A 144,179-nucleotide genomic window follows, 5' to 3' on the forward strand; every position below is an offset into this window, starting at 1 on the left:
GTGTGAACATTTGGAAGTGGCTTAGTCAGTTGCAGTGAATGGTGAGACATAACGGTACCCCCAGCAATAGTTAGGAGTGTGAAAGGGATGGCTTGGGCATTGTAGGGATGCTTTATGGTGTTGGTGTGGGGTGGTGCCAACCTGGCGCATCATATGGCAGCCAGGGAGTACAGCGTCAAGTGAAGTAAAAAGTGAGGCCATCCCTTGCGTCCTGGGCAGCATTGTGGTTGGGTGCTGATGCCCTGTGTCCTGTGCAGCATCAGTTGATTGTGCAGAAGGTTGGTGTTGTTGTTGGTGCTGCTGGTGTGCCTGGTGCTGCTGGTGTTGGGGCTGATCGTGGTGGGATTCTGAGGAACAAGGTGAGATAGTTTCAAGGGCCACCAATGCTGATGTAAAAGATGGCAGGTTAGCTTGAGATGACAGAAGCGATCTGTCAATGGTGAGAGAGGTTGATCCAATGAGTTGATACTGGATAGAGAGTTTCCTCCAAAACTTGCAACCTGCATAAAGCTTAATCTATCTTCCAAATGCAGTAAGCAACAGCTTCTGAGCTTGCAAAGTGAACAGATGTGAGATGGGAGCTTTTATAACACATCTGCAGCTGTCAAGTAATGAGATGATTCCATGGTCATACAATTCCCATCCTGCGTACCTGACTTGATCCCCAAGCAGCGTGGATCATAGAAACATAGAACATAGAAGATAGGAGCAGGAGTAGGCCATTCGGCCTTTCGAGCCTGCTCCGCCATTCAATGCGATCATGGCTGATCAACCAAGTTCAGTACCCGGTCCCTGCTTTCTCCCCATGCCCCTTGATCCCTTTAGCCTTAAGAAATATATCCAACTCCTTCTTGAATATATTTAATGAATTGGCCTCTACTGCCTTCTGTGGTAGAGAATTCCACAGGTTCACCACTCTCTGGGTGAAGAAATTCCTCCTTATTTCTGTCCTAAATGGCCTACCCCTTATCCTTAGACTGTGACCCCTGGTTCTGGACTCCCCGACCACCGGGAACATCCTTCCTGCATCTAGTCTGTCCAGTCATGTCAGAACTTTATAAGTTTCAATGAGATCCCCTCTCATTCTTCTAAACTCCAGTGAGTACAAGCCCAATCGACCCAATCTCTCCTCATACGTCTTTCCTGCCATCCCAGGTATCAGCCTGGTGAACCTTCGCTGAACTCCCTCCATGGCAAGAACATCCTTCCTCAGGTAAGGCGACCAAAACTGCACACAATACTCAAGATGTGGTCTCACCAAGGCCCTGTACAACTGCAGCAAGACATCCTTGTTCCTGTACTCAAACCCTCTCGCTATGAAGGCCAACATACCATTTGCCTTCTTGACCACCTGCTGCACCTGCATGCTTACCTTCAGTGACTGGTGCACAAGGACACCCAGGTCTCGTTGCACTTCCCCTTCTCCAAATCTATTGCCATTCAGATAATAATCTGCCTTCCTGTTTTTGCCAACAAAGTCGATAACCTCACATTTATCCACGTTATATTGCATCTGCCATGCTTTTGCCCAATCACCCAACCTGTCCAAATCATACTGGAGTTTCTCGGCATCCTCCTCACAGCACATACGCCCACCCAGCTTTGTGTCGTCTGCAAATTTGGAGATATTACATCTAGTTCCCTTGTCTAGATCATTAATATATTGTGAATAGCTAGGATCCAAGGACCGATCCCTGCAGTACCCCACTAGTCACTGCCTGCCACTCGGAAAAAGACCCGTTTATTCCAACTCTTTGCTTTCTGTCTGCCAACCAGTTCTCTATCCAAGTCAATACCTTACCCCCAATTCCATGTGCCTTAAATTTACACGCTAATCTCTTATGCGGGATCTTATCGAAAGCCTTCTGAAAGTCCAAATACACCACATCCACTGGTTCTCCCTTATCTATTTTACCAGTTACATCCTCAAAAAATTCCAGTAGATTAGTCAAGCACGATTTACCTTTTGTAAATCCATGTTGACTTTGTCCGATCCTGTCACTGTTTACCAAGTGCTCTGCTATTACATCTTTTATAATGGACTCTAGCATTTTCCCCATTACCGATGTCAGGCTTACCAGTCTGTAATTCCCCGTTTTCTCTCTACCACCTTTTTTGAATAGTGAGGTAACATTAGCTACCCTCCAATCCATGGGTACTGTTCCAGATTCCATCGAATGTTGGAAGATGATCAGCAATGCATCCACTATTTCTAGGGCCACTTCCTTAAGTACCCTAGGATGTAGATTATCAGGCCCTGGGGATTTATCGGCTTTCAATCCCATCAATTTCCCTAACACCATTTCCCTACAAATACTGATTTCTTTCAGTTCCTCCCTTTCATCAGACCCTATGTTCCCCGACATCTCTGGGAGGTTATTTGTGTCCTCCTCTGTGAAGACCGAACCAAAATATGTATTTAATTGGCCTGCCATTTCTTTGTTCCCCATTATAAATTCCCCTGATTCTGACTGCAAGGGACCTACGCTTGACTTCACCGATCTTTTTCTCTTCACATATCTATAAATGCTTTTACAGTCAGTTTTTATGTTCCCTGCAAGCTTACTCTCATATTCTATTTTCCCTTTATTAATTAATCCCTTTGTCCTCCTTTGTTGAATCCTAAACTGCTCCCAATCCTCAGGTTTACTGCTTTTTCTGGCCAATTTATATGTCCTCTCCTTGGATCTTATGCTATCCCTAATTTCCCTTGTTAGCCACGGTTGAGTCACCTTTTTTGTTTTATTTTTATGCCAAACTCGGATGAACAAATTCTGTAATTCATCCATGTGGTCTTTGAATGTTTGCCATTGCCTATCCACCGTCAACCCTTTGAGTGACATTCCCCAATCAATCCTACTCAACTCACACCTCAGGCCATCGTAGTTTCCTTTATTTAAATTTAGGACCCTAGTCTCTGAGTCAACTACTTCATTCTCCATCTTAATGAAGAATTTGATCATATTATGATCGTTCCGACCCAAGGGGCCTCGTACAACAAGATTGCTAATTAATCCTTTCTCGTTACATAATACCCAGTCTAAGATGGCCTGATCTCTGGTTGGTTCCTTGACATATTGGTCCAGGAAACCATCCCGTAAGCACTCCAAGAATTCCTCCTCCACAGTATTGTTACTAATTTGGTTAGCCCAATCTATATGTAGATTAAAGTCACCCATGATGACTGCTGTGCCCTTATTGCACGCTTCTCTAATTTCCCTTTTAATGCCATCCCCAAGCTCCGCATTACTCTTTGGAGGTCTATATACCACTCCCACTAATGTTTTCTGCCCCTTGGTATTTCTCAGTTCTACCCATACAGATTCTACATCATCAGAGCTAATATCATTCCTTACAATTGTGTTAATCCCTTCTTTAACCAGCAATGCTACCCCACCTCCCTTTCCTTTTTGCCTATCTTTCCTGAATATTGAATACCCCTGGATGTTGAGTTCCCAGCCTTGGCCACCCTGGAGCCATGTTTCCGTAATCCCAATCAAATCATATTCGTTTACCTCTATTTGTGCAGCTAATTCATCCACCTTATTACGAATGCTCCTCGCATTAAGACACAAAGCCTTCAGGCTTGTTTTTTTAATGCTCTTAGACCCATTAGAATTATTATTTACTGTGGCCATGTTTGATTTAAACCGCTGATTTCTCTGACTGCCACTTTTGTTTTTCTCCTTCTTATCTTTTGCTTTTATCCTTGTTTCCCTTTCCTCTGTCCCCCTACTCAGGTTCCCAACCCCCTGCCATTTTAGTTTAGTGTGCATGACTTTGTAAAATGTAAAGGTGAGCTCAAAATACTTCTTAATGGGCTGTTAACAAGGTCATAATGACCTGACTTGCCTCCCCCGCCGCTGCATGTCGGGTCTGTTCAGCACTGACAGACCCAACATCTGGGAAAGGTGTGTGGTGGCGAGTTGACAGTGGGGTCCCAACCCGCTGTCAAAATTTTTTTTTCCCACCTGACCCACCACCGAACGTGCCCGCTGGCCCCCGAAAAATTCCCCCCCTGAAGACAGCTTGTGAAGCACATGAAAATGTGGGTCTCCAATGCTGTTTATTGTCTGGAGGTAAGATGCTTTCCTTTACAGAGTTCTATTGATGGTGGGAATACTGGTCATCTCAACAATGCACTTTCAATGGTAGAGTGCTTTTAGAGCACTTTCAGCAATTACACATGTTTTCGGTGGCTATTATTTAAACTAATTATGTGCCAGATTTAACTTTTACAAGATGTTCAAGTATAATAATTTGCTAGTTTTTCCAGCTAACAGATTGAGTTAGTTATGTTTTACTTGACATTGATGTGATGAGGAACTGCACTACACAAGTTATAATTTGGTGCGCAATTTCATCTAGGAACCATTGAAAGTCGCTTTGATGAGGGGATAATATTAATATTAATATACAGATTGGCAGCTCATTCAACCTTTAACCACTGAAAATGTATGATTAGAGATTGTTAACAGGGAGAAAGAAATGAATCTAAATTGTGACAAAAGATGAAGGAAGTTGGGGTTGTTTTTGCTGGAAAAGATGAGACTTTGAGGTAACATAATAGAAGCTTTAACGATTGTTAAGGGGATTAACGAAGGCAAATTTTTCACTGTGACAAAGGATTGATATATAAAAAGAAATATGGTTAAAAATTAGTAACATTGCCACCCAATCAGTAAAGTGTACCATGTTAGCCATGAAGCAGGCAGTAGAAATTCATTCAAGAGGCAATTAGATGCATTTCTGGTGGAAGAAGCGGGTAATGAATTTATGGCGAGAAGGTGCAAAGATAGGGTTGAGATCTATCAATAAAGAATTAATTTGTTGGGCCTATTGAGTAGATTGGGCCTATACTCCCTGGAGTTTAGAAGAATGAGAGGTGATCTCATTGAAACATATAAGATTCTGAGTGAGATTGACAGGGTAGCTGCTGAGAGGTTGTTTTCCCTGGCTGGAGAGTCTAGAACTAGGGGCATAGTCCCAGTGCTGGTTGCGTTCTTTGTGGGTGGCCGTTAATTTCGGCCCGCAGTGGCACCGCCCGTTTCCTGGCCTAATCGAATTTCTAGGCCATAAGATTCTGCGACGGCTTGACAGGGTAGATGCTGAGAGGCTGTTTCCCTGGCTGGAGAGTCTAGAACTAGTGGTCACAGTCTCGGGATAAGGGGTCGGGCATTTAAGAATGTGATGAGGAGGAAGTTCTTCACTCAGAAGGTTGTGAATCTTTGGAATTCTCTACCCCAAAGTGCTGTGGATGCTCAGTCGTTGAGTATATTCAAGGCTGAGAGAGATAGATTTTTGGACTCCAGAGGAATCCAGGGATATGGGGATCAGGCGGGAAACTGGAGTTGAAGTCGAAGATCAGCCATGATCTTATTGAATGGTGGAGCAGGCTCGAAGGGCCGTATGGCCTACTCCTGCTCTGCCAAGGCTTCTTCGGCAGCACCTCCCAAACCCGCAACCTCTACCACCTAGAAGGACAAGGGCAGCAGATGCATGGGAACACCACCACCTCCAAGTTCCCCTCCAAGTCACACACCATCCTGACTTGGAAGTATATCGCCGTTCCTTCATCATCGCTGGGTCAAAATCCTGGAACTCCCTACCTAACAGCACTGTGGGAGTACCTTCACCACATGGACTGCAGCGGTTCAAGAAGGTGGCTCACCACCACCTTCTCAAGGGCAACTAGGGATGGACAGTAAATACTGACCTGGCCAGCAACGCCCACATCCCATGAATGAATAAAAAAAAATTCTTATGTCCTTACGTTCTAACGGTCTTTTTCTGTTCCTCTAAATTCTTATGTTCGACCCCAGCATTATATACAAGACTTCAGTAATGATGTCATATATCCCCAGTGCTGGTGACCAGCATGTTGTACAGTAAGACCATGAGAATTTCCAAATGTTTAGTGACAGCCGATTGCAGGACAAGCCTAGATGTTTTGCCTAATATTGCTGCCTTGCATATATATCATCAAACAAGCACATCTGCTGTAATACAGGGATAATCTGATCCCACATTTGTTGTGGGGTTCTAATAGATTTTTAAGACGGAGAACATATTTTCACCTAAATTAATGTTAGAAAGCTAATAAATGAAATGCTGTAACATTGCGAGCTGTGATCTTACTCCTTTCCCCTCATCAATTTGAATCATTAGTTTTGGCAAGTCTTCAATTGGTGTGCAGAGGTGGCCATTCCTTGGTTAGACAGGGAAGTGGTACAACAGTGCAGCCTTTAGTGGAAGGACCTGACAGCCCAGCTCTCTGGATTTGAAGAGGTACAACTCAACTCATCAAACAGCAAAAACTCACCTTTGAAAAGCAACTTAGCATCTAATAATTAAAAGACAGTAAAGGTATGGTGGGGAAGTCCCCCGTGCCGCATTCCCTTCAAGCCAATTACGATGTCTATAATTCTTGGAGGTACTTGAAAGTCCTCCTAGCTGAGCTGAATCAAGTTTAAGCTTGCAGTGATCCTATTGATGTAAAGGCACTAAGAGTGACTAATCTAACTAAGGATCAGTTTGTCACTCATTTTCTTGGGTTAGCATTGAAATGATGAAGTTTTGCAATATTGCAGTATGGGCAGAATTTTTTTTACTAGGCTGTAGCTTCAGAAACTTGATAGTAACATATTTCACAAAGTTGAAGTCACCAAATGGCATTTGCAAACTTAAAGCCAGATATAGTATCAATGAAGTTAACACCACACAGTGAAGGTTGTCTTAATTATGTATCTTATTCCTATGAAAATTTCCCAAGAGTAACTGGTCCATGCTTTGTGGATTTTACAGAATTCCCTAAACCACATTAAAGATCTCTAATGGAGAGATATATAAAGCTCAGATTTATATAATATTGTCTGGTAATAGCATTTGTCATTATAAGAGTCAATTACATAATTTGTGGTTTGTGCCTCAGCGGTCGTCACATTATTCTGGAATTAGGCACCATTCTAAGGTTAGCCATTATATTGCAACAGAAAAATTGACAGGTAAGATGGTTTGATGAACTAAGTGACACGTGTAAACAGGTTTGTTTGATGAGCAACTCACATTGTTTCATTTGATCCATTTTGTGCATTTTGGTTGCTTTTTCCTGAGTTCATCTGGTTAAGAACCTACAATATAGACTATTGCCACTTGAGGTCACTGTAGGCATCTTGGAATCTAGCAGAATTAAAATGCAGTAATTTGGATCTGGTTGTCAACGTTTACATATCCAGAGATTACACGTGTACAACATTTTAATATGAAGAGAATCAAATTCTACTAAGTAATTGTTAGCAATAATCTTGGTTTTGTACTACATATATTAGTCAATTTAGCATATATTTGAAAACCTTATAGAAGTATGCTCCTTGCTGATTCTTGATGGAAGATTTTTTACTAGCTCCTAAATTTTATACTCTCTCAACTTTAGGAAGATTTCCCACCAAAATGACAGTGAGTTAAAGGCTGTAACTTTATCTTGGAATTCAGACTGAACCATTCAAGATTTGTTTCAGTTTATGATGTCACCTGAACTTTATAATTAAGTTGTGCTATTGCACCTCAAACTAATGTTGCCAAGGGCCTATATTTTGGAGTCACTCACTCGCTTTGTAATTCAATCCCAGGTGGCTATTATTCTTCCATTAGTGATTTGAGGATACTTCAATATTAAATGTTTTGCCATAAACTTCCCTGAGGGACTGCATTTTCTTTCAATTATTTGCCAAACGTTCTTTAGGCTAATGGGTTTGTCTACAATGTGGCAAATCTTTTCTGTGACAATGTTTAAAAATATTTAATTTGAATAAAGAAAGCAAAAGTTATTTACAAAACTCTCAATAATAGAAGTGTCAGCTCAGTTCAGTGATAGTACTCTTGTAAGAACCAGAGGGGAGATGAGGAGCAATTATTTTATGATCTGGAATGCACTGTTTGAAAGGGTTGTGGAAGCAGATTCAATAGTAACTTTCAAGTGGGAACTGGATATGTGCTCGAAAAGGAAAACTTTTGCAGGGCCATGGGGAAAGAGCAGGGGAGTGGGACTAATTGGATAGGTCTTTCAAAGGGCCGAATGGGCTCCTTCTGTGCTGTATTATTCTATGTGAGTCAGAAAGTTGTGGGTTGAGCCCCACTTTAGGACTTGAGTACATATTCGAAGTTAACACTTCAGTGCAGTATTGAGGGAGTGCTGCATTGTCGGAGGTGCCACCATTTGGATGAGATGTTAAACGAAGCCACAGCTGCTTTGAAACAGAAAATGCTGTAAACACTCAGCAACTGAGGCGGCATCTGTGGAGAGAGAAACAGAGTTACCGCATCAGGTTCACGATCTTTCATCAGAACTGGAAGAAGTTATAGATTTAATGGCCCGGAAATTCGGGTCGGCAGTTGAGCTCTGGGTTCCCGTGGAAGATTGACAGGAACACCTGTCTAAACTTATGAATACTCCGGCCCCAAAATAGTAGTAAACCTTCAAATAAAATTTAAAAAATCATCACACTTTTTAAATAAACTATAAATTACATTAAATAACTATTTTAAACAGTAATTAACATTTTTGAAAAAAATAATTTTATAAAAAAACGGGGCTAAAAATAAACTTACCTTGCTTTAAAGTATTTAAAAATAATAAACCTGTGGAAAAAATGTTTTAATTTTAATTAATTGACGACTTACCTTTTAAAATGCAGGCCTTACGTCTGGTTTTTACATTTCTAAACTCTAAAGACTTACCCTCACGGAAAAACCTGTAAAAAAACGTAAGTTCAAAGCGCACGTGCAGACTCCCGCGCGCACGCGTTCGACCTCTGAACCCCTTTGTTCAGAGGAACGGAAGTGCCGGTTTCCTGCGCATGCGCAGTGCATGCAAGAAACCGGCACTTCCATCGGGTCCATGCGTGAGTACCCCGTGCGTACTCACGCGTTGGGACCCGAATTTCTGGGCCAATAGATTATAAGCAAGTACAGAGCCGGGGAAAGGGGGGCGGTCTCAAAGAACAAAAGGGAAGGTCTGCAGGAGTGATTAAATGACAAAAGGGATCATGGTGAAAAGCAAAAGCGGGGTGGTAATGGGACAATAAAGAAACAAAGATGGATACAGAGGAGATGTAAATGATTACAGCAGACCCATTACCAGCGCCTATTGTCTGAGAAAATGAGAGCAGTGGTTATGATCTGAAGTTGTTGAACTCAATTTTCAGGTCGGAAAGTTGTAAAGTGCCTCATCGAAATATGAGGTGCTGTTCCTCGAGCTTCCGGTGAGCTTCATTGAAACAGTGTAGGAGGCCGAGGGCAGAGAGGTAAAAGTGGGATTCGGATGGAGAATTAAAGTGGCAAGCGACTGGAAGCTTACGGTCATGCTTGTGGACTGAATGGAAGTGTTCAGCAAAGCGATCTCCAGATCTATGTTTTGTCTCCCCAGTGTAGAGGAGGCCACATTGTGGGCAGCGAATACAGTAAGTTTGGAAGAAGTAGAAGTAAATCGCTATTTCACCCAGAAGGAGTATTTGGGGTCCTGAACGATAGGAAAGGAGGAGGGGAAAGGAGGAGGTGAAAGGGCAGGTGTTGCGTCACCTACGCTTACATAGGAAGGTGCCAGAGGAAAGGGAGTGGGTGTTGGGTAGATGGAAGAGTGGACTAGGGTGTGGGGAGGAAACGATCCCCTCAGAATGTTGAAAGGGGAGGGGAAGATGTGTTTGGTGGTGGTATCGTGCTGAAGTTGACAAAAATGGTGGCGATTGACCTGTTAAATGTGAAGGCTGGTGGGGTGGAATATGAAGACAAGGGAGACCCTATCGTGCTTCTAGGAAGGAGGGGAAGGCATGAGGGCAGAAGTATGGGAAATTGGACAGACTTGTTCAGATTGACAAAAAATCCCATGGCGCATTTTGAAGACGAGCATGGGCGATGTCTTGGCCAACATTCCTCCCTTAAGTTGCACCACCAAAAATAGCTTAACTGGTCATTTATTTCATTGCTGTTTGCAAATTGTCTACATAACAACAGTGACTACACTTCAAAATTAATTCATTGGCTATAAAATGCTTTGGGAGGTCCTGAAGTTACGTATAGCACTATATAAATGCAAGATTATGGAAGAACAGGTAGTGATTTAGTGAATTTAAGAACTTATAGGAGACTTCATTACATTGTCCAAATATATCCTGCTTAATGGGACTATGTCCTCATGGAAAATGTGTCTGGAGATCCTTTTTGCAATTTTTTATAGAAACACGTGAAATTCTGCGCAGAGTGAATTATGCTGAAACATAATATTGGCCCAGAAATTCGGGTCGGGGGCTTCCCGCGGGTGTAAGCCCCCGACCTGCACTTACCTAGCGCGCCGGCCGTTGTGCTGTGGGCCCGCGTGGGATTCTGATCCTGGGCCTGCTCCAACTGCCGGCGCGCAGTGCTTGCGTATCCCAGGGGCGCAGTTAGTTCGATGCATCACCTGGGATCACGTGGGCCACGGGGAGCCAATCGAAGCAGGGAATGCTCCATTCATAAGTCTGACAGGAAGTGCTGTCAAACTTAGAAATACTACGGCCCCAAAACATCACTAAATCTTCAAATAAATTTTTAAAAAACCATTACATTTTTTAAATAAACTATAAATTACATGAAATAACTATTTTAAACAATAATTTAAATTTTTGAAAAAATAATTTTATTTTCTAACGGGGCTAAAAATAAACTTACCTTTCTTTAAAGTATTTAAAAATAATAAACCTGTGGAAAAAAGTTTTAATTTTAATTAATTCACCACTTACCTTGTAAAAAGCAGGCCTTACGCCTGCTTTTTACATGTCTAACTTCTGGAGACTTACCCTCCTGAGAAAACCTGTAAAAAGAAATCCAAAGTTCGATGCGCACGCGCAGCTTCTCCCGCGCACGCGTTCGACCTCTGAACCCCTGCTTTCAGGGGAACGGAAGTGCCGGTTTCCCACGCATGCGCAGTGCATGCAGGAAACCGGCACTTCCATTGGGCTTACAGGTGAGTACCCTGTGCGTACTCACCCGTGGAGACCCGAAGTTCTGGGCCAATACAACATCACTTGTCCATGACAAAAATAAAGCATTGTTCTTAATCCTTCCCAAATATCTAAAATATTTACCATGCAGTTATCCGTGAAAACACAGCCCCTTTCTTCTTTACCTAGCCGTCATAAAAATATAATACATTAAAGGAGCAATTGATTCATTAAATAATAATTATTTTTTTTGTTATTTGATGCCTAGACCCTGCCCGAGTATAATAATCTCTTTTTAAAATGCTGTTTTACTTTCTACAGTGCTCTTTAAAAAAAATCCATCTAATTGACCTGGTCACGTATTAAAATTACACCTAGCTAACTAACCAACTAACTTTTTGTGGTCAGGACAGAACAAATTACACTAGTCTTTTATTATCCTCCAGCACTGAAAAATGTAAATGAATAATAATGGCCCGGATGTTGCAGTCAGCGATGAACAATTGGCACTGGCCATTCGTTGCACTTGCCCACAGACTTTCTGCCGGCTTTTGCACTGCAACTTGCAGTAATTAGAGAGTCGAAACAGCGCGGCCCCCTCTACAGGTGATCTGGGACCTGTGTGAAGAGGGCAAGAAACGGTAATAACAACAGAAAATGCTGGAAATACTCAGCAGGCCAGGCAGCATTCATGGAGAGAGAAACAGAGTTAACGTTTCAGGTCTGGGACCCTTCATCAGAACTGGAAAAAGCTGGAGATGTAACAGATATTAAGCAGGTGCAGAGACAGGGGGGGTGGGGAGTTAGGAGGGGAGGAAGGAATAGAAAGAGCACCCTGTGCTTTTGTAAGAGGCAGGAAAGATAAAATGTTGCAAATGGGAATGGCAAAAATCATACTGCATGAAAAATGGGGGCAGGGATAATTATCTGAAATTGTTAAACTCAATGTTGAGTCCGGCAGGCTGCAAAGTGCCCAATCGAAAGATGAGGTGCTGTTCCTCGAGCTTACGTTGAGCTTCATTGCAGCAATGCAATAGCCCGAGGACAGAGAGATCAGAGTGGGAGTGAAGCGGTGAATTAAAGTGACAGGCGACCGGAAGCTCGGGGTCACCCTTACGGACTGAACAGAGGTGTTCCGCAAAGCGGTCACCCAATCTGCGTTTGGTCTCCCCAATGTAGAGGAGACCACATTGTGAGCAGCGAATACAGTATATTAAATTGCAAGAAGTACACGTAAATCACTGTTTCACCTGGAAGGAGTGTTTGGGGCCCTGGACAGTGGGAAGGGAGGAGGTAAAACGGCATGTGTTGCATCTCCTGCGCTTGCACGGGAAGGTGCCAGGTGAAGGAGAAGGGCTGTTGGGGGTGATTGAGGAGTGGACCAGGGTGTCGTGGAGGGAGCGGTCCCTTCGGAATGCTGAAAGGGGAGGTGAGGGGAAGATGTGTTTGGTGGTGGGATCACGTTGGAGGTGGTGGAAATGGCGGAGGATGATCCGTTGAATGTGGAGGCTGGTGGGGTGAAAGGTGAGGACAAGGGGAACTCTATCATGGTTCCGGGAGGGAGGGGCAGGGGTGAGGGCAGAAGTGCGGGAAATAGAACGGACATGGTCAAGGGCCGTGTCAACCATGGTAGAGGGGAATCCTCGGTTGAGGAAAAAGGAAGACATGTCGGAAGCACTAGTATGGAAGGTGGCGTCGTCAGAACAGACGCGGCGGAGACGGAGAAACTGGGAGAATGGAATAGAGTCCTTACAGGAAGCGGGGTGGGAGGAAGTGTAGTCCAGGTAGCTGTGGGAGTCGGTGGGCTTGTAGTGGATGTTTGTTGAAAGCCGATCGCCAGAAATGGAGACGGAGAAGTCAAGGAAGGGAAGGGAATAGTCGGAGATGGACCATGTAAAGGTGAGGGAAGGGTGGAAATTGGAAGTAAAGTGAATGAACTTATCTAGTTCAGGGCGAGAGCAGGAAACGGCACCAATACAGTCATCGATGTACCGGAAAAAGAGGTGAGGGAGGGGACCTGAGTAGGACTGGAACAAAGAATGTTCCACATAGCCCATGAACAGGCAGGCATAGCTAGGGCCCATGCGGGTTCCCATAGCAACACCTTTAATTTGGAGGAAGTGAGTGGAGTCAAAGGAGAAGTTGTTCAATGTGAGAACAAGTTCAGCCAGGCGGAGAAGGGTGGTGGTGGATGGGGACTGGTTGGGCCTCTGTTCAAGGAAGAAACGGAGCGCCCGAAGGCCGTCCTGGTGGGGGAATGGAGGTGTAGAGGGATTGGACGTCCATGGTGAAAAGGAGACGGTTGGGGCCAGGAAACTGTTAAAGTGACGGAGGGCGTCAGAAGAGTCGCGAATGTAGGTGGGAAGAGACTGGACAAGGGAAGAAAAAATAGAGTCGAGATAGGAAGAGATAAGTTCCGTGGGGCAAGAACAGGCTGAAACGATGGGTCTACCAGGGCAGTCCTGTTTGTGGATCTTGGGAAGGAGGTAGAAGCGGGCTGTGCGGGGTTGGGGTACTATGAGTTTGGCGGCCATGGAGGGAAGATCTCCAGAGGAGATGAGGTCAGTGACACACTTGGAAACAATGGCTTGATGTTTGCTAGTGGGGTCATGGTCCAGGCGGAGGTAGGAGGAGGTGTTGGAGCGTTGGCGTTCAGCTTCCGCATGGTAGAGGTCGTTTCGCCAAACAACAACAGCACCACCCTTATCAGCAGGTTTAATGATAATGTTAGGGTTGGATCGGAGAGAACGGAGTGCTTCAAGTTCAGAGGGAGGTAGGTTGGAGTGAGTGAGGGGAGCAGAGAAATTTGGAGACGACCGATGTCACGTCGGCAGTTGGCACAAGAAACGGTATGTCTCCTTAACCAATTGGATTGAAGAATCCTTACTGAGCCACGCAGTCTAAACTAGGAAGTGTAAGTTAGAATATTTAATTCAATGCCAAATCATGTACAGAAAGTGAAATAAAGGGAGCTGAAGAAAGATAGGATTAAGAGAGAGAAATAAGAGAGGGAAAGAAAAAGTAAAAAAACAATTATTTAAATCTCCAACAATAATTAAAATCTGAAGGAATGAGACTCCACACTTTTAGAAGTTAATTTTCAGTGCCAGAGAGGTTGTTTGGCAGTAATCACGCCGTTAGAAATTCACTTACATTTGAATGGATATGCTCTAACTTTTTCTGGCCTGTTTAGTGGGTAAGTACCGCAACTTCATTCCCTACAACTGTTTGAATGCTGAGTCTTTCAGTGAGATGCTGTTATAACAAAGCTTCTGGAGGAGTAGGGCAACTCGGGCAGCAACTTCCTGATTTCCACGTTTAATAACGTATGTGCAGACGCCGGAAGTTGCTGTCTGATTTACTCCTTAATAACGGTGAGCACTGATAGCTACACCATTATTCTTACTACAAAATCTAGGCCAATATTTCACAGATTTAACAATATTCCCAGTGATAGAATGCCCATCTATCTGTACTGACAATCACCTTCATGATGTTATTGCGATAACATATAATTCATGCTTATTTGGAGAGACTCTGGAGATTCACCCACTGTCTCGGAGTACTGCCTGGGGTTGATATTTACCAGCAATGACTTCTGTAGTCTGCAGTGTTAAAATTCCTGCTCTGCTTATACTCCTTATCGCTTGGAGAAACACATAAAAATACTGTATAAGATTACAGCTCACAAAAATGTTGGCTGCTCAAGGGATTTCTTTTCCCTGTGCGTGTGTGTAACTCCAAAGCCACATAGCTTGAAATCGACAAAGACAATCACCCTACAGCACTGTGAGGATTATTGGAGCTTTTTTTTCATTACACATATTGTTATTATTGCCTTGTGGTGGTTATGCTAGTTTATGCCCAATTACCCAATTGTTCTGCTCATTTGTGCTCATACACTAATTCACAATGTTATTTTTGTGAGGTTACTTTGCATTTTTCTTTCCATCCTCCAGGGACATGTTTGCACCTAATTTACACTGACACTTGTGACTGTTTTTGGGACAGGAGGATTTATGTAATTAACAAGCATCTGCTTTGTTTCTTGGTGTGATTTTTCTGCATGGTTAATGTATTTTGTAAATCCTACCCATGTCGTTTGAAAATTAAAGCAATAAGAGCCAGGTTCATGTCTGACGTTGCAAATATTTCGGCATTGTCACTGTGACTGGATGCAGCCTTGCATATGACATCAGACGGTGTAAATGAGACGGTGCTCGTGCATTCAGTGGCATAGAAAGCCACCTCTGGAGTTGATCTTATGCTATGTGGCCAGAGACACATTGCAATAAGCAGGGCGCATAAACAATTGCTCCCACACTTTTTGGCAGAGAGCAGGCTGCACTCTCATCCCATCTGTACAGCCCATCTTGGAAGGGCCATTGCCAGAAAATTAAAATTGTAAATGCTGTTAATTATAATCATATACATGTGCCAACTGGTCATGTTTTATGTAGATGGTTAGAATTTGGGACCCCTATCTGTTTGTCTACATTTGACATTGAAGATCAGTGTGCAGCTGAAATATTGACAACTCCGTTTAACACACACACTGCTGCCCCCTGTGGTTCCCACACATGGCGGGACAAGATTGGAGTGGTGGACAAGGAGAAGTATTGGTGACTTTTCTCTGTGGTATAAGCTTTCCAGCTGATGAGCTTCCATTTAGTGGCAAGCTCTCCTTCCTAATTCTACTTTTATCTTTTGTGAGGCCAGGGCTGGTTTTGCCATCTGTCTTTTTGAGGTGGTTCTCTTTATCACAGAAATCACAGAAACCCCACAGTGCAGATAGAGGCCATTTCGGCCCATCGAGCCTGCACCGACACATATCCCACCCGATCCCCGTAACCCCTACACCAACACATATCCCACCCTATCCCCGTAACCCCACGTATTTAATCCCCCTAACACTAAGGGTCAATTTATCATAGCCAATCAACCTAACCCGCACATCTTTGGACTGTGGGAGGAAACCGGAGCACCCGGAGGAAACCCACGCAAACACGGGGAGAATGTGCAAACTCCACACAGACAGTTACCCGAGGCCGGATTCGAACCCGGGTCCCTGGCGCTGTGAGGCAACAGTGCTAACCACTATGCCACCGTGCTGCCCAACGTTTTCAAGCAAGTGGCCGAAGTCTGAGACTGAGTGGTATGGCTGCAGCTTGAGGGGTCTGTTGAAAAAGTAAAACTGCAATGAATAAAATGTGCAAAGAATGTCCATGAGCCAGCTGCAAGATGCATTTAGAGGAGTCCTTTGATCTGATGTTTAGTGGGCAGAGCAACCTTTTTAAAATACTCAGACAACTCTTGGAGTATTTAAAACACAAATAGTAAGACAATACTGTAAACACTAAACACAAATTCAGAGTTCCAGACGTAGATTTATAGAAAACAAAAACTGTGCAAATTACAAATTCAATTGTTAAACCGAAACATTTTATAAGAGGGCATATTCATTTTGATTTCACAATCTCGAGTCAAGTAAAATAAGCTATATTATGCGACAATTCGTGAAGTTGCAAATATTTTATTTTTATCCTAAGTTAAAATGAATATTTCTGAGGTTTGTCTGCTCTGATTTTGGATTTCGGAGCAGCACTCCGCCTCAAATCTGTCCCATAAAAGAGTGGAACTTGTAGGCCGCGTTCTTTACAAGGTTTGGGATAAGTGATTTGTCAAACCTTGAGCACAGCGTGGAGACAGAGCTGGGTGAACGTAATCAGAGTGGATTGCAAGCAGAGTGGAAGAATTTGGTGATAGTAGGAATCGATGGAGAGGAGGTAGGTGGTTTCTCACGTCCAACTCAAAAGGAGGAGTGAAGTCACAGAATCTGAGGACTCTAAATTAAGTATCTAGATATCTAATATATAGTTTCTTTGAGTTCAGTATCTCTGTTAAACTTGAGTAAATTTTTGTTTGTTTTCTCTCTAAGTTAGGTAAATCAGTGTCAGAGCAGTGGGAGGCATTCAAGGAGGAGATAGTGAGGGTTCAGAGCAAATATGTTCCCACAAAGAAAAGGGTGGGACTCCCAAATCTAGAGCCCCCTGAATGTCAAGGGACATACAGGGTAGGATAAGGCAGAAAAGGGAAGCTTATGTCAGATACCGAGAGCTAAATACTGTTGAAAGCCTAGAGGAGTATAGAAAGTGCAGGGGTGAAATTAAAAATGAAATTAGGAAAGCAAAAAGAGAGTGTGAAAAAACATTTGGCAAGGCAAACCTAAAGATGTTTTATAAATACATAAAGAGCAAGAGGATAACTAAAGAAAGAGTAGGGCCTACTAGAGACCAAAAAGGAAGTTTGTGTGTGGAGGTGGCAGACATGGGTATGATTCTTAATGAATACTTTGGGGTCAATTTTAACTCGGGTGTGGGGAGTTGTCGAGTTCCCCGTATTTAGTGTTTCCCACACAAATCTAAATGGGTCTGTGAGATTGATGCAATTTTAACTCAATTGGCCAATTAATTTCCAACGTGTGGGAACCCTCGGCAACTGAGTATTTCCAGTCAGAAAGTCGCAGAATATGACGTCATTATTGCTGCTGCTTTTAAGGTCCACAGCAAGCCTTGCATCTTCTGCAGGCTTCCAAACTTTACCATTAAGATGACATGGGAGCCTGCAGGGGCAATGGCCAGCGGGAGGGCAAGAGCTGCCCCAAAATTTGATGAGGCTTCACTCCAGGCATTGCTGGATGGTGCTAGGGCCCACAGGGAGGTCATGTTCCCTTCTTCAGGGAGGAAGAAGCCTTCCAGTCAGACCAAGGCTGTGTGGCTACAGGTGGCTGGGGAAGTCAACTCATTGGGGCTCACTCGGCGTATCTGGATGCAGTGCAGGAAAGGATTCCATGACCTTCCTTGCACTGGAAAAGTAAGTATGAAGTTTCCATCACCCTCAATCTGACCCCCATTGCCTTTCCTCATCAGCACTCAGCTTTAGCAATCTCTTCCTCCACATCCCACTTGACACTCACATCCATGCACCCTTAGCCATTCCCTCTCTCTATGCTCACATTCACCTAACTATTCGACCATGCAGCCCTCACACTCCCTCTCACTCTGATGCTTTGAACACAACTGATAACACACAGGGAGGGCCCTTGGTCTTGCAACCTCACTCCATCTTTGTCTCCTTTCTAAGTATCTATGCTATGCAATCTCTGCACTCACTCCTTCATTCTCACTCAACCACCACTTGTCTCCCTCATTGCAGGAAAAGAGAGCTCACAACAGGAGAGCGCGAGCCAGGACAGGAGGAGGGCCACCCTCATTAGCCCAGCTCACCCCCTGGGAGGAAGCCATCCTGGAGATTGTCGGGGCTGACAGAGATGCGGAAGTTGGGGAAGGACAGATAGGTGCATCCGCGCAAGCTTGTGACAGAATAGTTTTCCCTCTCTCTCATTGGCATTGCATGAGTCGCTGATAATGATTCTGAAGCTATATCATATGGACTTATGATCATCTGCAAAATGCAATGTGCATGTAACCAATGTGCATGCCCCGACATCTCTAACTTTTTCCTTGACTCCCCCACAGGACCATCGAGAGCCCCTGTCCCCACTGTGCAGGAGGAAGAGCCTGAGATGCCAGACTCCTCAGAGGAATCTGCAACCTCTGAGGGCGTAGCGTCAGCAGAAATAAGCGCACCCAGCACCAGCGCAGACACTCACACCTCGGTGGGACCTTCGGGACATAGGGTAGAGTTGTCACCTGGTGTATCACAGCTCACAAGTGAGCATCAGCAGATTGTGGAGACAGGGACAGCAGTGGAGCGTCCTCGTCGGAGGGCGCAGGACTCTGCCAGCTCGGCTCAGCTGCACGTCGACCCTCTGCCTCTGGGTCATAAGAACATAAGAACATAAGAAATAGGAGCAGGAGTAGGCCAATCGGCCCCTCGAGCCTGCTCCGCCATTCAATAAGATCATGGCTGATCTGATCCTAACCGCCAATCCACTATCACAGAACCATCTCCTGAATCTAACAGAATTAGACACATGAAATAGGAGCAGGATCAGGCTACACGGCCCCTGGGCCTGCTCCGCTACCCACAGGGCCATGACCGATCCGAACCTAGACTCATGTCCAAATTCCTGCCCGCTCCCCGTAACCCTTAATTCCCTTTACTTCTAGGAAACTGTCTATTTCTGTTTTAAATTTATGTAATGATGTAGATTCTACAGCTTTTTGGGGCAGCATATTCCATGGACCTACCACCCTCTGAGTGAAGTAGTTCCTCCTCATCTCAGTTTTGAAAGAGCAGCCCCTTATTCTAAGACTATGCCCCCTAGTTCTAGTTTCACCCATCATCGGGAACATCCTCCCCGCATCCACCCGATCCAACCCCTTCACAATCTTATATGTTTCAATAAAATCGCCTCTCATTCTTCTGACCTCCAATGAGTAGAGTCCCAATCTACTCAACCTCTCCTCATATGTCCATCCCCTCATCCCCGGGATTAACCGAGTGAACCTTCTTTGTACTGACTCGAGAGCAAGTATGTCCTTTCTTAAGTATGGACACCAAAACTGTATGCAGTATTCCAGGTGCGGTCTCACCAATACCTTGTACAACTGAAGCAATACCTCCCTATTTTTATATTCTATCCCCCTAACAATGAAAGCCAACATTCCATTGGCCTTCTTAATCACTTGCTGCACCTGCAAACTAATCTTTTGAGTTTCGTGCACCAGGACCCCCAGATCCCTTTGCACTTCAGTACTTTCCAGTTTCTTGCCATTAAGATAATAACTTGCTCTACGATTTTTCCTGCCAAAGTGCATAACCTCACACTTTCCAGTATTGTATTCCATCTGCCAAATCTCTGCCCACTTACTTAGCCTGTCGATGTCCCCTTGCAGGTTTTTTATGTCCTCCTCACTCACTACTTTCCCTCCCATCTTAGTATCATCTGCAAACTTTGATATGTTACACTCGGTCCCCTCCTCCAAATCATTAATATAGATTGTAAAGAGTTGGGGACCCAGCACTGACCCCTGCGGAACACCACTAGTTACTGATTGCCAGTCTGAGAATGAACCATTTATCCCAACTCTCTGCCTTCTGTTAGATAGCCAATCCTCTATCCATGCCAGAATATTTCCCCCAATCCCGCGATTTTTTATCTTAAGCAATAATCTTTTGTGTGGCACCTTGTCAAATGCCTTTTGGAAGTCTAAATACACTACGTCCACTGGTTCCCCTTTATCCACCCTACATGTTACTTCCTCAAAGAACTCCAGCAAATTTGTCAAACATGACTTCCCCTTCATAAAACCATGCTGACTTTGTCCTATTAAATTATGATTATCCAAATGTCCTGTTACTGTCTCCTTAATAATGGACTCCAAAATTTTACCTACCACAGATGTTAGGCTAACCAGTCTATAGTTTCCAGCCTTCTGTCTACTGCCCTTTTTAAATAAGGGTGTTACATTAGCAGTTTTCCAGTCTGCCGGGACCTTTGCCGAGTCCAGGGAGTTTTGGAAAATTATTACCAATGCATCCACAATCCCTACCGCCACTTCCCTCAAGACCCTAGGATGTAAGCCATCAGGTCCAGGTGATTTATTCGCCTTGAGTCCCATTAATTTACCGAGTACCACTTCCTTAGTGATTTTGATCGTGTTTAGCTCCTCCCCCCCTTTAGCCCCCTGTTTGTCCAGTGTTGGGATATTCTTGGTGTCTTCTACTGTAAAGACTGATGTAAAATATTCATTCAGTGTTTTTGCCATCTCCATATTTCCCACCATTAATTTCCCGGTCTCATCCTCTAAGGGACCAACATTTACTTTAGCCACCCTTTTTCTTTTTATATAACTATAAAAACTCTTACTATCTGTTTTTATATTTTTTGCTAATTTACTTTCATAATCTATCTTCCCTTTCTTAATCAATCTTTTTGTTATTTTTTGCTGTCTTTTAAAGTTTTCCCAATCCTCTATCCTCCCACTAGATTTGGCTACCTTATATGCCCTTGTTTTTAGTCGAATTCTATCCTTAATTTCTTTACTTAGCCACGGATGGCTGTCTTTTCTTTTACACCCTTTTCTTCTCAGTGGAATATATATTTTTTGGAAGTTGTAAAATAACTCCTTAAATGTACACGACTGATCATGTATCATCGTACCCTTTAATCTATTTTCCCAATCCACTCTACTCAATTCTGCTCTCATACCTTCATAGTCTCCTTTATTCAAGCTTAGCACGCTTGTTTGAGATCCAACCTTCTCACCCTCTAATTGAATATGGAATTCAACCATGTTATGGTCACTCATTCGAAGGGGATCCTTTACTGGGACATTTTTAATTAATCCTGTCTCGTTACACAGGACCAGATCTAAGGTTGCTTGCCCCCTGGTCGGTTCGGTTACATACTGCTCAAGAAACCCATCCCTAATACACTCAATGAACTCATCCTCAAGGCAGCCCTGCCCAATTTGATTTGTCCAATTAATATGATAGTTAAAATCCCCCATAATTATAGATGTTCCCTTATTACAAGCCTCAACTATTTCCTGATTGATACTCCGTCCAACAGAGTTGCCACTGTTCGGAGGCCTATACACTACGCCCACTAGTTTTTTTTCCCCTTATTATTCCTTACCTCCACCCAAACTGTTTCATTATCCTGATCTTTTGACCCAATATCATTTCTCTGTATTACAGTGATTCCTTCCTTTATTAACATAGCCACCCCACCTCCCCTTCCTTCCTGCCTGTCCTTCCTGATCGTTAAATAACCTGGTATGTTTAATTCCCAGGCATTGTCACCCTGCAGCCATGTTTCTGTAATGGCCACAAGATCATACCCATATGTAGTTATTTGTGCCATTAACTCGTCTATTTTGTTACGAATGCTACGTGCATTCAGATAGAGAACTTTCAAATATGTTTTGTGACACTTAGTTCCTGCTTTTGTCCTTTTTATTACTTGACCTTTTACTCCATACCTTCTGCCCCTTCCTGACACGCTCTGGTTTTTAATTTCCCCACTGCTACCTAAGTCTATGACCTTCTCTGTTGTAATTTTTATTATTTGCTCTCTAGGAACCTCCCCCCCAGTAGTTAGTTTAAAGCCCTCTCTATAGCCCTAGTTATATGATCCGCCAGGACTCTAGTCCCAGCACTGGCCAAGTGAAGCCCGTCCCAATGGAACAGCTCCCTCCTGCCCCAGTACTGGTGCCAGTGTCCCAGGAAGCAAAACCCATTTCTCCCACACCAGTCTTTGAGCCACGCATTTAACTCTCTAATTTTATTTGTCCTAGCCAAATTCGCTCGTGGCTCAGGTAATAATCCAGAGATTATTACCCTTGTGGTTCTGCTTTTTAATTTGGCCCCTAGCTGCTCAAACTCCCTCAGCAGAACCTCCTTCCTTGTCCTATCTATGTCGTTGGTACCAACATGGACCACGACAACTGGATCCTCCCCCTCCCACTCCAAGTTTCTCTCCAGTCCAGAGGAGATGTCCTTAACCCTGGCACCGGGCAGGCAACACAGCCTTCGGGACTCTCGCTCTCAGCTGCAAAGAACTCTATCTATCCCCCTAACGATACTATCCCCTACCACTACAACATTTCTTTTAACTCCCCCCACTTGAATGGCCCCCTGCTCCACAGTGCTGTGGTCAGGTTGCTCATCCTCCCCGCAGTCCCTGTTCCCATCCTCACAGGGAGTAAGAGCCTCGAACCTGTTGGACAAGTGCAAGGGCTGCGGCTCCTCCAACACTACCTCCTGGATCCCCGTACCTGCCTCACTTCTAGTCACACCATCCTGACCCTGGCCACGGACTACATCTGAATTAATTAATCTAATTGGTGTGACTACCTCCTGATACACAGAGTCCAGGTACTTCTCCCCCTCCCTGATGTGTCTCAGTGTTTGAAGCTCGGACTCCAGCTCTTCAACACGGAGCCGGAGTTCCTCGAGCCGCCAACACTTACTGCAAATGTGATCACTGTGAGCATCAATGGTGTTCACCAGCTCCCACATATTGCAGCAGCAACACATCACCTGATCTCCCATTCTATGTAATTAATTAAATTTATTAATATTATTCTTAAATACCCTCTGCCCCGATTCTAGATGGTGAATATCACACCTTAGAAACTATAAACCAAAGAGATTTAAGCTTAAAAAGGGAGAAATACTTACCAACCAATCACTTACCCGCTTTCTGGTGACGTCACACTTGGATTACTTTTTACCTCTCTCCTTCCCTCCGAGTTCCCAGCCTGGTACGCCTTACCTGGTCTCTGGGGCTTTTATAGCCCTGCTCCGCTGCTCGAGATTCCCGCCGACGCTGTGAGGCCTTACCTGGTCTCTGGGACTTTTATAGCCCCGCTGCTGCCGCTCGAGATTCCCGCCGATGCTGTGAGGCCTTACCTGGTCTCTGGGACTTTTATAGCCCCGCTCTGCCGCTCGAGTTTCCCGCCGACGCACTGAGGCCTTACCTGGTCTCTGGGACTTTTATAGCCCCGCTCTGCCGCTCGAGTTTCCCACCGACGCACTGAGGCCTTACCTGGTCTCTGGGGCCTTTTATAGCCCCGCTCTGCCGCTCGAGTTTCCCGCCGACGCACTGAAGCCTTACCTGGTCTCTGGGACTTTTATAGCCCCGCTGCTGCCGCTGAAACACCCGCCGACGCACTGAGGCCTTACCTGGTCTCTGGGACTTTTATAGCCCCGCTGCTGCCGCTGAAACACCCGCCGACGCACTGAGGCCTTACCTGGTCTCTGGGACTTTTATAGCCCGGCTGCTGCCGCTGAGTTCCCGCCGACGCACTGAGGCCTTACCTGGGTCTCTGGGACTTTTATAGCCCTGCTGCTGCCGCTGAAATTCCCGCCGACGCAATCCGTAAGATCAGAGGTGATGGAACTCCATGCACAGATGCAGGAGTCTCTGGCAGGTTTTGTCTCCAGTGTCGCTGCGAGTGTGGAGCGAATGGAGGAGTCCATAGCGAACATGTCCCAGATCTGGGATACCACCTGGGAGATGTTCCACATGCTAGCCTTCACCTAATGCACTTAATCTTGTTCCAATGGATACTGGCTCATGAAAGGCAGTGAATGGAGAAGACATTCCAGACATCAAAAATCTAACCCCTACAAGGTGCAGGCCATGGAGCACTTGGAGGGAATACCCACTCTGCCTTTGGGAGGTGGCATGATTGGTGGGACTATGCAGGATGCAGGTCAATGTTTGCAAACCTATACATTCAACAAAGCATCAAGCCAGCAAAAAAATCCTCACCTTTCGCTACCTCCTCAATCTCTAGGGGTTCTGCTCCCCATTCTTAGCTCATACCCTCTTTTCCTGCCACAGCAAATGGGGGCAGTGGAAGCTGATGATGAGGTGGAGGAAGAGGGAAGAAATTTCTTTCTCTTAAATTACGGGGATGAGGATAAGAAGGACCAGGCCACCCATGAGTTCCTGGATTAAGATACTGTTCCATGTTTTTACATAGAATATACAGCACAGAAACAGGCCATTCAGCCCAACCAGTCCATGCCAGCGTTTATGCTCCACTCGAGCCTCTTCCCGTCTTTCCTCATCTAGCTCTATCAGCATAACCCTCTATTCCCTTCTCCTTCATATGCTTATCTAACCGCCCCTTAAATGCATCTATACTATTTGCTTCAACCACTCCCTGTGGTAGCGAGTTCCACATTCTCACCACTCTCTGGGTAAAGAGGTTTCTTCTGAATTTCCTATTTGATTTCTTGGTGACTAGCTAATATTGAAGGCCTCTAGTTTTGCTCTTCCCACAAGTGGAAACACTCTCTCTGTATCTACTCTATCAAAACCTTTCATCATTTTAAAGATCTCCATTAGGTCACCCCTCAGCCTTTTCTTTTCAAGAGCCTGTTCATCCTTTCCTGATAGGTATACCCTCGCATTTCTGGTATCATCCTTGTAAATCTTTTTTGCACCTTCTCCAGTGCCTCTCTATCCTTTATATAATATGGCGACCAGGATTGTACGCAGTATTCCAAGTGTGATCTAATCAATGTTCGATACAATTTTAGCATAATTTCACTACTTTTCAATTCTATCCCTACCTTAGGTGAAACCCTAATGCTTGGTTTGCTTTTTTATGGCCTTGTTAACCTGTGTCGCTACTTTTAGTGATTTGCGTATTTGTACTCTGAGATCCCTTTGCTCTTCTACCCCATTTAGATTCGTATTTTCCAAGTAATATGTGACCTCCCTATTTTTCGTACCAAAATGTAATACGCCGCATCTGCTCTGATGATGCCACCTTCCATACCAGTGCTTCTGACATGTCTTCCTTTTTCCTCAACCGAGGATTCCCCTATACTGTGGTTGACATGGCCCTTGACCGTGTCCGTTCTATCTCCCACACTTCTGCCCTCACCCCTACCCCTCCCTCCCGGAACCACGATAGAGTTCCCCTTGTCCTCACCTTTCACCCCACCAGCCTCCAGATTTAATGGATCATCCTCCGCCATTTCCGCCACCTCCAGCGTGACCCCACCACAAAACACATCTTCCCCTCACCTCCGCTTTCAGTATTCTGAAGGGACCGCTCCCTCCGCGACACCCTGGTCCACTCATCTATCACCCCCAACACCCCTTCCCCTTCGCCCGGCACTTTCCCGTGCAAGCGCAGGCGATGCAACACATGCCCTTATACCTCCCCCCCCTTCCCACTGTCCAGGTCCCCAAACACCCCTTCCAGGTGAAACAGCGATTTACTTGTACTTCTTGCAATTTAATATACTGTATTTGCTGCTCACGATGCGGTCTCCTCTACATTGGGGAGACCAAATGCAGATTGGGTGACCACTTTGCAGAACACCTCCGTTCAGTCCATAAGGGGAACCCCGAGCTTCTGGTCGCCTGTCATTTTAATTCTCCGCTCCACTCCCACTCAGACCTCACCGTCCTCGACCTCTTGCTTCCACTGAAGCTCAGTGTAAGCTCGAGGAACAGCACCTCATCTTTCGATTAGGCACTTTACAGCCTTCTGGACTCAACATAGAGTTCAACAATTTCAGATCATAACCTCGGCCCCTATCATATATACATTTTTCATCCACACCTTTTGTTTGTGTCTTCTTTTCTTCTCTCCCACATGGCAGCTGTCTTTCATTCTGCCTGCGCAATTTACACTTCATCTAGAGCCATCCTTTGTTTCTTAACCTGTCCCATTACCACCTCCTTTTACCTTGAATATCTCTAATGTCTCTTAATCTCTCCTGCCTTCTATCCTATCACAGACCTTCCCTTTTGTTCTTTCATCCCCTCCCCCCTTTCCCAGCTCCTACACTTGCTTAAAAATCTGTTCCATTTCCTGCTTTTTTCTAGTTCAGATGAAAGGTCATTGACCTGAACCGTTAACTCTGTTTCTCTCTTCACAGATGCTGCCTGACCTGCTGAGTTTCTCCAGCATTTTCTGTTTTTATTTCAGATTTCCAGCATCTGCAGTATTTTCTTTTTGTACCTCACATGTTTCTGTGTTGAAATTTATATGCCCATTCTGCAAATTTATTAATGTCTTCCTGTAATTTGTTGCAGTCCTCCTCAGTATTGACTATCCACCCCCCCAATTTGGTGTCATCTGCAAATTTAGAAATTATGTTTTTGATTCCAAAGTCTAAATTGTTAATATAAATTGTGAACAACAGTGGTCCCAGCACTGATCCTTGTGCATCACCACTTCCCACCTGCTGCCACTCTGAATAGCTACCCTTTACCTCTACTCTCTGCTTTCTGTCTTGATGCCAGCTAGCTATCCATTCTGCTACTTGTCCCGACTCTGCATTCTCTGACTTTATTCATTTGTCTATTATGTGGTACCTTATTGAAGGCCTTTTGAAAATCTAGATAAATTACATCTACTACATTACCCTCGTCTACTCTCTGTTACCTCTTCAAAAAATTCAATGAGGATGGTGTTCCTTTGTTCTAACCTCCTCGATATCACCCCCTACATCATTTGATTTCTCACTTATACACAAAAGTTCAGATACTTTCATCCAAGGGGATGTATATTGGGGGTGATTTTATCAATGGGGATGTGATGGAGGCGGGAAAGCTGCTTGTCGGGTTTTAGTCCCGCCTCCATCAATGTCTGGCTAACCCACGCTATTTTCCCTCGATTGGCCTTGTTAAGCCCGCCTAGCGGGCTTAGCTGGCCAATTAAGGGTAAGCTGGTGACAGAGAACGTCAGCGTATGACATTTCATCTGTCAAAAATTTTTGACAGATGATTTATCATCGTTTGACAGCTTTGAGAAGCTGTCAAACACTGACAATCTCTGTTCTTTGGTCCTTTACTCAAGACTCACTTAGAATGCTTTCCTGAGCAGAAAGCAGAAGGATGCTGCATTTAAGAATGCAGCGGCCATTCTGCTTTCTCTGCCGGTGAGATGAGGCAGCTCCGCAGCCTAAAGGGATGAAGCCTGGAGGAAGAAGAAAAGGGAAGTAATCTTATTAAAACATTTAGACTCACCTCACACATTTACCTTTCCACACTTGCACTCATCACTCACCTGCACACCGGACATTTCATCCTCTCCGACCTCTGCAGACCCACGGCTCACCTCGCTGACCCTGGCGAGGTTCAGAGCTGTCGGGAAGCCCACACTTTAGGGCTCAAAAGAGGGATTAGCCAAAAAACTGCCTGTTAACTACCTGTTAACAGGCAGTTAATTGGCACTAATCCCCTTCCCGCCTCGAGAAGACAGAACCCGGTGCGGGTCAGGTACCCGCCTCCTGGGAAGATGGCACGGAGGTGGGTTGGGGGCAGGATGGGTACCCGTGCCCAAATTCTGCCATTTTCCCGGCAGTCCCACCTTCATACCCGCCTCCCCAGGGCTGGGAAAATCGCCCCCATAGTGTTAGTGTGGTAGTACCATTGGGTGATTCACAGAGCATGAGGTGGCTGAAGGAATGGGTGAGGATGTTCCAGCCCCCCAGGAGGCTGAAGAGACAGCTGCATTTGATTACAGAGTCATGGAACTCAATTCTCATGAGTCTTTGCCCGAAAAGAAGCATGTTCAAGAAACATTATACCTACGCGCAGGCTTTGAGGTCAGTCTCCTAAGAAATACGGCAGCTGACAGGTGCGATTTTGGAGCTCTCATTTGTAATAAAATTAGGGAAGCACTTTCTTCATTGCAGGCATCAATAAAACATGTGGGGGGCAAAATTGGGTCGCGCCCCGCATCCGAAATTCACTGGTAGTGCCCCAAGAAGGAGGCAAGGCACTACTGGAAGCGCCCCGCCTCCCTCTTGGGGCACTGCGAGTGAATATCGCGGCGCTACACGCAGCAGCGCCACACTCTGCGGCACGTCGCGCCACGGTACTGCAGGCCTTCCTCTCCTAATTAAAGGGGAGGGGCCTAGCGCAGTGCAACCCGGGGCCCAGCTGAGCCACCAGGGATCGGAGTGCCGGCAAAAGAGCCTGGCACTCAAGAGAAGTGCCGGGCTCACGAAGCGCAGCCGGCACCCCGCGGGGAGGCTTCACAGGAGGCCGAGGACGGCAATGGGGGAAGGTGCTGGCAGGCGGTTAGCAACAAAAATGGCCGCCCAGCACCTCCCCTTTAATTTGCGCCACCCCAGCCGCAGGTAGGCCCCCTTGACCCTATCGGACATAGCGTCCGGCGGTAAGCCGGGGGCGCTCCCGAGGATCGCAGCCGGGTTGCCCTCTTATTCCATGGGCTTCAACTTTGCTGGCAAGCCTATTATGTGGCACTTTATCAAATGCCTTTTGGAAGCCCATGTACACCACATCAACTGCATTGCCCTCATCAAAAAACCCAATCAAGTTAGTGAAACATGATTTGCCTTTAACAAATCTGTGTTGGCTTTCCTCAATTAATCCACACTTGCCCAAGTGACTGTTAACTTTGTCCTGAATTATCATTTCTAAAAGCTTCCCCACTACCGAGGTTAAACTGACTGGCCTATAGTTGCTGGATTTATCCTTATACCCTTTTTTGAACAAGTGTGTAACATTTGCAATTCTCCAGTCCTCTGGCACCAGCCCCGTATCTAAGGAGGATTGGAAGATTATGGCTTGTACCTCGGCAATTTACACCTTTACTTCCCTCAGCATCCTAGGATGCATCCCATCTGGTCCTGGTGACTTATCTATTTTAAGTACAGCCAGCCTTTCTAGTACTTCTTCATTATCAATTTTTATCCCATCCAGCATCTCAGCTACTTTCTCTTTCACTATGACTTTGCATCTGGCTTCACCAAGGAAGAAGATGCTGCCAAAGTATTCATTTAGTTCCTCAGCCAAGCCCTCTGCTTCCATGCGTAGGTCTCCATTTTTGGTCCCTAATCAGCCCCAACCTTGATTCCAATTTACCTGGGGCCAGATCCATTCTCAACCCAGTGAAATTGGCCTTCCTTCAATTAAGTATTTTTACTCTAGATTGCTCCTTGTCCTTTTCCATTGCTAATCTAAACCTTATGATAGTATGATCACTGTTCCCTAAATGTTCCCCTACTGATACTTGCTCCAGTTGACCCACCTCATTCCCCAGAACCAGATCCAGCAATGCCACCTTCCTCATTGGGCTGGAAACTTACTGATCAAGAAAGTTCTGCTGAACACACTTCAGAAATTCTCTCCTCTCTCTGCCCTTTACACTATTACTCTCCCAGTCTATGTTAGGACTTGGTAAGATCTATGTGGCTTGTAGATTCTTTGGCGGGGGGGGGGGAGGTGTTGTGTGTGTACCTTTAAGGGAATAACTGGTCTTAGACTGCAGTACCGGCAGTGACCACCCCTGTATAAAAGGCCCTAGCAGGCTTCTGTATTTTCAGTCTGACGCTGCCTCCTGTTCAGTAAAGTACCTGTTAACTGTTCTCCCGAAGTCCGTGTATTATTGAGGCGCGGACTTTACAGTGGCAACGAGTAAGTTCGAACTCACCTGCAGTGTGGCATCATCTCATGGGGATCTCGCCTGAGAGGAGGGTCCTGGAAGGTCATAGTCTGAGCAACGGGCGTCGACCGAGGGCAACCGCCCAAAGAATTCATCGGTGTTCGGAGAATTGCGGGAGAGACTGTGGTTCCAGCAAATCGTGCTGGTAGCAGGTAGTGCGCTGACCCTTCCGGACTGTGGCGGGCTCAAGCTCGATCGAGCGGCTCTACAAAACGGGCCGCGCAGCGTCACTGGGAAAAGAAAACAAGAGAAAGAGGGTGGAGCGCACAGGGCATGGTCGGTGCTCAAGAACATGACAGCGGAGAGAAACTAAATGGGGGGAAGGAAAGTGAGACGCGCCGAAGCTGCGGGTCGCCGCCATTACCCCGTAGAACGCTAGGAGCAGTGTGGCAGTAAGGGGAAGAAGCAAAAGCGCGGGAGGCGCCATTTTATCCCGTTGGGGAAGAAGCAAGAGCGCGGGAGGCGCCATTTTATTCCATTGGGGAAGAAGCAAAAGTGCGGGAGGTGCCATTTTAAGTCGCCCAAGATGCCAAAAAGTGGCAGTATCACTGCTTTCGACAACGAGGTAGAAGACTGGACCACGTATGTGGAAAGAATTGAAGTATACTGCAAGGCAAATGAGGTGGCCGATGGAAAGAGGGGGTCGGTATTATTAAATCTGATGGGTGCGAGTACGTACGGCCTATTGCGGAATTTAATTACCCCAGCTAAACCAATGGAGAAAAGTTTTGAGGAGATTGTTCATATCTTACAGGAACACCTAAGCCCTACACCACTGCTGATAGCAGAAAGATTCAAGTTCCATAAAAGAAACCAGCACAAAGATGAGAGCAATGCTGACTATCTTACGGAACTAGGCAAGTTATCGAAGCACTGCCAGTTCGGAGCAGGACTGGCAGACACCTTACGGGATAAGTTTGTCTGCGGGCTCCAGAGTGAAGGAACCCAGAAATGACTACTTTCAAAAAAGGACCTGACGCTAGAACAGGCTTTCAGCGTGGCAGTATCCTACGAAGCAGCAGCATGGGGAGCTGCGGAAATACAACAGAAACCACAAGAATACAGCACTAATGAAATGGCGTATGGAGCCGAAAAGTGCTATCGCTGCGGCAGAACAACCCATGAGCAGAAGGACTGCTGGTTTAAAGACAAAATATGCAGGCAATGCGGAAAAATGGGACATATAGCAAGAGTCTGCAGGTCGGGAAAGAAGACCAACATGACAAGAACTACTAAGGAACAGTACAGGAAAGTAAAGAAACTGACATACAGTAGTTCAGAAGATCAGGAGAGTGATAAGGACTCCGGGAGCAGGAGACTAAGTTGTTTAAAGTTACACAACGTGATCGCAAAGGAAGATCACCGAACCATTTGGGTCACCCTCATGATAGCAGGGTCCCCAGTAAAGATGGAATTGGACACAGGATCAGCCCTAACTGTCATGAATCGACGAGACTCTGAGCGGCTATTCTCACACATACCCTTAAAGGACACGTCCATTGTATTGAAGACATACACGGGGCAAAAGGTCTACCCCAGAGGGAAAATAAGGGTGCCAGTTGAATATAACGGAAAGGAAACACAGAAACTATACATGTATATACGACAAGATGGAGGACCACCATTATTGGGACGTGAATGGATCCGAAAACTACAATTGGATTGGCATTCCATTCTGGCACTAACTGTGACTGACAAAAAAGATGATGACGTCGCACCTGGACGTCTGTCACAAATTCTATCTGACGCGGAAGAGGTGTTCCAACAAGGACTTGGGACTCTAAAAGGAGTAAAGGCAACCATAAAGATTGAGGATAACGCAACCCCAAAATTTTTCAAGGCCAGACCGGTGCCATACGCGATCCGCCCAGCCGTGGAAGCTGAACTGGAGAGTCTGGAGCGTTCGGGGGTGCTGTCTAAGGTGGACTGGAGCGAGTGGGCCACATCCATCGTTCCTGTAATGAAGAAAGCATTGAGCAGCACGCCTGGGGAGCCAAGGAAGGTTCGCATCTGTGGGGACTTCAAGTTGACTGTGAACCCAGTCCTGCCCACAGTACAGCATCCACTTCCGCGGATAGAAGATATTTTCATCTCACTATCTGGAGGGAAACGTTTTACAATGATTGACCTGGCTCAAGCGTATCTACAAATGGAGGTGGAAGAAGCATCTAGGAAATACCTCACGATAAACACTCTCAAAGGCCTTTACCAGTACAATCGACTGGGATTCGGGGTAGCATCGGCCCCGGCTATGTGGCAGAGGGAAATGGAACAAGTCCTGCAAGGGATCCCGGGGACCCAGTGTTATTTGGACGACATCCTGGTTACGGGCGAAAATGACAATGAACACCTTGCCAATCTGGAACAGGTGCTCACGAGATTGCAGGAATATGGGCTACAAGCCAACCGTCCCAAATGCGAGTTCTTCAGGAGACAAATCTCGTATTGTGGCCACATGATTGATGAGGAAGGGTTGCATAAGTCGCCGGACAAGATTGAGGCTGTAGTCAAGGCTCCAGCACCGGAAAATGTGTTGCAACTGAGGTCGTTCCTTGGGTTGGTGAACTACTACCATAAGTTCTTGCCGAATTTATCTACAATTCTGCACACACTGAACGCCCTGCTTCAAACTGGTGTAACATGGAAATGGAGTGATGAGTGTAAGCGTGCCTTTCAGGAATGTAAATGCCTAATCACTTCAAAAGAAGTATTGGCCCACTACAACCCAACACTACCGATTCGGTTGGCATGTGATGCGTCACCTTACGGCATTGGAGTGGTGCTGTCACACAAATTCCGTGACGGTTCAGAGAGGCCAATAGCCTTTGCATAGCGCTCGCTAACCTCAGCCGAGCGTAACTACGCCCAGATTGACAGGGAGGCCCTCAGCCTGGTGTGGGGGGTGAAGAAGTTCAATCACTATCTGCACGGGCAGAAATTCACCCTACTGACTGATCATCAACTCCTGGTCTCAATTTTTAACCCAAAGATGGGCGTTCCGGTGATGGCGGCACAACGGCTGCAAAGATGGTCACTTTTTCTAGGGGCACATCAGTATGACATAGAGTACAAAGGTACGAAACAACATGGAAACGCTGATGGGCTGTCGCACCTACCGTTACCTACGGCAGAAGAAGCACCTGCAGTGGACCCTGTGGAGATATTCCATGCAACCATAGTCGAATGTTTGCCTGTTACAAATGCAAGTATTGAGAAGGAAACCTGAAATGACCCGACACTCTCTCGGGTCTATGATTTGATGGTGAAGGGATGGCCAGCATATGGCGACTCACTGTTGCCAGCATTCTCACCAAGGAGAGAACAGCTTTCAATGTGCTGGGGAACCTTGATATGTGGATCCCGAGTGGTAATTCCACCCAAGTTGAGAGATAGAGTGCTCGATGAGCTTCACGAGGGTCATCTGGGAGGGGTAAAAATGAAGAGCCTAGCCAGGGCGTTTGTGTGGTGGCCGGGAATCGATAAAGAAATTGAGGATATGACCAAGAGATGCACAGGAGGCCAGAAGGTCCAAAACGCTCCACCACAGGCCCCGCTATATCCATGGGAGTGGCCCTCATCTCCATGGCAACGGGTACACATTGATTTCGCTGGTCCATTTATGGACTCACTGTTTCTAATCGCTGTGGACGCCCATTCGAAATGGCCAGAGGTCATTAAAATGTCCTCCACCACCACGGAGAAAACTATTGCAGTCCTAAGGACCATCTTCGCCAGAAATGGGTTGCCAGAACAGATTTGTTCCGACAGTGGCCCACAGTTTGTGTCTGAGGATTTCCGGAGGTTCCTGAAGAATAATGGGGTGAAACATTACACATCTGCCCCATATCATCCAGCCACAAATGGATTGGCTGAGAGGTTTGTTCAGACGTTTAAAAAGGCCATAAAGGCAATGTATAATGACGACCTACCACTGCAACACAAGGTGGATAACTTCTTGTTTGCTTACCAGAATGCGACACATGCAGTAACCAACCAAACTCCAGCCATACTGTTTTTCAACCGGAGACTAAGATGTTGCTTGGATTTGCTCAAACCAAACATAAGACGAGATGTTGAGGATAAGCAGTTCCAGCACATAAATGAGAAGCCAACCAGGAGCTTCAAGATAGGGCAACCAGTCTTGGCCCGCGACTACCAAACAGAAAAATGGCAGCCAGGAACGATATGCACACAGCAGGGACCACTAATGTACACAGTGGACGTTGGAGAGAGCATCGTGAGATGCCATGCTGACCAGATTCTAGAGTCACAGGAACAAGCCAAACCGATACCACAAGCATGTACACCTGGTAATGAGCCCGAAGTACAGATTGCTTCCACCTCAGAAGCAGGGGTATTGGAAGCTGACGAACCAACCAATGACAATGAGCAAGAATTGACTCCACCGCCAGAACAGGATACTCGAGAAAGGCGCTATCCAGTCAGGATCAGGAAACCTCCTCAAAGACTGAACTTATAAATGACTATTTCAGTTGATGTATATAGTACCGAGAAAATTGTAATTGTAATTAGTTATTGTTTCGTTGTTAAATGAATGTTATGTACTGTTTATCTAAAAGGGGAGGAATTGTTGTGTATGTACCTTTAAGGGAATAACTGGTCTTAGACTGCAGTACCGGCAGTGACCGCCCCTGTATAAAAGGCCCTAGCAGGCTTCTGTATTTTCAGTCTGATGCTGCCTCCTGTTCAGTAAAGTACCTGTTAACTGTTCTCCCGAAGTCCGTGTATTATTGAGGCGCGGACTTTACAGGGGGGGCAGGGAAGTGTTAATATCTGGTGGAGCATATCCTCCTCAGAAACTGCCTCACTCTCCCTCCATCCATTTTGATTTCCTCCTCCTCCTCCTCCTCCTCCATTAAAATGCTGAACATAGGAATTCAATTCCCAGTGGGAATCCCACGTAGTTGAATTAGAACCTCTTCGTTTGGATGAAAGCTTCCTGGTAGTTGGACAGGCCCCCAATCTGTCAGATGCAAATGTACCTCTGTTATATCAGCACTGTGTGAGAAGCACCACTACTGAAAACCGAGGGTAAAATTCAACTTTGGCTGGGTCTCAAAACAGGTGGTATTGGATCGGCTACGGTTATACACCCTGCCTGATTTTCTTTCCACTAGTGTCTGTTTTGCGCCCCCACCAAAGTTGAAGTTTTCCCTCCAAGTCCACATGAAGAGGAAGCTGTGCAGAGAATAGGAAGACAGGACAAGCTGTGGGAGCCAGAGAGGAGGTTGGTAAAGCCAGAGTAAGGCTTATCATAGATAGTGTCAGCTTCACATGCTTTTTCAAAGTATTGCAGTGCCCTTACACTCACTGTACAAGATGCACTGGACACAGGGTGGTGAAAGTGCAAAGAACTTTGGAGCAAGGACTGGTAATGCCACTTAAAGCACTTCTCTTAGACGATTGTACAATAAAGCAGCAGGCACCGAGACCTTTGAACATACTTACTCATTGAAGTGGATGTTCGGCGACTGATTACAAGAACTGAGCAGAGATTTAATGATTAATTGCTGAGGCATGGTTTCTAGGACAAGCATTAATTAAGCTATGAGAAATCTGTGACTCTCCAGCACAACAGGTACGAGTCCTCCCAACAACCACCAGGATCACATTTGAGAGTTATTTCTCCTGGTTACAGTTGCTCTTGGTGCATTATTTAACCTATAAAGTACAAAAACTAAAGGAAAAATTAATCCTGTGATCAATTGAAACACAAAAATGTCATCCGATGATACAACATAAGTAATTGGTGAATTATTGTTCCTTTTTTTGTGGCGCAGACTCCTATTTTGCAGGTGGTTAGGTTGTGGCAGTGGCTAATTTGATGCTTTCTTCTCCCACTAAAAGCAATAAACATACAAGGCCATCTGCGAATGTCACCCCACCCAGGGACAAATCCTTTTTCCTTCTTATGTTCCTATTTGCATACTGGAAGGAGTACTAAAATGAAATCAAGTTGGAGCTTTTTAGAAAGAGCTGCCAGGGTGTTTAACTTTCCGATGGTAATGCAGGAATATGTATGCACCTCCTTGGGAAAATGTGATTACTTATAACGGACATCACGAAAGGACTCTGTTGAAAACAGTTAATGATTGATTGCTTTCTTACACATTATGAGGTGCCGTGTAACACTTAATATTTAGAGAAATATATCATGTCTGATTACTCTCCAAATAATCAAACATTTACAAATGTTAACATATACTTATAGACATCCATGTTATGTTAGAGGAACATCCTCAGCAGAATTTTCCTCTTACTTGGTAAGTCAGATTAAGACATAAATAAGATGGAACTTAACTAACTTGGTCTAATTCTGGCTGCCGCAAGGGCCCTTGAGAACTTTGGCAGCTTTTGTAGCTCTGCGTGACACTCTGAGTGGAAGGCTGTAATTAAAGCCCTATAATCAACTGCTTCCACACTGGCACATTGTCTGCCATAAATCTGCCTGCCTCAATAATTCATTCAGTACCTCAGGGAAATATAGAGCCGCAGACTACCAACCTGTCAGCTACAGTACAGCAGTTACTTACAGCATTAGGACAGCTTATTAAAGGTACCATGTCAGAACATAAGTAGGGTGAGGCCTGGGGCTTGTAAAATGTAGTTACACAATGCTGTAGCTCATTGTTACTCAGAGTGGTTTTACTATTGACTGGTAATGCATGATTTCTAAATACAAACTTAAAGTGATAATATCTGACAACTCACGCTGTGTTAACCTAAAGTTGCATGCAATTTTGGACTGGACAGTCTGGTTTTACAGTGGGCTGTCCATAAACTTTAACAATGCAAAATGTATTTTTATTCTAAATAGTAGGTTTTATCTTCTCTTCTGTGTCTTGACATTTCAGTTTGATTTTGGTTGTGGCAAAAAGTGGAACTCCAGTTATACCCTTATTTCGGAATTAATTGTGGTAGAACAGAGCCCTGTAAAGTTTATCATAGAATCATAATACTTTATGGCACAAAAGGAGGCCATTCAACCCATCGTGTCTGTGCCAGCCAAAAAAGAGCAATCCAGTCTAATCCCACTTTCCAGCTCTTGGTCCGTAGCCCTGTAGGTTACGGCACTTCATGTGCATATCTAAGTACTTTTTAAATGCGGTGAGAGTTTCTACCTCTACCACTCTTTCAGGCAGTGAGTTCCAGACCCCCACCACCCTCTGGGTGAAAAAAGTTCTCCCCAACTCCCCTCTAATCCTTCTACCAATTATTTTAAATCTATGCCCCCTGGTTATTGACCTCTCTGCTGTGGGAAATAGGTCCTTCCTATCCACTCTACCTAGGCCCCTCATAATTTTATACACCTCAATTAAATCTCCCCTCAGCCTCCTCTGTTCCAAAGAAAACAGCCCCAGCCTATCGAATCTTTCTTCATAGCTAAAATTCTCCAGTCTTAGCAACATCCTCGTAAATCTCCTCTATACCCTCTCCAGTGCAATCACATCTTTCCTATAAAGTGTTGGGGGATCGATTGAAATCGAGGCTGTGAGAAGGGCAGGATTGACAGATGGGGAAACTCAAACCAAACTTCACATCAAGATCTCAGAGAGTCACTCCATTCATCAGGACCTGAAATTCATCGGCCTTTTGAGTGCAGAAGGAGAAATGTTTGGGAGATGGAGGCCGTGACGGTCCGGTGCTGAGATCGCTCTCCCTGTTTCGGGCGGCCAGCTCTCGCCGCTCGCTCCCGCAACCGGAGTGAGGTGCGCGGCGAGTCAGGCAGAGGCAGCGCAGCGCGGTGAGCAGCAGCAGCAGCCAAGCCGACCTGCTGGAGCACATCGGCTGGCAGCTCCTCGGCGGGAAGGAATTCCGACTGGGAGAAGGCCGACCCGTGAAGAGAGAGAAGTAGGCCCCAGGCCGTGGAGCCGGCGACGGTGAAAAGGAGGCCGCATTGGAGCATTCACATCCCGACGATGTGTTCGGCGAGTCGGGCAGAGGAGCGCAGCGCAACGAGCAGCAGCAGCAGACTCACGACACGCTGCAGCACGTCGGCCGGCAGCTCCATTTCGGGTAACTCGCAGTCCGGATGGGAGGAGGGGAGCTGGGCATGGTGGCCAGAGCGGGAGAAGCAGGCCACCACATGTGGAGCCGGCAACAGCGAGGAGGAGGCCGCGGTGAAGAGGAGGACGGAGCGGCTGAGGGACATCGTGCTCCCACTGCCACGGGAAGCCATTGTATTGACTCTGAACGCGGCGCTGTATGTATAGCTGACGCGTCCCTACGGGGAACAAGCATTCCATTGTACTTGTTACATATGGCAAATAAATCTAATCTGAATCTGAATCTGACCAGAACTGTACGCAGTACTCTAGCTGTGGCCTAACTAGTGTTTTATATAGTTCAAGCATAACTTCTCTGCACTTATACTTTGTGCCTCATCTAATAAAGGAAAGTGTCCCGTATGCCTTCTTAACCACCTTATCTACCTGTCCTGCTACGTTCAGGGATCTGTGGACATGCACTCCAAGGTCCCTCTGTTCCTCTAAACTTCTCAGTATCCTACCATTTATTGTGTATTCCCTTGCCTTGTTAGCCCTCTCCACATGCATTACCTCACACTTCTCTGGATTGAATTCCATTTGCCACTTTTCTGCCCACCTGACCAGTCCATTGATATCTTCCTGCAGTCTACAGCTTTCTTCCTCACTATCAACCACACGGCCAATTTTTGTATCATCTGCAAACTTCTTAATCATGCCCCCTACATTGAAGTCTAAATCATTCATGTATACTACAAAAAGCAAGGGACCTAGTACTGAGCCCTGCAGAACCCCACTGGAAACAGCTTTCCAGTCACAAAAACATCTGTCAACCCTTTGCTTCCTACCACTGAACCAATTTTGGATCCAACTTGCCAATTCTTGTATCATTTACAAAATCCCATGGTCTTTTACTTTTCTGACCAGTCTGCCATATGGAACCTTGTCAAAAGCCTTGCTAAAATCCATGTGGACTACATAAGAACATAAGAACATAAGAAATAGGAGCAGGAGTAGGCCAATCGGCCCCTCGAGCCTGCTCCACCATTCAATAAGATCATGGATGATCTGATCCTAACCTCAAATCTTCTATCACTCTCCATCCCACCCGAACCCATGTGATCTCCTGGGAGAGGCGAAAAACCAGATAAAAATCCCAATGGCCAATTTGGGAGAAAAAATCTGGGAAATTCCTCTCCGACCCATCTAGGCGATCGAAACTCTTCCAGGAGATCACTCTGTCCCTATATTTTCTACAGTACTTACCTTCTGTAAAGGCGATCTCCACCCCAGCCAGGAACAGGAATAAAACCATCTCCTGAAATCTAACACAGAATTAGAACACAAGAAGTAGGAGCAGAACCAGGCTACATGGCCCCTGGGCCCGCTCCACTACCCACAGGGCCATGACCATTCCGAACCTAGACTCATGTCCAATTTCCTGCCCGCTCCCCGTAACCCTTAATTCCCTTTACTTCTAGGAAACTATCTATTTCTGTTTTAAATTTATTTAATGATGTAGCTTCCACAGCTTCCTGGGGCAGCAAATTCCACAAACCTACCACCCTCTGAGTGAAGAAGTTTCTCCTCATCTCAGTTTTGAAAGAGCAGCCCCTTATTTTAAGATTATGCCCCCTAGTTCTAGTTTCACCCATCATTGGGAACATCCTCACCGCATCCACCCAATCAAGCCCCTTCACAATCTTATATGTTTCAATAAGATTGCCTCTCATTCTTCTGAACTCCAATGAGTAGAGTCCCAATCTACTCAACCTCTCCTCATATGACCACCCCCTCATCCCCGGGATTAACCGAGTGAACCTTCTTTGTACTGACTCGAGTGCAAGTATGTCTTTTCTTAAGTATGGACATCAAATGCACTACCCTCATCGACCTTCCTGGTTACCTCCTCAAAAAATGTAATCAAGTTAGTCAGACATGACCTTCACTTAAATCCATGCTGACTGTACTTGATTAATCCATGCCTTTCTAAATGAAAATTAATATTGTCCCTCAGAATTTTTTCCAACAATTTGCCCACCACGAGGTTAGGCTGACTGGCCTGTAATTACTCAGTCTATCCCTTTCTCCCTTTTTAAGCAATGGTACAACGTTAGCAGTCCTCCAGTACCACACCTGTAGCCAGACAGGATTGGAAAATAATGGTCAGAGCCTCTTCTATTTCCTCCTTTGCTTCTCTTAACAGCCTGGGATACATTTCATCCAGGCCTGGCAATTTATCTACTTTCAAAGATGCTAAACCCCTTAATACTTCCTCTCTCACTATGTTTATCTCATCTAATATTTCACACTCCTCCTCCTTAACTGCAATGTCTACATCGTCCCTCTCTTTTGTGAAGACAGACACAAAGGACTCAATTTTAACTCAGCCGTCAGGCGGGCTTTGAGGCATGTGGGGGGTTAAAATCGCAAAACCTGGGGGCCGGGACCCCCCCCGCCTGGTTCCCAACACCTAGCCATTTTAACCCAGGTGTGTCTGATGGTCCCGAATCAGTCCCGCCTGCAACAGGCGGGACTGGTCTTTAGGGCCCTTAAACAGCACTAATAGGCCTTTATAATCCCATTTTAACAGGCCCTTGCCTGTTTAACCCTTTTCCCATGTAAAACACGCCTGGTGGGGATCACGCCTGTGAAGCCTGGCGGGAGCACTATTGGCTTGCTGACTATCAGCTGCAGGTCAACCATTAAAGAGGAGATTTGATCAGTCATCATTTGCAGGTGGCAGGACTTTGTTGTCTCAGGCCTGGGGCAACTTTTACCAGACTTAACCACACCTGTGGAAGGTTGGAGCCTCACACACTTCTCCAGTGTGACCTCCTGCAAAACCCATCTCACCACACTCACTCAGCACTTCCTCAACTGAGGCATCTACCAGAAGCATGGGAGGCCTTTTTTTCCTTCCCTTCTTGGCATTAGAGGACCTCCAGCACCAGGCGCGGCAGCAGCAGAACCAGAAACAATGGCAGCACCAACAACAGCAGCAGCAGCAGCAGGAGCAACAGGCTGCTGCTCACCCACCTGAGGCAGCACAGGCCAAAAGGGGCCAGCGCATGGAAGCCCGTCGGCGCAGGAGATACCCCCCAAACAGGGTCTACAGACACATGGTCAGCTACCTCAACATGACTGAGCAGCAGTGCCAAAGACGGCTCTGACTTTTGCGACAGGTAGTGACTGACATCTGCACAATGATACAGCAAGACCTGCTGCCCAGAGGACCAGGTGGACACTCATTACCAGTGGCCATCAAAGTCACCACCGCACTCATCTTTTTGGCCTCAGGCTCATTCCAGGAATCATCAGCAGACATCAGCGGCATCTCCCAGTCAGCCGCACACACTTGCATCATGCAGGTAACCGATGCCCTTTTTGCCCTCGCGCACAATCACATCCATTTCACCAGGGATTGCGCAAATGTGATGGTGTGAGCGATTGGATTAGCTCATCTGGCAGACTTTCCAAGGGTGCAGGGCATCATTGACTGCACACATGTGGCCCTTAGGGCACCCCATCGCAATCCAGGTATTTTTGTCAACCGCAAGGGCTTCCACTCCCTTAATGTTCAGCTGGTGTGTGACCACAAGAAGGAGATTTTGCATGTTTGTGCCAAGTACCCTGGCAGTTGCCATGACTCCTTCATACTGCGCCAGTCTAGTGTGCCTCCGCTATTCAGGCCACCAGACCAACTTCACGGATGGCTACTTGGAGACAAGGGCTATCCCTTGAGGACTTGGCTAATGATGCCATTGAGGAGGCCAGCCAATGAAGCTGAGGAGCGCTACAACTCCAGCCACATTTCCACCAGATCCATAATCGAGCAAACCATCGGCTTGCTGAAGATGCCCTTCAGATGCCTGGATAGATCAGGTGGAGACCTACAGTACTCAGCAGCCAGGATCACCAGAATCGTCGTGGTTTGCTGTGCACTCCACAACATGGCACAGCGTCGTGGCTTGCAGATTCCTGAGGACCAAGTGGCTCCTCACATACCCTCCTCAGATGATGATGATGAGGAGGAGGAGGGCGAAAACAAGCATCCTGCCGAGGCCCATCAACCAGCAGCAGCATTACGCGAGAACATTGCTGCCCAGGATGCAAGGAACGCACTCATCCTGGCCAGATTTGCTTAGCCTAATAAATCAAACTCTTTTGCCTCGCAGCTTCTTACCTGAGCATCGACAACAGCCAAACCCTGCGGATTCCGAGCTATTTGACCAGCATCCCAGATCCCAGATATCCAGTATCCCAGATCTGTTGGTATTACCTTGTTAAAATTAAAGGAACCTTTTTGAAGCTACTGCATGTAAGTCAGTTTTGTAAGAGGGCATTGCCAACATGTAATGCAAGATGAAGAGTTTGGGAGCTCTTGAAACACAGTACAGTGTGAAGGAGGCCTTGTGGTCCAAGTAACAATAGAGAGAACTCCATTGTGTTGGTGCCCATGGTGCCCAAGAGAGAAAAGGTCCAATGGCAGTTCTCTTACCTTGCCAGGTCATTGAAATTTTCTTTCATTGGTCAACCATCCTGCTTGTGAGAGAGGTGGCACTCAGTGTCATTGTCACCTCCCTCCACATGGGTTACAAAACAGATTTTGGGCGGCACCCAGTAGACTTTGCTGGTCTCTCCTGCTCTCCTTTGCTGTATTTCATCTCTAAGGGAAGTTTTGTGCTCCCTTTCTGCCTCTTTACTTTGGACTTTCCTCTTTAGATCCCTCTGGCTGCTCTTCCAGTTGAATCCATTCTTATAAATTTGCAGAAAATTTCTGGAAAGACATTTTTGCAAGCTGACATTCAGTTCACTCTGGTACAATAATCACTGCTTACCTGCTTCTATTCTTAGTAGCTGAATCATTTTATAGCCTGCTGAACAGGTTTCTACTCCCAGTGCAGTACTCTCGTGTTGTATTCCTGACACACCAAGGGCTATGTAAATTAGATGACCCCATATTTGATGTTAGGGTCAACACTGCAATGCATTGGTGGGTGGAAGTCCCACCTTGGAGTGAAACTATGGAGTAACTGAGCCCTGAGAAACTGGATTTTTGGGGTCCAGTGTACAGCAAGGATGACGGGAGATTGCCATGTGAATATTATCTCCTCTGTGCATCAAAGTTCTCTGGACTGAGGAAGCATGCCAAGATAGAGAAGAGTAATGGGTGCACTCACAAAGCAAGTAGATGTCTGTAGTACGCATGCACCAAGCACTCAGCCCAACAACATACTGCCTGCAATGTGCTGGCTGCACCTCCAGCTTCTTAAACGTCCTAAGTATCAGCTGTGGCTCAGTGGGTAGCACACTCTAGGTGGGAGGGGCTAGGAGTGAGCCAGGTGTTACTGGTTGCCTAATTGCAGCTGGGTGTTGGAGGGAGTTTTGTAAAAAGTTGGTGGTGGGTTTTGGGGTTTTGTTTTCAGGTTTTAGGGCCTTTTTGGCCCATAAAAACAGCCAGATGGCTGCTGAGGGGTCCGGAGAGCCAGGCCCCTTGGAGGACAGTGTTCCCGAGAGGAATTTAATTAGGGAAGAAACTGTGGTGGGAAAGGAAAAAAGAAGGCCCAAAGATTTGGGCCGGGACCTCAGGAGGTTTGGTAAAGAAAACACGCTGGTGGTGCAGTGTGAAGATAAGAAGATTCGAGCCTGGGATATTATCCAGGCAGTTCATGAGGACTGTGGTGAGGGAAGCTGCTTTGCCTGCCGACCTAAGCCAAATGTGGGATTTGAGGTGATGGTCAGTGGTCATGAGGAGGTGGAAAGACTGTTACTCAGTCTGAAAGTTGGTGAGAAATTCTTGGAGGTGACTCTGCTATATTCAGAGGAGGTGGTGGTTTCATTTTTAAACTTGCCAGTTTACATTGAGGACGAAGTACTAAGCAAGAAGTTGGAGTCGTGGGACATAAAAATCTGTTCTGCAATAAAGAGGAGGTATTATCCGGGAACACGGGTAGCAGACGGAACCCGGTATGTAAAGGTGCGGTTCCCAGAGGGGGTGAGGTCATTGCCGTACAGTATGAAGTTCGAGACACTGTACAGATAACTGTAGCTGTAGTAAAGACAGCTGCTTGATGGTAGCTGTAGTAAAGACAGCTGCTTGACGGCAGTCGGATAAATAGGAAGCCATCTTGGCCATGCGGCAGTACTACACGAGCTGGCACTGATTCAAGACCTAATAAAGAGTACTCAACGATATCTACTCATAAGCCTCTTAATACTACAATATAAGATAACATTACATGGTACCAGGATTTATAGAACGCACGATACGGGCATACCACAACAATGGAAGGGATAAAACCACCGACTAGCCTGCAACTTGAAGGAAATCTGGACGAAAATTGGCGCGAATTCAAACAACGCTTTCTTCTCTACCTCACAGCGATCGATGCCACGACTAGCTCTGGAACACGTAAGGTAGCTTTGTTGCTAACAGTGGCTGGCTCGCAGGCAATCGAGCTGTATAATACATTTACATTCGCAGCTGAAGGTGACAAAAATGATCTGGACAAGGTGATAGATTTATTCGATAAATACTGCACACCTAAAAAGAATGAAACGTTCGAGAGATTTGTTTTTCACTCCCGCGGGCAAAAGCAAGGAGAATCCTTTAATGTTTTTCTGATGGACTTAAAAACAAAAGCACAAACATGTAACTTTGGAGACTTGAAGGAATCGATGATACGCGATCAGGTCGTTTTCGGAATACTTGACAAGAAGATGAGGGAGAGAATGCTTAGGGACAGTGACTTAACTTTGGATGCTACAGTAAAAATATGTCATGCTAGTGAACTGTCAGCCATGCACACGCAAAAATTCGATGGGAGAACTATAGCAACGGGCATGAGAGCGCTGGGACTGGACAACCTACCAGTGGATGTAGTACACAGAAGGGACACAAGAGGGCGCACAGAGTTCAGGACTATGACGCCATACGATTGCAGATGGTGCGGCAATAGACACGTGGCAAGACAGTGTCCGGCTTATGGGAAGAACCGCGCAAAATGTAAAGGCAGGAATCATTTTGCTAAAATGTGCTTTTGGGAAGAGAAAACCGAAGGTAAAAAGACAGTGCATGCTATTGAGACTGAAGACACGGAATCGGAGACTTTGTATGTGGGAATGGTGCAAAATGACTTAAAACAGGGTAAAGATATGGAAAACGATGTACATTCCGTAGGACTAAAGACTGAAGTTTGGATAGCCCCCTTGCTGGTAAATGGCACCATTGTTCCCTTCAAGCTAGATACAGGTGCTAAGGCAAACCTCATCAGCTGGAGTGATGCACGGAATCTCAAAGTGAGACCAAAAATACTGAACAAGACAGTGGCTTTGAAGGCGTACAATGGACAAAGTATTGAAACAAAAGGAACATGTAGGCTGAATGTTAAGGTAAAAAATCACATTCTCCCATTGATGTTTGTTATAGTGCCTGAAGGACATGAGTCACTGCTGGGGGATAAGGCATGTGTGGATTTGGGCTTGGTAAAACAAGTCTATACTATTAATGAACTGATCTGTGTGCAGAGTGCCCCTCAAGACAGTACAAATATAAAGCATGATGCTATAACACACAAGTACGCGGATGTATTTCAGGATTTCAGAGCACTGCCCTTTACATACTCCATCAAACTGAGAGATGACGCACAACCTGTGATTCACGCACCCAGGAGAGTTCCGGTGGCCCTCCGTGAGAAACTGCAGAAAGAGTTAGACCGCATGGAGGGACTAGGTGTCATTAAGAAGACTGAGGAACCGACTGACTGGGTAAATTCCATGGTTTGCGTCAATTCAAAAAAGACTGATAAATTGTGTGTCTGCATGGATCCCAAGGACCTTAACGCTAATATAAAAAGAGAGCACTATCAAATCCCAAAGAGAGAGGAAATAGTCAGCGAAATGACAGGAGCAAAATTCTTCTCCAAGATGGACGCCTCGCATGGATTCTGGCAGCTGAAACTTGATGAAGAGAGTACTAAGCTGTGCACCTTTAACACCCCGTTTGGTCGATACTCTTACCAGCGCCTGCCCTTCGGCATTAGCTCTGCCCCAGAAATCTTCCACAGAGCAATGGAGCAAATCATCGAGGGCCTGGATGGTGTGCGGGTGTACGTGGATGATCTGGTAGTATGGGGCTCCAATCAGGGAGAGCACGACACCAGACTGGAAAAAACACTTCAGAGGATACAGCAGTATGGACTCAAACTAAATAAAGACAAATGTCAGTTCAGCATCAATGAAATCACATTCCTCGGGGACAAGATTTCTACAGAAGGGATTCAGCCAGACAAGTCAAAGGTAAAGGCCATACATGACATGAAAAAACCGAAGGACAAGAAAGGGGTTCAGCGGGCCCTTGGCATGGTTAATTACCTAGGGAAATTCATTCCAAATCTGGCAGTGCAAACCGCTCACTTGAGAAAACTGCTGCACCAAGAGACAGAGTTCCAATGGGGACATGAACATGAGAATGAATGGAAGGGGCTGCTACACATTCTAGCAAGTGAACCCCAACTGAAGTTCTTCTGCCCTGAAAAGAGGACAAAAGTGTCCACAGATGCCTCTAAGGATGGATTAGGGGCTGTCCTTCTACAGGAAGATGAAGGAGAATGGCGACTAGTGGCATATGAATCACGCTCCATGACGGCTACAGAGTGCCAGTATGCGCAAATAGAGAAGGAGTGCCTGGGCTTGGCATTTGGGTGTGAAAAATTTCATACCTACATCTATGGACTTCCCAAGGTTATCCTAGAAACTGACCATAAGCCACTGCTAGGGATCGCAAAAAAGAATCTGTGTGACATGTCATCACGGATACAGCACCTAATGATGAGACTACAATGTTATGATTTTGAGCTCACATATGTGCCAGGGACACAAATGTTCATTGCAGATACACTATCCAGGGCTGTGCCTCGTGCCACACAAAATGGTGAAACAGAAGAGGATGTGGACCTTCATGTGGATATGGTCTATGCAGCATTACCCGCCTCACAGGAACAACTATCAAAGATAGCCACAGAGACATCAAAGGACCCTATTCTGAAGAAAGTGATGAGAAATCTTCAAGAGGGTTGGAAGAAAGGGTCATGTAAACAATATCATCATATTCAGTCTGAGCATTCTGTGGTCGATGGACTACTGCTTAAGTGTGACAGGATTGTAGTGCCCATCTCTATGTGACGAGAAATGCTTAACAGGATACATGAAGGGCACCTGGGTGTGGAAAGTCAAAAAGGAGAGCACGTGAGGCACTCTACTGGCCAAACATGAACTCTGATATTGACCAGATGATCAGTGAGTGTGCTACATGTCAGGAGTATCACTACAAGCAAACAAAAGAGCCCCTCATTACCACAGAGCTCCCATCACAACCTTGGGAAAAGGCAGGAACTGATATTTTTCACTACGAAGGAAAAGACTATTTGTTAGTTATTGATTATTACTCTAATTACCCTGAGATTGCTCTCCTACCCAGCACCACATCAAGAGCTGTGATAACTCACCTGAAGTCAATCTTTTCCAGGCAGGGCATCCCTCTAACTCTGGTCTCTGATAATGGCTCTCCCTATGCCAGTCATGAGTTTCAGTCGTTTGCTACAGAGTATGAGTTTAAGCATGTAACCTCCAGCCCGCTCTACCCTCAAGCCAATGGAAAAGCGGAGAAGGGGGTGCAGATTGTGAAAAGACTATTAAAGAAAGCAGCACACAGCAACACTGACCCATATCTGGCCATGATGTCGTACAGGGCGGCCTCGCTGGAAAGTGGCAAGTCTCCAGCTGAGCTCTTACTGGGTCGCAAAATCCGTACTCGACTTCCCAGGCATGTCACACCTGATCACAGAGATGAGGTATGGGCAGACAAGGCCCGGAAACTTCAGCGGAAACAAAAAACACTCCATGACCGCACAGCCACTGCACTAGTGCCTCTACAGGAGAAGGATGTAGTTCGCATTGAAGGGCCTGGGTCATGGAATCAAAGAGCCACCGTTCTACAACAGGTTGCCCCCAGGTCATACAGTGTCATGACAGAAAATGGCAATGTGTATCGCAGAAACAGGAGGCACCTACTGAAAGCCACCGAGACCAATCAGCCGCAGGAGGACAGAGAGGATGAGCTGATGATGATGGAAATCCGATAGAGTGACGAGGAGACGAGGGCAATGCCACAAAGTGATGAAGTACACAGGGGTGACAATGAGACAAGGGTTCCGTGTGGTACAGAAATGAACTTAATGGACACAATTGGGTTGGCCCAGCAAATACCCGCTCAGCTACGCAGGTTACAGCGCACCAGAAAGCCTGTCGTTAGACTCGACCTGTAGACAAGGGAAAGGCTGTAAACAGCTTAGGGACTTCTGGGTGTGGGTAGTGTTTATATGTACCAGCAGTTATTGCAAGGTATAGTTACACTGACAGTTTTTACATGTTGTTAATAGTCATTAATAGTAGTTACACTGACTGTTTTTATATGTTGTTAATATGTGTTCTATGTGTTATGTTATGGTGTTTACTGTTTATGTCATCGTTGAGGGGGAAAGATGTACAGATAACTAGCTGTAGTGAGCAAACAATAACTAAAAGATTAATTAAGAAAGGGAAGATAGATTATGAAAGTAAACTAGCAAAAAGTATAAAAACAGATAGCAAGCGTTTCTACAGCTATATAAAAAGAAAAAGGGTGGCGAAAGTGAACGTTGGTCCCTTAGAGGATGGGACCGGGAAACTACTGGTGGGGAACATGGAGATGGCAAAGACGCTGAACAAATATTTTGTATCAGTCTTTACAGTAGAGGACACTAAAAATATCCCAACACTGGACAAACAGGGGGCAATGGGGGGGGGAGGAGCTAAACACGATTAAAATCACTAAGGAGATGGTACTCAGTAAAATAATAGGACTTAAGGCGGATAAATCCCCCGGACCTGATGGCCTACATCCTAGGGTCTTGAGAGAAGTGGCGGTAGGGATTGTGGATGCATTGGTGATCATTTTCCAGAACTCCCTGGACTCAGGAAAGGTCCCGGCAGATTGGAAAACTGCTAATGTAACACCCTTATTTAAGAAGGGAAGTTGACAAAAAGCTGGAAACTACAGACCAGTTAGCCTAACATCTGTGGTTGGCAAAATGTTGGAGTCCATTATTAAGGAAACAGTAACAGAGCATTTGGATAAACATAATTTAATAGGATAGAGTCAGCATGGTTTTACGAAGGGGAAGTCATGTTTGACAAATTTGCTGGAATTCTTTGAGGATGTAACATACAGGGTGGATAAAGGGGAACCAGTGGATGTAGTGTATTTGGACTTCCAAAAGGCATTTGACAAGATTCCACACAAAAGATTACTGATCAAGATAAAAAATCACGGGATTGGGGGTAATATATTGGCATGGGTGGAAGATTGGCTATCTAACAGAAAACAAAGAGTTGGGATAAATGGTTCATTCTCGGGCTGGCAATCAGTAACTAGTGGTGTTCTGCAGGGGTCAGTGCTGGGACCCCAACTCTTTACAATCTATATTAATGATTTGGAGGAAGGGACCGAGTGCAACATATCCAAGTTTGCCAATGATACAAAGATGGGAGGGAAAGCAGTGAGTGAGGAGGACATAAAAAACCTGCAAAAGGACATAGACAGGCTAAGTGAGTGGGCAGAGATTTGGCAGATGTAATATAATGTTGGAAAGTGTGAGGTTATGCACTTTGGCAGAAAAAATCAAAGAGCAAGTTATTATCTAAATGGAAAGAAACTGCAAAGTGCTACAGTACAAAGGGATCTGGGGGTCCTGGTGCATGAAACACAAAAAGTTAGTATGCAGGTGCAGCAGGTGATCAGGAAGGCCAATGGAATCTTGGCTTTTATTGCAAGGGGGATGGAGTATAAAAACAGGGAAGTCTTGCTGCAGTTATACAGGGTATTGGTAAGGCCACACCTGGAATACTGCATGCAGTTTTGGTTTCCATATTTAAGAAAAGATATACTTGCTCTCGAGGCAGTTCAAAGAAGGTTCACTCGGTTGATTCCAGAGATGAGGGGGTTGACGTATGAGGAAAGGTTGAGTAGGTTGGGCCTCTACTCATTGGAGTTCAGAAGAATGAGAGGCGATCTTATCGAAACATATAAGATTGTGAGGGGGCTTGATCGGGTGGATGCGGTGAGGATGTTTCCACTGATGGGTGAGACTAGAACTAGGGGGCATAATCTTAGAATAAGGGGCTGCCCTTTCAAAACTGAGATGAGGAGAAACTTCTTCACTCAGAGGGTAGTAAATCTATGGAATTTGCTACCCCAGAGAGCTGTGGAAGCTGCAACATTAAATACATTTAAAATGGAGATAGACATTTTCCTAGCAGATAAGGGAATTAGGGGTTATGGGCAGAGGGCAGGGAAGTGGACGTGAGTCTAGATTCAGATCAGCCATGATCCTATTGAATGGCGGAGCAGGCCCGAGGGGCCGTATGGCCTACTCCTGCTCCTATTTCTTATGTTCTTAGTAAAGACAGCTGCTTGATGGTAGCTGTAGTAAAGACAGCTGCTTGACGGCAGTCGGATAAATAGGAAGCCATCTTGGCCATGCGGCAGTACTACACGAGCTGGCACTGATTCAAGACCTAATAAAGAGTACTCAATGATATCTACTCATAAGCCTCTCAATACTACGATATAAGATAACATTACAGACACTGGAAGGAGTGCAGTACTTTTGTGTGCTGCATGATAGTCAAGTAAAGGTGTGCTATTATTGTCTTGGACATGACCATCTCGTAAGAAACTGTCTAGACCTGTATTGTTACAATTGCGGTGAGTCGGGACACATTGCTTGGAGCTGCAAGGCGGAGAGCTGTGGGGTGTGTTGTAAAGGCCCCACCCGCTGTGAGTGTGTGGCAGAAGGGAGCGATATGAGTGGTGATGAGATGGGAGAAGGAGCAGGAGATGAGTGTGGAACGGCCGGAGGAGCGGCGCAGTCGGAGGACACAGCCGGTAAAATGAAGGAGAAAGGAGCACAGGAAGAGGCAGAGGATAGCGGAGCAGAGAACGGGATGGAGATGGCGGAAAACACACCGAGTGCTGTGGAGGTGAACAAAGACAGCAGCGGGCAGCGAGGGTCGAGTGCAGACTCGAGCCTTAGTGCAGTTCGGCTCCCCCTGCGGAGTCTGGTGTCTGCGGGGGGAGAGGAGGCGGGAGCGGGGTGTGTGGTGGATGTGGGTGCTCCGGGGAGAGGTGGGGAGTCGGATATCTTGGTGAGCGGAAGGGGGCAGGACGGGGAGAGGGTGCAAGAGGCAGGAGCCTTAAAGGGACAGCAGGATGGGATTGGCGAGATAGAGACGTCAGAAGGGAACAATTTAGGTGCGCCATTGTCCCATGGAGTGAGGGAACAAGGTGCAAGGGTCAGAGGTGGAGATGTGGTCGAAGGGAGCGGCACAGTGGGAGAAACTGCGATAGCAGGAAGACTCTCTATGGGAGATGAAGTATCTGATGGGGAGCAGGATTATGTATCTGACGGGGAGCAGGCACAGGGGGTTGCAGAAGAGCTTGAGTGTGAGGTATTAGAAGGGGACAGAGAGATGGAAGTCGGGGGTGGGGTGGCATCATGTGGAAAGGGAAAGGTTAGTGAGGGGCAGAAGGAGGGAGAAAGGGCAGCTCCTGGGCCCAAACTTAATGCAAGGAAGAGGCTGAAACAGCAGGGAGGGGTCAAACAGGAGGTGAAAAAGAGCCGGAGGCTGCAGGAAAAAGCAACAGCTGCCCAAAAAGTTGAGAAGGAGCATGAGAGGAGGGAGGAGCCAGAGATTAAATGATGGGGAGATTATCGGGCATACTTCCCTTCTTTGGAGCCATGATTACATTGGTCTCGATTAATGTAAACGGACTGAGGGGTGAGAAGAAATTGCAGCAGTTGTTGCAGGGTTTTAAAGGTTCGGACTTGTGTCTGCAAGAAACCTTTTGGGATGAGGATATTCTAGAAAGAGTTCAGAAGGTTTGGAAGGGAGAGGTGTTTGCAAGTTGTGCAAACAATAACCGTAGAGGGGTGGCTGTTTTGGTGAGTCCGTCCATAAAAGAGAACGTTGCCTTGGTGGACAAGGACACCGAGGGGAGATTTTTACGGCTAAGGGTAAAAATGGAGGGATTTAATTGTGATCTCTTTAATATCTATGCACCGAACGACCATTGCAAGCGTCGCGAGTTTTTTCGGGGGTTATTCACTGAAGCGGCAGAGGTGGAAAATCCTTGTATAGTGGGGGATTTTAATGTATTTTTATCTCGGATGGACATTTCAGCCCAGATGACCTTTAAGGATGATAACTCCAGAGGGATGATTGTAAAAATGATGGCAAATTTAAATTTGTGAGACTTATAGAGGGACCGGAACCCCATAAAAAGGGAGTTTTCCAGAGCAGGTTGGGTGGGTGATGTTTTAAAACAGAGCCGAATAGATTTTGTGTTAATGAGGGAAGGGTTAAGTTCAGAGGTGATGGAGATTCATTATAAAAAAGTATTTTTTAGTGATCACTCAGCTTTGGTTCTTAGAATTAGGAACAGCAGAGTTAAGATCGGTTCAGGGGTGTGGATTTTAAACAATCAATACCTGAAAGAAATTGCTTATAAAGAAGTGATTATAAATATAATAAAGAATGCTCGGAAGGAACCTTTGTTCTTGAAAGAAAGAAGAGTTTGGTGGGACAATTTGAAATATGAGGTAAAAGTTTTTCCGGTACGTTATGGGAAAAAGAGGGCGGCAGCTAAACGGCATCGAGAAGAGAATATAAACAAAAGGTTTACGGATGTCTGTAAAGCAGTTGACGGAGGGGATAAGGGAGCTGAGACTAAGTTCCGGGTGCTAAAGGAAGAGTGGGAATTATTGCAAGCTGAAAAATGCAAGGGGGCCATTCTCCGTGCAAAGGCTAGAGATGCATTGGAGGGCGAAAGATGCACTAGATATTTTCTAGAGCAAGAGAAGCTGCGACTGAGATTATCGTTAATTGAAGAGTTGAAGGTTCGGGAGAAGATCATTCATGAAAGTGGGGAGATTTTAGAGGCGGCTAGCAGCTTTTATCAAGAGTTATATACAAAAGAAGACATTTCCAATTTGGCGATGGAGAAGGTTACTGCTTTTATTGAAGAGGGTTTAAAGGAGGATGAGAGAAGCATGTGTGACAAAGAAGTAGGATTAGCGGAAATAAAAGTAGCAATAAGTGGAATGAAGGGGGGGAAAAGCCCAGGGTCCGATGGACTAAGTGCAGAATTTTATAAAGAATTTTTCGAGATTTTAAGTCCATTGCTCTTCGAAGATTTTAAGGAAATTAAAATTGAGGGAAGCCTGGCCCCATCTGTGAGGAGAGGTATCATAAGCTTAGCTTATAAAAATAAAGGGGATAGACGGGATCTGAAGAATTGGAGGCCCATCACATTATTAAATGTGGATTATAAGATCTTGGCGAGGGTTATGGCAAATCGTTTGAAGGAGGTGTTACCGGAGATAGTTTGGCCCTCTCAGTCCTGTGGAGTCATAGGCCGGGACATCGCAGACTCTGTGGTCTCAATCCGAGATGCGATCGAGCTCATGGAAGAGAGTGGGAGGGAGGCTTATGTATTAAAGATAGATCAAGAGAAAGCCTTTGATAGGGTCTCTCATGAGTTTTTATTGAAGGTTTTGGAAGCATTTGGTTTCAAGGAAAATTTCATTCAGTGGATAAGGATTTTTTATTCAAACATATTTAGCTGCGTTAAATGAAATGGTTTTTTATCCAAGTATTTTCCGATACAGAGATCAGTGAGACAGAGTTGTCCCCTGTCCCCATTGTTGTACACATTGGTAGTAGAACCATTAGGTTACATGATGCGAAAGAAACAAGGTGTAGTTGGGATTGTGATCCCCAGTTCTGGGCTGGTGTTGGTGATACACCAATATGCAGATGACACAACCTTAACATTGAGAAATGGGGAGTCAGTGAGGAATGCTATGGATGTAGTGGAGGAATATTGTAGAGCTTCAGGAGCCAGAGTGAATTTTAGTAAGTCCCAATGCCTGGTTGCAGGGAGGGGTAGGGGGAATGGTTGGGGGTATGTCCCTTTAAGGTGGTGGAGGTTTTGGAAGTTCTGGGGGTGCATATGGGGTGCAAGAAAGACAGGGATGAAGTGGATTGATTAAATTGGGAACCGAAGGTTATGAAAATTAAAACGTTTTTGGGAATATGGAAAAGAAGGTGGTTGAAAGTGCAAGGAAGAGCGACAGTGGTGTCTGCTCTCCTGCTATCTAAGCTATGGTACTTATTGACGGTGGAGGATATTCCTGAGTGGGTGGAAAAGTCCATCTGAGAGGCTTGTGTGAGGTTTTTATGGGAAGGGAAACCAGCCTTGGTGGCATACAATACCATCATTGGACGGAGAAATCAGGGAGGATTCAATTTTCCAGATATTGATTTGAAGAAGAAATCCTTTGGAATCAAATGGGTGAAGAGATTTCTTCAGAAGTCAAATACAAGTTTTTGGAAGAGTTTTGAGCATTTTTTTAAACGAAGTGGGATAGGAGGGCAGAGGATATTGTATATGGAATACAATAATATGTTTTTGAAATCGATTAAACTTCTCCCTAGGTTTTATAAGGGGTTTTGTAGAGACTTGGGCCCAATTTTTAAAGGGTGTGCAGTTTATGCCCAAGGGGGCTGAGGAATTTTTAGAACAGCCCTTATTTTCGAACAGGTGGGTCAACATCGAAGGAGAGGTTTTATTTAATCAAGCTTTTATAAAAGCTGGGATTATATCTGTGAAAGATATTATATGAGGTAATTCCAGGTTGGTTGCCGGAAGCGATAGTGAGGGACATGGTGTGGGAGGAGGATCAGGAGGTAGAAGGAAAAGCAATAGGAATCATGTATGAGAAGATTGTGAGGGCAATGCCACAGGATTGGATGGAAGAAATAAATGCGGAAATCTCCAAAGGAAGTAAAATGCGTCCTGCTTTTCCTAGCTTTGTACTGGAGAAAGGGGGAGAGTTGGTCCAATTTGACAATTGTAATACTCGAGATTTCTATGAGGTATTCAGAGAATGGAAATTCAAGACACCTGCTGGTCAGGAGTTTTGGCAGAGTATATACCCACAGCTGGACTTCAACAGGATTTGGAAGGGAGTGTGGACAAATTTTAAATGCCCAGAATGGATTGAACTGGATTTCAAATTGGCTCATAACCGGACTTTTACCATGATGGTCTTGTGTAAGATTGGACGAGTGGAGGCGGCAACTTGCCCAATGTGTGGGACACGGGATGAGACTCTGTCCCATTTACTGGTGTTATGTCCGCAGTTAAATGACTTTAAGTACTATGATCGACAGTTGTGTGAAGCTTTTTTGCTGGATGGGGACCGAAGAGCGAGAATGGGAATCCCCTGGGACTCAATTTTGAGATGGGGATTGCAGGAGAGTCTGCCAGAGTCTAGCGGAGCGGCAATTAATTTAATGTTCAGTTTGGCTAGATTCGTGATTGTGCAAAGAAGGAATGCTCTGTTTTTTTAAGGGGAGGAGAATCAATCTAAAAGAATATTTTAAATATAAGCTAAAAGATCATTATAAGGCTCTGTGGATGTTTTATTCAGAAAGGAATTTAAGGACAGTATTTTACAACCAATTTTTAAAGTACAATCGATTAATATATATTACAGGTGACAAATTAAACTTCAGGTTTTGATGTTAAAATGTGGTGGCGGAATGGCTGTGCAGAGCGGTGGAATTGATTTGTATCATACAATGTAATGATCACAATGTTGTAAATGTTCGTAATGTTCAATAAAGTATAATATAAAAAAAAAGTTGGTAGCACACTCACCTACTGAGTCAGAAGGTTGTGGGTTCAAGTCTCACTCCTGGGACTTGAGCACATAAAGCTAGGCTGACACTCTAGTGCAGTGCTGAGGGTATGTTGCACTGTTGGAGGTGCCGTCTTTCAGATGAAATGTTAAACCGAGGTCCCAACTGCTCTTTCAAGTGGACATAAAAGATCCCATGGCACTATTTCGAAGAAGAGTAGGGGAGTTATCCCTGGTGCTCTGGCCAATATTTATCGCTCAACCAACATACCAAAAACAGATTATCTGGTCTCTGATTCTTGTTGTTGAGGTGCCTCCTCTAGTTGGTTGCCAATGTATTGGGTGTCATCATCATCAAATACATTCTCGGCTGAGGTAGATGCTTCAGGTTCATGAACGTCTTCCACAGCTGTCTCTGTCACAACCATGGGTTCGACCCTTGCTCTCGACTCTACCAGTTGATCCGCATGACGCCTTATCACATTATGACCAATATCTACGGTGTACATCAGAGGTCCTTGTCTGGCCCGGATTGTTCCGGACTGCCATTTGTCGTTTCCATAGCCCCTTGCCATCACTGGTTGTCCTACGTCGAAAGTTCGAGTGGTCTTGCTGTTAATATGCCGAAACTGTTTGTTTTCCACTTCCCTCCGCACATTTGGTTTTAACAAGTCCAACTTGGACCGCAACCTCCTGTTATAAAACATCATAGCAGGACTTTGGTTAGTCACGGCATGATCGGCGTTTCTATATGACATCAGGAACTTATCGACCTTGTGTTGCAGCGGAATCTGATCATCATTCATGGCCTTAATAGCCTTTTTGAATGTCTGGACAAATCTTTCAGCCAACCCGTTTGTCGCCGGATGATATGGGGCAGAGGTATAATGTTTAACTCCATTCTTCTTTAAGAATTGTTGGAATTCTTCCGATACCAACTGTGGTCTGTTGTCCGAACAGATCTGTTCTGGCAATCCGTTCCTTGCGAATATTGTTCTTAACACCGCAATTGTCTTTTCTGAAGTAGTGGTATTCATCTTGATGACTTCTGGCCATTTGGAATGTGCGTCCACCGCGATTAGGAACATGGAGTCCATGAATGGACCAGCAAAGTCAATGTGTACGCGTTGCCATGGGGCTGAAGGCCATTCCCATGGGTGTAGCGGTGCTATCGGAGGTGCATTTTGCACTTTTTGACACCCAGCGCAGCTTTTCGTTAACTCCTCAATCTGTTGGTCAATACCCGGCCACCATACGTAAGCCCTAGCAAGACTTTTCATTTTAACTCCCCCCAGATGACCTTCATGTAGTTCTTTTAAAACTCTTTCCCTTAACTTGGGAGGAATAATCACTCTTGTCCCGTACATCAAAGTACCATGGCAGACGGACAGCTGGTCTCGCCTTGCCGAGAATGCCGGTAACAGAGGATCACCCCGTGTTGGCCATCCTTTCACTGTCACCTCGTAGACTCTGGACAGTGTCGGGTCGTTCCTGGTTTCTCTTTCAATACTTGCGTTGGTGACAGGTAAACACTCGATAATGGTCGAATGAAATAACTCAACAGGGTCAACTTCCATCGTGTCTTCATCTTCAGGTAGTGGCAGGCGCGACAGGCCATCAGCATTGCCATGCTGTTTCGTACCTTTGAATTCTATCTGATATTGATGTGCCCCTAAGAAAAGAGACCATCTCTGGAGACTCTGTGCTGTCATCACCGAAACACCCTTCTTAGGGTTAAAAATGGACACCAACGGTTGATGGTCCGTCAGAAGTGTGAATTTTTGGCCCTGTAGGTAATGTTTAAACTTCTTCACTCCCCATACAAGGCTAAGGGCCTCCCTATCGATCTGCGCATAGTTGCGCTCAGCGGAGGTCAATGATCTGGATGCAAATGCGACTGGCCTTTCCGTGCCATTTGGCAATTTATGTGAGAGTACTGCCCCAATACCATATGGAGAAGCATCACAAGCCAACCGAATAGGCAGTGTCGGGTTGAAGTGAGCCAACACTTCCTCTGAGGTGATCAATTCTTTGCTTTTGCGAAATGCCTTCTTACAGTTTTCACCCCAGTCCCATGGTACCCCTTTCTGTAAAAGAGCGTTCAACGGATGCAGCACCGTGGATAGATTTGGCAGAAATTTATGGTAGTAGTTAATTAATCCTAGAAACGACCTCAACTGAGAGACATTCTCCGGAGCGGGAGCCTTTACAACTGCCGCTATCTTGTCAGGAGACTTATGAAGCCCCTCCCAGTTAATGACATGACCACAGTACGAGATCCGCTTCTGGAAGAACTCACATTTCTGCTGATTTACCCTAAGTCCATACTCTTTCAGTCTGTTGAGCACCAGTTCCAAGTTAGCGAGATGCTGTTCATCACCATCACCTGTGATCAGAATGTCGTCCAGGTAACATTGTGTGCCTGGAATTCCCTGTAATACCTGCTCCATGGCCCTCTGCCAAATTGCTGGAGCCGATGCCACACCAAAAACCAGCCTATTGTACCGGTACAACCCTCGATGCATGTTGATCGTGAGGTATTGGCGTGACTCTTCTTCAACCTCCATCTGCAAGTACGCCTGCGCCAGGTCTATCTTGGTGAAGTGTTTCCCGCCAGACAGTGAAGCGAAAATATCCTCAATCCGTGGAAGCGGATACTGCACCGTGTGAAGCACCGGATTAACGGTGATCTTGAAATCTCCACAGATGCGAACCTTCCCTGGATCTCCTGGCTTATTGTTCGCAGGAAGTTTCATAACGGGAACAATGGGCGTAGCCCACTCACTCCAATCTACTTTAGACAGTACCCCTGAACGTTCTAGTGCTTCCAGCTCCGCTTCAACCGCAGGTCGTATTGCATAGGGTACTGGTGTGGCTTTAAAAAATTTTGGTTGTGCATGTTCATCAATCTTGATGTTTGCCGTAATTCCTCTCAGTGTTCCCAGTCCCGGCTGGAACACCTCTTTAGCCTCATCCAATATTCTGGACAATCGTTTAGGTTTGACAGCTGTTTCCCCGGAATCTACCGTTAGTGCTTTCAAGGAGTGCCAGTCCATATTCATTTTCCTAATCCACCCCCGTCCTAATAGTGGTGGACCTCCTTCAGGTAGCACATATAAGTCCATTACTTGGCTTCCTTCGCCCTTGTGGACCACTTCTACCTCTATTTTTCCGATGGGGTACACTCTTTGCCCGTGTACGTTTTCAATATAATCTCCGTATCCTGTAAGGGAATATGTTGGAATAACCTTCTGTAATCTTTCTTATTCATGACCGTCAATGCCGATCCAGTGTCCAATTCCATTTTTACTTGGACTCCTGCTATCTTAAGAGTGACCCAAATTGTCTGGAGGTCTGTATCCTTACCAACGTTGTGTATTCTTAAGCTATCCAGTTCATTACTGCTAGCGTCTGAATCTGACTTCTGTTCAGTCAGACTGTTCTTTGTCACCTTGTGTACCTTTGCATATTTTCCTTGCGGTGACTTTTTATTGCTGGTCTTCTTTCCTGACCGGCATACTTTAGCTATGTGGCCAAACCTGCCACACGTTCTGCATTCTTGGTTTTTAAACCAACACTGGTTCTGATCGTGCGTTGTCTTTCCACAACGATAACATTTGACAGAACTCGAACCCAATTTGTTTGTACCGAGTTCCGGTGGCCGTAGCTGCATTACTGCCGTGCCTCTCGCTGCGGCCTCGTGTGCTGCTGCCATAGTGACCGCCTTCTCGAGAGACAGCTCATTCTCCTCGAGCAGTCGCCTTTGTGTATCCTGTTTAAATAAACCACACACAAATCTATCTCGAAGTGCCTCTGTCAGTCCCGTTCCAAACTGACAATATTTTGCTAGCTTACGTAATTCCATCAAATATTCAGCATTGCTTTCATTTTGCAGCTGTCTTCTATCGTAAAATTTAAATCGTTCCGCTAGCATCAGCGGCGTGGGGCTAAGATGATTTTTTAGGACAGTAACTATCTGTTCGAACGTCTTATCCGCCGGTTCATCTGGTGATAACAGGTGTTTCAATTGCCCGTATGTCTTCGCACCCATTAAGTTTAGTAATGTTAGTGCTTTATCTGTCTCAGGAATTTTATTTGCCTTACAATAGTTTTGTATGCGTTCTACATACATAGCCCAGTCTTCTATATCACTGTCGAAGGCATTAATGTTCCCATGTTTAGGCATCGTAGCAATTTATCGTATTTTTAATGTTTTCTAAGATGGCGGCTTCCCGCTCTTGCCGTCGTCCTCCGCCCACAAAATGGCGGTTTTCCCGCGCTTGGCGGTCTTCACCCGTCCCCCGACGCTGTCTCCGCTTCACCGCGGCTCTCGCGCCTTCAGTTTCCCCAGACGCTGCGCCTTTAGCCCGAATGCGGCCCTTATCTCCCGTCGCGATCGATGTCCCGCGCTGCGCCTCTCGCTCGAAAGCGGCCCGGCCCTTATCTCTGGTTGCGATCGACCTCACCGCCCTTATTCCTCCGTCTTCCCAGCCCCGTCTGTACAGCCAACGCGGTTGATTTTCTGTCGCGTCGCTGTCCGGCTTACCCGCCACGAGGTAGTAGAAGAAGCTGACAGTCGCTGATGGAGGCTTCGAGGTCAGGATGTCTGCTGCACTCCGGTTGCTCGATGCCTGCCGCTCGACGTGTCTTCCCGTAGGTGATGAGGGTGGAAACCTCTCTTCGACGTCCTGTCTGTGGACGAAGCCGCCGTGGAAATTACCGCAGCAGGGTAAGAATCGGACTCGTCGCCACTGTTAAGTCTGTGTGTTATAGTGAGAATTACTACACAGACCACAAGAGTAAATTCAACAGGTCTTTACTGGTTGGAGGTCGGACTATACTGAATACAATATTATTACACTGCGCTTATATACCGGTGTGGTCACCACCGGTATTATGTATACAGCAGCCAAAGAAAGTAGTACCTTTCTTAAGGTGGACCAGGCTTAAGTTCTCTTAAGGTGGAACAGCTTACATACACCACACAAAGGGTAATCACAGAATCACAGAATCACAGAAACCCCACAGTGCAGATAGAGGCCATTTCGGCCCATCGAGCCTGCACCGACACATATCCCACCCGATCCCCGTAACCCCTACACCAACACATATCCCACCCTATCCCTGTAACCCCTGTAATGATGGACTGTAGAATAAGTTACCTGGCAAAGCCACAATTAGAAGTGTTTCTGGAGCGAGAATGGATTGATGGTTTTAATGAAATGACAGATAGGTGTTGTTAAGATCACAATGGCATGTGTTGGCTGGGCCCAGTGGCTATTTCCTGTTCCTAAAGATTCTAATTACCATTTTTGGAAATGGGACACACATGTCCATAATTATCTGAAAATTAGCTCCAAAGGCTGGGATGTCTTTCAAATTAAGAGTGGGCCTACATCGGAAGATTAAGTCAGGCTGGCCTTCCACATTGCCTGTGCAGGCGTGTGTAACCCTGATCTTCCTGGAATTGGAAATGTATGTTATATGACAGATGATGGTACATCAAAGAGTGTTATTGTGAAAGGCCAGCATTTAACATGGAAGAGAACGTCAACAATTCAAAGCATCAAACAGAACTAATGGGCTGACAAGTTACTGTTGGATTGTTCATATATCAACATATGGCCACTAGGTGATGCTATGATCCTTCCATTCAACATCACTCAGAAGCTGTGTATGATATGCATTACCGTGTGTTAAATCTGTGCTTCTTATAGGGATCAAGCATAGTTCAAAATAACTTTTGGCAATTCTATACCATTGTCACATACATTAAAAAAATATTTCACTGACATCCCTCCTCTTGATGTACATAAGATTCACTCAATGTTTTTTTTAACAATTGTAAAATTGTTCATCAGAAACTGGTGGGTGCATACAGGTAAGTGGTGTAATGGTTCGCTTTTGCTAACCTAAGTAAAGCATTTTGTTGATGTTTACGTATGTAACATTTTGGCAGTTAAGAGCTGGGAGGGACAGTGTTCTTGCCACCAGTGATTACCCATGGTGCGGTGTCATTCTTCATGGTTCTGACAATGGGTGTGTGTAGTTCTTGGAAACTTGAAATAGTATGACTTGGAAATCTTCGGGGGGGTGGTGGGTGGGGGGAAACTTCTGTAAGCAGGGGCAACATGGCAAACCAGGCCTGACAAAATTCATTCAACAATCCATCTTATTTGCTAGCTGAGAATAGGCTCACTCACATTTAAAAGAACACGTGTAACAATGTGCTACAAACTGGTCTCCTTCTCGAAATACAGTACTTCTAGTCAGTTTTAATTGAACCCATTGACATGACACCGCACTAATGAAATTTGCATGTAAAAGAATATTCTAAGTATATTTAATTTCTCTAGACTCATGTCTTTATTACAACTCACATATATCTATCTATCTATGTTTAGCACATGTTTGTAGTGCCACATCTTTATTTCAAACTCGACTCAATTGGTGATTTTTTTCTGGCCTATTACAATTTCATTTCTAACACAATAAATATATTAAAAAATCATGGCCTAGAAATTCAGTAAGGCGCTGCCAGCTTTGCGGCCAGTTACCGCCCAAAGAGGGCTTCTGCGCCAATAGAGGAGTTTGCGCTGATATTCAGCGCAGCGGTAATGGCGGCGGTAGCCGTTAGCGCTGCGCCGGCACCGATGACGTCATCGGTGTGCGCAGTGCCCCGCTACCGCCCTGCTACCGGCCCGACCCCCATATTGAGTTGCAGCCGCCTTTTCCGCAGCGGCCGCAAACAGCGGTCAGAAAACGGGGCCGTACTGTAGCCTTAGTGGGGCGCTTTAAGGTGGAGGTGCGGCCGGCCGCTTTTTCGGCGGCCGCCTGCCCGCACCTCCTTCCCCGGCCTCCTCCACCCCACCCCCCGCGGCATTGCCGGCTGCTTTCCGCGAACCCGGCACTTCTCCATGGCGCCGGGCTCATTTGCCGGCACTATCCAGCGGCGATCTCCCCGTTGCAGGCACCTCCCCCTTAAGAGAAGGAGGAGGCCTGCAGTACCGCAGCCTGCCGCAGCCTGCCGCTCCGCAGCGGGTGGCGCAGCGGCGCCTAGAGCGCTGAAATTCAGTTTCAGCGCCCCAAGCGGGGGCGGGCACACCCTGGAATAGCGCCCGGTTCCGACTTGGGGTGCAAAAACTGAATATCTGACGGTCGCAACTGGCTCCGCGCTCAGCGCTAACTTTTGGGCGCACGCCAGCTGGTGGGCCCAAAGTGAATTTCTAGGCCCATAATTCTTTAAAAAAAATCACTGAACTTAACTATAAACTTGGTTCTCTCCCTCTTTAACTAATAACTTGATGCATCCCTAGGTCTGTCAACATCCTGAGCTCTAGGTCCAAGTTCCCTCGGTCAGCCGGTCATGTGCTCTGATCTGAAGTTATAAACTGAGAATGCGCAGATGTCCTTCTACCATATACTGTAGCTGACTACAATTTCTTGGAGCTACCACATGGGGATGGTGTTCGGAACATAGGAACAGGAGTAGGCCATTCAGCCCCTCATGCCTGCTCCGCCATTCAATTAGATCATAGCTGATCTGTATCTTAACTCCATTTATCAGCTTTGGTTCTGTAACGCTATCAAAACCTATCAATCTCAGTTTTGAAATTTTCAATTGACCTAATCTCAACAGCTTTTTGGCAGAGAGTGTTCCAGATTTCCACTACCCTCTGTGTGAAGAAGTGGTTCTTGATATTATCCCTGAACTACCTAACTCTAATTTTAAAGCTATGCCCCCTTGTTCTGAACTCCCTCACCCGAGGAAATAGTTTCTCTCTATTTATCTTATCAAATCCTCTAATCATCTTAAACATCTCAATTAGATGACCCCTTAATCTTCTATGCTCAAGGGAATACAAGCCTAGTGTAGGCAATCTGTCTTCATAACTTAACACTTTCAGCCCCAGTATCATTCTGGTGAATTTGCACTGCACACCCTCCAAGGCAATATATCCTTCCTGAGGTCTGGTGCCCAGAACTGAACACAATACTCCAGGTGGGGTCTAACCAGAGCTTTATCTAGCTTTTAGCGATTTCTGTACATGGACTCCTAAATCTCTCTGTTCATCCACAGTTCCTAGCTTCTTGCCATTTAGAAAATATCTTTCTTATGTCCAAAGTAGATGACCTCTCACTTTCCCACACTAAACTCCATCTGCCACAGTTTTGTACACTTACTTAACCTATCAATGTCCCTTTGCAACTTTCAGCTCCCATCTACACTATTCACTGTGCCACCTAGCTTAGTGTCATCAACCAACTTGGATATATGGCTCTCTATTCCCTTCTCTAAGTCATTTATAAATATAGCGAAAAGCTGAGGCTCCAGTACCAGATCTAGGGGGACACCACTAGTCACATCCTGCCAATTAACATACATACCTATTATCCCTACTCCCTGTCCCCTACTTCCTAACAATTTCCTACCTATGTTCCCATAATCTTGCTGTTCTTGGCCCTCTTGTGTCAGCTGTGGCTCAGTGGGTAGCACACTCGCCTCTGAGTCAGAAGGTTGTGGGTTCAAGTTCCCACTCCAGGGACTTGAGCACATAAATCTAGGCTGACACTCCAGTGCAGTGTTGAGTGAGTGCAGCACTGCCAGAGGTGCCGTCTTTCAGATGAGACGTTAAACCGAGGCCCCGTCTGCTATCTCAGGTGGATGTAAAAGATCCCATGGTGCTATTTTGAAGAAGAGCTGGAGAATTTTCCCCGGTGTCCTGGCCAAAATTTATCCTTCAATCAACATAACAAAAACAGATTATCTGGTCATTATCACATTGCTGTTTGTGGGCGCTTGCTGTGCGCAAATTGGCAGCTGCATTTTCCGCATTACTACAGTGTCTACACTCCAAAAGTACTTCATTAGCTGTAAAGCGCTTTGAGATATCCGGTGGCACTATATAAATGCAAGTCTGTCTGTCTCTTGGTGGTGGAGGTTGTGGGGCTGGGAGGTATTGTCAAAGTAAGTTTGGTGAGTTACTACTGCCTGCTACAGCATGCCAATGATGAAGGGGCTGAATTTGAGTCCAGTGGCAGGGGCGTCAATTAAGCAACTGCTCTGTCCTGGATGGTGTCAAGCTTCTTGAGTGCTGTTGTTGTTGCACCTATCGTGGTTAGTATTTCATCACCCCCCTGATGAGCCTTGTAAATGGAGGAGAAGGTTTGAGAGGTTCAGGAGGTGAGCTACTTTTCAGAGAGTGCTCACCCTTTGTCCTGCTCGTATAGCCACATTATTGATATGGCTGGTTCAGTTAAGCTTCTTGGTGATGCCCCCCACCGCCCAGGATGTTGATGGTGGGGGCTGAGTGATGGTGATACTGTTGAAAGTCGGGGGGTGATGATTGGGCCTTTTCTTGCAGGAGGTGGGTATTGCCTGGCACTTGTATGGCGTGAATGCTACCTACCACTTCTCAGACAGATCCTGCTGAAGGCTGGCACTGTCTGCATCATTACTGGAGGAGTTGCAAATGGAGCTGAACACTTTAGGGTTGTCAGCGAAGAGCTTGATTCCTGCTTATGATGGAGGGAAATCATTGTGTAAGATGGTTGGGCCCAGAAAACTCCTGCAGCAATGTCCTGGGGCTGTGATGATTAGCCTCCAACAACTAAGACCATTTTTCTTTGTGTCCGGTACGACTCCAGCCACTGGACAGTTTTCTCCATGATTCTCATTGACTTCAGCTTTGCTAGGGCAGCTTGGTGCCATACTCATTCAAATGCTGCCTTGATGTCGAGGCAGCTACTCTGAACTCACCAATGGCATTCCGCTCTTGCATCCATGTCTGGATCAAGACTGTGGTGGTATCTTGAGACAAGTGGTTCTGACACAACTGGAACTGAGCATCAGTGGGCACATTATTTGTGGGTAGGTATCACTTGATGGCAAAGTTGATGACTCCTTCTATCACTTTGCCAATATTTGTGAGGAGACTGGTAGGGTGGTAATTAGCCACATACTTTTTCATGGATAGGATACACCTGGGCATTTTTTCACATTATTGGGTAGGTGTCACAGCTACACTGGAATGCCTTGTCGTGGGCGGGTGGGGGCAGTTAGTTTTGGTACACAGTTCTTCAAGCACTACAGATGCGGATGTTATCAGGACCCATAGCCTTTGCTCTGCCCAGTACAAACAGCTATTTTTTAATGTCATGTAGAGTGAATCCAGTTGGCTGGATACTGGCATGTATGATGATGAGGACCTTGAGAGGGGGTTGAGTGGGATCAACTACTTGCCACTTTTGGCCAACGAAGGTTATAAACTCTTCAACCTCGCTGAAGACTGTTATAAACTCTTCAAACGTGTCTTTTGCACTCACATATTGGGCTTTACCATGGTTGAGGATGGGGTTGTTCATTGAGCATCCTACTCCTGTTAATTGCCTGATTGTCCGCCACCATTTCTGACTGGTTGCGGTAGGGCTAAAGGGTTTTACTTTGATCTGTTGATTATGGGACCACTTAGCTCTGTCTATAACCTGCTGCTCTTTGTGTTTAGTATTCAGGTAGCTTTATTAGTTTGATGCCTTATTCTAAGGTATGCCTGGTGCTGCTCTTGGCATGCCCTTCTACATTCCCCATTGAACCAAGCTTGGTCTCCTGGTTTGATCATGATCAAGAAGTGAGGGACATGCTCGGCTATGAGGCTACAGATTGTGGTGGTATACTATTCTGCTGCTGCTGATGGCCCACAGCACCTCATGGATGCCCAGTTTTGAATTGCTCAATCTGTCCTTGTTCTGTTTCACTTAGAACAGTAGTAGTGCCACACTACATGATGGAGGGGATCCTCACATTTAAAACAAGACTTTGTCTTCACAAAGACTGTGAGGTGGTAACCTCTGCAAATCCTATCGTGGATAGATGTGTCTGTGACGTGTAGGTTGGTGGGGGAAAGGTCAAGTAGGTTACTCCCTCATGTTGGTTCCTTCACCAAATGGTGCAGGCCCACTCTAGCAGCTGTGTCATCAGGACTTGGCCAGCACAGTCTGTTGTGGTACTACTGAGCCACCCTTGATGGTGGACATTGAAAAATACATTTTGTGCCCTTGCTTCCCTCAGTGTTTCTTCCAAGTGGTGTTCAACTTGGAGGAGTACTGATTCATCAGTTGGGGGGGAAGGGTTTGATGGTAATCAGCAGGATGTTTACTCAGCCTTGTTTGAGGACTCCCATGGCCACACACACCCAACTGTGTACCACTGTTCCCTCAGGGATGGTGATTAAGAAGTCAGCTGATAAATATGACTTTGTGAGTACAATCATGTCAGGTGTAGTGGCGCTTCTTAGTTTCCAAACAGGCAGGCCACTGAGCTGTGGGGCCTTTAACAACGAGTAGACGCGTGTCGAAATAAAACGTTCCCAAACGTAGCTTTGTCTTTTAAACTGTTTACTATAACACTTAACAAACGGAATTACAAAGCAAACACGTATAAACGAACACGGTCAAAAACTGTACTGCTCCAAACCTCACAGCTTCTGCCTCTTTCACCACGTGCAGTTTAAAACTGTAAGATGGCTGCACCCATGTGTGGCTTAGGGACTGTTCCATTGTGGCAAGAATGAAGGGGGTGTCAGACTATACTACTGGAGCAAGAAAATAGGGGGTTTCTTAATACAATAAGTCGTTCAGGTAAATTAACTGTATTATGCCATTTAGCCACTATTTTAAAGTATTTTCTTAAGCTTTTATGGCTCTTACATTCCGGCCCCTAATTGACTAGGCACATGAAGCATATCAATTACTCAAACATTAAGAGTCATAAACTAATGAGTGCAACATATTTACAATACAAGTGTCCACTTTTTTCTTTCGTTCAGGAGCTTTTCACACTGCTTCTTGTAGCAGGCAGAGCTTTGTGATCGGTCTCTCCAGGGTACTGGTCTTGGTTTGCAAACAGACGCGACGAACGACGCCTCTGGAGTCTGGCATGGTCTTAATTATTTTTCCCATCAACCAAGAATTTCTAGGGGCTGAATCATCCACAATTAAGACAATGTCTCCGACGATGAAGTTCCTCTTTATTTTGGACCATTTTTGACGCTCCTGTAGCAGAGGTAAGTATTCTCTTGTCCATCTGGTCCAGAAGAGGTCTGACATATACTGAACTTGCCTCCACTTCCGACGGGCATACAGATCTTCCTTTTTGAAGACTCCCGGGGGCATGGCTGGCTGTGTTTTCAACAACAACAGGTGGTTCGGAGTCAGGGCTTCGAGGTCATTGGGATCATCTGATGTCTTAGTTATCGGTCGGTCATTAATGATGGCTTCGACCTCGCACAGAACGGTTTGGAGTCCCTCGTCGTCCAGCGCTTGCTGCTTCAGTACAGAACTGAGTAGTTTTCTTACGGTGCGTATCTGTCTTTCCCAGACACCTCCGTGGTGGGATGCAGCCGGAGGATTGAAGATCCACTTAATTCCTGTTTGCATCATGGCTTCCTGTATTTTAAGCTGATTCCAACCTTCAATAGCTTCCCGTAGTTCTCTCTCCGCTCCGACGAAATTAGTGCCATTATCAGAACGCATAATGGACACCTGTCCTCTTCTACAGACAAAGCGCCGCAAGGCGTTAATACAGGAATCAGTGTCAAGCGTGTGTGACACCTCAATATGAACTGCTCTGATGGTCAAACAAGTGAAAAGCACACCATATCTCTTGACAAGGCTCCGTCCTCGCTTTACCTCGAAAGGCCCGAAATAGTCCACCCCTACGTTTGTAAATGGGGGCTTGCTGGTAACATAGAAAACATAGAAAACATAGAGATAGGAACAGGAGTAGGCCATTCGGCCCTTCGAGCCTGCTCCGCCATTCAATGAGATCATGGCTGATCTTCGTCTGAGATCATAGCTGATCTTACCAGTTCAGTACCCCGTCCCCGCCTTTTCTCCGTAACCCTTAATCCCCTTAGCCTTCAGAAATATATCCAATTCTCTCTTGAAAATATTTATTGAATTAGCCTTCACAGCCCTCTGTGGCAGGGAATTCCACAGGCTCACCACTCTTTGAGTGAAGAAATTCTTCCTCATCTCTGTTTTAAATGATTTGCCTGCTATTTTTAGACTGTGGCCCCTGGTTCTGTGCTCCCCGGCCATTGGAAACATTCTCTCTGAATTCAGCCTGTCCAGGCCTGCCATAATTTTATATGTTTCGATGAGATCCCCTCTCAATCTTCTAAACTCCAGTGAGTACAAGCCCAAACTATTTAATCTCTCTTCGTAGGTCATTCCCGCCATTCCAGGTATCAGCCTGGTGAATCGCCGTTGCACTCTTTCCATGGCAAGAACATCCTTCCGCAGATGGGGCGACCAAAACTGTACACAATACTCCAGATGCGGTCTCACCAGCACCTTGTACAGCTGTAGTAAGGTATCCCTATTCCTATACTCGAACCCCCTTGATATGAAGGCCAACATACCATTTGCCTTCTTGATCGCCTGTTGCACCTGCATGCTCTCCTTCAGTGACTGGTGCACAAGAACACCCAGGTCCCTCTGCACTTCCCCATCTCCCAATCTATTGCCATTTAGATAATAATCTACCCTCCTGTTTTTACCCCCAAAGTGGATAACCTCGCATTTATCCACATTATAGTGCATCTGCCACGTATCCGCCCATTCCCCCAACCTGTCCAAATCGCACTGTAGCCTCCTGACATCCTCATCAGAGCCCACCCCTCCTCCTAGTTTAGTGTCGTCAGCGAATTTGGAAATATTGCATCCAATTCCCTGATCCAGATCATTTATATATATTGTGAACAGCTGGGGTCCCAGGACAGATCCTTGCGGCACCCCGCTGGTCACTGCCTGCCACTCCGAAAACGAGCCGTTTATTCCAACTCTCTGTTTTCTATCCGCCAGCCAGTTCTCTATCCACGTTAATACTTTGCCCCCAATCCCATGAGCCTTAATTTTGCATGATAATCTTTTGTGTGGAACCTTATCGAAGGCTTTCTGGAAGTCAAGGTACACCACATCCACTGGCTCTCCCCCATCTATTTTACCAGTTACTTCCTCAAAAAATTCCAGCAGATTAGTCAAACACGATTTACCCTTTGTAAATCCATGTTGACTCTGTCCGATCCTTTCCCCATTTGTCAAGTGCTCCGCTATTTTATCCTTAATAATGGACTCTAGCATTTTGCCCACAACCGATGTAAGGCTTACTGGTCTATAATTCCCTGCTTTCTCTCTACCCCCCTTTTTAAATATTGGGGTAACATTAGCTACCCTCCAATCCACGGGTACTGTTCCCGAGTCAATGGAGTTCCGGAAGATGATCCTTAGAGCATCTGCTATCTCCAGGGCCACCTCCTTAAGTACCCTAGGATGTAGTTTATCAGGCCCCGGGGATTTGTCGGCCTTCAGTCCCCTCAACTTACCCAACACCATATCCCTAGAGATACTAATTTCTGTCAGCTCCTCCCTCTCATTAGTCCCTATGTTTGCCGATATTCCTGGGAGGTTATTTGTGTCCTCCTTTGTGAATACAGAACCAAAGTATGAGTTTAATTGGTCTGCCATTTCCTTATTCTCCATTATATATTCTCCCGAATCGGACTGCAAGGGACCGACTTGGGATTTTACCAGTCTTTTCCTCCTGATATACCGATAAAAGCTTTTGCAGTCTGTCTTTATGTTTGCTGCAAGTTTACTTTCGTATTCTATTTTCCCCTTCCTGATTAATCCCTTTGTCCTCTTTTGCTGTATCTTGTACTGCCCCCAATCTTCCGGTCTGGTGCTTTTTCTTGCCAGTTGATATGCCCTTTTTTTTGATTTTATGCTGTCCCTAATTTCCCTCGTTATCCACGGTTGAGTCACCTTTTTAGGTTTATTTTTATGCCAACCGGTATAAACATGTTCTGGAATTCTTCCATTCTATCTTTGAATGCTTGCCATTGTCTCTCCACTGTCAATCCCCCCAGAAACACCACCCAATCAATCTTACCCAATTCCCGTCTCATACCCTCGTAATTCCCTTTATTTAAGTTCTGGACCTTAGTCTCTGATTCAATTTCCTCACTCTCCATCTCGACTGAGAGCTCGATCATATTATGATCGCTCTGACCCAAGGGGCCTCGTACAAGAAGATTGCTGATAAGTCCCTTCTCATTGCACAATACCCAGTCTAAAATGGCCTGATCTCGAGTCGGCTCCTCGACATATTGGTCCAGATAACCGTCCCGAAAACATTCCAGGAATTCCTCCTCCTCAGAATTTTTACTAATTTGGGTAGTCCAATCAATATGTAAATTAAAGTCACCCATGATGACAGCTGTGCTCTAATCGCACGCTTCTCTAATTTCCCTTTTTATGCCTTCCCTCACCTCCATATTACTATTTGGAGGCCTATATATCACACCCACTAACGTTTTCCTCCCCTTGCTATTTCTCATTTCTACCCATACAGATTCCGTTTCATCCGAGTTAATATCCTTCCTTTCCATTGCATTAATCCCCTCCTTTACCAGCAATGCTACCCCACCTCCCCTACCTTTTTGCCGATCCTTCCTAAATATTGTATATCCCTGGATGTTAAGTTCCCAGCCTTGCCCACCCTGCAGCCACGTTTCTGTAATCCCAATCAAATCATACTTGTTTACCTCTATTTCCACAACTAATTCATCCACCTTGTTCCTAATGCTTCTAGCATTAAGATACAAAGCCTTCAGGCTTGCTTTTTTCACACTCTCATTATGAATTAGTTTGGCCCTTTGTGTTTCTCTCCTTTGCTTATTGCTTCTCACCTTTCTACCATCTATTTCTGACTTCATATGACTTCCCTCTTTTCCACTACCTAGGTTCCCATCCCCCTGCCAAATTAGTTTAAATCCTCCCGAACCGCCCTAGAAAATATTACCCCGAGGACATCGGCTCCCTCACAGTTCAGGTGTAGACCGTCCCCTTGGTACAGGTCACTCCTCCCCAAGAACTGGTTCCAATGCCTCAAGAATTTAAATCCCTCTCCCTTGCACCACTGCTCAAGCCACGTATTTAGCTTATCTATCTTACTCTCTCTAAACTTATTAGCTCGTGGCACTGGTAGCAATCCAGAGATTACTACCTTTGAGGTCCTACTTTTCAATTTAGCTCCTAACTCCCTAAATTCAGCTTGTAGGACCTCCTCCCTCTTTTTACCTACATCGTTGGTACCTACATGTACCACGACAACTGGCTGATCCCCCTCCCCCTTCAGAATGCTCTGCACCCGCTCCGAGACATCCTTGACCCGTGCACCAGGGAGGCAACATACCATCTTGGAGTCTCGGTCTCGGCCACAGAAACTCCTATCTATCCCCCTTACAATTGAATCCCCTATCACTATAGCCCTATCCCTCTTTTTCCCGCCCTTCTGTGCAGCAGAGCCAGTCATGGTGCCCTGAACCTGGCTGCTGGTGCCTTCCCCTGATAAGTCATCTCCCCCAACAGTACCCAAAACGGTAAACCTGTTTTGGAGGGAGATGACCGCAGGTGACTCCTGCACTACCTTCCTGCCTTTACCCTGCCTTTTGGTCACCCATTTACTGTCTGAGCTAGCCTTTACCTGCGGTGTGACCAACTCACTGAATGTGCTATCCACAACATCCTCAGCATCGCGTATGCTCCAGAGTGAGTCCATTCGCAGCTCCAGCGCCGCCATGCGGTCCGCTAGGAGCTGCAGCTGGACACACTTCCTGCACACATAGTTGTCAGGGACAGTGTCCCTGATTTCCCACATGGCACAGGAGGAGCATGACACGGGTCTGAGCTGCCCTTCCATGACTTAACCCTTACAATACCTTTTTATTTACTACGATTTAGCTTAATTATTGAATTCTACTTAGAATAAGTTTGTGAAAGTACTCACCAACCAGTCACCTACCTGTTTTCTGGTGTTGTATTTTCACTGCCGCCTCCTGTCCTGGAACCTTTTCCACCTAGGTTAGGCTCCTGAAATAAAATAAATTGAACCTACCTTTTCAACTTCCCCTAACCCCTAAAAGGTTAGAGGAGGTGGAAGGGTGGGAGACACTACACTGTAGTGTTTCGGGTTTAGCAACAGCTCCACCTATATAAGAGTTACTGGCCTCCTGCTCTCCTGACTGCACCAGCTGCTCCCTGGTGACGTCACACACTGATTACTATTTACCCCTCTCCTCTGCTGTTGATTTGGTACGCCTCGCAGCTGCCGCCGGTTTTTTAAGCCGGCCTCCTCCTCGCTGCTCTCTGCAGGCCTCGGTGCTCGCGCCGGTTTTTATACCGGGCTCCTCCTCGCCTCACTGCTCCCTGGAACTGGTCGGGCCTCGGTGCTCGCGCCGGTTTTTATACCGGGCTCCTCCTCACCTCACTGCTCCCTGGAACTGGTCGGGCCTCGGTGCTCGCGCCGGTTTTTATACCGGGCTCCTCCTCGCCTCACTGCTCCCTGGAACTGGTCGGGCCTCGGTGCTCGCGCCGGTTTTTATACCGGGCTCCTCCTCGCCTCACTGCTCCCTGGAACTGGTCGGGCCTCGGTGCTCGCGCCGGTTTTTATACCGGGCTCCTCCTCGCCTCACTGCTCCCTGGAACTGGTCGGGCCTCGGTGCTCGCGCCGGTTTTTATACCGGGCTCCTCCTCGCCTCACTGCTCCCTGGAACTGGTCGGGCCTCGGTGCTCGCGCCGGTTTTTATACCGGGCTCCTCCTCGCCTCACAAACGGTCTTCAGGCAGGTCTGCCATTTTCTGCTCCCCAGCTCTAGCGTGTAACCGTCTGCAAACAATACATTCAGAGAGTATTTTTCTTATTACGGAATTAGCTCCTGGAATCCAGTATCTTTGTCTTAGCTTCGCAAGCACGTGATTCCTCCCACTGTGTCCAATACTCTGGTGTATATGCTGAAGAATGAGAGTAGCAACCCGGAGGTCCTTAGAAAGGATAGCAGGATGCTTGGCCTCCTCTGGCATAGCAGATTTGTTTAGTCTCCCTCCCACCCTCAGTACTCCATCTTGCAGTGTAGGGTCCAGCTTGTAGATATGACTACCTTTCTTGATTGGAGTATTTTGCTGTAGAGCTTCGGTTTCTTCTGGGTATCTTTGTCTTTGACTGAAGCAAACTATCTCCTTCTCAGCCTTGGCCAAATCCTCCACGGTCAATGAATTCTTGCTCAATGTGGTCTTGTGCTGATGCATATACTGCTGTAGAAGCATTCTCTGCTTATCAGGGTTACTTTCAGACTGACTGATAGTGGCTCGGTACTCTTTTCTCTTACCGCTCAGGTGTAGCAGCAACTCTTTCAACCTTAGAAACCATGCAACTGCTTTCCTCAACTGGTGCCATCCTGAGAAATGGTTAACAAGCTTGTTCACTGTGTCAAAGTTCTCTTTCGTAGTTATGAAATTTACTGCGACTGATCTCTTGACTTCGACGTCGTCTTCAGTAATCTGACTTGGCATATCTGGTCTTTCTGGCCATGATCTCTCTGTTTCCAGCAGATAACTTGGGCCTTGTATCCAAGTTTCACTCCTCATGAAGTTTTCAGCCTTCAATCCCCGTGAGGCTTGATCTGCTGGGTTTAATGAGGTGTTTACATACCTCCATTGAGATGGTTGTGTAGCTTCTCTAATGGATGAGATTCTGTTTGCTACGAAGGTCTTGAAGCGTATCTTCTCATTCTCTATATACTTCAGCACCGTCGTGCTATCCGTCCAGAAGACAGATTCTTCTAATGGGAGCTGTAACTCTTTACGCATCACCTGGTCAACTTTAACTGCAACAACCGCTGCCGTCAATTCCAGTCTCGGGATGGTGACCTGCTTCAGCGGAGCCACCCTGGATTTTCCCAAGAGGAAGGCACAATGTTTCTGGCCCTGTTGATTTGTCAGCAAGAGGTAGGTAGCCGTGCCATAGCCGTCCTCACTGGCGTCCGAGAAATGATGTAGTTTTGCCGTCTTTGTAACTCCAAAACTCGCGGGCTTGATGCATCTACTGACGTTGAAGCTAGAAAGTTGTTGCAAATCTGTCAGCCATCTGTGCCATCTCTGAGCTTGACCTTCTGGGATATCTTCATCCCATCCTCTCTTGTCTCTACACAGCTCTCGTAGCATCAGCTTCACCGGCAGAATGAGTGGTGCCAGGAATCCGAGAGGGTCGTAGATGGAACTGACCACGGAGAGAATCCCTCGTCTTGTGGATGGTCTTTCGTTCACCATTATCCTGAAGTTGAACGTGTCTGACTCGATGCACCATTGTACACCAAGAGCTCTCTCGATAGGAAGGACATCGTGGCTCAGGTCCAGATCTTTGACTTCAGTGGCTCTTTCCTTTTCTGGGATAGAAGCTAGAACTGCTCTGCTGTTGCTTATCCACTTAGTCAGATGGAATCCTCCATTCGAACACAGAGTTCTAAGGTCTCTTGACAGTGCGATGGCATCATCTTCTGTTGACACGGACTTCAGACAGTCATCGACATAAAAGTTTCTGAAGATTGTCTCCACAGCCTCGGATGGTGCTTTGCCCTTGCCATCTTCTGCAGTTTTTCTGAGAGCGTAGCTTGCACAGCTGGGAGATGATGTGGCTCCAAACAGGTGTACGGCCATTCTACATTCCACCATCGCTTCACTAACGTCGCCATCTGGCCACCAAAGGAAACGCAGAAGATCAGCATCTTCGTCAGGGATTCTGACTTGGTAGAACATTGATTCTATGTCTGCCATCATGGCAACGAGCTCTTGTCTAAACCTAGTCAAGACGCCAATGAGGGTATTAGTAAGATCAGGACCTTGAAGCAGCTGGTCATTCAATGAAGTTCCTCTGAATGAGGCGGCGCAGTCAAACTCTACACGGATCTTTTTCTTCTTTGGGTGATACACCCCGTGATGAGGAATGTACCAGACCCTTTCATCGTCTCTGTTCAACTGTTCTTCGGGCACTTTTACAGCATAGCCTTTCGCTATGATGTTTCTCATGAAGTCTTTGTAGTCTTCATGAAAGTCGGGGTTCTTGTTCAGCTTTCTCTTTAGACTGATGGCGCGTTGCTCTGCTATGCAGCGATTGTTCGGCATCTTCGCGGTCTGTCTTCTCAGTGGCAAACCAATGTGATAGTGGCCATCAATGAACTGTGTAGACCTTGTCATCAAACCCATGAACTGATGGTCTTCTTGTGACATCTCTGTCTTTTCCTCACAGCTGCGTTCTGAGAAGTCTGCGTTGAACTGCTGTATCAACAGCTCTTCAATGCTTGCGATAGAGATGCGATTAACTGTGACGTTTTGTCGTTCCTCCTTGTTCGACTTGTGGCCGTCATCTCTCCTTACCGGTCCATTGATTACCCATCCAAGGGCTGTCCTGACGGCGTAGGGTCCGTCATCCTTGCTGTTTATCACCTGCCATGGCTCCATAGTTTTGTAGGCATTGGTTCCAATTAATAGGCCAATTTCTGCTTCAATGTATGGGAGACGCACCTTTTCTAGGTAGGGCCATCTATCCACATCCTTCTGCAGGGCTAGGTTCCCTATTCTAACAGGAATCTCCCTCTGTGTGAAAACATTAGGCAGGTCTATGAAGTCCTTCTCTTCAAGTCCACACACTTCTAGGTCTGACAGGATATAGCTTTGCATTGACTTCTCATGACCCATGGTGCGTAATAGGATTTCTGTTCTTCTGCCTCTAACGTTCAGCTGTCGCATGAGTGATTCTGTGCAGAACGTTGCTGAACTACCTGGATCCATGAAGACGTAAGTCTCCACAACCTTCTCACTCCTCTTAGACTTGATCCTTACTGGTACGATGGCAAGAATACAGTCACTGTCACCGGCCCCAGTGAGTCCACAAGTCTCTGGTTCTAGCGACGCCAGAGCACTTGAAACAACCTTCTCGTCGGTATTGTTTTCTTCACTCTTCTTAGAGACTTGTTCTTCTTTATGGATATGCAGCAGACTGGGATGTTTCCGAGTGCACTCTCTGCATGTTGTTCTTTGCTTACAGTTTCTACTCAGGTGCCCCTGAGAGAGACATCCAAAACATAGGCCGTTGTACTTCAGGAATTCGATTCTGTCCTTATGTGGCTGTGCTTTGATGTCGCTGCAGAAATCCAATGGATGATTCTTCTGGCAGAATAAGCATGGCTTCTGAAAGGCATTAGCAGGCGTCACTGTGCTGCTCTTTTTGGGAGATGAGTTCTGGGGCCTTTCTTCCTCGGCCTGAGTGACGATAGTTGCAAAGCTGCTTCCCCTGGAACCACCTTTCCTGAGAGTCTTTGATTCAGCAGGCTTGGCTTTCACTCTTCCATCGGTGGTCGGGCTGACATCCTGGATGTTTCCAAACAATGGGTCCCTAGCAATTTTAGCCTGTTTGTCTATGAAATTCACTAAGTCTGCAAACCTGGCTCTACTTTTCCGTCTCTCCATTATCTCAAAGGCTGTTCTTCTCCATTGTTCTCTCATCCTGTAAGGAAGCTTAGAGATGACGATTCTCATAGTCGTAGGATTGTCCATCTCTTCCATGAATTCAACATCCTCCATGGTGTTGCGACATCCTATGAGGAAGAGAACATATGCGTTCAATGCCTCTCCTTCTTCCGATCTGATCTGTGGCCACTTGGTAGCCTTTTCGATATATGCAGTGGCTATCTTCAGCTCGTTACCATAGTGCTCCTGCAGCAACTTCCTGGCTTCTATGTATCCCCGGTCCGGTCTCATGTGTTCACAGCTTCTGACCAGGTCTTGTGGTTTACCACTGGTGTACTGTCCCAGGTAGTACAACTTATCACTGCTGCTCTCTGTCTTGGAGTCAATGGCTTGTTCAAAGGATCTGATGAAGGGCTTATACTTGAGTGGGTCGCCTTGGAACACTGGTATGTCTCTTTGAGGGAGTCGAAACAGATTCTGTTGTTTTACAAGCATCTCTGTAATTTCGTTCTGACGTTGCATCACTCGGTATAGGCTTCTCCCTGTGTCTTCAGGCCTCTGGTGGTCATCAGCAGGGTCTAGTCTAGACCGTCTGACGTCTGGGGTAGCATCACGTGCTCCTGTTAGTGGAGAGGCCACTCTTCCACGCTGTAATGCCGGGGAATTGCTTTCGGGCTCTGTTGTAACTCTTGAAGGTGCCCTGGATCCAACTCTATGTGGCAACGTTGACTGGCAGTGGCTCCCGCCGTCCCGTGAGCCTTCATAATTTTCGTACGCACTCAACCTGGCATCTGAGACCTCGATAGCTGTTTTCATCTCCAGCCGTTCTTTCTTTGCCTGCACCTGGGCCCGCTGGGCCTGCACTTGGGCCTGTTGGGCCTGCACTTGGGCCTGCAGTTGGGCCTGTTGGGTCTGCAGTTGAGCCTGCAGTTGGGCCTGTTGGGCCTGCAGTTGGGCCTCTTCCCGTTCAAGAGCTTGCTTCTCATCTAAAGATGCTGCGCGCGCCATCAACGCCGCCCGTTCAGCCTCCGCTCTCATGCGTCGCGCCGAGCTTGTGGTAGAAGCGACTGACCTGCGTCCAGAAACAGAGCTACCTTCTTTTCGATTTTTGCTCGGTCTGGTGGAAGTCTCTGAAATGCTATCGTCTGGTCCGACTTCATCGTCAACCTTATCTTTCTCTGCTGTATCAGCATCTTGACGAATTTTTAACATCCACTGCTACGTGGCCTTGATATAGTCCTTAATGCTGGTTGATTTAAGATCAAACCAGTCGTGCTGATCAGTGTTTCCCTCTTCTTCAGACAAAAGTGCTAATACATCTTCATTGAGTATATTAAATTCTTCATGCAGCTTGGAGAAATCGTAATACATCATGTCTTCAGCTTTCTTAATATTAGCATTATCTTCCATGAGACGATCAATTATCTTCATTTTTCCAGTTATCTGAACTAATTTAGCCTTCCTTGCACCTATGCTTCTATGTAACTTCTCTTCCCTTGCCTTTGGGGTGAGCTTTATTTCCCTCTTTTGGCCAGCAATCCTTCTGGCTGGGGGAAGCTCCTGGCTCCGTAAGGCCTCGGCCATTTTACCCGCAGCTCTTATTTAGCTTCTCAACAGAATGAACAAAGCAAGTAACAGTCACTGTACCTTCGCTTTCTTAAATTGTCGTCTGGCTCCGTGACCATTCATGTATACGTTCGCCGACGATTCCGTCCCTTCCTTCTTAGGGAGCTAGTTTTTGACTAATGTAGTGGCGCTTCTTAGTTTCCAAACAGGCAGGCCACTGAGCTGTGGGGCCTTTAACAACGAGTAGACGCGTGTCGAAATAAAACGTTCCCAAACGTAGCTTTGTCTTTTAAACTGTTTACTATAACACTTAACAAACGGAATTACAAAGCAAACACGTATAAACGAACACGGTCAAAAACTGTACTGCTCCAAACCTCACAGCTTCTGCCTCTTTCACCACGTGCAGTTTAAAACTGTAAGATGGCTGCACCCATGTGTGGCTTAGGGACTGTTCCATTGTGGCAAGAATGAAGGGGGTGTCGGACTATACTACTGGAGCAAGAAAATAGGGGGTTTCTTAATACAATAAGTCGTTCAGGTAAATTAACTGTATTATGCCATTTAGCCACTATTTTAAAGTATTTTCTTAAGCTTTTATGGCTCTTACATTAGGTTATAGCAGTCTGTGGGCCACTTTTCCCAACTTGGGCACCAGCCCCTAGATGTTAGTGAGGAGAACTTTGCAGGATCGACTTCTCCTGATCCGATACCTGGATCATTGTTAATAGGTCCATCTGACATTTCTCTTATAATTATGCTCTGTAACGATTGTTTATAACTGGGTAGCTTGCTAGGCCATTTCATAGGGCATTAAGAGCAATGTCCCCCATAAGCTGCACTGCCTCCTGTGTGGCCTGCCTCCCCCAATTCACGACCCATTCAAACTTTTGCGCATGCGCAGTATCTACAATGTAAAAGCCGGTGAGCGGCCTGTGTGGGACCTCTCAGATCACTTTAGCACCTTAGCGGGGACTCTGATTAAGAGTCAACCACATATTGTGGGACTGGAGACACTTGTAGCCTAGACCTGGAAGGGGTGGTAGGTTTCCTTTCCTGAAGGACATTAGTGAACCGGCTGGGGTTTTTATGACAAGCTGGCAGCGTTTGTGATCATTTTTCCTGGTGCTAGTCCTGATTTATTGATTTTAATTTCATCCTTCTGGATTGCTAGTCCAGTACCATATTCACTACACTACCATACCCATCTTGCTACTAGTGCTTTTACCTCAGTTTCCAGCCATTTTAGTGCCAACCTCCGAGAACACTAGCAGCAGAAAATATAACGGCACGTGTGCTAAATATTGTACTTTGTGTTGTGTGAATTGTTTTATATGGGCCGGGCATTTCCTCGGAGCTGCTCCTGCTCTACCGCCGGAAGTTTGGTGGAAACGCATCTGGCGAAGTTCGGTGGTGGACTGCAAACAGCTCCAAGAAATTCCTGGTCATTATCATATCAATACTGAAATGCTTGAACTTTCATAAGAAAGCAGGACCAGACAGTAAACATCAAAAAATACTTCAGGTATTGAGGCTAGAAGCAGTGGTTGAAATTTTCTGTTGTTCATTATAAACATAGTAACAGAACACTGCAAAATAGATAGTATGTTTCAAATTTCCCAAATGCACTCCTGGAAATCTTATACCTGCTGGCATGATGTGTTATAGGAAAAATATTGCAGCCTATTATAAAGGAAGCAAATGAAGACCATTTAACAAGTAAAGGCAATAAAACTAAAGTAGCACAGATTTACAAAAGAGACTTCAAGTCCAGCAAATTTATTGGAAATCTTTGAGTATATAAACAGTATTGGTGGATAAGAATAATGTGATGGATGCTTTACTCTTGACTTTGAGAAGGCATTTGACAATGCTAGCAGTTCGAATTGGACAGCTGTGACCAGCAGGGTAACCCAACAATTGCTTCTGGGGTCTCTTCTTGACAATTTCTGTAAATGATCTTGGTAGAAGCACTAAAGATAGAAGGGTAGAAATTGCTATTGCTGATTTTGTCATATGAACGATTAATGCGTTTGTACCAAACAGTTGTCTCCACTATTTTAACAGAGGCATGAACCTGTTTGAACAGAGGTCTTAATACGTTCTTTTTAAACAGCTGACAGAGGAACTTGATATGGATGTTAAAAGTGTTTGTTAGATCCGTGTATCTTAATGTTGTGTCCTTCAATAATCAGACAAAAGACCGCAGGGAACGATCAACAGGTGTTTACTGAATGAAGGTTATTCTAGAACTAACTGTACAGATCACTACTCAGGGTTTATATACAGGTGTGGTCACTGCTGGTACTACAGTATACAGGAGCTGTAAAAAGTAGTTCTCCCCTTAAAGGTACATACATTACAATTCCTCCCCTTTTAGATTAACAGTATCATAACACTCATTTAACAATTAAATATCAAACTAATTACAATTAACACTTTTAACATGCAACATTAGCTGAAAATAGTCTATTTATAAATTCAGTCTTTGGGGAGGCTTCCTGATCCTTTCTGGGTAGCGCCTTTCCCGAATGTCTTGCTCTTGGTGCGGAGGCGATTCTGGCCCCCTGTCATCAGTTGGTTCATCAGCTTCCGATGCTACTGTTTCTGAGGTAGATGCGACCTGTACGTTGTGTTCCTCACCAGGTACGTATGGCCGAGACATGGGGTTGACTCGTTCCTGTGACTCTAGGATCTGGTCAGCATGGCGTCTCACAATGTTCTCCCCAACATCCACTGTGTACATTAGTGGCCCCTGCTGTGTGCATATCGTTCCTGGTTGCCATTTCTCTGTTCGGTAGTCGCGGGCCAAGACTGGTTGCCCTACATTGAAGCTCCTTGTCGGCTTCTCATTGACGTGCTGGAATTGCTTACTCTCAACATCTCTTCGTACATTTGGTCTGAGCAAATCCAGACGAGATCTCAACCTTCGGTTAAAGAACATCATGGCCGGGGCCTGGTTGGTGACTGCATGTGTCGCATTTCTGTAGGCTAACAGGAAATTGTCCACCTTATGCTGCAGTGGAATGTCGTCATCGCACATGGCCTTTACTGCTTTTTTAAAGGTTTGTACGAACCTCTCAGCCAATCCATTTGTGGCTGGATGATACGGGGCGGATGTGTAATGCCTTACCCCATTCCTTTTCATAAATCTTCGAAACTCTTCGGACACAAACTGTGGTCTGTTATCAGAGTAAATCTGCTCTGGCAAGCCGTTCCTGGCAAAAATGTTCCATAGGACTGCAATAGTTTTCTCCGTGGTGGTGGAGGACATTTTGATCACCTCAGGCCATTTCGAGTGCGCATCCACGGCTATTAAAAACATTGAGTCCATGAATGGACCAGCAAAATCAATATGCACCCGTTGCCATGGAGATGAGGGCCACTCCCATGGGTGTAGGGGGGCATGTGGTGGTGCATTTTGGACCTTCTGGCATCCTGAGCAGCTCTTTGTCAGGTCCTCGATTTGCTGATCGATCCCCGGCCACCACACATAAGCCCTAGCAAGGCTTTTCATTTTCATCCCTCCCAGGTGACCTTCGTGAAGCTCATTGAGCACTCTCTCCCTTAACTTGGGTGGAATTACCACTCGGGATCCACACATCAAGGTCCCCTGGCATACTGACAGCTGTTCTCTTCTGGATGAGAATGCTGGCAACAGTGAGTCGCCATGTGCTGGCCATCCCTTCACCGTCAAATCATATACCCGAGACAGCGTCAGGTCATTTCGGGTCTCCTTCTCTATACCAGCGTTAGTTACTGGCAAGCATTCAATTGTAGTCAAATGAAATATTTCGACAGGATCCACTGCTGGTGCTTCCTCCGCATTAGGCAGTGGCAGGCGTGATAGCCCATCAGTGTTTCCATGCTGTTTCGTGCCCTTATACTCGATTTCATATTGGTGCGCCCCTAGAAAAAGGGACCATCTTTGTAGCCGTTGCGCAGTCATCACCGGTGTAAAGTCCGCGCCTCAATAATACACGGACTTCTGGAGAACAGTTTAACACGTACTTTACTGAACAAGAGGCAGCTTGAAACTGAAACTACAGAAGCCTGCTAGGGCCTTTTATACAGGGGTGGTCACTGCCGGTACTGCAGTCTAAGACCAGTTATTCCCTTAAAGGGACATACACAACAATTCCTCCCCTTTTAGATAAACAGTACAAAACATTCATTTAACAACTAAATAATAACTAATTACACTTACAATTTTCTCAGTAATATATACATCAATTGGAATAGTCATTTATTAGTTCAGTCTTTGAGGAGGCTTCCTGATCCGGACTGGATAGCGCCTTTCTCGAGTATCCTGTTCTGGCGGTGGAGTCAATTCTGGCTCATTGTCATTGGTTGGTTCATCAGCTTCCAATACCCCTGCTTCTGAGGTAGACGCAATCTGTACTGCAGGCTCATTACCAGGTGCACATGCTTGTGGTACAGGTTTGGCTTGTTCCTGTGACTCTAGAATCTGGTCAGCATGGCGTCTCACGATGCTCTCTCCAACGTCCACTGTGTACATTAGTGGTCCCTGTTGTGTGCATATCATGCCTGCCTGCCATTTTTCTGTTCGGTAGTCGCGGGCCAAGACTGGTTGCCCTATCTTGAAGCTCCTGGTTGGCTTCTCATTTATGTGCTGGAACTGCTTATCCTCAACATCTCGTCTTATGTTTGATTTGAGCAAATCCAAGCGACATCTTAGTCTCCGGTTGAAAAACAGTACGGCTGGAGTTTGGTTGGCTACTGCATGTGTCGCATTCTGGTAAGCAAACAGAAAGTTATCCACCTTGTGTTGCAGTGATATGTCGTTATTATACATTGCCTTTATGGCCTTTTTGAAGGTCTGAACAAACCTCTCAGCCAATCCATTTGTGGCTGGATGATATGGGGCAGATGTGTAATGTTTCACCCCATTATTCTTCAGGAACCTCCGGAAATCCTCAGACACAAACTGTGGGCCATTGTCGGAACAGATCTGTTCTGGCAACCCATTCCTGGCGAAGATGGTCCTTAGGACTGCAATAGTTTTCTCCGTGGTGGTGGAGGACATTTTAATGACCTCTGGCTATTTCGAATGGGCGTCCACAGCGATTAGGAACATTGAGTCCATAAATGGACCAGTGAAATCAATGTGTACCCGTTGCCATGGAGATGAGGGCCACTCCCATGGATGTAGCGGGCCTGTGGTGGAGCGTTTTGGACCTTCTGGCATCCTATGCATCTCTTGGTCATATCCTCGATTTCTTTATCGATTCCCGGCCACCACACAAACGCCCTGGCTAGGCTCTTCATTTTTACCCCTCCCAGATGACCCTCGTGAAGCTCATTGAGTACTCTATCTCTCAACTTGGGTGGAATTACCACTCGGGATCCACACATCAAGGTTCCCCGGCACACTGACAGCTGTTCCCTCCTTGGCGAGAATGCTGGCAACAGTTAGTCGCCATATGCTGGCCATCCCTTCACTGTCAAATCATAGACCCGAGAGAGTGTCAGGTCATTTCGGGTTTCCTTCTCAATACTTGCGTTTGTAACAGGCAAACATTGGACTATGGTCGCATGGAGTATCTCCACCGGGTCCACTGCAGGTGCTTCTTCCACCGTAGGCAACGGTAGGCGCGACAGCCCATCAGCGTTTCCATGTTGTTTCACAACTTTGTACTCTATGTCATACTGATGTGCCCCTAGAAAAAGTGACCATCTTTGCAGCCGTTGCGCCGTCATCACCGGAACGCCCTTCTTTGGGTTAAAAATTGAGACCAGGGGTTGATGATCAGTCAGTAGGGTGAATTTCTGCCCGTGCAGATAGTGATTGAACTTCTTCACCCCCCACACCAGGCTGAGGGCCTCCCTGTCAATCTGGGTGTAGTTACGCTCGGCTGAGGTTAGCGAGCGCGATGCAAAGGCTATTGGCCTCTCTGAACCGTCACGGAATTTGTGTGACAGCACCGCTCCAATGCCGTAAGGTGACGCATCACATGCCAACCGAATCGGTAGTGTTGGGTTGTAGTGGGCCAATACTTCTTTTGAAGTGATTTGGCATTTACATTCCTGAAAGGCATGCTTACACTCATCACTCCATTTCCATGTTACACCAATTTGAAGGAGGGCGTTCAGTGGGTGCAGAATTGTAGATAAATTCGGCAAGAACTTATGGTAGTAGTTCACCAGCCCGAGGAACGACCTCAGTTGCGACACATTTTCTGGTGCTGGAACCTTGACTGCAGCCTCAATCTTGTTCGGCGACTTATGCAACCCTTCCTCATCAAACATGTGGCCACAATACGAGATTTGTCTCCTGAAGAACTCACATTTGGGATGGTTGGCTCGTAGCCCATATTCCTGCAATCTCGTGAGCACCTGTTCCAGGTTGGCAAGGTGTTCATTGTCATCTTCGCCCGTAACCAGGATGTCGTCCAAATAACACTGGGTCCCCGGGATCCCTTGCAGGACTTGTTCCATTGCCCTCTGCCACATAGCCGGGGCTAATGCTACCCCAAATACCAGTCGATTGCATTGGTAAAGGCCTTTGTGAGCGCTTGTCATGAGGTATTTCCTAGATGCTTCTTCCACCTCCATTTGTAGACACGCTTGAGCCAGGGCAATCTTTGTAAAACGTTTCCCTCCAGATAGTGAGGCGAAAATATCTTCTATCCACGGAAGCGGATACTGTACTGTGTGCAGGACTGGGTTCACTGTCACCTTGAAGCCCCCACAGATGCGAACCTTCCTTGGCTCCCCAGGCATTCTGCTCAATGCTTTCTTCATTACAGGAACGATGGGTGTGGCCCACTCGCTCCAGTCCACCTTAGACAGCACCCCAGAATGCTCCAGACTCTCCAGTTCAGCTTCCACAGCTGGGCGTATCGCGTATGGCACCAGTCTGGCCTTGAAAAATTTTGGGGTTGCGTTATCCTCATTCTTTATGGTTGCCTTTACCCCTTTTAGAGTCCCAAGTCCTTGTTGGAACAACTCTTCCGCGTCAGGTAGAATTTGTGACAGACGTCCAGGTGCGACGTCATCATCTTTTTTGCCAGTCACAGTTAGTGCCAGAATGGAATGCCAATCCAATTGTAGTCTTCGGATCCATTGACGTCCCAATAATGGTGGTCCTCCATCTTGTAGTATATACATGTATAGTTTCTGTGTTTCCTTTCCGTTATATTCAACTGGCACCCTTATTTTTCCTCTGGGGTAGACCTTTTGCCCCGTGTATGTCTTCAATACAATGGACGTATTCTTTAAGGGTATGTGTGAGAATAGCCGCTTAAAGTCTCGTCGATTCATGACAGTTAGGGCTGATCCTGTGTCCAATTCCACCTTCACTGGGGACCCTGCTATCATGAGGGTGACCCAAATGGTTCAGTGATCTTCTTTTGCGATCACGTTGTGTAACTTTAAACAACTTAGTCGCCTGCTCCCGGAGTCCTTATCTCTCTCCTGATCTTCTGAACTACTATCTGTCAGTTTCTTTACTTTCCTGTACTGTTCCTTAGTAGTTCTTGTCATGTTGGTCTTCTTTCCCGACCTGCAGACTCTTGCTATATGTCCCATTTTCCCACATTGCCTGCATATTTTGTCTTTAAACCAGCAGTCCTTCTGCTCATGGGTTGTTCTGCCGCAGCGATAGCACTTTTCGGCTCCATACGTCATTTCGTTAGTGCTGTATTCTTGTGGTTTCTGTTGTATTTCCGCAGCTCCCCATGCTGCTGCTTCGTAGGATACTGCCACGCTGAAAGCCTGTTCTAGCGTCAGGTCCGTTTTTGAAAGTAGTCATTTCTGGGTTCCTTCACTCTGGAGCACGCAGACAAACTTATCCCGTAAGGTGTCTGCCAGTCCTGCTCCGAACTGGCAGTGCTTCGATAACTTGCGTAGTTCCGTAAGATAGTCAGCATTGCTCTCATCTTTGTGCTGGTTTCTTTTATGGAACTTGAATCTTTCTGCTATCAGCAGTGGTGTAGGGCTTGGATGTTCCTGTAAGATATGAACAATCTCCTCAAAACTTTTCTCCATTGGTTTAGCTGGGGTAATTAAATTCCGCAATAGGCCGTACGTACTCGCACCCATCAGATTTAATAATACCGACGCCCTTTTTCCATCAGCCACCTCATTTGTCTTGCAGTACACTTCAATTCTTTCCACATACGTGGTCCAGTCTTCTACCTCGTTGTCGAAAGCAGTGATTCTGCCACTTTTCGGCATCTTGGGCGATTTAAAATGGCGCCTCCCGCGCTTTTGCTTCTTCCCCAATGGAATAAAATGGCGCCTCCTGCGCTTTTGCTTCTTCCCCAACAGGATAAAATGGTGCCTCCCGCGCTTTTGCTTCTTCCCCTTACTGCCACGCTGCTCCTAGCGTTCTACGGGGTAATGGCGGCGACCCGCAGCTTCGGCGCGTCTCGCTTTCCTTCCCCCCCGTTTTGTTTCTCTCCGCTTTCCTGTTCTCGAGCACACCGCACCCTGTGCGCTCCACCCTCTCTCTCTTGTTTTCTTTTCCTGGCGATGCAGCGCGGCCCGATTTGCAGAGCCGCTCGATCGAGCTTGAGCCCGCCGCAGTCCGGAAGGTTCAGAGCGCTACCTCCTACCAGCACGATTCGTTGGAACCACAGTCTCTCCCGCAATTCTCCAAACACCGATGGATTCTTCGGGTGGTTGCCCTCGGTCGACGCCCGTTGCTCAGACTACGACCTTCCAGGACCTTCCTTTCAGGCGAGATCCCCACCGTGAGATGTTGCCACACTGCAGGTGAGTTCGAACTTACTCGTCGCCACTGTAAAGTCCGTGCCTCAATAATACACGGACTTCGGGAGAACAGTTTAACAGGTACTTTACTGAACAAGAGGCAGCTTGAAACTGAAACTACAGAAGCCTGCTAGGGCCTTTTATACAGGGGTGGTCACTGCCGGTACTGCAGTCTAATACCAGTTATTCCCTTAAAGGGACATACACAACAACCGGAACGCCCTTCTTTGGATTAAAGATGGAGACAAGTGGTTGGTGGTCAGTCAGCAAGGTGATCTTCTGCCCGTGCAGATAGTGATTGAACTTTTTCACTCCCCACACTAGGCTGAGGGCCTCCCTGTCAATCTGGGCGTAGTTACGCTCGGCTGAGGTTAGTGACCGAGACACAAAGGCTACTGGCCTCTCTGAGCCGTCCGAGAATTTGTGCGACAGCACCGCTCCAATGCCATAGGGTGATGCATCACATGCCAACCGAATTGGTAGTGCTGGGTTGAAATGAGCCAACACCTCTTTTGATGTGATCAATGCTTTACTCTTCTGGAAAGCTCGTTTACATTTGTCACTCCTCTTCCATGGTACCCCCGTTTGCAGTAGGGTGTTCAGTGGGTGTAGTATGGTAGACAAATTCGGCAAGAACTTATGGTAGTAGACCTCCAGCCCGAGGAACGACCTCAGTTGCGAAACATTTTCCGGTGCTGGAGCCTTGACTACTGCCTCAATCTTTTCAGGGGACTTATGTAACCCCTCTTTATCAATAACATGGCCACAATACGAGATCTGCTTCTGGAAAAACTCGCATTTGTGGCGATTGTATTGATTTCTTTGTGGGTTCAATGACGAGACATTTATGAAAGAGAATGTCTTTTAATCTAAAGTCTGTTCAACTCTTTATACAGCTTTACAGGAGACACGGTGCTTGTGATGCATCTAGAACGAAACTGAAACCAAACTAAACTGCCTTGCTTGTCTCGGTCACATGCCCTCTGTTGGTCAGGCACAAGCAATCAATACATGCAAACATGCTGTTAAGGCATCATAATCGAACAGGCAAATACCATCTCTATTTGCTGATATCATTACATCTCCTTTTCTTAAAACAAAAGTATTTTACTTTTAACTAACAACATGTTTTCTTTGTATTAATCTGCATTTTAACTGTAACACTTAATGAACTTACATTATCATTATCATGATCAAGGTTTTTTAACCTTGCTTTGTGTGTTCACATGAAATATGTCAATACACTAGAACTTGAAGAAAGAATAAGATAACATTACTTCCTTCTATAACAATAGTCCTTAAATTTGCTCAATGAGTCTCTCAGGAGGCTTCATGTGTCTTGAGGATTTTCTGATTGATTGTCCTTGAATCTGAGTTGTTGCCTCAGGTGATGTGTTCTCAGCTGTGTGATCAGGTTGTTCAACAGTATCAGTCTCTTGACCTGCTGTGGCTGGTCCCATGAGAAGATCTCAATGATTTCTTCTCAGAACAGCACCCTCATTTATCTGAATGGTGTATGATCTTGGTTGAACTTCACTCAGGACAGTTCCCTTCTGAGTCCATGTGTTTTTTTTGTCTTTGAACCTTACTTGGTCACCAGTGTGGAGTTCAGGTAGGTTTTGTGTTCCTCTGTCATAGTAGTACTTTTGCTTTTCTTTCTGTTGTTCTTTGAACTTCCTCACTTTCTCCCCATCTTTTGTTTTCAGGAGGTTCTCCGGGATGGGTAGGGTTGACCTTAGCCGACGTCCCATCTGGAATAACAACAGAAAATGCTGGAAAAACTCAGCAAGTCAGGCAACATCCGTGGAGAGAAATTTGAGTTGACGTTTCGGGTTTGACCCTTCTTCAAAACTGGAGAGAAAAGGAACTAGATCGAAGGCAGGGCTGCGATCGGACAAAAGAATTAAAGAACCAAAAGAAGTAAAAGAGATTAGAAGCTAGACGAGATGGTAATAGGCTGTGATTAGGTGTAAAGTGTACTGGCAGGGCAAAAGATAGCTGCCAGGTGTGAGAGAGAAACAAAAGGAAAGGGGGGGTGGGAAAGGAAAGGAGTGGAAAAATATAAGTGAAAATGAAATAGGGGCCGAGGTTATGATCTGAAATTGTTGAACTCGATATTGAGACCGGAAGGCTGCAGACTGCCTAATCGGAAGATGAGGTGCTGTTCCTCGAGTTTACGTTGAGCTTCCGTGGAACAGTACAAGAGGCCAAGGACGGTGAGGTCCGAGTGGGAATGGAGCGGTGAATTGAAATGACAGGCGTTGGGCTGGTGACATACCACACTCGAGCGGCGTTGTGCGGTATACAAGCATGCTCTGGTAGAAGTCAGTTCCACTGTCTTTTGCCTTGTACATCAGTCTTTTCACTGTCTGGACCGATTTTTCCACTAGACCATTGGACTGTGGAAAGTGAGGACTTGACGTTGTGTGGACAAAGTCCCACTCTTTGACAAAGTGTCGGAAACTTGCATTGTAAAACTGGGGTCCGTTGTCTGTGAAGACCTCGCTTGCCATGCCATGTCTGGAGAATATGGCTTTCATACATGTTATCACAACATCTGCAGTGGTGGTGTACAGTCTACAAACCTCTGGATACAGGGAGTAATAGTCTGTGACTACAAGATAGTCCTTCCCTTGACATACGAATAATTCAGCGCCTACCTTCTGGTAAGGTCTGTCTGGCGCTGGGTGTGGCTTTAGTGGTTCTACGGGATTGCTTGCTCGATATTTCAGGCATATTGTGCAGTTTGACACCTCATTTGTCACAGCTTGGTTGATTCGTGGCCAGTACATCACCTCTCGTGCTCTTTTCTTACACTTTTCAATTCCCAGATGTCCTCCATGGATCTTTTTTAACATCTCTTTTCTCAGACTCTTTGGGATAACTATTTTACTTCTTTTGTAGATGATGTCTTCAACCACTGATAGTTCCGCCCTGCAGTTCCAGTACTCTGCCATGTCAGGTGAGCAGTCTTGCTTCATGTTGGGCCATCCATCCAAGATGCTTTTTCTCAGTCATCTCATTGTTTCATCTTTGTTTGTCTCAGTCTTTATGAGCTCCATTTTTGCATCTGCTATGGGCAGTGCACTTGTGATCATGTCCACGTAGGTGTTCACTTTTTCATCCATTGTGGTGTTTGCGGGCTCACTTGGGTCAACGGCTCTGGACAACGTGTCTGCTGTATACATCAGTTTACCCGGTGTGTACGCAACATTCAGTGTATAGCGTTGCAGCCTGATCATCATTCTTTGTATTCTAAGTGGACAGCTATTTAGTGGCTTTTGGAACAATGCAATCAAGGGCTTATGGTCAGTCCCTATACTGATTGCTTGTCCTGCCACAAACTGGTGAAATCTTTCACAGGCGTATGTGATGCTGAGCAGCTCCTTTTCTATTTGAGCATATCGCGTCTCCGCGTCTGTCATTGAGCGCGATGCATATGCAATAGGTTGCCAGTAGTCATATTGTTGCAGAAGAACGGCACCGAGCCCACTCTGTGATGCATCTGATGATATCTTGATGGGTCTCGCTGGGTCATAAAACCTCAGAACTGGTTCCTCTGTGAGCAGTTTCTTTAGATCGCTCCATGACTTCTCATGCTCATGATTCCATTCCCATTCTATGTTCTTTTCAGTTAGTCTTCTCAGTGGTGCCATCTTTTCTGAGAGGTTGGATATGAATTTCCCCATGTAGTTGATCATTCCATTAAACCTCTGCACGTCCTTTTTGCATTGTGGCTTTGGCATATTCTCAATGGCGGACACCTTTCTGGGATCTGGTCTGATGCCCTCACTGCTAAGGATATCTCCCACGAATGTCAGTTCTGTCAACCCGAGCTGGCATTTCTTTCTATTCAGCTTCAGGTTTGTTTTCCTTGTTGCTTCCAGCACTTTTTTCAGTCTCTCGTCATGCTCAGTTCTCGTGGTTCCCCATACTATGATGTCATCCATTGATGTATCAACTCCCTCCAGGTGCTCGTAGATCATTTGGATAGTTTTGTGATACACTTCAGGAGCTGAGGCAATGCCAAATGTTAACCTTAGGAATCTGTATCTGCCAAATGGACTGTTGAACATGCACAGTCTTGAACTTGCTTCGTCCAATTTCATCTGCCAAAATCCTGATGATGCATCTAACTTGCTGAAATACTTTGCATTTGCAAACTGTGCCATGATTTCCTCACGTGTAGGAAGCTTGAAGTGCTCTCTCTTTATTGCTCTGTTTAGATCTCTTGGATCCAGGCAAATTCTGAGCTTTCCATTCTTTTTGTCCACTACGACGAGGGAACTCACCCACTCAGCTGGCTCATCTATCTTCCGAATCACGTTCAGGCTTTCCATCCTGTCCAACTCTGCCTTCAGTTGCTTTTGAAGAGCAAACGGTACTTTTCTGCATGGATGTATGACCGGTGTCATACTTTTATCTACTCTAATCGTGTGTTCTCCTGGAATGCAGCCTAGACCCTTAAATAGGTTGTTGTAGTCTTTCATGAGTTCATCATAGACTGTCTCTCCTTCACTTTTCACAACGAGGACTCTCTTTACCAGGTTCAGTCTCTCACAGGCTTTTAAACCTAGTATGGCTTGCACATCCTTTGGCACCACGATTAATGCTAGCGTGTGCTCTCTGTCCTTGTTTGTTACTTTGACAATGCATCTTCCTTTCACTGGTATATCAGTACCTGAGTATCCTGTCACTTTCACTTTTATTCCATGTATCTTTGGTCTGGGTCTAATTTTCTTAAAATCAGTCTCTGATATCACATTAACTGGTGCTCCAGTATCCAATTTAAATGGAATGTATATGTCATTCAGTTTTAGTGTCAACATCCAGTCTCTTTCTTCTTTTTTGTTTTCAGACACAACATCTACATAGAACTCCTCTATGTCGCTTTCATCTACTGCATGGACCTTGCTTTGTTGCACTTGGTTCTTGCAGCAACGGGCATAATGGTTGTTTTTGTTGCAACTATTGCATGTTTTACCATATGCTGGACACTTTTTTGGTGGATGCTGTGTACCGCATCGACTACATGTCTTTCGATTGTCCCTTTAATTTTTGTTCGCTGGCCACGCCTCTTTTTTCACATTGGCGCTCTTTTTGTTAAACGGTTCATGTCCGTTCATTCTCACTGCATCCACGTTGCAGCTATTGTCACTGAACAGCTCCTTTGTCTGCAACTTCACAGTCTCTGTAGCCCTACGCAGTGCTATGGCTTTTCCCAGGTCTAGATCTTGCTCTCTTAGCAGTCTTTCCCTTAGAGCATTATCTGGAATACCACACACCAGTCTGTCTTTTATCAGCGAGTCTGTCAGTCCCCCAAATTCACATGTTTTGCTTCGGTTTCTCAGTTCAGTCACATACTGATCAATAGTCTCACCCGTTTTCTGTACACATGTGAAAAATCTGTGCCTCTCAAATGTCACGTTACGTTTAGGTATGCAGTAGGCCTCAAACTGTTCCATTATTTTATCTAGCTTCATTTTGTCTCCATTAACAGCGAATGTGAAGTTATTATACACCTCCAGCGCTTCATCACCCACGACATGTAAGAACAGTGACGATTTCCTTTTATTACTTTTCTCGTCAGCTCCGATTGCCGCTAAATACAATTCCACACGTTGTTTGAATTTCCTCCAATTTTCAGCCACATTACCTGTCAACTGAAGCGTCGCCGGTGGGAGTAAGCCTTCCATTTTTCACTTTGTTAGCTATTCTCTAGTGGTAAGTAATGATGTTCTCTTTTGGCTTGCTAATCTGTGGAGAGCTGATTTAACTTCAGATTTTTCCTCTTCATCTCTTTCAATCACTTCTGACATCATGTATTGATTTCTTTGTGGGTTCAATGACGAGACATTTATGAAAGAGAGTGTCTTTTAATCTAAAGTCTGTTCAACTCTTTATACAGCTTTACAGGAGACACGATGCTTGTGATGCATCTAGAACGAAACTGAAACCAAACTAAACTGCCTTGCTTGTCTCGGTCACATGCCCTCTGCTGGTCAGGCACAAGCAATCAATACATGCAAACATGCTGTTAAGGCATCATAATCGAACAGGCAAATACCATCTCTATTTGCTGATATCATTACAGCGATTAGCTTGGAGCCCATATTCCTTCAATCTATTGAGCACCTGCTCCAGGTTGGCGAGGTGATCACTGTCATTTTCGCCCGTGACCAGGATGTCGTCCAAATAACACTGGGTCCCTGGAATCCCTTGCAGGACTTGATCCATTGCCCTTTGCCAAATAGCCGGAGCTGATGCTACCCCGAACACCAGCCGGTTGTATTGGTAGAGACCTTTATGAGTGTTGATCGTGAGGTACTGTTTCGAGGCTTCTTCTACCTCCATTTGCAGGTACGCCTGGGCCAGATCAATCATAGTGAAGCGTTTCCCTCCAGATAGCGAGGCGAAAATATCTTCAATCCGCGGAAGCGGATATTGTACAGTGTGAAGGACTGGGTTCACTGTCACCTTAAAGTCACCACAGATGCGAACCTTCTTTGGTTCCCCAGGCGTATTACTCAACGACCTCTTCATTACAGGAACGATGGGTGTAGCCCACTCGCTCCATTCCACTTTGGACAGTACTCCTGAACGTTCCAAACCTTCCAGCTCTGCTTCGCCGGCTGGGCGGATCGCATAAGGTACTGGTCTGGCCTTAAAAAACTTTGGGCTTGCATTTTCCTCTATTTTGATCGACGCTGTTATGCCTTTTAGTGTTCCGAGTCCCTGCTGGAACACTTCTTGTGCGTCAGTTAGCATTTTTGACAGTCGTCCAGGTGTGACGTCGTCATCTTTTTTGGCATCTACAGTCAGTGCTTGTATGGAATGCCAATCTAGCTGTATCTTCTGGATCCATTCACGTCCTAGTAGTGGTGGTCCTCCATCTGGCAATACATATAGGTCCATTTTTGGTGTTTCCTTGCCGTTATATATAACGTTCACCCTTATTTTTCCTTTGGGGTAGACTTTTTGCCCCGTGTACATCTTCAAGACAATCTTTGTATCTCTCAAGGGTATATGTGAGAATAGCCGCTTGTAGTCCCTTCGGTTTATGATTGTTAGGGCTGATCCTGTGTCCAATTCCATTTTCACTTGGACTCCTGCTATCTTGAGCGTGACCCAGATAGTTTGGTGATCCTCCATTTTGATCACATTATGTAGTTTCAGACAACCCAGCTCCTTGCTTCCGGAGTCTGTATCACTTTTCTGTTCATCTGAACTATTCTCCGTCACCTTATGTACCTTCTTGTACTTCTCCTGTGGAGATTTCTTGCTGCTGGTTTTCTTTCCCGACCTGCAGACTCTTGCTATGTGTCCTACTTTTCCACACTGTCTGCACACTTGGTCCTTGAACTAGCAATCATTATGGTCGTGTGTTGTTCTGCCGCAGCAATAGCACTTCACTGTTCCGTATGACATTTCATTTGTGCCATATTCTTGCGGTCTCCGTTGTATCTCTGCAGCGCCCCGTGCAGCTGCTTCGTGTGATACTGCAATGCTGAAAGCCTTGTCCAGCGTAAGATCCTTTACTGATAGAAGCTGTTTCTGGGTTCCTTCACTTTGAAGCCCACACACAAACTTGTCCCTTAAAGTATCTGCTAGTCCCGCTCCAAACTGGCAGTGTTTCGATAGCTTGCGCAGTTCCATTAAATACTCAGCATTACTTCCATCTTTATGCTGGTTCCTTTTGTGAAACTTAAATCTTTCTCCTATCAGCAGCGGAGTGGGGTTTAAGTGGTCCTGTAGGATTGACACTATGTTTTCAAAATCCTTTTCTACTGGCTTCTCTGGGGTTACTAGGTTTCGTAGTAAGCCATACGTTTTTGCACCCATTGAATTCAACAATACCGGCGCTTTCTTGTCATCTGGCACTTCATTCCCCTTGCAGTATACTTCTATGCGTTCGACATATGTCGTCCAATCTTCGACTTCATTGTCGAGCGCTGTGATACTGCCACTCTTCGGCATTTTTGGGTGTGGTTAGACTGGCTTAAAATGGCATCTCCCGCGCTTTCCTTTCTTCCCCGCTGCGGCTTAAAATGGCGTCTCCCGCGCTTTCCTTTCTTCCCCGCTGCGGCTTAAAATGGCGTCTCCCGCGCTGCTGCCAACGTCGTTCTCGGTGGTCCTCGTGGTAAATGGCAACGCCCTGTGGGTTTCGTGCGCTGCTCCTGCGCTACTGCCAATGCCGCTCACTGCGGTCCTTGTGGCAATGGATGCGCCTCGCGTTTTCCTGCGCGCCTCTCTCCCCCGTTGACGCTGCTTGGCCCTTGAACACCGGCTGCGCTCTGCCCTCTCTCACCTCTCTCCCCCGTTGACGCTGCTTGGCCCTTGAACATCGGCTGCGCTCTGCTCTCTCTCGTCTCTCTCCCCATTGACGCCGCTCGGTCCTGAACACCGGCTGCGCCCTGTGCGCTCTGCCCCCTCTCACTCCCCCATCGACGCTGCTCGGCCTTTTTCTGTGCCGCTCGGTCAGCTCTAGCCGCCACTGTCCGGGAAGGGTCTGCGCAGTACCTGTTGCCAGCCCGTTTCGCTGGACCACCGTGACTAGAAAGCCAAGCCTGTCTCTCGACAGCCTCCCCTGCAATGCTCAAATCTCCGTTGGATGACTGGCCGGTTGCCCGTGGTCGACGCCCGTGCTTCTGGACTCGACCTCCTTCCACTGTTCTCCAGGAGCGAATCCCTGGGAGGTGATGCAGAGTTGCAGGTAGGTTCGAATCTGTGTCGTTGCTAATGTTAGATCCGTGTATCTTAATGTTGTGTCCTTCAATAATCAGACAAAAGATTGCAGGGAACGATCAACAGGTGTTTACTGAATGAGGGTTACTCTAGAACTAATTGTACAGATCACTACTCAGGGTTTATATTCAGGTGTGGTCACTGCCGGTACTACAATATACAGGAGCTGTAAAAAGTAGTTCTCCCCTTAAAGGTACATATATTACAGTGTTCATAGGTAAATGTCACCGACAGCAATTTCTACCCGAGTGGCTACATTATCAGATGATAAGTTGTGCAGATAAGCAGGAAGTGGAGAGGAGGTGGGACATCCTTTATCTATCGGGGGCAGGAAACACTCCAGGCATCCGATAATCAGGCAGTGGGAGGAGGTTGTTAATGGTGCCAATGTCAGGAACATTGCTCCAAGAACATGGCTGCAATGCAGGAAAAAGTTTAATGATTTGACTAGAGTTATCAAGGTAAGAACACTGTTGAAAGAGTTTCTCATCACAGCTGCACCACTCACAGCCTCATTAATTACAACACTCTCTGCACTCACAAGACTCCCTTCCCTCACCGCCCTGCTCCCTGCTCCAATCAGTACACTACACTTCACGAAAGATTCACCTTATCCTCATACACTCAACACTATTACAAATTTCACACCCACAACTCACATCTCATACAAGTGCTGTCAGCTTTTCAACCATGTCAGCTATATTTCCCAATCACCTTGCAAGGTTCTCATTGACACATTTCCCTCTTTCTTGCAGGAGAAAGTGCCACATAACACCATGCATCTGGCTACCACCAGCGGGGGACCAGCACATCGACACACCCTTTCCCCGATTGAAGATACTATGCTGGCAGTCATGATCGGGGCAGAGTGGAGGCCGTGGCCACTGGCAATCCTAGAGGATAGGCTGCGCAGAGTTTCTTTGCACCTAATACTCCTTCTCTCTTTTAACTTCTCACCCACCCCACACACTTTGTATGATAAGCTGCAGATGCTTTCAACACACATTTCTTTCTCTCCGTTCTCCCTCACACCACATCCTAACACATGTCCCTTTTTCATTTCAGCTCCTGAGAATGTCGATGCCGCTCAGCCAGTGGAGGAAGAGAAGCACATTGTTCATGAAGATGCACAATCTCTTGATCTGACTTTCACAACCACCATCTCAGATATTGACACCACCCAGACCTTAGAGGTTAGGTTAGAAGAGGGATCAGCATGTGGTGACTCACCGGGTACAAGTACGCAGGAGCTAGGGCAGGTGGATTAGGACACCACAGGTGCCAGTTCGCCCAAGAGTGAGGTCACATACTAGTTCTGCTGCAGAGGACTGAGCTGCAGACTTTGATGGACCAGGCAACTGAAGAAGGCTAATGAACATACACCAGGAAATGCATGATGCACTGGGCAGCCTGCCAGAAAGCTATTGGACAATGTCACGGAGCGTGGAGGATTTCAACTCCAACTTGACGCAAGGCTTTGCGCAGAGCATGGAGCCCATTCCAACGTGGAATGAGTGATCAGCTCCATCAGCAGTGCAGTGGAACCCATCATGATGGAGCGTGTTTTGACAGATCTAACAACCTCCATCATAGCACGAATGCTGCCATGGAAGCTCGGATGGCTGCCATCTTGGCTTTGAGGGCCACTGTTGAAAGAAGCTTCTAGGGCATTACATCACTCCAACAGTCTGTTCTCCAGCAGAACACCAGAAGTACTGAGCCACCATCCCAGGAGTGCAGCCTTGGCTCCATGGGAGAGGAACTTGCTGTCCTCTCTCAGGATGACAGCATGCCTGCTCTCTGCCAGACACTCCACCAGTGCCCTTGCTAGAGCCAGTCAGCCAGTTTGCTCAGACTGCTGCAACCCAGGCCAAGATGCTGCAGTCTGCAGCCAGACACTCGAGGTCAGAGCTGCGCGATGTTGTCCTCCAACACCAACTGAAGTGTCCTCAATTGCCCTCAGCACTGGGGAAGCACCTCATAGAAGCACTAGGCTAGGGAAAGGAACATGTAAGATAGGCACTAAGGGAATGCACAAGGGTGAATAACATTCTTTTTGTAAATGATGGCATGATTTGTTAAATTTGTTTTTGCATCCGAATTTGGTGTTGGTATTTATCTTTGTAGCGAAGTGAGGGCAAGACCAATAAGTGAACAGTGAAGGAAGGCAATCTGATGGTGGTATAAGAGGAGAGGGTATGATTGTGAGATTTATTGAATCGGGAATGGGAGTGCTGACTTTGTTGAAGTGCTCCTTCATAAGCTGGTCTCTTGAGAGCTTGGCCAGATAGGAGATCTGGTTGATCGTTGCCTTGACTCTTCCTCTTGCTCTTTGTCTTCCTCCTGCTCTTCCTCTTCCTGCTCTTCCTCCTTCTCTTCCTGCTGCACTTGTTGCTTCCCCAGTGAGGTAAGGGCTAATCCCTCATGATGACGAAGTTGTGGATTATGCAGAACATCTGGATACCCACTCAAGGGTGTACTGCAAGATTCCTCTGGAACAGCCCAGGCTGCAGAAGCTTTACTTGTGCATGATTGTTTGTTTGATGATGTTCCTCATGGGGGCATGGCTCTTATTTTAGGCCAGCTGTGCACGGGTTCCTGACAGAAGGCATCAGCCATGTTCGGAGGCAATAACCGTTGTTGCACAATGGCCAGCCTGTAACTTGATGGTCTGGTTTGAATAAAGGCGGCACAGAGGACTGGTGCAGAATGAAAGAGTCATGACTGCTGCCAGGACTATAGCACAGACCTGCATAATGCGCTGCCTGTGGTAGCAAAACAGTTATATATTGAGGGAGTGGAATCCCTTTTGATTGATAAGTATTCCAGGCTAGTGATAGGGAGCACACAAGGCAATGTGCTGCAGTTAATGGTACCTTGCATAATGGGGAGGCCTACTATCCAGACAGAACCTTGTGCTCTTCACTCCGTCAATAGGGAAGGAGATGTAAGTGTTCCTCCTGGCCTAGGGAACCTTGGTGACCTCCCTGATACATTGGTACACTGCGAACTGAGATGTTTCTGAAGTTACCTGTTGCAGCCTGAAAGGAGCCCATGGCATAGAAGTTGAGGGTGACGTTGAATTTGATAGCCACAGGCAGTGCTGTCCTTGCCCTCATTTGAACCTGTAGTTGAGACTGGAGCAGGTGACCTAGATTGGTAACAGCCTCCTTGGTAAAGTGGAGGTGCCTTATACATTGCTGCTCAGTCAAGTTGAGGTAGGAGAAGTGCTACCTGAAGACTCTCTGTGGATAAGGCTTCCTGTTGAGTGGCCTCTTCCTTTTCTTTCTCCTCTTCTAGCAGCTTCTCCTGCTCTGTGGTGTCAAACAGTAGCCAGAAGTAGTAAACCAGCAACTAACCTGTAAGTACTGCATGATCCCTTTAAAAAGCGCCAGTGAGGGGGCTTTCATGTGGTTAGCATATAGCGGGTAGAAGCGCTGCGGTAGCCCAAAATGGAAAAGAGGTCACTGAGATGAGCTTCTGACCACATATCTGTTCCATCACCAAGACCGCCTACTTCCACCTCCGTAACATTACCCTTGCCTCAGCTCATCTGCTGCTGAAACCCTCATCCATGTCTTTGTAACCTCTAGACTTGACTATTCCAATGTTCTCCTGGCCAGCCTCCCATCTTCCGCCTTCCATAAATTTCAGCTCATTCAGAACTCTGCTGCCCATACCCTATCTGGCACCATGTTCCACTCTCCCATGACCCCTGTCCTCCAATGTCTCAAATTTATAATTCTCCATTTTATTTTAAAATCCCTCCAAGATCTCATCCCACCCTGTAACCTCTTCAAGTACAACAACCCCTATGAACTCTTTGTTTCTCTGGCACAGGCCTCATGCATCCCCCTCCCTTTACCCCGCCATTGGTGGCCATGCCGTCAGCTGCTTAGACCCCTCATTCAGGAATTCCCTTCCTAAACCCCTCTGCTTCTCCACCTCCCTCTCCTCTTTTAAGACTCCCCTTAAAACCCACCTCTTTGATCAAACTTTTTGTCATCCTTTCTAGTATCTCTTTCTTTGCCTTGGTTTCCATGTTTTTCCTTCCACTTCTGTGAAGCACCTTTGTACATTTATCTCTGTTACAGGCGCGCTATAAATAGTGGATATTATTTGTGTTGTTTTATGTTTGTGTATGTGTGTGTAGCCAGTAGTATAACCTGGGTCCTATACCTGAAGCAACATATATTCAATTCAGGATTCGGACAAGCTAATTAAGTATGACCATGCTATTATCTGAGATTTCGCATTCATTCCTACAACACTGATTACACTGTAGCTACCGTTACTCCACTATATTTGAGGAATTGGCATTTTATTGTCATCCGGCTTAGGCAGAATTTCACACCAATCCCTAGTTAGTTAGCATTATGCACAAATAAGGAGGAAGAAAACGGCAAATGCTAGAAATTTGAAACAAAGTTGAAAACACTAGAAATAGACAGTAGGTTAGTCGGTATCTGTAAAGAGAAAGGGCAGGTTAATGTTTTGGGTATATCCCAGATGACTGATCTGCTGTTTATTTTCAGCAGTATACACCACGTTCCTTTTGATCTCTCCGAGAATCCTTTTTACTCCGCCCCCTTTGTTTCCTTTTTTCTCCTTGTGTGTTATCGATTCTGTCAGCCCACCTGCTGTGTCAGTGCTTTTTAACCTGCTAGTCAATACATCAGCTTCACTGCATTCACCACCTCTCAAATTCAACTAATAGATTCAAGATGGGGAAAGGTGGGGGGTGCTGAAAAGTCTTGTTTCAGTATGATGTTGATGAGCTTTTCATTGATTAATCACTAGTGGTCATTTTGACTATAAATCAGAGTGGAATAAACTATTATACATGATTACTATTGGATATATGTTCATCAAAGTATATCTAAAACTAACCTCAGCGACTGAATAGCACTAACAGCTATTCACTGCCCTCATCCTAACCACACCCCTGCCTAGCATTGCCTCACATCTTGTTTTGCCCTGCAGGTAACTAGGCATTTTGTGACAATAACAATCATAAGCTATACAGGATTGTATTTGGGTAAAAAAAAACTCTTTTGATTTTAACATAAGAGAAAATAATTAAAGGGCACTTCGAACCAGTAATGAAATCCCCTCCCCCATTTTGTTTGATGTGAGGGTACAATTTGGTGGTATCATTCATTGTTATGTATCTTATGTTTTCAACACAATGAATTATGTTGGTAAAAGTTTTGTCTGGAGAATGCACCTTTAAGACATAAAACAATATAATGATGCTTTTTAATGCAAATCAGTGAGATTCGTGCAGACAGAAAAGTAATGCCAATGATGTCACATGATCACAGTTCACCAAATGTCATGAGCAAAGTTATTGATTTGCCGTTTTCATGGAACAAAATGAATGAAATCATAAAATACAATCCCTAACACACTGGTAAAAATCCTGGAAAATTCCATAACCTACTTCATAAAAATGGAATAATTTTGTCACCATAAACCAATAGACTAAATATTGCAGAATTGCAGAATGTAACCCCCAAAGCAATCTAAACCAGTGAACAAAAGTCAGCTTTTCTGGGCTTTTCCTCTTTTTGTTCCCATGTTTTGAAAGTCATAGAGTTATACAGTACAGAAAGAGGCCCTTCGGCCCATCGTGTCTGCGCCGGCCATCAATCCCTGTCTATTCTAATTCCATTTTCCAGCACTTGGTCCGTAGCCTTGTATGCTATGGCATTTCAAGTGCTCATCTAACTGCTTCTTGAATGTTGTGAGGGTTCCTGCCTCTACCACCCTTTCAGGCAGTGAGTTCCAGATTCCAACCACCCTCTGGTTGAAAAAGTTTTTCCTCAAATCCCCTCTAAACTTCCTGCCCCTTACCTTGAAACTATGCCCCCTGGTTATTGACCCCTCTACTAAGGGGAAAAGTTCCTTTCTATCTACCCTATCTATGCCCCTCATAATTTTGTACACCTCAATCAGGTCCCCCCTCAGCCTTCTCTGCTCCAAGGAAAACAACCCCAGCCTGTCCAGTCTCTCTTCATAGTTTTTTTGTCTTGTATTATATGGCTTACAGTAAAATATAAAACTGGACTGATTTGATTTGAATTTTTCCAATGGCTGTAAAACTGAGCCTTGAAATGAAGCCCAGCATCATCAGCAATGAGAAGGGATAGCTGGTCCTGGCTGACAAAATATAAGACAAATAAACAGAGAGGGAACAATCCAAATAAATGCCTCACATTACGACTGGAGGCATGTAATAAACTTAAACTCTGATTTTAACTGAGGGCGCAGCGCGAGCGTGGGGCCAGTGGGGAAAGCCTCAGGCTTGCCAATGTGAGGTCCTGGTAGGGCCTCATTTAATTATACCAGACCTGACTCTCACTCGAATTCGGCATCAATGATGGACTTTGAAGGAGAAAAGGGTAGAATTCAGGCGAGTGTGGCAGGAGGCTATAGCGGGGACCTGTGGGGTGGAGGGGTGGTGGGGTAGGCGATCGTGGTAGACGAACAGAAGTCCGCAACTATAAGACCAGTAAAAAAATTTAAATCCGTACTTTTTCGTCCCTCTTTTGGGTCTGCTGCTCCTCCTGGTGAGGTGGCACCAGGCATCAACCGCAGCTACCGAGAGTTAAAATATAGTCGGAGTCTGAATAACGCCATCAGATCTCGACTTTTGAATTTCAATGAGTTCCTCGCTTGCTAGGTATGAGGGCCTCAGTGGCTGGCCAGTCTTCGTTTGATAAAATGGTGCATGAAGCGAGGCCTGTGAGGGTCAGTTGAGTAGGTCACTGCAAGTATTTTAACCCCCCGCATGGCCTGTTCCTATTGGATGCTGGGGCATGGGGGATGGGAGGGAGAGGATTAAAATCAGGACTTTACATACAGAAAGCAAAACAAAATCTAATACAATTACTAAAAAATAATAAGGTGCTCGAGACAATGGCCTAGAAATTTGATGGTGGCGCGCCCGACTTTAATGTGTAAAACAGGCGCCTATGCATTCAATATAATGGACAGAGCGCGCACGCCAGAAGTACGTCACCTGCCATATTAAATCGGGCTGCTTCATAGACATGGCACTAACAGACAGGTAGGATGCTTCAGCAGCGCTATTTAAAGGGTTTACTGCTACATACAGGTTAGCTGCTGGTTCGTCATTTGAGGCTGCTGGTGTACTTCTGGGTATTTTCTAGCCTGTTTTCTGACTGTAAAAACTTGATTCTGACTGCCAAGAAGATTTTGGTCAGGCTGCGCTGTTTTTTGGCTGCCTTCTAAACTGTTTTGCAACAGTCGTTGGTGGTCTGGTAGGACTGCCTTTGGAGGAGGAGGGGTGGGCAGCAAGGAAAATAGGAGCAGCTCACAGAAGAGGAGGGCGCTGCGCAGGAGACCATACCCACAGCAGGTCTTCAGGCAGCACTTCTCCTACATGAACCTCTTAGAGTAGCAAATGTCTGAGCGCCTTCGCTTCACAAAGGAGAGAGCACTAGGCCATGCATCGCAGACTTCCCCAGGGTGCAAGATGCCACAGACAGCACCCATATTGTTTACGAGCTCGCCAGCATCAGACTGGTATTTTTCTCAGTAGAAAGGGATTTCATTCCCTCAACGTCCAGTTGGTTTGTGATGACAGGCAGCGCCTCATGCAGGTCTGTACCTGATTTCCTGGCAGCAGTCATAATTAATTTATGCTGCGCCAGTTCTGTGTGCCACCTTTGTTCCAACTCGGTCATCAGCTCACAGGCTGGCTGCAGGGTGACAAAGGCAACCCCCCTCAGACGTGTCTCATGACTCTTGTCAGGAACCCGGGAATAGCTGCAGAGATTACCAACAATGAGCCATGCTGCCACCAGAGGCTTCATCGGGCAGGATGACCAAGCAATGCTACTGCTGCCTGCAACAATCGGGAGGAACTTTGCAGTACAACCTTGAGCGGGTATCCAGATTTGTGGTTGTCAGCTGTATGCTCCATAACTTTGCTGTTATGCGGCACCAGACTGTACCAGCACCTGGGCAGCAGCAAGTGCAACAGGAGGAAAAAGAACAGCATGAAGAGGAGGACGAGCTTGAGTGGCAACGATCACAAGTGCCGCTAGCTGCAGGAGCTCTGAAAGAGCAACTTTTTGAAGAGTGCTTCACCTGAACCATACCTTCCATCCCCAATACACCAACAGTCCCACAATCCTTATCAGCACTGTGCTTACTACTATCATTCAATTTCCTTCCTTCAGTCCACTTATAACCCTTGCCCTCATTTCACTACAAATATAAACACTATCTGTAAATCCAGTACAAAAAACAACTGAATTGCACTTGTATCTAATAGTTAACAGAAATGACTATCCTTGTGCAAGCACTTAGTGCCTGTCTTCTGTGCTCATTTACTCACCTTAGTGCTCCTATAAAATGTTTGACCAGTGGCTACAGCTTGGGAGGTGGAATACTGCTGAGCTTCCATTGACATCAATGGCCATAGTGGGCGATCTTGAGCAGCTCTGGGGCCAATAGGGCAGAGCTGCAGACTGCAAGTGGGCCATGCCAGTCTGGCCCAGCTGGTTGTGTGGCACTGGCACATGGGTGGCTAGGAAGCAGACATGCTGTAATCCTGAGAGGAGAGCAGATGCCTTTCCCATTGGTGCCAAGGCAATTCTCCTGGGACTGCGCCTTACCACTAGTCCAGCTATGCGAGATAACAGAGTGCATGAGTGATGTGATGTTGAAACTCCCTGTAAACACTGCTACCTAAAGCCTAGATGGAAGCTGTCAGAGCTGTCACCAGAGATTCCTTCATCGTGGGCATCACTGTCCTGATGATGGAGCTAACCACTCACTCCTTGTTGAACAGAATAGTTTTCATGCTCTGCATTAAGCCCCAAAACAAGTTGGAGCTGGACTCCTCCATGTTCTGAGCGATTGCTCGCAAATTCATTGGCATGCTGCCCAGTGCACCTAGCATTGCCTGGTATATACTTATCAGCCTTCTACGGTAGCCTGGGCCCTCGAGATGAGTATCTGTGTCCTCTGCAGCAGTATGCAATCCCACCCTCTGCCGAGCTGGCATCTGTGGCACCTAATCCCCCTGCTCTAGCTCCTGCACCTTTGTGCTCGTTGATCCACTACATGAAGACCACTCCTCTATCCTACCCGTTAAAATTTGCATAGTGCCTGTCTGTGAGCTGGTGCTTGCTAGGGTCAGATCAAGTGATGCTGCATCTTCAAGAAGTCTGGCCTCTTCCTGAAGTGTCATGGGTGTCCGCATTTTCAGCACCTGCAATGAAATGGAGGGACAAGGGATAGCTTTTGGTGTAACGGGAGAGCAAAAAAGGAAGTGGCTAGTCGAAAGAAAAAAAGAAAGACTTACATTTATAAAGTGCCTTTCAAGACATCAGGACATCCCAAAGCGCTTTACAGCTAGTAAAGTATTTTGAGGTGTAGTCACTGTTGTATTGTAGGAAATCTGCAGTTTGTCATGCAGTGTGTAGGGTGAGATAGAACTAAGAAGGGGCAAAGAGGATTATGTGTGAATAAACCCTGTGCAACGTCTCCTCCAGCGTTGCCAATCACCATAGCCGTGATGCATCCCCTTCCCGTGTGCTTGAGAGGATTAAGTGTGTGGAGGTGAGCTCTGCCTTTTCTCACATTATGGGTGCCTTATCCTGTAAGAAAGAAGAAATTGTTAGTGATATCCTTGTGAGGTGTTTAAAGAATGTGCTGATTGCAGTAGAATAGCTCATCTACAGTTTGCCAGATGTGAGGTGTGGGGATGTGAGGGTTGGAATAGTGGTGAGAGTAGGCAGTGCAGAGTGTGTGACTATGAGGAGAAGGAGATGTAGTGAAGTGTGGTGCAGTGATTGTTGGAGAGTAAAGGGAAGCAGGGGACAGAATACTATGGGTAGTGAGACTGGAGGTGGTGGAGGTATGAATAGAGAGTAAGAGAGCAGTATTCTTACCTTGACAGCTCTGAACAGGTCATTAAACATCTGCCTGCAATGCAGCCATGTTCTGGGAGCTTAGGTCCTGGCATTCACTACCTCAGCAACTTCTTCTCCTTGGTGGTGCCGATGTTGCTTGGAGGGCTTTCTGCCCCCTGGGGGGAAGAAGATATCCTTCCTGCTGTCCACCGCCTGTGCCAGGATCTGCAAGGCAGCGTTGCAGAATCTGGGTGCCCTATCCATGCTTCTTCCAGCCATCTATTCTCACCTCCCCTTTAAGAGCTGCTGGCTGCTTTTAAGTGGCAGTCAAGTCCGAATTTTGGTTTCCCCCCACCCCACCAAACAGGCATGCAGCCAATAAATAGTGTAGGTAGCACTGGCTGCACATCTGCAATATTATAATGAAGTCCCAGTACCAATTTCACGTGCTGGCTGGAACCAGGCAAAGAGGCACATGAATCGCAAACAATGCCCTCTGCGTGCCCGTTTTCAATCAAATTTCTAGGCCGACACCTCTGACAATCCAGCACTCACTCAAGTGTCAAACATGATTATGTGCTCAACTCTGTGGTTGGACTTGAACCCACAATCCTTCTGACTTAGATATAAAAGTGGTATTGAACAAACCAAACTACAGCTAGTCACTTCTTGAAGCACATCCTTCCATTATTTAACACTTGCAGTCCTTAAACTATTCAAAAATGATACGCCCTGCAATTCTGTGGGACTTCGCCTGGTGTGATGAATTCCCCACTGTGACGTCAGCTGGAGACTGGCAAAACCCCCAGAGAAGTGGTATAAACTTCCAAGTTCAGCTATTTACATTGTTTCCCTGGAATGGGGAGGGTTCTGCCAGTCTTGCACCGCAAGTCAAAGCAGGAGAGTGGGAGAACCCCTGCATCATTTCAGGGCCAATGTTTGAATTGACTATAGAGGCACATTTGAGCTTCACACCTTATTTTAGTTCCACCATTGTATGCCACTGTGCCTCAGTCCATCCTTTGACCAAGGGACTGGGTAGGTAATGTGTTCCCTGGTGTCTGCCAGTGCTGTTCTCTATTTACTGGTAAATAGTTGTATAACAGCAACACCGAGTGACTCAAATCCTGATGTGCCCTACCCCTACAGAGGGAAAATGCCTTATCTTCATTAGCTTCCTCCCTCTCACAGCTTATCTGAGACTAGAGCTTCCTGGGATGGGGAGAGGAAATTTTTAGCCATGAGATTGCTCATCACCAATGCACCTAAAGGCTTAACTACTCCTCCATCCTCGTCAGAGTCAAAACAAAATGGAAGAGACAGTCTCAGCTGTAATTATAAGCCCAAATGAAAAATAAACACTGTACTCCTGAAAGCTATCTTTGATTTCTTCCTTGGCATTAATTAACTTTGAGAGAAGTAAACCATCTTTTGTCCTAAAAAAAAACATATGCTGCATACTTCTCCTGCACCATAAGCAGTTATGCTAAACTGGCCAAGTCAGAGAAGTGCTGGTTCCGTTACCCGCAGGCATGTTGTCTGCACAGCTGCTTTAGGCTTCAAACAGTGGTTTGGGATTGAAATTGACACATTTTATAATTGGCCCTTAAGCTGCCTCAATTAAAACCTGTTGTATTGACTTTAAAAATGACATCATAAAATGGAAGAATTTGCATTCAAAAAGCTCGTTTTACATAAATCCAGGAATTTTCACAAAGATTTTTCACAACCAATTAATTATTTTGTTATTATTGTTATGTAGGGATAGAGAGTAAGATGTAGGGCAAAAAATTTAGCTACATAGCGCCCAATTTTTTGGTGCCACAGGTGCCGTTTTGTGAAGAAAATGGCATCTGTGTCAGGCGCCATCTTGGTGATGTCGTTAGCATCGGCGCTGGGAGCATGCGCCAGAATATGTAGAGTAGCCTGATCGTGACATCAATCAGCCTGCAATGCTGATTTGGCGCCAGCACTGCCATTGTTGTCCTCAACGCTGGAACTAATGCCCTGCATTAAACTCGCACAGCAGCAGCAAGGACCCCCGACCAGCGATATTTAAAGGGATCAGCAACCACTCTAAGGTTAGTTGCTGATTAATTTTGATTGGCTCTGTGTAGGTTTATGGAAGTGTTTGGAGCTTTCTGGAGTTGTTTAAAGTTGGTGAGGTGACAGGGAGTGGTGCTGCAGGTGGAGATGGCCTTCAAGGGTCTGGTCAGGCCACTTGCTCCCAGTCATGGGTGCTCTAGTTGTCATTCCCCTTGGCCTGCAGCATGACAGGGAGATGGAGCAGAGACAGCGAAGAAGAGGACAAGCGGCTTGCAGAGGGAGAAGGAGGAGAGGGAGAATAGTTCTCAGCAGGAGGCCTAACCCATTTTTGATGCAAGTTAGGATATGGGTAACAGGGCTTTGGATGAGCTCAAGTTTATGGAGGCTGGAAGATGGGAGGCCCGCCAGGAGATGATTGGAATAGTCAAGTCTAGAGGTAACAAAGGTTTTAGCAGCAGGTGAGCTGGCGGGGCGGTAACGAGTGATGTTACGGAGTTGGTACTAGGCGGTCTTGGTGATGGAGTGGATATGTGATCGGAGGCTCATCTCAGAGTCAAATACAACACCAAGGTTGTGAACAGTCTGGTTCAGCCTCAGACAGTTGCCAGGGAGAGGGATGGAGTCATCGGTTAGGGAACGGAGTTTGTGGCAGGGACCGAAAAAAATGGCTTCGGACTTGCAAATATTTAGTTGGAGGAAATTTCTACTCGGACAAGAATTGTGACAAATCAGAGGCAGAGGAGGGGTTGAGCGATGCAGTGGTGAGGTAGAGCTGGGTGTCATCAGCGTACATATGGAAACTAACGTTTTGTTTTCGGATGATGTTGCTGAGAGGCAGCATGTAGATGAGAAGTAGAAAGGGGCCAAGGATAGATCCTTGTGGGACTCCAGAGGTAATGGTGCAGGAGCAAGAAGATGATCCTCTGGCTATGACTGGGTAGATCAGAATGGAACCAGGCCAGGGCAGTCCTACCCAGCTTGATGACAGAGGAGAAGTGTTGGAGGAGGATGGTGTGGTCAACCATGTCAAAGGCTGCAGACAGTTTGAGAAGGATGAGGATGGATTGTTTACCATAGTCACATAGGATGTCATAGGATGTCATTTGTGACTCTGATAAGGGCCATTTCATTACTGTGGCAGGGGCAGAAACCCGATTGGAGGGATTTAAAAAAGAACGTAAGAACATAAAAAATAGGAGCCATTTGGCCCCTGGAGCCTGCTCCGCCATTCAATAAGATCATGGCTGATCTTTTAACTCATCTCCACTTTCCTGCACTATCCTCATATCCCTTGATTCCCTTAATATTCAAAAATCTATCGATCTCTGTCTTGAATATACTCAAAAACTGAGCCTCCGCAGCTCCCTGGGGTAGAGAATTCCAAACATTCACCACCCTCTGAGTGAAGAAATTTCTCCTCATCTCAGTCCTAAATGGCCGACCCCTTATTCTGAGCCTGTGACCCCTGGTTCTAGACTCCCCAGCCAGGGGAAACATCCTCTCTGCATCTACCCTGTCAAGTCCTGTAAGAATTTTGTATGTTTCAATGAGATCACCTCTCGTTCTTCTAAACTCTAGAGAATATAGGCCTAGTCTACTCAATCTCTCCTCATAGGACAATCCCCCCATCCCAGGAATCAGTCTGGTGAACCTTAGTTGTACTCCCTCAATGGCAAGTATATCCTTCCTCAGGTAAGGAGACCAAAACTGTACACAATACTCCAGATGTGGTCTCACCAGGGCCCTATATAATTGCAGTAAGACATCTTTACTCTTATACTCAAATCCCCTTGTAATAAAGGCCAACATACCATTTGCTTTCCTAATTGCTTGCTGTACCTGTATGTTAACTTTCAGTGATTCGTGTACAAGGACACCCAGATCCCTCTGAACGCCAACATTTCCCAATCTCTCACCATTTAAAAAATACTCTGCTTTTCTATTTTTCCTTCCAAAGTGGATAACTTCACATTTCTCCACATTACATTCCATTTGCCATGTTCTTGCCCACTCACTTAACCTGTCTATATCCCTTTGAAGCCTCTTTGCATCTCCTCACAACTTATATTCTCACCCAGCTTTGTGTCATCAGCAAACTTGGATATATTACATTTGGTCCCCTCATTCAAATCATTGATATAGATTGTGAATAGCTGAGGCCCTAGCACTGATCTTTGCAGTACCCCACTAGTTACAGCCTGCCAACCCGAAAATGACCCGTTTATTCCTACTCTCTGCTTTCTGTCCGTTAACCAATCCTCAATCCATGCTAGTATATTACCCCCAATCCCATGAGCCCTAATTTTGTTTAATAATCTCTTGTGCCGCACCTTATCGAACGCCTTCTGAAAATCCAAATACACATCCACTGGTTCCCCCTTATCTATTCTGCTAGTTACAACCTCAAAAAACTCTAACAGATTCGTCAAACATGATTTCCCTTTCATAAATCCGTGTTGACTCTGCCCAATCCTATTATTATTTTCGAAGTGCCCTGTTACCATGTCCTTAATAATAGATTCTAGCATTTCCCTACTACTGTTGTCAGGCAAACTGGTCTGTAGTTCCCCATTTTCACTCTCCCTCCTTTCTTAAATAGTGGGGTTACATTTGCGACCTTGCAATCCAGGGCAACCGTTCTAGAATCTATGGAATTTTGGAAAATGACAACCAATGCATCCACTATCTCTATAGCCACCTCTTTCAAAACCCTAGGATGAGGACCATCAGGTTCAGGGGATTTATCGGCTTTCAGTCCCATTAATTTCTCCAGTACTATTTTTTTACTGATACTAATTTCTTTCAGTTCCTCATTCTTGCTAAAGCCTTGGTTCTCCATTATATCCGGAAAGTTTTTTGCGTCTTCTTCCGTGAAGACAGACACAAAGGACTGGATTTTGTCAATGCAGACGTGCTGGAGGCGGGACTTCTGGTTTCCGGGTTTCAGTCCCGCCCCCAGCAACGTCTGACCAACCCACACTATTTTCCCTTGATTGGCATTGTTAAGCCCGCACTACCGGCCAATTAAGGGAAAGCCGGTGACAGATGATGTCAGCGTATGACGCTTCATCCGTCAAAGTTTTGGACAGATGAATTGTCAGCGTTTGACAACTTTGAGAAGCAGTCAAACACTGACAATCTCTGTTCTAAGGTGAGCCCTTGCACAGAAGGCTGACCAAGACCTCTCTCCTCAGCAGAAAGCAGATGGCTGCTGCATCTGAGAATGCAGCAGCCATTCTGTCATCTCTGCCATTGAGATGAGGCACCTCTGGATCCTCAAAGGTTGAAGCCTGCAGAAACATCGAAACATAGAAGATAGGAGCAGGAGTAGGCCATTCGGCCCCTGGAGCCTGCTCCGCCATTCAATCCGATCATGGCTGATCATCCAAATTCAGTACCCGGTCCCTGCTTTCTCCCCATACCCCTTGATCCCATTAGCCTTAAGAAATATATCCAACTCCTTCTTGAATATATTTAATGTATTGGCCTCCACTGCCCTCTGTGGTAGAGAATTCCACAGGTTCACCACTCTCTGGGTGAAGAAATTCCTCCTCATTTCTGTCCTAAATGGCCTACCCCTTATCCTTAGACTGTGACCACTGGTTCTGGACTCCACGACCATCGGGAACATCCTTCCTGCATCTAATCTGTCCAGTCCTATCAGAATTTTATAAGTTTCAATGAGATTCCCTCTCATTCTTCTAAACTCCAGCGAGTACAAGCCCAATCGTCACAATCTCTCCTCATATGTCATTCCTGCCATCCCAGGTATCAGTCTGGTGAATCTTCGCTGAACTCCTTCCATGGCAAGAACATCCTTCCTCAGATAAGGCGACCAAAACTGCACACAATACTCAAGATGTGGTCTCACCAAGGCCCTGTACAACTGTAGCAAGACATCCTTGTTCCTGTACTCAAACCCTCTCGCTACGAAGGCCAACATACCATTTGCCTTCTTAACCACCTGCTGCACCTGCATGCTTACCTTCAGCGACTGGTGCACAAGGATACCCAGGTCTCATTGCACTTCTCCTTCTAATCTTTTGCCATTCAGAAAATAATCTGCCTTCCTGTTTTTGCCACCAAAGTGGATAACCTCATATTTATCCACGTTATATTGCATCTGCCATGCTTCTGCCCAATCACCCAACCTGTCCAAATCATCCTGTAGTTTCTCGGCATCCTCCTCACAGCACACACGCACACCCAGCTTTGTGTCGTCTGCAAATTTGGAGATGTTACATCTAGTTCCCTTGTCTAGATCATTAATATACATTGTGAATAGCTGGGGTCCAAGGACCGATCCCTGCGGTACCCCACTAGTCACTGCCTGCCATTCGGAAAAAGACCCGTTTATTCCAACTCTTTGCTTCCTGTCTGCCAACCAGTTCTCTATCCAAGTCAATACCTTGCTCCCAATCCCATGTGCCTTAACTTTACACGCTAATCTCTTTTGCGGGATCTTATCGAAAGCCTTCTGAAAGTGCAAATGCACCACATCCACTGGTTCTCCCTTATCTATTTTACTAGTTACATCCTCAAAAAATTCCAGTAGATTATTCAAGCACGATTTACCTTTTGTAAATCCATGTTGACTTTGTCCGACTCTGTCACTGTTTCCAAGTGCTCTGCTATTACATCTTTTATAATGGACTCATTAGAAGCAAAGGCAAGGAAACTTTTTCCAACACTTTACAGTTTCGTCTCATACTTAGCTGTCCACACTTGCACCCATCTCTCACCTGTACAGCTGATATTTCGACCCCTATCACCCCCGCAGACCCACTGCTCGCCGCGCTGACCCTGGTGAGATTCGCAGCTGTCAGGAAGCCCACAATTGCAGGCATAAAATGGGAAGAAGCCTCAAAACTGCCTGTTAACTACCTGTTAACAGGCAGTTAATTGGCTCTAATCTCCTTCCCACCTCGAGGAGATGGGTCCCTGTGTGACTCGGGGACCCGCCTCCAGGGAAGATGGCACGGAGCTGGGTTGGGAGCAGGTTCCCGGCAGTCTTGCCTCCATACCCACCTCTCAAGGGCTGGAAATATTCCCCCCAAAGTATTTTTTAAATTTCTCTACCATTTCCTTATTCCCCAATATAATTTCCCCGTCTCAGCCTGTAAGGGACCCACATTTACTTTCGTTAATCTTTTCCTTGTTACTTACCTATTGACATGAATCTTATCATTCATGTGGAAATGACTTATGTAATAATACTGGGTGGCCTGCTGGTGGCGCTGTCCAGGGAGAGTATAAATACTCAGGCATGGGCCCAGCTTGCTCAGGACATCCTTTAACAGGAACTAGTGAAGGACACAACTAGGCCTCCATGTTGAAAAACAGTTGATTAAAGCCTTGTTTAATACTCAGACCAAGTGCCTAGTAGTTTTCTTACGTCACCTATAGAAGGTTTTACAGTCTGTTTTTATGTCTCTCACAAGTTTACTCTCATATTCTATTTTCCCTTTAGTGTGATTGACCCTTTATTATCTTTTATCTCTATCCATATGGATTCTATTTTTGTCCTGCTGTTAGCTGCGTCACTTTTTTCTACTGCCATTATGTTATGCCTAATAAGTACAGCTACTCCACCTCCCCTTTTTCTCTCTCTATATTTTCTAAATATTTTATACCCTGCAATGTTTAATTCCCAGTCCTGATTTTTCTGTAGACATGTCTCAGTAATCCCTACTATGTGTGGTTCCTCACAATGTAAGATTGCTTCCAGTTCCCTTGTTTTAATATGGACACTGTGCATTGCTGTACAGACAGTTTAACTCATTTTAATAGGATTTCCTCTCGCTTTATGTTTAACCATCTTTTTAAACTCCTGTTCTATAACTTTATTTATTCCCTTGCCATCAATATGCTCCCTTACTTTATTCTTTCCTATGCTCTCTTTTCATGTTTTGTTTATATTTAGGCTGGTTACGTTTCTTGTAGATCCCTTCCCCCATCTTATCAGTTTAAAGCTTTTCTCCTACCTCAACCTCAGCGATGAACAGTGTGTGCGACATCTCCGTTTTACTAAGGAGGTTTTTTTTCTCATTTTTTTTCATTTATTCGTTCATGGGATGCAGGTGTCACTGGCAAGGCCAGCATTTATTGCCCATCCCTAATTGCCCTTGAGAAGCTGGTGGTGAGACGCCTTCTTGAACCACTGCAGTCCATGTGGTGAAGGTGCTCCCACAGTGCTGTTACGGAAGGAGTTCCAGGATTTTGACCCAGAGATGATGAAGGAACGACGATATACTTCCTAGTCAGGATGGTGTGTGACTTGGAAAGGAACTTGGAGGTGGTGGTGTTCCTATGCACCTGCTGCCCTTGTCCTTTTAGGTGGAAGAGTTTGTGGGTTTGGGAGGTGCTCCCGAAGAAGCCATGGCAAGTTGATGCAGTGCACCTTGGAGATGATACACACTGCAGCCACAGTACGCCAGTGGTGGATGGGGTGCCAATCAAGCAGGCTGCTTTGTCCTAGATGGTGTCGAGCTTCTTGAGTGTTGTTGGAGCTGCACTCATCCAGGCAAGTGGAGAGTATTCCATCAAACGCCTGACTTGTGCCTTGTAGATGGTGGAAAGGCTTTGTGGAGTCAGGAGGTGAGAGACTCACCGCAGAATACCTAGCCTCTGACCTGCTCTTGTTGCCACAGTACGTGTGTGGCTGGTCCAGTTAAGTTTCTGGTCAATGGTGACCCCCAGGATGTTGATGGTGGGGGATTCAGCGATGATATTGGCCCAGAAATTCGGGTCGGGGGCTTTCCGTGGGTGCAAGCCCCCGACCTGCACTTACCTTGCGCGCCGGCCGTTGATCTGTGGGCCCATGTGGAATTCCGATCCTGGGCCTGCTCCAGCTGCCGGCACGCAGTGCTTGCGTATCCCAGGGGTGCAGTTCGTTCGATGCGTCCCCTGGGATCACGTGGGCCATGGGGAGCCAATCGGAGCAGGGAATGCTCCATTCATAAGTTTGACAGGAAGTGCTGTCAAAACTTATAAATACTACGGGCCCCAAAACATCACTAAATCTTCAAATAAATTTAAAAAAAACATCACATTTTTTAAATAAACTATAAATTACATGAAATAACTATTTTAAAAGAAATCAGTATTTGTAGGGAAATGGTGTTAGGAACATTGATGGGACTGAAGGCCGATAAATCCCCAGGGCCTGATGGTCTACATCCCAGGGTACATAAGGAAGTGGCCCTAGAGATAGTAGATGCATTGCTGGTCATCTTCCAGAACTCAATAGACTCTGGAACAGTACCCATGGATTGGAGGGTAGCTAATGTTACCCCACTATTCAAAAAAGGTGGTAGAGAAAAAGCGGGGAATTATAGACTGTTAAGCCTGACATCGGTAGTGGGGAAAATGCTAGAGTCAATTATAAAAGATGTAATAGCAGTGTGGTGTATGTAACCTGTTCCACCTTAAGAGAACTTAAGCCTGGTCCACCTTAAGAAAGGTACTACTTTCTTTGGCTGCTGTATAGGTAATACCGGTGGTGACCACACCGGTATATAAGCACAGTGTAATAATATTGTATTCAGTATAGTCCGACCTCCAACCAGTAAAGACCTGTTTGAATTTACTCTTGTGGTCTGTGTAGTAATTCTCACTATAACACACAGACTTAACAGTGGCGACGAGTCCGATTCTTACCCTGCTGCAGTAATTTCCACGGCGACTTCGTCCACAGACAGGACGTCGAAGAGAGGTTTCCACCCTCATCACCTACGGGAAGACACGTCGAGCGGCAGGCATCGAGCAACCGGAGTGCAGAAGACATCCTGACCTCGAAGCCTCCATCAGCGACTGTCAGCTTCTTCTACTACCTCGTGGTGGGTAAGCCGGGCAGCGACGCAACAGAAAGTCAACCGCGTTGGCTGTACAGACGGGGCTGGGAAGACGGAGGAATAAGGGTGGTGAGGTCGATCGCGACCAGAGATAAGGGCCGGGCCGCTTTCGAGCGAGAGGCGCAGCGCGGGACATCGATCGCGACCGGAGATAAGGGCCGCATTCGGGCTAAAGGCCCAGCGTCTGGGGAAACTGAAGGTGCGAGAGCCGCGGTGAAACAGAGACAGCGTCGGGGGACGGGTGAAGACCGCCAAGCGCGGGAAAACCGCCATTTTGTGGGCGGAGGACGACGGCAAGAACGGGAAGCTGCCATTTAGATAACATTAAAAATACGATAAATTGCTACGATGCCTAAACATGGGAACATTAATGCCTTCGACAGTGATATAGAAGACTGGGATATGTATGTAGAATGCATACAAAACTATTGTAAGGCAAATAAAATTCCTGAGACAGATAAAGCACTAACATTACTAAACTTAATGGGTGCGAAGACATACGGGCAATTGAAACACCTGTTATCACCAGATGAACCGGCGGATAAGACGTTCGAACAGATTGTTACTGTCCTAAAAAATCATCTTAGCCCCACGCCGCTGATGCTAGCGGAACAATTTAAATTTTACGATAGAAGACAGCGGCAAAATGAAAGCAATGCTGAATATTTGATGGAATTACCTAAGCTAGCAAAATATTGTCAGTTTGGAACGGGACTGACAGAGGCACTTCGAGATAGATTTGTGTGTGGTTTATTTAAACAGGATACACAAAGGCGACTGCTCGAGGAGAATGAGCTGTCTCTTGAGAAGGCGGTCACTATGGCAGCAGCACACGAGGCCGCAGCGAGAGGCACGGCAGTAATGCAGCTACGGCCACCGGAACTCGGTACAAACAAATTGGGTTCGAGTTCTGTCAAATGTTATCGTTGTGGAAAGACAACGCACGATCAGAACCAGTGTTGGTTTAAAAACCAAGAATGCAGAACGTGTGGCAGGTTTGGCCACATAGCTAAAGTATGCCGGTCAGGAAAGAAGACCAGCAATAAAAAGTCACCGCAAGGAAAATATGCAAAGGTACACAAGGTGACAAAGAACAGTTTGACTGAACAGAAGTCAGATTCAGACGCTAGCAGTAATGAACTGGATAGCTTAAGAATACACAACGTTGGTAAGGATACAGACCTCCAGACAATTTGGGTCACTCTTAAGATAGCAGGAGTCCAAGTAAAAATGGAATTGGACACTGGATCGGCATTGACGGTCATGAATAAGAAAGATTACAGAAGGTTATTCCAACATATTCCCTTACAGGATACGGAGATTATATTGAAAACGTACACGGGGCAAAGAGTGTACCCCATCGGAAAAATAGAGGTAGAAGTGGTCCACAAGGGCGAAGGAAGCCAAGTAATGGACTTATATGTGCTACCTGAAGGAGGTCCACCACTACTAGGACGGGAGTGGATTAGGAAAATGAATATGGACTGGCACTCCTTGAAAGCACTAACGGTAGATTCCGGGGAAACAGCTGTCAAACCTAAACGATTGTCCAGAATATTGGATGAGGCTAAAGAGGTGTTCCAGCCGGGACTGGGAACACTGAGAGGAATTACGGCAAACATCAAGATTGATGAACATGCACAACCAAAATGTTTTAAAGCCAGACCGGTACCCTATGCAATACGACCTGCGGTTGAAGCGGAGCTGGAAGCACTAGAACATTCAGGGGTACTGTCTAAAGTAGATTGGAGTGAGTGGGCTACGCCCATTGTTCCCGTTATGAAACGTCCTGCGAACAATAAGCCAGGAGATCCAGGGAAGTTTCGCATCTGTGGAGATTTCAAGATCACCATTAATCCGGTGCTTCACACGGTGCAGTATCCGCTTCCACGGATTGAGGATATTTTCGCTTCACTGTCTGGCGGGAAACACTTCACCAAGATAGACCTGGCACAGGCGTACTTGCAGATGGAGGTTGAAGAAGAGTCACGCCAATACCTCACGATCAACACGCATCGAGGGTTGTACCGGTACAATAGGCTGGTTTTTGGTGTGGCATCGGCTCCAGCAATTTGGCAGAGGGCCATGGAGCAGGTATTACAGGGAATTCCAGGCACACAATGTTACCTGGACGACATTCTGATCACAGGTGATGGTGATGAACAGCATCTCGCTAACTTGGAACTGGTGCTCAACAGACTGAAAGAGTATGGACTTAGGGTAAATCGGCAGAAATGTGAGTTCTTCCAGAAGCGGATCTCGTACTGTGGTCATGTCATTGACCGGGAGGGGCATCATAAGTCTCCTGACAAGATAGCGGCAGTTGTAAAGGCTCCCGCTCTGGAGAATGTCTCTCAGTTGAGGTCGTTTCTAGGATTAATTAACTACTAGCATAAATTTCTGCCAAATCTATCCTCGGTGCTGCATCCGTTGAACGCTCTTTTACAGAAAGGGGTACCATGGGACTGGGGCGAAAACTGTAAGAAGGCATTTCGCAAAAGCAAAGAATTGATCACCTCAGAGGAAGTGTTGGCTCACTTCAACCCGACACTGTCTATTCGGTTGGCTTGTGATGCTTCTCCATATGGTATTGGGGCAGTACTCTCTCATAAATTGCCAAATGGCACGGAAAGGCCAGTCGCGTTTGCATCCAGATCATTGACCTCCGCTGAGCGCAACTATGCGCAGATCGATAGGGAGGCCCTTAGCCTTGTATGGGGAGTGAAGAAGTTTAATCATTACCTACAGGGCCAAAAATTCACACTTCTGACGGACCATCAACCGTTGGTGTCCATTTTTAACCCTAAGAAGGGTGTTTCGGTGATGACAGCACAGCGTCTCCAGAGATGGTCTCTTTTCTTAGGGGCACATCAATATCAGATAGAATTCAAAGGTACGAGACAGCATGGCAATGCTGATGGCCTGTCACGCCTGCCACTACCTGAAGATGAAGACACGACGGAAGTTGACCCTGTTGAGTTATTTCATTCGACCATTATCGAGTGTTTACCTGTCACCAACGCAAGTATTGAAAGAGAAACCAGGAACGACCCGACACTGTCCAGAGTCTACAAGGTGACAGTGAAAGGATGGCCAACACGGGGTGATCCTCTGTTCCCGGCATTCTCGGCAAGGCGAGACCAGCTGTCCGTCTGCCATGGTACTTTGATGTACGGGACAAGAGTGATTATTCCTCCCAAGTTAAGGGAAAGAGTTTTAAAAGAACTACATGAAGGTCATCTGGGGGGAGTTAAAATGAAAAGTCTTGCTAGGGCTTACGTATGGTGGCCGGGTATTGACCAACAGATTTAGGACTTAACGAAAAGCTGCGCTGGGTGTCAAAAAGTGCAAAATGCACCTCCGATAGCACCGCTACACCCATGGGAATGGCCTTCAGCCCCATGGCAACGCGTACACATTGACTTTGCTGGTCCATTCATGGACTCCATGTTCCTAATCGCGGTGGATGCACATTCCAAATGGCCAGAAGTCATCAAGATGAATACCACTACTTCAGAAAAGACAATTGCGGTGTTAAGAACAATATTCGCAAGGAACGGATTGCCAGAACAGATCTGTTCGGACAACGGACCACAGTTTGTATCGGATGAATTCCAACAATGCCTAAAGAAGAATTGAGTTAAACATTATACCTCTGCCCCATATCATCCGGCGACAAACGGGTTGGCTGAAAGATTTGTCCAGACATTCAAAAAGGTTATTAAGGCCATGAATGATGATCAGATTCCACTGCAACACAAGGTCGATAAGTTCCTGATGTCATATAGAAACGCCGATCATGCCGTGACTAACCAAAGTCCTGCTATGATGTTTTATAACAGGAGGTTGCGGTCCAAGTTGGACTTGTTAAAACCAAATGTGCGGAGGGACGTGGAAAACAAACAGTTTCGGCATATTAACAGCAAGACCACTCGAACTTTCGACGTAGGACAACCAGTGATGGCAAGGGGCTATGGAAACGACAAATGGCAGTCCGGAACAATCCGGGCCAGACAAGGACCTCTGATGTACACCGTAGATATTGGTCATAATGTGATAAGGCGTCATGCGGATTAACTGGTAGAGTCGAGAGCAAGGGTCGAACCCATGGTTGTGACAGAGACAGCTGTGGAAGACGTTCATGAACCTGAAGCATCTACCTCAGCCGAGAATGTATTTGATGATGATGACACCCAATACATTGGCAACCAACTAGAGGAGGCACCTCAACAACAAGAATCAGAGACCACTGAAAGGCGTTATCCAAGCCGAATCAGAAAGCCTCCTGAGAGACTGAACCTTTGAACTGTTATACCTGAAGTTATATATGTATATATGTTATGTTTATTTGGGGATATGACTGTTAAGCTAAAAAGGGAGGATTGTGGTGTATGTAACCTGTTCCACCTTAAGAGAACTTAAGCCTGGTCCACCTTAAGAAAGGTACTACTTTATTTGGCTGCTGTATACGTAATACCGGTGGTGACCACACCGGTATATAAGCACAGTGTAATAATATTGTATTCAGTATAGTCCGACCTCCAACCAGTAAAGACCTGTTTGAATTTACTCTTGTGGTCTGTGTAGTAATTCTCACTATAACACACAGACTTAACAAGCAGAGCACTTGGAAAGCAGTGACAGGATCGGACAAAGTCAACATGGATTTACAAAAGGTAAATCATGCTTGACTAATCTACTGGAACTTTTTGAGGATGTAACTGGTAAAATAGATAAGGGAGGACCAGTGGATGTGGTGTATTTGGACTTTCAGAAGGCTTTCGATAAGGTCCCACATAAGAGATTAGCGTGCAAAATTAAGACGCATGGGATTGGGGGCAAGGTATTGACTTGGATAGAGAACTGGTTGGCGGACAGAAAGCAAAGAGTTGGAATAAACCGGTCTTTTTCCAAGTGGCAGGCAGTGACTAGTGGGGTACCGCAGGGATCAGTCCTAGGACCCCAGCTGTTCACAATATATATTAATGATCTGGACGAGGGAATTGGATGTAATACCTCCAAATTTGCAGACGACACAAAGCTTGGTGGGAGGGTAAGCTGTGAGGAGGATGTCGTGAAACTCCAGTACGATTTGGACATGTTGGGTGATTGGGCAGAAACATGGCAAATGCACTATAACGTGGATAAATGTGAGGTTATCCACTTTGGTGGCAAAAACAGGAAGGCAGGTTATTATTTGAATGGCAATAGATTGGGAGAAGGGGAAGTGCAAAGAGACCTGGTTTGCTATTGTGCACCAGTCGCTGAAGGTAAGCATGCAGGTGCAGCAGACGGTTAAGAAGGCAAATGGTATGTTGGCCTTCGTAGCAAGAGGGTTCGAGTACAAGAACAAGGATGTCTTGCTGCAGTTGTACAGGGCCTTGGTGAGACCGCACCTTGAGTATTGTGTGCAGTTTTGGTCACCTTACCTGAGGAAGGACGTTCTTGCCATGGAGGGAGTGCAGCGAAGATTCACCAGGCTGATACCTGGGATGGCAGGAATGACATACGAGGAGAGATTGTGTCGATTGGGCTTATACTCACTGGAGTTTAGAAGATTGAGAGGGGATCTCATCGAAACCTATAAAATTCTGTCAGGTCTGGACAGACTAGATGCAGAAAGGATGTTTCTGATGGCCGGGGATTCCAGAACCAGGGGTCATAGTCTAAGGATAAGGGGTAAGCCATTTAGGACTGAAATGAGGAGGAATTTCTTCACCCAGAGAGTGGTGAACCTGTGGAATTCTCTGCCACAGAGGGTGGTGGAGGCCAGTTCATTAAATATATTCAAGAAAGAGTTGGATATATTTCTTGAGGCTAAAGGGATCAAGGGATATGGGGAGAAGGCAGGGACAGGGTACTGAATTTGGATGATCAGCCATGATCTCATTGAATGGCGGAGCTGGCTCGAAGGGCCGAATGGCCTACTCCTGCTCCTATCTTTTATGTTTCTATGTTAAACAATAATTTAAATTTTTGATAAAAATAATTTTATTTTCTAACGGGGCTAAAAATAAACTTACCTTGCTTTAAAGTATTTAAAAATAATAAACCTGTGGAAATTTTTTTTAAATTCTAATTAATTCACCACTTACCTTGTAAAAAGCAGGCTTTTTAAATGTGTAAATTCTGGAGACTTACCCTCCCAGGAAAACCTGCAAAAAAACCATAAGTTCCATGCGCACACGCTGCCTCTCCCGCGCACGCGTTCGACCTCTGAACCCCTGCTTTCAGGGGAACGGAAGTGCCGGTTTCCCGCGCCTGCGCAGTGCATGCAGGAAACCGGCACTTACATTGAGCCTACGGGTGAGCACCCCGTGCGTACTCACCCGTGGAGACCCGAATTTCTGGGCCAATGCCACTGAATGTCAAGGGGTTGTAGTTGGACTCTCACTTGTTAGAGATAGTCATTGCCTGGCACTTCTGTATGGCAAATGTTACCTGCCAATTATCAGCCCAAGCCTGAATGTCATCCAGGTCTTGTTGCATGTGGACATGGACGGCTTCATTATCTGAGGAGTTGTGAATGGCACTGAACACTGTTCTCTGCTTTACTAAGGACGTGCTCACAGAAATTTGCTACCTGCTGCAGGCAGACCTGCAGCCTCAGTCCAGGGTGAGGATGGCATTGCCAGTGGCTGTAAAGGTGACTGTGGCCTTGAACTTCTTTGCATCGGGCTCCTTCCAGGCTGGAGCAGGCAACATCTGTAACATCTCCCAGTTCGCTGTCCACTCCTGTATAAGGGAGGTGAGTGAAGCTCTGTATGCAAGGAGAGGTGAATACATTTCATTCTCTCTTACCAGAGAGAAGCATGTGGAGTGAGCACACGGCTTCGCCATGGTAGCAGGCTTCCCCATGGTGCAGGGTGGTATTGACTGCATACACTTTGCATCTCAATTCGGAGATGTACCGCAACTGGAAGGGATTCCACTCCCTCAAAGTCCAGCTGGTGTGCAACTATACTCAACGCATCATGCAGGTTAATGCTCGGTATCCTAGCAACAGCCATGATGCCTTCACGACGACAAACCAGATGGTGGCTACAGGGTGATGAGGGCTATCGACTGGCCACCTGGCTCATGACTCCGCTGTGCCACCCAACCACACGTAGGCAGCATGCATATAATGAAAGCCATGCTGCCACACAGAATCTGATAGAGCAGACCATTGGCATCCATAAACAATGCTTCCGCTGGCTGTACTCACCAGAGTGTATCTCAAGATTTGTCATGGTCCTGCTGCATGCTCCACAACCTTGCCATCAGGAGGACACAGCCCTTGCCATCAGGCATACGGCAACCAGCTGAGGAGGAGGAGGAGGAAGAAGAGGAGGAGGAGAAGGAGGAGGTGAAAGAGGAGGAGGAGGAAGTGGAAGAGGATGAAAGGGAAGGGAGGAGGCAAACCAGACAGTTCATTTTGGCCCGGGCTGTCTGTGATCGAATCATCCACCTGCGGTACTGTAAAGTCTGTGGGTTGTACAGTTAATAACGACACAGACTTCAGGAATAACAAACAAACAGGTCTTTACTATTCGAAGGTCAGGGCGAATCTGCCCCAGCAATCCTGCCACAACACTTATATACTGGTGTGGTCACTGTCGGTATTACAGTATACAGAAGCCAAACAAGTAGTGCCACACCTAAAGTAGTTCTCTTAAAGGTGAACGGTTACATACAATAGTTTCCTTAAAGGTAGACGGGTACATACACTACAATCCTCCCTTTTTAGCTTTCAACATACTGAGTCCATAGTGAACATACATTATAACATATATACAGCTTATGTAAGACAGTTCATAGATTCAGGCTTTCTGGAGGTTTCCGGATTCTGTCCGGATAACGCCGCAGTGGTGTCGTCATTCCAGGCGGGCTAGTAGGTGCTTCTGGCAAAGTCGATTCGGCTTGAAAGACAGTGTCAGGTTCAGCTGATTCCAGTATTACCAGATCGGAAGTAGGTGTTCTGGGTATCTCAGACTCAACATTACCCGGGTAAGGTGGTGAAGTCGGTTGCCCATTTGTGGCGGACCCTATGATTTGGTCAACATGGCGCCTTATTATATTGTCCCCAATGTCCACGGTGTACATCAACGGCCCCAGCCTTTTTCCAATAGTTCCAGGCTGCCATTTCTCGGTACGGTAGTCCCGGGCCAAAACTCGTTGACCGATCTGGAAAGATCTAGTGGCCCTTTCATTCATGCCCTGGAATTGCCGGTTCTCTACGTCCCTTCTGACGTTTGGTTTGAGCAAATCCAGCCGGCATCTTAGGCGTCTATTACAAAACATCATTGCGGGAGTTTGATTTGTGACCGCATGTGTTGCATGCCAACAAAAAGCTATCCACCTTATGTTGTAGACTTATGTCTTCATTACTCATGGCCTTTACGGCCTTCTTGAAGGTCTGGACAAACCTTTCAGCCAATCCATTGGAGGCGGGATGGTATGGGGCTGACGTGTAATGCTTAACCCCATTGCTCTTTGAGAATTTCTTGAATTCTTCGGACACAAATTGCGGTCCGTTATCAGAACAGATCTGTTCCGGCAGGCCATTCCGAGCAAACATAGTCCTTAACACTGTGATGGTTTTTTCCGTCGTGGTGGTGGTCATCTTAATTACTTCCGGCCACTTGGAGTGGGCATCCACCGCTATTAGGAACATCGAGTCCATAAATGGACCAGCAAAGTCGATGTGTACTCTTTGCCAAGGAGATGAGGGCCACTCCCATGGATGCAGAGGAGCCTGTGGTGGCGCGTTCTGAACCCTCTGACATCCTAGGCAGTTCTTCGTGATCTCCTCTATGTCTCCATCAATGCCTGGCCACCACACAAACGCTCTTGCTAGATTCTTCATCTTTACTCCACCCAGATGTCCTTCGTGCAGCTCCTTTAGCATTTTCTTTTGGAGTTTGGGTGGAATCACCACTCTAGATCCACACATCAGGGTTCCTCGACACACTGACAGTTGTTCTTTCCTCTGTGAAAATGCTTGCAGTGTTGGTTCGCTCTGTGCTGGCCATCCCTCCACCGTTACATCATAGACTCGTGAAAGAGTCGGGTCATTCCTTGTCTCATTCTCAATCATTGAGTTTGTTATCGGTAGACACTCCACTATGGATGAGTGGAACAACTCTACTGGGTCCACTGTACTCGCTTCTTCCACCATCGGCAATGGCAAGCGTGATAACCCATCAGCATTTCCATGCTGTTTGGACCTTTTGTACTCAATTTCATATTGGTGTGCCCCAAGTAACACGGACCACCTTTGTAACCTTTGTGCTGTCATGGTGGACACGGCCTTGTTTGGGTTGAATATGGACACCAACGGCTGGTGGTCTGTCAGCAATGTGAACTTTTTACATTGTAGGTAATGGTTGAATTTCTTCACGCCCCACACAAGACTGAGGGCCTCCCTATCTATTTGAGCGTAATTTCGCTCCGCGGGTGTCAATGATCGTGACGCGAATGCCACTGGCCTTTCCGAGCCATTTGGTAGCCTGTGCGAAAGTACTGCCCCAATTCCGTACGGGGAAGCATCACAAGCTAGACGAAGGGGTAATGCTGGGTTGAAATGAGCCAACACTTCTTCAGAGGTAATCAACTCCTTGCTTCTGCGAAAAGCCCTTTTGCATTCTTCACTCCACTTCCATGGTGTTTCTTTCCACAACAGATCATTCAGCGGATGCAGCACCGTGGATAAATTTGGCAGAAACTTGTGATAGTAATTAATCAACCCCAAGAATGATCTTAACTGTGAAACGTTTCCTGGAGCGGGGGCCTTCACGACCGCTTCTATCTTTTCAGGTGACTTATGCAGTCCCTCTCGGTCAATGACATGCCCGCAGTATGAGATCCGTTTTTGGAAGAACTCACACTTCTTGCGATTAACCCGAAGGCCATACTCCTTCAACCTGGTGAGTACCAGTTTCAAATTCGTGAGGTGTTCTTCCTCATCTTTTCCCGTGATTAAAATGTCATCTAAGTAGCACTGCGTGCTTGGAATTCCTTGTAACACCTGTTCCATGGCCCTCTGCCAAATTGCTGGCGCTGAAGCTACCCCAAAGACCAGTCTATTATAGCGATACAAGCCTCTGTGAGTGTTGATGGTGAGGTACTGGCGTGACTCTTCCTCGACCTCCATCTGTAAATATGCCTGAGCCAGGTCTATTTTCGTGAAGTGCTTCCCTCCAGCCAACGAAGCAAAGATATCTTCAATCCGCGGAAGCGGGTATTGTACCGTGTGAAGCACCGGATTCACAGTGATCTTGAAATCTCCGCAGATACGGACCTTCCCCGGTCCCCCTGGCTTATTACTTGGTGAGGACTTCATGACGGGAACAATGGGCGTGGCCCACTCACTCCAGTCCACTTTTGACAGAACCCCTGATCGTTCAGGTTCTTCCAGTTCTGCCTCCACCGCTGGTCGTATTGCGTAAGGTACCGATCTGGCCTTAAAAAACTTTGGGCTTGCATGTTCTGCAATCTTAACCTTTGCTTTAATTCCTCGCAGTGTTCCCAGTCCTTGCTGGAATACCTCTTTAGCTTCGTCCAATATTCTGGACAACCGTTCCGGTTTGACATCCTCTTTTTCCGAATCCACCGTCATGGTGTTTAGTGAATGCCAGTCCATCTTTATTTTTCGGATCCACTCCCGTCCCAGAAGTGGTGGACCTCCCTCAGACAACACATACAGGTCCAACCGGTGGTGATCTTTATCCTTGTATCTCACCTTGACTTCTATCTTTCCGATGGGGAATACTTTGTGCCCCGTGTATGTCTGTAGTACTAGTTCCGTATCCCGTAGTGGAATATGCTTGAAAAACTTTTTATAGTCATGCTTATTCATGACCGTCAACGCCGATCCGGTGTCCACTTCCATTTTTACTTGGACCTTTGCAATCTGTAGCGTTATCCAGACAGTTTGTCGGTCAGCTTCATTACTCACATTGTGAATTCTCAGACTGTCCAGTCCTTTGCATTTGGAGTGTGAGTCCGACTTCTGTTCCCTCAGACTCTTCCTAGTCACCTCTTGCACTTTTCCGTACCATTTTTGTGGTGACTCCTTATTGTTGTACGTTGTTCCTGACCGGCATACCTTAGCTATGTGCCCGATCTTGCCACATTTCCTGCATTCTTGGTTTTTAACCCAGCATTGATTCTGGTCGTGTGTTGTCTTCCCACAACGATAGCATTTTGTTGTCCTCGAGGTAATTTGGTCCACCCCGAGTGCCGCCGCCTTTAGCTGCATTTCCGCCGTTCCTTTCGCTGCGGCTTCGTGCGATGCAGCTATAAGGACAGCCCTGTTTAGTGTGAGGTCGTTCTCTTCCAGTAGTCGCTTTTGCGTCCCTTCTTTGGACAATCCACATACGAACTTGTCTCGCAGTGCCTCTGTCAGATTCCCTCCGAACTGGCAGTGTTCCGCTAGCCTACGCAGTTCGACCAAGTATTCCGTGTTGCTTTCGTCTTTCTTCTGCGTTCTTGCATAGAATTTGGATCGTTCAGCCAGTATCAACGGTGTGGGGTTCAAGTGATCCTTCAGCACTGCTACAATATCATCGAAAGTCTGATCCGCCGGTTTAGCTGGTGAGAGAAGATGCTTCAACAACCCGAATGTTTTCGCACCCATGTTAAGTAAGGTTAAAGCTTTTTCATCCTTAGCTATTTTGTTAGCCTTACAATGTATCTCAATACGTTCCACGTACGTGGCCTAGTCTTCTATCTCAGAATTAAAATCGTTGATGTCCCCCCGCTTAGGCATCTTCCTTTCCTTGGGTACAACACAATTTTTTTTTTTTTTTTTTTTTTTTCCTAAGATGGCGGCTTTTCCCGTGAAAATGGCGGTTTCCCGCTCTTTCCTTCTCTCCCCGCCCACTTCAATGGCGGTTTCCTGCTTCTGTCGTCTTCGCCGCCTAATGGCGGCTTCCCGCGTTTCTTCCCTGGTGGAAGGGGTACGCTTTCCCCACAACGGACAGGTTCAGCCGCTGGGCTGGCTCTCGCGCAGTCTCTCTCCCCTTGCTCGGCTCTGTCTCTCTCTCTCCCGCACACTCGGCTCTACCGGCGCTGGGTACCCCGTTGGTGGAGGACAGTTCAGCCGCTGGACTGGCTCTTGCGCAGCCTCCTTTGGTCGGCTCTGCCTCTCCCACACGCTCTGTTCCCGTTCGCCTCCCAGCCCTCACGCAGTCCGGTGCTTCCCTCCCCAGCTGCGGCTGAGTTTCTCTCTTCCCGCGCCAGCTCCCGGTCTCAGCGCTTCGTGGCTTCGGTCGCTGCCCGGCTTTTCCCGCCGATCGCGGTCCGGCTATCTCACGACGCCGTTGGACCCGCCTTCCTGACCAGCTCTGCTCCCCCTCGACCGTGGTCGAGTGCACAGCCCTTATCCTCCGGATTTCGTTACACTTTCCCCTACTCACAGTCTCCGCGGCCGCCTTGTTTCCTGCTGATCGGCTCACTCCGCACCGTGGTAGAAGGGTAGTCAGTGCCTGTTGCTGATGGAAGCTTTTGTTGCTAAAGTCTTCCTCCTTTCTATTGCTGCAGCCTCGTGTTTTCTTCCAGCAGAACGACGAGGGCGGTTGCCTCTCTTCGACGCTCTTTAGTTGCTTTGGTAGTATTCCCGCAGGGTACGATCGGACTCGTCGCCACTGTAAAGTCTGTGGGTTGTACAGTTAATAACGACACAGACTTCAGGAATAACAAACAAACAGGTCTTTACTATTCGAAGGTCAGGGCGAATCTGCCCCAGCAATCCTGCCACAACACTTATATACTGGTGTGGTCACTGTCGGTATTACAGTATACAGAAGCCAAACAAGTAGTGCCACACCTAAAGTAGTTCTCTTAAAGGTGAACGGTTACATACAATAGTTTCCTTAAAGGTAGACGGGTACATACACTACAGGTACCAGTAAACATAACCCCAATTCCCCATTCAACACTAGTCGCACACCTTTCCTTCCCTCTGTTACTGACCATCATAGCGTCCTCTTGGCCACAATGCTACAATAAAAGCCACCAGAAAACAAACATTCCAAACCAATTTTATGAATCACACTATTACAATATTTCAATCAAATGACAACTAATCACCTTTGTGCATTCCCTTCGTGCTTGTCTTCAGTGTGCCTTTGCCTGTCCCAGTGCTCCTACTCAATGCTACCCAGTAGCTGCAGCACGGCTGGTGGAAGGCTGCTGGCTTTCAGTGGGGGAGACTGCAGATGACCATGCACGACGACCTCAAGCTCTGGTCCTAGTAGGCCCAGCTTTGGACTGCACCACCTCGGCATAGGTAGCAGCAGTTTGAGTTGGCTGGCAACAGCAAGGACACTGGCGGAGTGTCAGTGATGGGAGGACGAATGCTGTCATTTTGAGAGAGGACAGCAGGTTCATCCTCCACGGAGCCACTGCCACTCCCCCGGGGCGGCGCCTCAGCAATCCTAGTAATCTGCTGGAGGACAGATTGCTGGACTGCTGTGTCACCCTGCAAACCTCTTTCAGCACTGGTAAACCCAGCCATGATGGCAGCAGTCAGTGCTTGCGTGGCAACAAGCTGAGCTTACATGACTTCAGTCTGAGCTTCCATTGCAGCACTCAGGCATTGGGTGGCTCCTCCTTGTACTACAATGGAAGCTGAGACATCGGCCATCAGACGCTGCATGATGGTTCGGTCCACAAGTGCGTTAATGGATCTACCATCCCTTCCATGCTGGAAAGGATGGGCTCCAAGCTCTGTGCAAAGACCTGTGCAAGTTTGATGCTGGTCTCCTCCATGTTCCTTGACATTGCATTCAGTCTTTCTGGCAGGCCCACCAATGCAACAAGCATCTCACTGTTCATACCCATTAGCATTCTTCTGTAGGCTGCCCCATCAAAGTCCCCATCTGAGTCCTGTGCAGCAGAACTCGTGTGTGATCTTGCCTTCCGGGGAGCTGGCACCTACGCTACCCTTTGCCCCTGCCCTGGCTGCAGCCCACTTGTGCCCGGTGACTCACCACATGCAGATCCCACCTCTAAGCTACCTTCTAAAGTCTGCGCAGTGCCAGTATCTGAGCTGGTGGCAGCGAGTGTCAGATCGAGTGACGGTGTTTGTTCTTCATCATCATTCTCATCGAGTCGTAGAGTCATACGGCACAGAAGGAGGCCATTTGGCCCATTGACTCCATGCCAGCTCTCTGTAGAGCAATCCAGTCAGTCCCATTACCCCGCTCTATTACCGTAGCCCTGCAAGTTTATTTCCCTCAAGTGCCTATCCAGTTTCCCCTTGAAAACACTGAGGCCTAGAAATTCAGTTGGGCGCGCCAGCCGTTAGCGCCTTAGGAGGAGTAGATCTCGAGCGCTAGGCGCTTAGCGCCCGGGCGCAGCGCGATCTGCGCCTCGCCCCAACTTCAGTACACATTTAGCGCCGGCGCAAAGTCTTAGCGCGCGCCCTGCTGCGCGCGCAGATCATGACGTCATTTACTAGTGCAACGCCCTTTGTGCGCCCCGAACCGGAACTTCACTCGCGCCGGGCCATTGTGCGCCGGGCGGCCCTAACGACTGTGAAGTGGAACGGTACACAGCCGAGGTGGGCCACGGGGAGCGCTAATTAAAGGGCACTTACCCTGCACTATAAAGGCCAGCCATTTTGCAGCATTCACTCTTGTGCAACGGTTTTTTGGAGAGAGACCAAGGAGGAGAGCTTACTGGTTTGGACCAACACTAGGACAGGTATTTTTGGCTCAGGCCAGAGCTTAGCAATTATCTTTGCCTTCATTGAGAGCTCAGTGTTTGCCAGCATATAATGGGGGCTGCATTGGGTGCCAACGCTGACTTTCAGCCTTATGCCAGAAGGGCTTACAGACGCCGTGAGAGAGCGGCAGCCCTGGCTAGACGCAGAGGGGGCAACAGGCGTCACCAACTGAGGCCTTAACCACCCAGGGTATACCGCCAGCAGTCCTCCTATCTGACCATGTCTGCCGCGATGTGTGTTAGGAGGCTGTGATTCAGAAGGGAGGTGGTTGCAGACATCTGCCAGCTGCTTCACAGAGATCTGCAGCCACAGCTGATGCGCAGGACGTCTCTGTCGGTGGCAGTGAAGGTGACGGTGGCTCTCAACTTCTATGCCACTGGCTCCTTCCAATCCGCTGCTGGGGACATCGCTAACATCTCCCAGTTCGCCGTGCATTGCTGCATCCGCCAGGTGACCGAAGCCCTTTTCAGAAGGAGCCATCAATTCATCTCCTTCCCCATGACCCTGGACAAGCAGCAGCAGCGTGCAGTGGGATTTGCAAGAATAGTGGGCTTCCCCATGGTGCAGGGCGCCATTGACTGCACGCATGTGGCTTTGCGGGCACCTCTGGAGCATGCCGAGGATTACCGCAACCGGAAGGGCTACCATTCCCTCAACGTACAGTTGGTGTGTGATCACAGGCAGCGCATCCTAGCTGTCAATGCCCGCTTTCCAGGCAGCAGCCACGATGCCTTTATCCTGCGACAGACAACTGTGGCTGACATGTTCCAGGCACAGCCTCACCCAAGAGGATGGCTTATCGGAGACAAAGGCTATCCTTTGTGTACCTGGCTCATGACCCCGCTCCGCGCGCCCACGACCCCTGCTGAAGAGGCATACAACGAGAGCCATCAAGCGACTAGGAACATCATAGAACAAACAATCGGCGCCCTCAAGCAACGGTTCCGCTGTCTCGATCGCTCCGCGGGAGCCCTCCAGTATTCGCAGAAGCGAGTCTCCCAATTCGTCGTCGTTTGCTGCATGCTGCACAACCTGGCTATCCGCAGGACTCAGGCACTGCCACCTCATGTTGGACCCCCACCTCAGGAGGAGGAGCAGGAGGAGCATGAGGAGGAGGAGGACGAGGAGTACCAGCCCAGGAGGGAGGCAGAAGGTCCAAGGGCCGCCCGTCGGCGGCTTATTGAACGTCACTTCTAGGCCCCCTGTCAGGAAATGGCTTGTGCCAATGAAAGAACATGATTGCAGCCGCTCCGCAAGCCCTCAGCCGGTTAAGGCAACAAACACTTCAAAGATCAAACATGGACAATGTTAATAAATAAAATGCTTTATTGTACAAACTCAGGGCCCTTCCCACATGAAAACCAAAAACAGACGAAACCCCCAAAAAACACTCAAACACATTACTCGCTCCCACAACCTGGAGAGGATTAACAAAACAGTGCAACTAAAATGGCCGTCATCCTCGGCCTTCGTAAAAAACAAACATCACATCCTCGGCCTTCAAAAAACAAACATCCAATTCTCGGCCTCAAAAAACAAACATCCAATTCTCGGCCTCAAAAAACAAACACAACTGGCCACACATTCGACTTTTTGGCCCGCTAGGGCGATGCCTTGGCCATCTTTGTGTGGCCCCTGCCCGCCCTGCTGCTCCTCCTCAAAGTAAGGGCATTGGCTGCTGCAAGGCTGGGGGCAGGCTCCAGAGGGGCACATGTCGTGACGGCAGATGCCCTTGGGGGTCGGCCTAGTCGAGGTCTGGCCGTCGAGCGGGCGGCTGTTGAATGCTGCAGCTGTGGCTGGCCAGCATCAGTCGCTGCAGCAGCTCCTGGCAGCTCCACTGGGGGAGTGGCAGTAGCAGCTGGAGGAATGGGGGCAAGCTGGCGGATGGCAGGCGCTCGCTGGTCGCCTGAGACACTGGCACTCACCCGGGCCAGCACTGCAGCATGCGCACCAACCTGCCGAGGGACAGACCGCTGTGCTGCTGCAGCGCGCCGGGTGCCCTGGCGATGCCTGGCTAACACAGCGAGTGTGGCAGCAGTGAGTGCCCGTGTTGACCTGTTCAGTGACCTCATCAGAGCACCCAGTGACGGCACGGCACCACTGATCAGCTGCCCACTCGCTGCCTGAGCTGCCCCGAATGCCGCCCGACTCGCTGCCTGCTCTGCCCCGAATTCCGCCAAACTGATGGCCTGTGAGGCCCCGACGTCGGTGACACTCCGACAGAGGGACTCGATGGCCTCAGGCAACCGTGCCACTACCCCCATGAGCTCCGTGTGCCGGCGCTCCGAGTCCGCGGACAAGTCCTCGAGGCGTTCCATCTCCTCGGCGAAGACTATCTCCGGACTGGAGGCCGGACTCTCCCTCTGGGGAGAAGGCCGCCGAGCTGGCCGACCCTTCCTGCGTTGCTGGACGCCGCTGGGCCCAGCAATTGGGCTCCCCTCCGACCCTTCCCCCCTCTGGCGAGAAGGCCGCCGAGCTGGCACCCCCCTCCCGCGTTTCTGCAGGCCGCAGGTCCCATGAGCTCCCCTCCCCTCCGACACTTCCGCCACGCTCCCCTCCAGGGAAGACGTGTCCCCTACATTCGCATGGGTTGCCACGGCTGAGGGTTCCCCTGATGGGCCGCCTTCCTCTTGCTCCTCCTCCTCCTCCTCTTCTGAGGGGCTGTCACTGGCAAGTTCAGGGACCTCCTCCTCACCATCTGAAAGCAGGAAAGCACAAGAGTAGCTTTAGAGTGAGGAGAGGGCGTCAGCGAGGGATGCATGAGTGGTGGCATTCAGCGCATTGGTCGGACAGTGGCAAAGGATGTAGATCTGATGCGCAAGTGGGACGAGAGAGGTCCAAATGTTGATGTCCTTACCATTGGTGCCCAGAACAGGATCGGCATCTCCACATGCAACGGGGCCAATCACCCGGCCACCCATGATGCACTCCACGCGATGTTGCAGCTCAGTGAGCAGCTGGATCTGGGGTCGGCCTCCCCCGGTCGCAGTCCGGCTCTTCCTATTATTGGCCAGCTTGGCCTGCAAGAGAAAGGACGGCCTCTAAGTACAGTGTGTAGCCCTGATCTTGTGTGCACTGCCTCCCATGGTGGAATAGCCTGGCCAGTGTGTCGCCCTGATCTTGTGTGCACTGCCTCCCATGGTGGAATAGCCTGGCCAGTGTGTCGCCCTGATCTTGTGTGCACTGCCTCCCATGGTGGAATAGCCTGGCCAGTGTGTCACCCTGATCTTGTGTGCACTGCCTCCCATGGTGGAATAGCTTGGCCAGTGTGTCGCCCTGATCTTGTGTGCACTGCCTCCCATGGTGGAATAGCTTGGCCAGTGTGTTAAGTGCAGAATGTGCAATTGATGTTCATGCCTGTCCCATAGCTGCTGGATGAGGGCTGGCCATTAGGGCTTTCAGGTCCCTTTGCCCATAATGTGAGGTGCACATGCAAGGATGAGGAGGTCACTGGAAAGGGTACTCACCCTGACAATCCGCGTGAGGTCATTAAACTTTTTGCGGCATTGGACACCGGTCCTGGGGACCTCGCTGTTGGCTGACACCTTGCTGGCGACATGCCTCCAGGCTCTCCGGTAGGCGCGGACCGGCGCCTTCCTGCCATTGTCTGGGTACAAAATATGGCACCTCTTCTCCACACCACCAATCAGCACACTCAGATCACGCTCTGAGAAGCGCTGCGCTCGTTCACGGGCCTTCTGCATGGCTTCAGGCGCTATTTGGGTCCAGCAGCAGTGTTCAGGCCTAGCTGGAGGGCTCCACTATCCAGGGCGTGGCAGCAGACCAAGTCGACCCTTCCCCCTTAAGAGCTGGCCGGCGCCAGGGTGTCTGCTGTCAATCACGAGATGGCCGCACCTGCGCTGCGCCCGGCCTCGGCGCTCTCGCTCAGCACCTCCGGCTTAACGCCTAAAGAGAGGCGTCCAGCGCCAGTTTTAGCGCTCGAGCAAACTCTTAGGGCGAAGCTAATGAATATCGGAGAAGTGGCCTCGATTTGGCGGCGGGCGCAAACTTTAGCGGCTGCCCGACTTTACCGCCCCAAAAGTGGCTACAATGAATTTCTAGGCCTGAGTGTCTCTGCTTTCACCACTTCCATTGGCAGCGAATTCCAGGTCATAGCAACAAAGAAACATAGAAAAATAGGAGCAGGAGAAGGCCATTCGGCCTTTCGAGCCTGCTCCGCCATTCAATGTGATCATGGTTGATCCTCTATCTCAATACCATATTCCCGCTCTTTCCCCATACCCTTTTGTGTCTAGAAATCTATCGATCTCCTTAAATATATTCAGTGACTTGGCCTCCACAGCCTTCTGTGGTAGAGAATTCCATAGGTTCACCACCCTCTGAGTGAAGAAATTTCTCCTCATCTCAGTCCTAAATGTCCTACACCGTATCCTGAGACTGTGACCCCTCGTTCTAGACCCCCCAGCCAGGGGAAACATCCTCCCTGCCTCCAGTCTGTCTAGCCCTGTCAGAATTTTATACGTTTCAATGAGATCCCCTCTTGTTCTTCTAAACTCTAGTGAATACAGGCCTAGTTGACCCAATCTCTCCTCATATGACAGTCCTGCCATTCCTGGAATCAGCCTGGTGAACCTTCGCTGCACTCCCTCTATGGCAAGTATATCCTTTCTGAGTTAAGGAGAATAAAACTGCACACAGTACTCCAGGTGTGGTCTCACCAAGGCCCTGTATAACTGTAGTAAGACATCTTTGCTCCTGTACTCAAATCCTCTTGCAATGAAGACCAACATACCATTTGCCTTCCTAACTTTTGCTGCACCTGCATATTTGCTTTCAGTGACTGGTGTACAAGGACACCCAGGTCCCTTTGTACATCAACATTTCCCAATCTATCACCATTTAAATAATACTCTGTCTTTCTGTTTTTCCTACTGAAGTGGATAACTTCACTTTTGTCCACGTAATACTGCATCTGCCATGTATTTGCCCACTCACTCAACTTGTCTAAATCGCCTTGAAGCCTCTTTGCATCCTCCTCACAACTCACAACCCCACCTAGTTTTGTGTTGTCAGCAAACTTGGAAATATTACATTAGGTTCCCTCATCCAAATCATTGATATATATTATGAATAGCTGGGGCCCAAGCACTGATCCCTGCGGTACCCCACTAGTCACCGCCTGCCACCCTGAAAAAGACCCATTTACTCCTACTCTCTGTTTCCTATCTGTTAACCAATTTTCAATCCATGCCAGTATATTACCCCCAATCCCATATGCTTTAATTTTGCACACTACCCTCTTATGTGGGACTTTATCAAAGGCCTTCTGAAAATCTAAATACATCACATCCACTGGTTCTCCCTTATCTATTCTTCCAGTTACATCCTCAAAAAACTCCAGTAGGTTTGTCAAACATGATTTCCCTTTCATAAATCCATGTTGACTTTGTCTAATCCTGTTGATATTTTCTAAGTGTCATAGAAACATAGAAACATAGAGATAGGAACAGGAGTAGGCCATTCGGCCCTTCGAGCCTGCTCCGCCATTCAATGAGATCATGGCTGATCTTCGTCTGAGATCTTAGCTGATCTTACCAGTTCAGTACCCCGTCCCCGCCTTTTCTCCGTAACCCTTAATCCCCTTAGCCTTCAGAAATATATCCAATTCTCTCTTGAAAATATTTATTGAATTAGCCTTCACAGCCCTCTGTGGCAGGGAATTCCACAGGCTCACCACTCTTTGAGTGAAGAAATTCTTCCTCATCTCTGTTTTAAATGATTTGCCCGCTATTTTTAGACTGTGGCCCCTGGTTCTGTGCTCCCCTGCCATTGGAAACATTCTCTCTGAATTCAGCCTGTCCAGGCCTGCCATAATTTTATATGTTTCGATGAGATCCCCTCTCAATCTTCTAAACTCCAGTGAGTACAAGCCCAAACTATTCAATCTCTCCTCGTAGGTCATTCCTGCCATTCCAGGTATCAGCCTGGTGAATCGCCGCTGCACTCTTTCCATGGCAAGAACATCCTTCCGCAGATGGGGCGACCAAAACTGTACACAATACTCCAGATGCGGTCTCACCAGCACCTTGTACAGCTGTAGTAAGGTATCCCTATTCCTATACTCGAACCCCCTTGATATGAAGGCCAACATACCATTTGCCTTCTTAATCGCCTGTTGCACCTGCATGCTCTCCTTCAGTGACTGGTGCACAAGAACACCCAGGTCCCTCTGCACTTCCCCATCTCCCAATCTATTGCCATTTAGATAATAATCTACCCTCCTGTTTTTACCCCCAAAGTGGATAACCTCGCATTTATCCACATTATAGTGCATCTGCCACGTATCCGCCCATTCCCCCAACCTGTCCAAATCGCACTGTAGCCTCCTGACATCCTCATCAGAGCCCACCCCTCCTCCTAGCTTAGTGTCGTCAGCGAATTTGGAAATATTGCATCCAATTCCCTGATCCAGATCATTTATATATATTGTGAACAGCTGGGGTCCCAGGACAGATCCTTGCGGCACCCCGCTGGTCACTGCCTGCCATTCCGAAAACGAGCCGTTTATTCCAACTCTCTGTTTTCTATCCGCCAGCCAGTTCTCTATCCACGTTAATACATTGCCCCCAATCCCATGAGCCTTAATTTTGCATGATAATCTTTTGTGTGGAACCTTATCGAAGGCTTTCTGGAAGTCAAGGTACACCACATCCACTGGCTCTCCCCCATCTATTTTACCAGTTACTTCCTCAAAAAATTCCAGCAGATTAGTCAAACACGATTTACCCTTTGTAAATCCATGTTGACTCTGTCCGATCCTTTCCCCATTTGTCAAGTGCTCCGCTATTTTATCCTTAATAATGGACTCTAGCATTTTGCCCACAACCGATGTAAGGCTTACTGGTCTATAATTCCCTGCTTTCTCTCTACCCCCCTTTTTAAATATTGGGGTAACATTAGCTACCCTCCAATCCACGGGTACTGTTCCCGAGTCAATGGAGTTCCGGAAGATGATCCTTAGAGCATCTGCTATCTCCAGGGCCACCTCCTTAAGTACCCTAGGATGTAGTTTATCAGGCCCCGGGGATTTGTCGGCCTTCAGTCCCCTCAACTTACCCAACACCATATCCCTAGAGATACTAATTTCTGTCAGCTCCTCCCTCTCATTAGTCCCTATGTTTGCCGATATTCCTGGGAGGTTATTTGTGTCCTCCTTTGTGAATACAGAACCAAAGTATGAGTTTAATTGGTCTGCCATTTCCTTATTCTCCATTATATATTCTCCCGAATCGGACTGCAAGGGACCGACTTGGGATTTTACCAGTCTTTTCCTCCTGATATACCGATAAAAGCCTGTTATCACATCCTTTATAATAGACTCTAGCATTTTCCCTACTATTGATGTTAGGCTGACTGGTCTGTAGTTCCCTGTTTTCTCTCTCCCTCCTATTTTAAATAGTGGGGTTACATTTGTCACCCTCCAATCTGCAGGAACTGTTCCATAATCTATAGAATTTTGGTCCGCACCACTCACTGCGTAAAACAGTTTTTCCTCACATCCCCCCTGTATCTCTTGCCCAAATCCTTAAATCGGTGTCCCCTAGTCCTTGTACCATCAACTAGTGGGAACAGCCTTTCCCCGTCTAGCCTATCCAAACCCGTCATAATCTTGTACACCTCTATCAAATCACCCCTCAACCTCCTTTGCTCTAATGAAAACAAATCCAGCTTCTCCAACCTGTCCTTGTAGCTAAGATCCTCCATCCCCAGACTCATTCTGGTAAATCTCCTCTGCACCCTCTCAAGGGCCTTCACATCTTTCCTAAAGTGTGGTGATCAGAAATAGACACAACACTCCAGTTGTGGCCTAACCAGTGCTTTATAAAGGTTCAGCATAACTTCTCTACTCAATACAGGAAACTTTGTGCTATCCGGCACCGATGGGACCGAGCTGCTGCTGTTCCCTCCAAACTGCCGTACACTGCAGAGCTAATGTTGAAACATACGGAGATTTTCATCTCCGTATGAATCAACAAACTCTGTTGCTTAACAACAGCCTCTAAACAGTCGGCAAGTATCTCTGTAGCATCTCTAGCTGAAGCTGTTGCTTAGCTACAGACGTTGCAGAGCTTGACTGTTCAAAAAAAGCAAAGAAAAGAAATGAAAAGAATAAAAAACGGCTCCTGATTTTTGCCAGTGGCTCCAGCTTGCCGGACGGTTTGCCTCTGGATAACACAAAGTTTCCTGTACATCTATTTATGAAGCCCAAGATCCCATATGCGTTGCTAACCACTCTCTCAATATGTTCTGCCACCTTCAGGGACCTATACACATTAACTCCCAGGTCCCTCCATCCCTGCACACTCTTTAAAACAGTGCCATTAAGTGTATATTGCCTCTCCCTGTTCCTTCTGCCAAAATGCATCACCTCACACTTCTCTGTATTAAATTCCATCTGCCACTTTTCTGCCCATTCTGCTAGCCTTTCTATGTCCTGTTGCAGTCAATTGGTATCATCCTCACTGTTTGCCATATCCCCAAGTTTGATGTCATCGGTAAATTTAGAAATTCTACTCTATATTCCAATATCCAGGTCATTTATTTATATATGCAGTGGCCCAAGCACTGACCCTTGAGGAACACTACTGTCTACCATCCTCCAGTCTAAAAAACAGCCATTTACCACAACTCACTGTTTTCTATCTTTAAGCCAATTCCTTATCCAAGCAGCCACTGACCCATCTATTCCATGAGCCTCAATTTTGTTAACCAACTTTCTACGTGGTACTTTGTCAAACGCCTTCCGAAAATCCATGTAGACAACATCCATTGCATTCCCTTCATCAATCCTCTCTGTTACTTCATCAAAAAATTCAATTAGATTAGTCAAACACGATTTGCTTTTTACAAATCCATGTTGGCTCTCCTTAATTAGCTTAAACCTCTCCAAGTGCCCGTTAATTTTTTCCTTGATTATTGTTTCTAAAACTTTACCCACCACTGATGTTAAACTGACCGGCCTGTAGTTACTAGGATTGTCCTTACACCCTTTCTTGAACAATGGTGTCACATTTGCCACTTTCCAATCGTCAGGCACCTCCCCCGCATCTAGGGAAGATTGGAAAATTATGGCAAGCCTGTCTGCTACCTCCTCCCCCAATTCCTTTAACAACCTGGGATGCAAGCCATCTGTGATTTCCCAGCAAATTTGCTCCTCTACCTCCCTCTCACTATTTGGAGGCCTATAGAATACCCCCAATAGCGTGATCATACCATTTTTGCTCCTCAACTCTAACCAAATGGATTCTGTCCTTGTCCCCTCAAGAACATCCTCCCTTTCCCACACTGCAATTTCCTCCTTAATCAGCACTGCCACCTCACCTCCCTTTTTTCCTTCTCTATCTTTTCTGAACACCTTGTACCCTTGAATATTAAGTGCCCAGTCCTCACCGTTTTTAAGCCACATTTCTGTTATTGCCACAACGGCTAATTGTGCTTGTAGCTCACCAACCTTATTCACCACACTTTGTGCATTTACGTACATACATTCCATACATACATACCTTGTTCCATCAGAGAGACAAGTAAAAGGCTTCATGGCAGCACCCTCGTTCCAAGCACTAGCATCTGCTGGACTACGTCATCGTCCGAGTGAGGGACCGCAAGGACGTCCGCATCACCCACGCCATGACAGGAGCAGATGACTTGACAAAGGGTTTGACTCGAAATGTTGACTCTATTTTCTCTCCACGGATGTTGCCTGGCCTGCTGAGTTTTTCCAGCATTTTCTGTTGTTATTTAGGAGCTGATGACTGCTGGACAGACCACCGCCTAATCCACTCTGTCATCTCCATCAATGTAGCCCCAAAACAGCGGCGGCAACAGAAACAATGCCGCAGGAAAATTAACGCTGGAGCACTCAAAGACCCCGCTAAGAAAGCCCTATTCAGCCTGTGCCTCACAAACAACCTGATGACTCCCAGTGATGCAGAGACACAGAGTGCCCACAGCATCTGGTCTGCACTCAAGGCCTCCATAATCAGCACCTGTGAAGAGACGCTCGGTCACTCGACCAGGAAACACCAAGACTGGTTCGACGAAAATGACCAGGAGATCCAGGAGCTAATAAGTCGCAAGCGCAATGCATTCCTGATCTGGAAACAGCAACAGAACTCGAGAGCAAGAAAGTAGCTCTACAGAAGACTGAAGGTCGAGGTCCAACAAAAAACTCATGACCTAAAGAACAGATGATGGGTGGAGAAAGCGCAGGAGATCCAGCAGCTAGCCGACAACCACGATGTGCGTGGATTCTTTAGCACAGTCAAGACCATCTACGGCCCAAGCACCCAAGGCCCTTCCCCACTGCGGGCCAAGAAAGGAGAGGTACTCATCAAGGACAGAGAGGCAGTCAGTGCCCGCTGGAAGGAACACTTCGAAGATCTCCTTAACCATGACTCTGTCTTCGACACGAGTGTCCTCACCTCCATCCCACAGCATGCTACCAGCCACCATCTCAGCACAACCCCAGCCCGGCATGAGGTTGAAAAGGCCATCCGACAACTGAAGAACAACAAGGCCTCAGGAGCAGATGGAATCCCCGCCGCGGCACTAAAGAATGGCGGAGAAGCACTACTGGCATGAATTCATGAACTAATTTCTCTTATCTGGAAGGAGGAGAGCATGCCAGGGGATTTCAGAGATGCCGTAATCTTCAAGAAAGGTGACAAGTCCGATTGCGGTAATTACAGAGGGGTTTCCCTGCTGCCTGCCGCATGGAAAGTCATTGCAAGAATCCTCCTCAATCGCCTTCTCCCAGTGGCCGAAGAGCTCCTCCCAGAGTTGCAATGCGGATTCCACCCACTAAGGGGCACTAATCTTCACCACACGTCAATTACAAGAGAAATGCAGGGAACAGCACCAACCGCGGTACATGGCCTTCTTTGATCTCACAAAGGCCTTCGACACTGTCAACCATGAGGGATTATGGAGTGTCCTCCTCAAATTCGGTTGCCCTCAAAAGTTTGTCACTCTCCTCCGCCTGCTTCACGACAACATGCAAGCCGTGATCCTGACCAACGGTTCCACAACAGGCCCAATTCACGTACGAACCGGGGTCAAGCAAGGTTGTGTCATCGCACCAACGCTCTCCTCGATCTTCCTTGCTGCAATGCTCCATCTCACCCTCAGTAAGCTCCCCACTGGAGTGGAGCTAATTTACAGAACAAACGGGAAACTGTTCAACCTCCATCGCCTCCAGTCCAGATCCAAGGTCGTCCCATCCTCTGTCGTCGAATTACAGTATGCAGACGACGCTTGCATCTGCGCTCACTCGGAGGTCAAACTCCAAACCATCGTTAACACCTTCACCGAAGCGTACGAGAGCATGGGCCTTACATTAAACATCCGTAAGACAAAGGTCCTCTACCAACCTGCCCCCGCCACACAGTACTGCCCCCCGATTACCAAAATCCACGACAAGGCCTTGGACAACGTGGATCACTTTCCATACCTCGGGAGCCTACTGTCAACAAGGGCAGACGTCGACGACGAAGTCCAATACTGTCTTCAGTGTGCCAGTGCAGCCTTCGGTCGCCTGAGGAAGAGAGTGTTTGAAGACCAGGACCTGAAACCTGGCACGAAGCTCATGGTCTACAGAGCAGCAGTGATACCCGCCCTGCTGTATGCCTCAGAGACATGGACCATGTACAGCAGGCACCTCAAAGCACTGGAGAGGTACCACCAACGCTGCCTCCGCAAGATCCTGCAAATCCATTGGCAGGATAGGTGCACCAACATCAGTGTTCTTGCTCAGGCCAACATCCCCAGCATTGAAGCTTTGACCACGCGCGATCAGCTCCGATGGACGGGTCACATTGTCCGCATGCCTGATACGAGACTTCCAAAACAAGTGCTCTACTCGGAGCTCCGACACGGCAAGAGAGCTCCAGGTGGGCAGAGGAAACGCTTCAAGGACACCCTCAAAGCCTCCTTGAAAAAGTGTAACATCCCCACCGACACCTGGGAATCCCTGGCCCAAGACCGCACAAAGTGGAGGAGAAGCATCGGTGAAGGTGCCAAACACCTCGAGTCTCTTTGCCGGGAGCAAGCGGAAGCCAAGCGCAGGCAGCGCAAGGAGCGCACGTCAACCCAAGCACACCACCCACCCGCCCCTTCAACCACCGTCTGCCCCACCTGTGACAGAGACTGCAGGTCCCACATTGGACTAATCAGTCACCTGTGAACTCATTTTCAATGTGGAAGCAAGTCATCCTCGGTTCCGAGGGACTGCCCAAGAAGAAGAAGACATGCATTCTAAACCCATTTTTGAATTTTTTGTAGTCTTTCTTAGTCTGCTCCTATCTAACATGGAACTACTTCCGCCTCTAGTACTACTTTCTTCTTTAGTACTATCCAGCACACTTACTCTTCTATGCACATTATTCCTCTTTTCTACTCCTATATGCTGGTGCCCACCCCCCTGCCAAGATAGTTTAAACCCTCCCCAACAGTACTAGCAAACCTCCACACGAGAATATTGATCCCGGCTCTGTTGAGGTGTAAACCGTTCGGCTTGTACACCTTCCCCAGAAACGGTTCCAATGCCTCAGGAATCTAAAGCCCTCCCTGCTGCATCATCTCTCCAGCCATGCATTCATCTGTTCTATCCTCCTATTCCTGTACTCACTAGCACGTGGCACTGGGAGTAATCCGGAGATTACCACCTTTGAGGTCCTGCTTTTTAATCTCTCTCCTAGTTCCCTAAACTCTGCTTGCAGGAGCTCATCCCTCTTTCTGCCTATGTCGTTGATACCGATGTGGATAATGTTCACCTCCCCCCCACCCCCCCATCAGAGTGTCCTGCAGCCGTTCAGTAACATCCTTGACCCTGGCGCCAGGGAGGCAACATACCATCCTGGAGTCACGTCTGTGGCCGCAGAAACGCCTGTCTGCTCCCCTAACTATTGAATCCCCTATCACTATTGCTCTTCCACTCTTCCCCTCCCCCCCACCTCCCCCCCGGCCCTGTGCAGCTGAGCCACTTGTGGTGCCGTGGACTTGACTCTGGCTGCAATCCCCAGAGGAACTACCGCCCTCACCAGTACTCAGAACAGAATACTGGTTGGAGAGCACGAGGCACTCCAGGGACTCCTGCACTACCTGCCTGGTCCTCCTCTTCTGTCCAGCGGTCATGCATTCCCTCTCTGCCTGCATACTCTTAAGCTGCGGGGTGACCACCTCCCGAAACGTGCTATCCACGAATAGAAAAACAATCTTTTTAAAATGGTGACAAACTTTCAAATGCTGGTGTTCAGAGAGATTTGGGTGTCCTTGTGCAAGAAACACAGAAAGTTAGCATGCAGGTACAGCAAGCAATAAGGAAGGCAAATGGTATTTTGGCCTTTATCGCAAGGGGGTTGGAGTATAAGAGTAATGAAGTCTTGTTACAATTGTACAGGACCTTGGTGGGACCACGCCTGGAGTACTGCGCACAGTTTTGGTCTCCTTATCTAAGGAAGGATATACTTGCCTTGGAGGCGGTGCAATGAAGGTTCACTAGATTGACTCCTTGGATGAGAGGGCTGTCCTATGGTGAGAGATTG

The sequence above is a fragment of the Somniosus microcephalus genome, chromosome 2 (assembly GCF_052327205.1).
Source record: "Somniosus microcephalus isolate GS21.2 chromosome 2, FLI_Smic_1.0, whole genome shotgun sequence".
NCBI classification, from domain to species: Eukaryota; Metazoa; Chordata; class Chondrichthyes; order Squaliformes; family Somniosidae; genus Somniosus; species Somniosus microcephalus.